Source organism: Portunus trituberculatus, chromosome 35 (assembly GCF_017591435.1).
Source record: "Portunus trituberculatus isolate SZX2019 chromosome 35, ASM1759143v1, whole genome shotgun sequence".
Taxonomy (NCBI): domain Eukaryota; kingdom Metazoa; phylum Arthropoda; class Malacostraca; order Decapoda; family Portunidae; genus Portunus; species Portunus trituberculatus.
In genome coordinates this window covers 17111437-17242150 of record NC_059289.1, presented here as the reverse complement: position 1 = coordinate 17242150, position 130714 = coordinate 17111437, and the positions used below count along the sequence as shown (strand labels likewise).

At 40.1% G+C, this 130714-nt stretch overlaps 1 protein-coding gene across 1 annotated transcript; it reads left to right on the top strand.

The window, feature by feature from the left end:
- The first annotated feature begins 9749 nt into the window (after positions 1 to 9749).
- LOC123513262 (Down syndrome cell adhesion molecule-like protein Dscam2) lies at positions 9750 to 110622 on the top strand. Its single transcript, XM_045270333.1, has 13 exons — positions 9750 to 9772; positions 13957 to 14029; positions 14238 to 14406; positions 14546 to 14701; positions 14946 to 15088; positions 42706 to 42856; positions 43231 to 43333; positions 44516 to 44682; positions 45364 to 45598; positions 46037 to 46213; positions 73567 to 73733; positions 108817 to 108943; positions 109282 to 110622. The coding sequence occupies exons 1-13, from the start codon at positions 9750 to 9752 to the stop codon at positions 109556 to 109558; spliced, it is 1968 nt and encodes a 655-aa protein (XP_045126268.1). The 3' UTR covers positions 109559 to 110622.
- The last annotated feature ends 20092 nt before the right edge of the window (positions 110623 to 130714 follow it).

The following is a 130714-nucleotide window of genomic DNA, read 5'->3' as shown; positions in this document are numbered from 1 at the left end:
ATTGGCAACCCAGTAATACAGGTAATGCTTCTTTATTGGTCATTGAATTAGAATTTGTTTTTTTTATATTGGAAATGAATAATTATTTTCTGGTAGTGTTTAGCAGCCTAGCTCAGTGGCCTGAGCACCTGAATGTTTGTCATCTATCTCTCAGTGGTCTGTGGACCTCAATTGGGAAAGGGTGGGTGTGTTGGTCATTAGTGATATACATTTTTTTTATCTACCTATGGGCCCTGGACTTCCCTAAAATGACCTTTTTGATTGCCACATTGTTCTCCGTTCAATGATAAAGCACTTGGTAATTACCAAAAAGTACAAAAATGTTAACAAGCAAATTTACTATTTGGAAAGCTGTTATATTATGAAAAGTTGACTACATAGGCAAGCTATATATAAGTGACATCCTTAGATTCACACCAGCAGTATCACTACCTCTCACCTCCAGAAGCATGTCAGTAAACACAAGGTAGTGGTGAAGAGGAATGAGAAAGTATTTAGACCAAGATTCCCAGGCAGCATGTGTTTAAAGGATGGCTGTAGGATCCTGAAAACCTTTTTTTTTTTCCATTCAAAAGCCTAACTTTTAGTTTTTAACCAAAATGAGTGATCTTTGTTTTGTTGTAAAGAAGAAATTTGTCTCAATTTTTCTTAGTGACTGAAATAAATATATTTAGTTTTAAACATTTTCTACTAATTTTTTTTTTCTCTAAATCACTGGGTTGTCAGAGAACATGTAAGTAATATTTACACTAAGTTGAAGAGTACTTAGGGGGAAATTATTCACGAGAAATTGTTCTACTATAGTTACTCCTTCAAGAAAACAGAGAGAACAAAACACTCAAACAAAATGACTCGATAGAGAAGGGGAAGCAAATGTAGCGCATAAAAGTTGCATAAATATTCTTTGCTCTAAATGTGATTTGCTTAATTTATTCAGGTACAACATGAATTATATTTCATTTTATAAGGTATTTATCCGTAAGCTAACCAAAGCAGTAGATTGCATTCTTATGTTCCGCACAAGAGTAAAATTGGCGACGCCCCCTTCAGCTGTATATTTCATTGTGCCTTTTTTTTTCAACCTTTTTTGTTGCCTTTGCCCTCTTATTTTGTATAGATGATGACATGTAAGAAAAGTCATATATTCTTAGAAATTAAAGATCAAGTCATTCAAAGTTGGAAATACTGTATTTGACAGGATATAGGACACCTTTTTTTGCAAAATGTTTCTGAAAAAAAAAAAATCACCCTGCCTCTGATATGCAAAGTTGAGACCTCCTGTAGGCTAATCTTCTCCCTGACACTCAGTAACATAGCTTACGATCAGTACTGCTACCTACCTTAACTATATGTATCATTATTGTATTGATAGTATTATTATTACTGGTATTACTACTTTAAAAATGAATTATCATAAAAGTAAAAACAATCTAAAGTGAGGCTGTGACGCATCTTGATAAACATTAGCTGATCAGAACCCTTACTTGATGCTATCTGATGGTGAGAAGTAACAGCATGATGGTAACAAAACACATTCACACCCTCACTGTAATGGCAGCAGGAGGAAAAAGATTGAATAACACAGTCTCATACAAACTACAAGTGATTATGCAAAGGAGCATGTCATTAGAGCAGCAGCAAGGGATTTTGAGCCACCACCTAAGGAAAAAAAATTATATGTGACTGGCTACATGAAGAAGACCAACTGAAAAGCAAAAGAAAAAGATAAACATAACCTTCGTTGCTCAGCTCCACATTAGCCAGAACTTGAGGATGACATAAAAACATGGATGATGAATTAAATAAACTCAGGGAGAAGTATTTCTACCAAAATGTAGCTCAAGAGTTTTGCATTGCCTGCAAACAAATTTATGTACACTCTAGCCTCATTTTTCTGGACTAAATGGTACAGGCACTGGGCTGGATAATGAAAAAGTCTGGATAACACAAATAGGTTCTTTGTTTGGCAAATGTGGGCATTCAAGGAACTGCAAAATTTAGTCTTCACCTAATCCTCCATTATCGTGTGAAATTGGTGCCTAAAAAAAAAACGCGCGATAGCGGAAAACACAATAACAGAAGTTAAGAATAAATAGGAAATTAATAAATTGGTGCCTCAACCCAAAAATTTTCCTAAAAAAAATCTTATCACAGAAACCTGTTTTTTATACCTTTCATACCAAAAAACTAGCAGTTCCACTATTTCACTTACTTTCCTTCTCTGAGATTTAAAAAAAAATTCCGCCTGGCACTACGCCTGCCAGCATGGTGCCCGGCCCTGCCGATGGGATCGGCTGCACTGCCCCTCAGTTAATTCTCGGCGTGCATCGCGCTCTCATGTGCTGCTCTTCCGCCCCTGTTTTGCTTCTTTGAACTTTTCAAGTGCTTTCTCTGCCAGCTTCTTCCTGTTTTCATGGAGGAGGACCTTAATGGGCATCATGCTCATCCCGAGTAGCAGCAGGCTGCTGGGGAGACTGGTTTGCTGATGGACATGGCTGCTTCCATGCCCGGTTCTTCTGGCTCCAATTATTTTCTAAGTCTTCTAGACAGGTTTGCTCAAGACCAGACTGCACCAGGGTCTTGGGTAGTTTTCTTCAGAACCCTTATTCTGTTTGTGTTAATTGCAAAGATACCTGCAACCCAGGTAAGAGGTGTGGTGAGTGTTCTACTTGGAGCAGTGATAAAGTCCTTGCCACCTATAAGTACCAGTGTGGTTTGAGGCGCAGGAGCTTCGCCAAGGCAAGACATACCCACAGGTCTGTTGCCCAACTCTTTTGTAATGTCACCTGTGATGTAGGCACATTGCAGTCTGTTAAGGCACCTCTTTCTGTTCAGGGGTCAAGGGATTCACCGGCTGCCTCTGTTTTGTCCAACATTCATGGTGATTCGGAGATTTCATTTCAGGACAGTAGTGTTTTGTCCAAGGATGAGCTCATAGCTGGGGATTCGGCTTCCCAGCAGGGCTCTAGGCCCCCTGTTGCTATTGATCTCTCTTTGTTTTTGAAGTCTTGGCAGGAGGAGGTGCTTGCTTTTGTCAGCTCTCTTGTTGCTTTTCAGATAGATTTACGTAGTTCTGTGCCTCCCCCCGCTACTGACCCCTCTCTTCCAGCTGTGCCCTCATCTTTGGAGCCAGACCTGATGTAGTTCAGTGTCCCACTCCCCCAGGGTCCTGATGCAAAAAGGTGTGTGCAGTCACACCAAGTCAGGGGACCATCCAGGGCTGTCCTAGGACTAGAGGTGCCTCTTAAATGTTCACGTCCACCTAAGGATGATGCTAGGAGGATCAAGAAGTCCCGCCCCATCTCAGTGGTGTCTGGCAACACCCTTTTTCAGGACCAGTCGGATGTATGGTGGGTGGATATCATGGCTCAATTAGCTAATTGCTTAACAAAGAAGGGGGCTTCCGTCGACCGTCTGCTCGACGCAGTCAGGGGGAAGGGGCATGGGAAATAGGGGTACCTGGAATAATTAGGGGAGCAAATGCCTCGATACCTCCCTCTTAAAAGAAGACAAGTTGTAGGAATTTGGAAATACAGATGCAGGGAGGGAGTTCCAGAGTTTACCAGTAAAAGGGATGAATGATTGAGCGTACTGGTTAACTCTTGCATTAGAGAGTTGGACAAAATAGGGATGAGAGGAAGAAGAAAGCCTTGTGCAGCATGGCCGCAGGAGGAGGGGAAGCATGCAGTTAGCAAGATCAGTAGAACAGTTACCATGAAAATAGCGATAAAATATAGAAAGGGATGCAACATTTCGGCGGTGAGAAAGAGACTGAAGACAGTTAGTCAGAGGAGGGGAGTTGATGAGACGAAGAGCTTTCGATTCCACCCTATCAAGCAAAGCTGTGTGACTGGAACCCCCCCAAACATGCGAAGAGTACTCCATACAGGGACGGATAAGGCCCTTATACAGAGTAAGCAGTTGGAGGGCCTAGAAAAACTGGCAGACGCCTCAGAACACCTAACTTCATAGAAGCTGTTTTAGCAAGAGATGAGATGTGAAGTTTCCAGTTAAGATTATGAGCAAAGGACAGACCGAGGATATTCATTGTGGAAGAGGAAGACAGTTGAGTGTCATTGAAGAAGAGGGGATAGTTGTCTGGAAGGTTGTGTCGAGTTGATAGATGGAGGAATTGAGTTTTGAGGCATTGAAAACTACTAGATTTTCTCTGCCCCAATCGGAAATTTTAGAAAGATCGGAAGTCAGGCGTTCCGTGGCGTCCCTGCGTGATCTGTTAATTTCCTGAAGGGTTGGACGTCTCTGAAAGAACGTGGAAAGATGTAGGGTGGTATCATCAGCGTAGGAGTGGATAGGGCAAGAAGTTTGGTTAAGAAGGTCATTAATGAATAATAGAAAGAGAGTGGGTGACAGGACAGAACCCTGAGGAACACCACTATTAATAGGTTTAGGAGAAGAACAGTAGCCGTCTACCACAGCAGCAATAGAGCGGTCGGAAAGGAAACATGAGATAAAGTTGCAGAGAGAAGGATAGAAGCCGTAAGAGGGCAGTTTTGAAATCAAAGCTTTATGCCAGACTCTATCAAAAGCTTTTGATATGTCTAACGCAACAGCAAAAGTTTCACCGAAATCTCTAAAAGAGGATGACCAAGACTCAGTAAGGAAAGCCAGAAGATCACCAGTAGAGCGACCTTGACGGAAGCCATACTGGCGATCAGACAGAAGATTGTGAAGTGACAGATGTTTGAGAATCTTCCTATTCAGGATAGATTCAAAAACTTTAGACAAGCAAGAGATTAAAGCTATAGGACAGTAGTTTGAGGGGTTAGAACGGTCACCCTTTTTAGGAACAGGCTGAATGTAGGCGAACTTCCAGCAGGAAGGAAAGCAGTTGGAGGGGCAAGAAAAACTGGCGGAGGCACCTCAGAACACTTAGAAGCTGTTTTAGCAAGAGATGAGATATGAAGTTTCCAGTTAAGATTATGAGTAGAGGACAGGCCATGGATATTCAGTGTGGAAGAGGGAGATAGTTGAGTGTCATTGAAGAAGAGGGGATAGTTGTCTGGAAGGTTGTCAAGTTGATAAATGGAGGAAATGGGTTTTTGAGGTGTTGAAAACTACTAAGTTTTCTCTGATCCAATCAGAAATATTAGAAAGATCAAAAGTCAGGCATTCTGTGGTGTCCCTGCATGATCTGTTAACTTCTTGAAGGGTTGGTTGTCTCTGAAAGGATGTGGCAAAATGTAGTGGTATCATTAGTGTAGGAGTGGATAGGGCAAGAAGTTTGGTTAAGATCATTAATGGATAATAGAAAGAGAGTGGGTGACAGGACAGAACCCTGAGGAACACCACTATTAATACATTTAGGAGAAGAACAGTGGCTGTCTACCACGGCTGCAATAGAATGGTCGGAAAGAAAACTTGAGATGAAGTTGCAGAGAGAAGGATAGAAACTGTAGAAGGGTAGTTTTGAAATCAAAGCTTTGTGCCAGACTTTATCAAAAGTTTCATCAAAATTTTTAAATGAGGATGACCAAAACTCAGTAAGGAAAGCCAGATCACCAGTAGAGCAACCTTGATGGAAGCCATACTGGTGATCAGATAGTAGATTGTGAAGTGACAGATGTTTAAGAATTGAGTATAGATTAAACAATTTTAGACAAGCAAGAGATTAAAGCTCTAGGACAGTAGTTTAAGTGAATAGAATGGTCACCCATTTTAGGAACAGGTTGGAAAAGAAAGGGTTGGTCATCCCTATCTGGAACGGGAATGGGGACCGTCAGAACTGCAATGACTACTGCAGTATAATACTGCTCAGCATACCAGACAAAACATACTATTGATGTGTATCCACAGTCATCTGCTGAAACACCAGAGACCTGAACAGTCTGGGTTTACACCTGGTAAGTCAACAACTGACTGGATCCTAGGGCTTCGCATACTGATGGAGTGCCAACGTGAGTTTAAACAAGGGATACATGCAACCTTTGTCGACCTTAAAAAGGTGTTTGATTCAGTGCATTGAGAGACTCTGGGATCTTCTGCATCTCCGTGGGATTCCTCTACTCCAGGACTGTGAGTGATATAAAGTGTAGAGGGTGCGTGTTCAGCTTCTTTCCTGTGAATATGGGAGTGAGGCAGGGATGTGTGCTTGCTACATCACATTTCAACACTTGCATGGACTGGGTACTAGGCAGAGTTGTAGACCAAAGTCATTGTGGAGCATCTGTCAGCAATACTGAGATTACAGATCTTGTTTTTGCCGATAATGCTGTAATCTTTGCTGAGTCACTGGAGCTTCTAGGAATGGCTCTAGAGGCACTGCATGAGGAGGCAAAACCCTTGGGACTCCAGCTTTCCTGGCCCAAGACCAAGGTTTAGGTTTTTTGAAGGTTACTGGATGACACAGTACAGTCCATCCATGCTTATAGTGAGGGCATTGAGATTTCGAAAAACTTCACATACCTTGGTAGTGTAGTGTGTAAAGATGATGGGTCGAGCCAGGAAGTTGTACAGCGGATTGGCCTGGCCCATGGTGCTATGGACACGCTCAACATGAGTATTGTATTTGGCATTGTCGGTACCTGTGCAGACAGACAAAGATTCGGATCTTCAGGCTGACTTTACGGTTGTGAGACACGGACACTGAACACTGATCTGAAGAGATGAATTGATGTCTTTGGTGCTAGATTCCATTCTCAGGATCAATGGGTACCGCTGGTATGACTTTTTGTCAAATCAGTGATTGCTCCATGAGATTGATTCGAGGCTGATTAACAGCATAGGCCACCAACACTAATGCAACTATATGGGCATGTGGCATGCTACCTGGAAGCTGATCCTGCTTATCGAGTTATCTCTGAAAGAGATAACCGAACATTGAGGAGGCCAAGGGGACGTCCACAGAACTCACGACCGCGGCAAGTTGATGCCTCTTGCTGGGAATTACTTGGCACGGGAAGAGAGTCTGCATGGAGACTCGTGAGGTATAACTGCCTGGAGTGGTGCCATAGGGTAGGCGAGGTGACGCGCCCCTCAGCATATGCCCCCCCTAGATTGATTGATTGAATGTAGGCAAACTTCCAGCAAGAAGGAAAGGTAGAAGTCGGTAGAGTTTGGCCTGGCAAGGTGCAAGCACAGAGGCACAGTTTTTGAGGATGATAGGAAGGACCTCATCAGATCCATAAGCCTTTTGAGAGATTAGGTCAGCAAAGGCATGGAAAACATCATTATGAAGAACTTTGATTGAAGGTATGAAATACAGGGGATCCTCATGATTCAACTGTTTACAGTTTGAATTATCATCAATTCAAACTCAGTTAATTGATACCCAATCCTCATTGTTCGACTGACTGACTCGCCACCCACCTGGTCAAATCCACTGCCAGCCCAAATTCGCCGCAGCCCGCCAAGCAGAAGTGTAAACTGACACTACCCTGTGCCAAGGCTGCCATTCATAGGGGAAATCCTCTACAGTAGGTGATTTTAGCCTAATGTAGGAGATAGGGGATGCCTATGGGGAAAATAGCAATTTGCAAGAAACTAGCGAGTTTATTGACAATATGTAGGGGGAATGATTTTTTCTATTTTATTTATTTTTTTTATTTAAAACACTATAAATATTTGTCTGGACACCCATTAGTTTATGAAGTATGGAATATATATATACAATCGACCCTCGAAACAACGGACAAATGCGCGCACGACCCTGTCCGTAGATTGCAAAAGTCCGTTCTTTGCAAAAGTACATAAAAAACTGTATAAAATGTACATAAAATACGTACAATTTTCTAATTTTCGTAGTAGTTCAAGCTTAGCAGCCACTGGAAGAGCCTTTCGATTACGCTTCACTGGTTTACTAGGTTTAACCCATTTGCCCCGGAAGTTAGAAAACACGCACCGTGCTCCATCCGGGTGGCCCGCACACGCCGAGATTTGAAGCTTTAGTATTGAATAATCAATGTTTTAGCCATAAACTCAATATATTTATCACATACTATATATCAGGATGTGTAAAAATATTTGTATGTTACAATACACTTCCCATTGCTATGCTAAAAAGGAAAACAATACAAAATTTTACTTTTTATATTTTATTACGTTTTTTATATTTTTTATTACAGTTCGAGAGATTCCTCCCTGAATCTCTTGGGTGGTGGTGCTGTGATGGCGGAGGTGGAGGGCTGTGAGGGAAAGGCGGAGGTGGAGGGGAGTGCGGTGAAGGTGGAGGTGGAGGGCTGTGAGGGAAACCCGGAGGTGGAGGGGAGTGCGGTGAAGCCGGAGGTGGAGGGCTGTGAGGGAAAGGCGGAGGTGGAGGAGAGTGCGGTGAAGCCAGAGGTGGAAGCTGTGAGGGAAAGGCGGAGATGGAGGGGAGTGCAGTGAAGCCGGAGGTGGAGGGCTGTGAGGGAAAGGCGGAGGTGGAGGGGAGTGCTGTGAAGTTGGAGGTGGAGGGCTGTGGCCTGGTGGTGGTGAAGTTGGGTAGAGGAGGCGTCTTGCATTGGGTGGTGGGGAGTGGTGGCTCCAGGCATAGAGGGTGGTGGCAGACCCTCACCACCCATACTTCATCCCCACCAGGATCCTCAGACTTGTGGAAAGAGAAAGATAAAATTTAGATTTCATTCAATAAAATAAAGCCTCCATAATATATACAGTACAATATATAATTTGTTTTCATATAATGAATTATATACTTACTAAAATGAAGTACTCCAGCTCCGACACCTGGTATAAGGGCACCTTCACTCTCTTGCCCTCCATGACGAAAGATGAATGAACCATATAGCTTATAAAAATTTGCGCAATATATGGCAATCATGAATTGCCATATTTCTGTCTGTATAGATAGCCTAAAGCGTCTTATATCAGAGTGAAGCATCTCATTTGTGGTAAACACTGTTATTTATTGTTGAAAAGAGTCCCCTAATATATCTAGCATTTGCATGCCAGTATGTTTAGCAAATGGCAACATATACCTGTCATGCAAAATATACATATATTATTTCAAACGCGAAATAAATTGCGCGTGAACAGAGAGAGAGAGAGAGAGAGAGAGAGAGAGAGAGAGAGAGAGAGAGAGGAATTATCACCAGATAGTGGAGGATGGGGGTGATGAACATGATCTCTCTCTCTCTCTCTCTCTCTCTCTCTCTCTCTCTCTCTGTAAGCTGGTGGCTGTGGCTGCTAAAGCTGACGAAACAGAGAAAAAATAAACCTTCATGCAAAAACTTATTCTTGTCTGCGATATAATAGTTACATATATTCATTTTCCTAGATAATATACATATCTAAGAGAACAAATGACTGCTGGTTTTCTTGGGTACACTCATCTAAAACGCTTATGGCCCGCAAAACGTAATAATACGTCCCCAGGCTGGAGGTAAGGCTTCTGGACGTATATATACGTCCCCGGACTGAAGGGGTTAAGAGGCATTTTGGATAGGTTAAGCACTCGTGGGAAGGGTACAAATGCATAAAAAAGCCGTGGTAAGCACTGGACAATGTTTGCTGTTGATTGAAAATGCACAGACTGAAGATTAAACATGGTGGCCAACAGCTGATGACGCGACCGACCCGCCACCTACCAGACAATAATTTGCCGGGAATGGACAATCGAGCGCATTTTAATATTCGTCCGTAGATTAAACTGGACTCCAGAATTTGTCCGTAGTTTCCAAATTCCGTTGATGGGAGGTCCGTTGTTTCAAGGGTCGAGTGTATATATATATATATATATATATATATATATATATATATATATATATATATATATATATATATATATCTGACACAACATGTGGGAGTATGGTGCAATGTGGTGAGGTGTTCCATTAGGAAGAGAGTCGATCGCTTATTCATGCGTACATCGTCCAGTCTGTCATGATGATATACCGAAAAAAAGTAAATTTTTCGATACCAGAAAGTTTTTTTATTTCTTTTGTAGTAAAAGGATAAAACTGCAAAAAGTATGAATACATTTATTTTCACACAATAATATATGCATGCATAAAAAGGAATTTTTGGATTGGCATAGGTGAAAATAGGGGAAAATGTGCACGAGTGGTAGGTGAAAGTAGGAGGAAATGCACGCGAGTGGTAGGGAGAAATGAAAATAGTGGCAACCCTGCGGCCTGTGTGTCGCTTAATTTGTGTCACTCTTGCCCCAGCCGGCGTTCCCCAGGCCTAAGAAGCACAACTTCCTGCCTTTCAAAGATAAGCTTGAACTTATAAGAAAGTGTGAAACAGATATATCTCACAGTGTCATTGCAGCACAAATAAGTGTCCCTAGATCAACAGTATTAACAATTTGGAAGAACAGGGACAAATACCATGAGATCGCTGCAAGTGTTTTTATTTCCAAAAATGTACCGTACAGCACCCTAGTGTGTTTAATTAAAAAAAAAAAGTTAGATATAAATGAAGCCTTTAATAGTACTGATTTAGTCTAGGTTAGTGTTTTTTAAAAGGTTATAGTGATGTTTTGTGGGGTCTAGGCTGGAGGTTGGTCCCTATTCCCCCTAATTCTTAAGTATCCTATGGGAAAAATTGCTTCACGATTCAAATTAACGCTGATTCGACCAATGAAAAACTGCCTTAACCCTGTCAAATTGCGAGGATCTCCTGTAGTCAGAGTTAGGAGGAGAGGAAGGGGCAAGCCCAGAATCATCCAAGGTGGAGTTGTTAGCAAAGGTTTGAGAGAAGAGTTAAGTTTTAGAGACAGAAGAGATGGCAGTGATGCCATCAGGATGAAATAAAGGAGGGGAAGATGAAGAAGTAAAGTTGTTGGAGATGTTTTTGGCCAAATGCCAGAAATCTTGAGAGAAGTTGGAGTTTGAAAGATTTTGACATTTTCTCTTTATTAAGGAGTGTTTGGCAAGTTGAAGAACATACTTGGCATAATTCTGGGCAGAAATATAAAGTGCATGAGATTCAGGAGATGGAAAGCTGAAGTACCTTTTGTGGGCAACCTCTCTATCATGTATAGCATGAGAACAGGCTGTGTTAAACCAAGGTGTAGAAGGCTTAGATTGTGAAAAAGAATAAAGAATGTACAGTCAATGTCAATTGATTTTAGAACTGCATGTAACCACACGTTCATTGGTATATAATGATCTATTAGTAAAATTTGGTACTGATAAAGAACTGCATGTAAACACACGTTCATAGGTATATAATGATCTATAAGTAAAATTTGGTACTTACTAGTGACTCATTTATTTGTTGATTTAATAGCCATTCATCTTAAAAGGGACCGTCTGGTTGGGTTTTCAAAAAATCAGAACTAAAGAGGTACGTGGGTAATATTTTTTCACTGATAGATGACTATTACACGATGTTACATTAGTAGTTACAAGTGAATCGAAGCATAAATAACTGCATGACAAATTAAGGATGAATAAAAAAAAAAAAAACATTTTCCCTATAAACTTTGTCACCGGAGGGCAGATTTCAATTTTGCCGGTATATATGTGAAGTATATGGTATAACAAAACTACATCTCATAGAATTTAGATTTTTTTCTTTTGATGGCCATTATGAATTTTTATTTATTTATTTATTTTTATTTATTTTTTTTTTTTATTATTTTTTTTTTATAAAATTACATTATGGCACAGAAAATATTTTTTTTCTAAATTCTATGAGTTAGAAATGTAGCAGCTTCATTGAGCTTCAAAATGATACCTCAAAATTGAAAATACGTTGAGAAATGTGGGAATAAATATGATTTGAATGATAAAAAAGTGAAAACTGAGAAAAAGCAAAAAAACCCAGAGATGTCATTTTCGTCCTCTATGACCCTGTACATTTATTTGGGTTGGATATTTCATGCTCATACACCACCATGTACATCTTATATGTTTTTTAGGCATGTTTAGAATATTCTGTAAGACTCATATGGCACCTGGGCCCTCCCACAATGACTGTTGGTATTAATCGCTTGAAGGCAAGGGTGTCTTCCATTCGTGCATGGTCAACACAACTTGTAATTTTCCCTTGCACTGTTTGTTTAGACATTGTAAGGCAAAAAAAAAAGCAGGTAAAATAGGCTGGATTGTGGCTTGCAAGGTTTGAAACAATGAGTGAGATACTCTATACATCCTCCTCCCATTGCAGTCACATGGACACTGAAATGGAAGGGGAGAGGGTGTGTTCCTGTGTACGCCATAGTACTGAGTTGCCAGCGCCCGCCTTTCCTTACCAAAGAAAACACTTTTCATGGCTTTTTCAGTGCTTATTATCATCATTTATTGTACAGCGAGTGGAGGGGGGAAGCCCCGGGCTGCGGTGGGCGTGGCAGGGGCCCTTTAAAGCTTAAATACCCCACATATTTTAGTGTATTTCCCCAAAATACTCCATCACTATGTTACCATATGTTTGGGGATGCTCTGGTGGTGTTTTGGGGATTTTCGATATTTTTCAGATTTTTTGGTACCGTGGCCACCGACGGTCCCCTTAAGATCATCTTAAGCCTACCAGGTATTCAGTCAGTCACCAAAGGTTCTAAAGTCAATTGGCACTGACTGACTTATGCATTCAGTACACAGAGATGAGTATCTGACACAGAAACAGTAATCATTCCAGGGAAAATCAACATAGTGCCTCCTCAGGTTCCTTCAACTAGCAGAGGCAAAATGCCAAAGGCACCTCCACTTTAGGTGATTCTGAGGAAGAATTGGAGGAATAGGACAAGATACAGAAATGAGATTGTGATGGGAGGAGCCCAACGGAGAAAATAGGGTAATAACATAAGCAAAAGGATTAGAGGTAAGGGAGAGATCAAGAATGTTGGCCATATCTCTAAGACAGTCAGGAATATGAGAAGGGTGTTGCACCAGTTGCTCTAGGTCATAGAGGATAGCAGAGTTGAAGGCTAGTTCACCTGGATGGTCAGTGAAGGGAAAGGAAAGCCAAAGCTGGTGATGAACATTGAAATCTCCAAGGATGGAGATCTTTGTTAAAGGGTAGAGGGACAGAATATGCTCCACCTTGGAAGTTATATAGTCAAAGAATTTACTATTGTCAGAGGAGTTTGGGGAGAGATAGACAGCACAGATAAATTTAGTTAAAGAGTAACTATTGAGTTGAAGACAGATGGTGGAAAACTGGAAGATTCGAGAACTCAGGCACGAGAGCAAGTTAAGTCATTATGCATATAGACGCAACATCCAGCTTTAGAACGAAAATGAGGATAGAAAAAGTAGGGAGGAACAGAGAAGGGGCTACTGTCAGTTGCCTCAGATAGCTGTGTTTCAGTGAGGAAAAGATGAGGTTTAGTAGAGGAGAGGTGGTGTTCTACAAATTCAAAATTAGATCTAAGACTGCAAATGTTGCAGAAGTTTATGTAGAAAAAGTTGAGGGAGGTGTCAAGACATTTTGGGTCATCACTGAGAGAGTAGTCCAACCTTGGGACATTTTTGGTCCCCTCCCCAGAAGAGGACTCCGGGGCTGAATTTGGAGCTGTCATTTTCTTATTTTGAATTTTTAAGTGAAGGGTGTGTGTGTGGTAAGTGCATGTAGTTATGTAGTTTTGAGTGAAGAAGGAGAGTTGTCTTTAGAGGGCAGGCTGTGACTGCCCCCTTGAGTTGTGAGACACAGAGGGAAATGTTCAGTGAGATCACAACTAGCTTTAATGGAAAGTTCACAGTACCCCCTGAACTAGTGCTGCTAGACCTCACTTGGAGTAAATTATCATTTTGATAGGTGTCTATTACCTCCTTCTAGTATACTACCTCCTTAGTTTCTTGCTCCTTTTTCCATGTTATTGACATTTTAACCTTGCCACCTAGACGGGACAGCACTAAAACATAGCTCTTACCTTTAGTCAACACTCTCAGTAAAAGATATTCTTGGTGGTTTGGAATACTATCAGAACGGAGTGCAGTGTGGACGTCCGTCTCATATAATCTTGTGTCTGTGTGTGTGTTTATGTTTGTGTGTGTGCATGTTTGTGTTTGTTTGTGTGTGTTTGTGTTTAATAATTGTCTTCTTTTCATTGTGCAGTGTGTACACCGAGTATGCTGTTGTTGTTTTTGCTTTCACTAAAATTGGACAAGGACCTAAAACTGAGGAATTCCTGGCTTAGTGCAGTGTGGACGTCCGTCTCATATAATCTTGTGTCTGTGTGTGTGTTTATGTTTGTGTGTGTGTGCATGTTTGTGTTTGTTTATGTATGTTTGTGTTTAATAATTGTCTTCTTTTCATTGTGCAGTGTGTACACCGAGTATGCTGTTGTTGTTTTTGCTTTCACTAAAATTGGACAAGGACCTAAAACTGAGGAATTCCTGGCTTACACTGCGGAAGGAACTCCCCAGCAGCCCCCACAAGATGTCACCTGTACCACCCTCACTTCTCAGACTATCCGTGTGTCCTGGTCCTCTCCTCCACTGGAAACTGTTCAGGGAGTCATCAAGGGATACAAGGTGTTTTATGGACCCTCAGATGTGTGGTATGGTAAGTGGTGCATGAAATAATGTGTGTCATAAACTTGAACACTAGATAATCATTATTTATTTTACTGAAATGTGTAAAGATGGTCAGGAATATAGTTCAAGTCTAAGTCACTCATTTCATTATTTATTTTTCTATATAGATGAGGAGAGCAAGGATATAAAGATCACTCTTTCCACTGAGACCCATCTCCATAGCCTTCAGAAGTACACCGACTACAGCCTTCAGGTTCTGGCTCACACTTCTGGTGGTGAGGGAGTTCGCTCACAGCCAATTCACTGCCAGACTGATCAGGATAGTAAGTACTTCTAGATATTGTACATTTTAGATGGCTATGATTGCTTAATGATTATCAAGAACATTTCTATCAGTGAAAGACAAATTAATGGTATGTCATCTGTTTTGAATTTCTGATTTGTTTTTTATGCCAGATCAAAGCATTTTGGTGTAAATAATATGTAAGATACTTGGCCATGCAACAGAACATATCTCATTCTCATGGACTTTGAATGGAAAGACATTTTACAAAAACATCCTTACAGTTCCTGAGGCACCCAGATCCGTCAAGGCCTTAGTTATTTCTGCTGACTCTATCCTTTTGTTGTGGCTTCCTCCTGAGCGCCCCAATGGAATCATCACAGAGTACACTGTTTACTACAAGGAGCATGGCAAGAGTGACAGTGAGGTAAGGATCTTGTGCTGTTTTATTCAGATCTTTATTTCATAGTCACTCATACTATTCATAAAGGTAACATTAGTTCCTTCTTAAAGCCTTTTTGCTAAGTTGATATGAAAGAGATGGGAATTCCTACACATTTACCACACATAAATAAGCAGTGGCATTCCCTTGTCAACCAGTGTGGCAGTGCCTGACTGGTATTTATTTTGTAACATGGAAAGATATTAGTTTGGTTGGCTGCACCCAATGCTTGATATGAGATGGGGCCACTGCTCATGCACCCCTAGAATACTGCATCGATATATCTGTAATATCAGAGTAAAGAGTGGATTAGGAAGCATGCCTAGTCATTAAGAAAGACAAGAATAAGTCATTATTGCAGGATAGTTATGCATAGACTGATTTATTCTCTGAAAGTGACATATAACAAACATAATCATAAAATGGAGAGGAAAGTGTTGAATGATGAAGTTTCTTTTTAACTCTGCATATATTTTTATACCTGAGAAATGTGTTTGTTTGTGTATTTACCTAATTGTATTTACCTTGTTGTATTGTACAGGTTTCAAGCAGGGCTTATAGTGTCTTATCTTCATGTCTCCATTTATCCAATTTTTCTATAAAGTTATGCACATTATGTGTTGTAACAACTTCATCACTCAATGCATTCCTCTTTTCCACCGTTCTATGTGGAAAACTGTATTTTCACACACTGCCTCATTCTAATCTTCTTTTCACGTCCTCTTGACCTTCTACTAGCTTCTTCTTTCACCACCACCATCTCTTGTCTATTTTTTCAGTACCATTTACTGTTGTATACAGGTAACTCTCAATTTACGCGTGTTTGCTTTACACGTTTTTATTATAACGCGACCAAAAAAAATATAATTAATTTAATTTGCGTGATCGGTTTGCTTATACACGATTTGGTTCAACCGCATTTTCAAACTGAGCGCCAGACACAATTTCAAACTGCACGCCAGAGAGTTCCGCAGCTGGCCGATAGGTGGGAGCTCTGGGGCCAGATCCAAGAAGCAGGTTGTTGTCCATGTTGGTACAGACAACCTCCATAGCAACCTCCTGCTCACACACCAACCTTCGTAAAATAGCATCCACAAAGATTCATTGCTGTTGGTGGGTGGAGGTTGGTAGCCCACCTAAAAGTGCTCATTGGTTGCCAGGAGCTGGATCCAAGAAACTTTAACAACGTCAGAGCAACCTCCTGCCGCGAAATGGCATCCATGAATGCTTGGAGGGACGTTAATGAGGTTGCTATGAGGCTGCTCTTAGGTTACTGGTAACACCACCTCTCCAGGTGGTGTTACTGTCTTACATATGCATTTATGTTCACAAAACATTTCTATTAGCTTTTTACAAACTTTGCCCCCAAGAAAGGATTGTTTTGTAATGCATAAAATGAAATCTTACAAGGAATACCAAAAGATAAAGCAGAGATGAGATCGTCCTCAGACGAGGCGGAGACTCGCGGCAACTCGGCCACTTCTTCTTCTTGTGACCCTTTTAGCCTGCGTGTTGTCTTTCACCACGATATTTATGTTTCCACTCCTCTATTGCCTGCTATAATGGTTATCATATCTTAGTATTCATATATGCTCATGCCATGAGGATAACCTCGACACCGTGGCACTGAGTGATAGTGAATTACTACTAATGAAATACTGCGGCATTTCATTTGTAATTCATCACTCACTGCCACAGAGTCGAGGTTATCCTCATGGCATGAGCGTATATGAATACTAAGATATGATATCCATTATAGCAGGCAATAGAGGAGTAGAAACATAAATATCGTGGTGAAAGACAACATGCAAGCTCAAAAGGGTCACAAGAAGAAGAAGAAGCGGCCGAGTCGCCGCAAGTCTCCGCCTTGTCTGTGGGCAATCTCATCTCTGCTTTATTTTTTTGGTATTCCATGTAAGAGATCACTTTATGCATTACAAAACAATCCTTTCTTGGGGGCAAGGTTTGTAAAAAGCTAATAGAAATGTTTTGTGAACATATATGCATATATAAGACAGTAACACCACCTGGAGAGGTGGTGTCACCAGCAACCTGAGAGCAACCTCATAGCAGCCTTGTTACCGTCCCTCCAAGCATTCATGGATGCCATTTCGCGGCAGGAGGTTGCTCTGACGTTGTTAAAGTTTCTTGGATCCAGCTCCCGCTCTTCTCGTGCCTCATGTGCAGTCTGCCAGCACTGAGTACAGACGGAATCTCTTCAATCTGCCTATAATTCACCAAGATGGCCCCAAAACATCCTTCATCTTCTGCATGTGGGGTTATTTTTGATAAGTGGATTTTTGATGAAGTGGTAAAGCTCAGAGGAAGATGGTGACTGACTGTGGTGTGAGTGGTGAAGGCAGTGACGCAGTGAATATTTTGTTGACATTCTTTGTTTTGTTGTTTTCTCTTATTATTTTTTTGCTTTCTCTTATTATATTTTGCTTTTCTGTTTACAGTGGAGACTCAATACTCAAACTTAATTAGTTTCAAATGGCCATTCGAGTATTAAAAAGTTCGACTATTGATACCTATAAATCAGGTAATTCGTTTCAGCCATTGCCAAACCGAAGTTCAGAAAAACGCAGTGATTTAATTTTGCAGTTGCCGCTAGCACTGACACACAGAAGTAGCGTTAACCTGTCTTTCCTGGCAAACACTTCTCTTCCTTTGTTATATAGATCATGTTTTGTAGCTTTAAAAAAAAAAAACAGGCCAGTTTCATCACAATTAACCCCTAAAACTCAGGGATGTTGGGATTTTTAGCTCGCGGTAACTCGGGAGGTTTGGCGAGAAACACACAAAATAGCCTGTATTCACATACTGATTACAATTGGAAATTCAATAAACGAGTGAGTACAAATGGTGTTCTGCCCACAAGCAACTCTTCCTCTTTGCAGTGCAAAAAAAAAAAAAAAAAAAAAGTCTCTAGATGCTATGGTTACCAAAATATCACAGGTTGAATGAGGTGGTATCATTGGTGTATGTGACTTTGTGTCCGATCGGGTTCAGCGCCCTTGGCTAGAGTGATAGAAAATGGGTCCCTTGTATTCTCTCTCTCTCTCTCTCTCTCTCTCTCTCTCTCTCTCTCTCTCTCTCTCTCTCTCTCTCTCTCAATCAATCAAAATGTTCACAAAGTTATCTAATTTGTATATTTTTTGCAAAAACATATGTAAAATACATACAATAGGAGCTGCTGCTGGTGGTGGTGGTGGTGGAATGTCCTTTCCCTCAGTGGTTGAACCTCCTATATCTGTATAAGAGCCCAGAACATCACAATCTTCTCTCTCTATTATTGTAAAAACTGTTAATTCCAAAGCCCTTCTGATACCACTCTCACTCAAAAGTTGTTTCACCGCAACATGGCGATAGACCTGAGGTGAAGAAGTAAGGCATGCGGGAGAGGTGGCAGAATCGGACACCATGAAATCATTGTCGCTCCCACTGTGCATCATGGGAGTTGGTGACGCAGTGACCTGTAGCATATGTTTACCCCTGACTTGGGGGCTCGCCGTGCCTCACAACAGAATGAATTCCAGTTCTTTTCTTGAAATTCACAAACCACCCTTTACTTGCATTAAAATCATCATTGGAGTCAGATGTAGTGTCAGAAATAAGATCACGATCCAGCAGCCTAGCCTTCGCACAAATTATGTCCTCTGACAAAGAATCACCAGCCATCCGCCTTTGGTTTATCCAATCAAAAATTTTTCCATTTCTTCCACTGCTGCAGGTCGCTTAAAATGCCTTTTCACACCAATTGGCACATCTGCTCTTTTAATGAGCTGTCTTCTTCAGTATTGTGGCTACTGTAGATTTAGCCATACAGTACTCAGTAATCAATAATCTTTTTCCTTTCAATGGTTGTCACTACATTCTTTCTTGTAGGCTTATTCTCACCACTAACAAGACTCTTCAGTGCCATTGTAAGCTTCTAAATGCAAAAAAAAAAAAAAAAAGACTGCAGAGAGAAAGCGCAGGATAATGTTATTCTTATGACAGGGAAGGATAAACTGGCTGCAGTGGACAGGTGCGGCATGTGGGGTGGCGGGAAGGGAGAGACCATTTGTTTACAGCCACGTGGATGGACATTTGACTAATAGGTATTTTTTCGAATATTAAGTCGAACTTTTGCATTGGACTATTGAAAAGTTCAACTATTTAGACGTTTGAGTATTGAGTCTCCACTGTACTTTAAATACAATTCTATTATTTAGAATGGTAAATAATAAAAACATGTTAATTTAGCCAAATAAATAAAGTATTTTGTACAAATTTTTTTTCACCACATCCTGCATCCCCCCTATTATCTATTGTTTCTTATGAGAACTACATACGTATTTGTTTTATGCAAATTTTGATATACGCGATGCCTCTTGAAATGCATCTATTGCATAAATTGAGAGTTACCTGTACATTGTTATTAGGTTTCCTTGTTCTCTTCTATCTTGTAAGGTTGGCAGTTCCATTTCCTTCAGCCTTTCTTCATATGTTAGGTCCTTTAGTTCTGGCACCATCTTTGTTGCTATCCTCTGGATCCGTTCAAATTTTCTCATACAGTGGGACCTTGACATACGAATTTAATTCGTTCCGTGACGATCGTTGTATATCAAAAAAATCGTATATCAAATAAGTTTTTCCCATAGAAATTAATGGAAATGAAATTAATTTGTTCTTGTGATACGAATTTACCCCCCAAAAAAATTAACATGCTTTAAATACCAACCAAATATAGATTTAATATAAGATAAATACAATGTTTATTGTATGCATAATATAAATGTACTATATTGCCCTAAATATCAACTTAACCCGCAAAACTCGAGACACGTCGATAGATGTTCATCAAGCAAGACTCAGGGCACGTCTATAGATGTTTAGGCTTTTTACGGCTACATTTTGGCTATTTTTTCCCGTTTTCTTTGTTTGTGAGCTGGCGACACTCATCGTAAACATATGCTCTATGTCACTGTCACCAACGATGGATGGTGGGAGCGACAGTGATTTCACTGTGTCTGATTCTGCCAACTCTCCCGCTCGCCTTACTTCTATACCTTGGGTCTCTCGCCATGTTGCGGAGAGACAACTTTTGAATGAGAGTGGTATCAGAACGGGCAACAGGAGAGATAGAGAGAGAGAGAGAGAGGATACAATGGGCCCATTTTCTATCGCTCTAGCCAAGGCCGCTGAACCCGATCAGACACAAGACCATGTACACTGATGATACCACCTCATTCAACCTGTGATATTTTGGTAACCATGACATCTAGAAACTTTGGTTTTTTGCATTGCAAAGAAGAAGAGTTGCTTGTGGGCAGAACACCATTTGTACTCACTCGTTTATTGAATTCCCAAGTGTAATCAGTATGTGAATACAGGCTATTTTGTGTGTTTCTCGCCAAACTTTAACTTTTGGTACCCATGATCACAGGGTCTTGAGTTCACAAAACTTAAGAAAAATACACACTGCTGAGGAGCACAGGCACATACATGCACAAAGGATGAACAATGATACACAATGTGGGGTGAATGTTCGGGTGGACGCGGGTAGCCGAGCAATTGCTGCGTCACCTACTGATGGCTATTCATATCTTAACCCGTACAGCGTCAGAGACGTACGAGATACGTCGGTTACTCTGAGCAAACCGGGCGTCAGAGACGTATGAGATACGTCGGCGAGCTTCCTCGTGTTTTCGGAGGTATTGCGTCCTCAAAACCTACCAGTATACTGCCATCATGCACTGTAGACATTGCTCATGCTGCTTCCTCGTCCTTGCTAACATGAATGCTTCCTGTATTTATTTATTACATATCTGAACTTTAGCAGTTTCTGCTGCCTTCAGCTCGGTGTAGCGGTAAACTGACGCCTCAACTCCGCTAATATGAACGCAGCGTAATTTCCATTACTTACTCTCACCATTTCAGATGTTTTTGGTAACTGTTATATTGTGGTAGTGAAAACTTTGTATGATATAAATAAGAATTTTCCAATTGCTTTGTTATAAGGAAAAACAAGTCCATATTACTCAGAAAATATTTGCACCGCGAAAGGCAACACTCCCTCGCGATAACTCTTGTTTATTTTTAGCCACAAACACTCCCAAACAGCAAAATGACATGTTGTTTTTCTTTCAACTCAGGAACAATATTATGCATGTGTCCAACTTGGGGACCGACTGGTGAGAAACAAGGAAGCGAATAAACTAGTCACATAAGGCTTTGCTAAGTCGCTAACCTTAGCGCAAAACATCTCGCACCAATTAATACCACTTCCAGTCAGTTCTGGGAGGAATGAGTGTCATTTACATTTGTTTCACATCATTTAAGACTGGTTTAGCAAAAAAAAAAAATCCATGATGTGGCCAGCACTGGCGAAATCACAAAGTCTCAGATCTGCTGACACTGTACGGGTTAAAGATATCTTCGTATTTCAAGGCATAGATTATGTGAAATTTTTCGTCGTATATAAAAAAAATTGTATGTTGGGGTCTTTGTATCTCAAAGTATTACTGTATTTTTTTTCAAGCCTGACAACCACACCACTGCTGCATATTCCAACTGTGGATTTATCATACTCGTAATAATTCTTTTCATCATATCCATGTCCAGGTAGTGAAATGCCACCCTAATATTACTCAACGTTTTATTTGTTCCAAATATCTTACTTGTATGTTTTTTGGGGTTCAGCATTTGTTGTGTAATCACTTCCAGATCTTTTTCTTCTTTAGTCTTCATAATTTGTTCCTCCCATCAAATAGTTCCTTACTGGTCTTCTCTTACTCTTTCCTAATTCCATTACATGGCATTTCTTGGCATTGAATTCCAACTTCCACTTCTTACTCCACTCATAAATTTTGTCTGTATCTTCCTGCAGTAGCAAACATTTTTCTTGGGTCTTAATTATTCTTGACAACTTTGCGTCATCAGCAAATAAATTTATATAGCTGGTCACTCCATATCATATGTCGTTTACATATACGTGGAACATAATGAGGGCTAACACTGATCCCTTTGGCACTCCAGTTGATATTTTACTCTAGGATGAGTATGTATCCCTGGTAACAGTTCTCATCTCTTTGTCCATCAATTAATCCCTTATCCAGTTTGATATTATTCCACTCAGTCCTCCTATGTTCTCTAATTTCCAAAATAGTCTGTAATGGAGGACTTTAAGAAAAGCCTCTTTTATGTCCAGATACACAGTGTCCACCCATCCATCTCTGCTCTTTGGTACTTTCTTTACTCTTGAGTACAAACCTAATAAATTTGACTTTTATGACCTTCCTGTCTTGAACCCAAATTGTCTGTTCGATATAACTTGTTTTTCTTCCAGATATTTAACTCATTTTTCTTTGATAACAATTTCACATATCTTCCCCACAACACATGTAAGTGACACTGGTCTGTAATTTAATGGCTCAGTTGACTCTCCTCCTTTGAATATTAAGATTACATTGGCTCTTTTCCATTTCAGTGATACTCTCCCTTCTTTTAATGAGCTTGTAACCATTTCCCAAACTGGTTCTAACAATTGATCTTTACATTCGTTTTGTGCCTAGCCTGACACACCATCCAGTTCCATTGCTTTTGTGACATCCAAATTTTCTTGTTGTCTTCCAGTTTTTCCTTTGTGAACTATGATTTCTTGTCCTATTTGGTTCTGTAAAATCCTCTTCTTTAATGAAAACAGTCTTGAAACTCTCATTCATTATTTCACTCATTTCCTCTTCTGTTTAGTATGTCTTCCTTCCTTTAACTATTTCTTCTGTTGCTTCCTTATGTTTTATCTTACCATCTATAAATTTGTAAAAAATCTTGGGTTCATCATTGCTTTTTTTCACCACATCTTTCTCAAAGTTTCTATCTTCCTCTTTCCTTACTCTAATATATTAATTTCTTGCATCCTTATACAGGTAACTCAATTTACATGATAGATGCGTTCCAAGAGGCATTGCGTATTTCAAAATTTGTGTAAAATAAACATGTAATTCTCATAAGAAACAATAGATAATATGGGGGATGCGAGATGTGGTCCAAAATAATTCATGCAAAATACTCTATTTATTTGGTTAAATTAACATGTTTTTATTATTTACCATTCTAGATACCAGAAGTGTATTTAAAGTACAGTAGAACCTCAACTTTCGCGCCTAATTGGTGCCAGAAAATCGGCGCGAAAGTGAAAACCATGAAAGTGGGGGCATTGACCTTATGGAAAAAATAATAATCGGTTCTGGAGCTATCCATAAAATACCTATATCTCCATATAAATCTGACAAACAAATACATTCTATTATGAAATACAATTGTACATCAAATAAAAACACCTTACACTGTATGAATGTAGTAATACTTAGCAAATATACAAGTATGAGGTGCTTGATGTATGGTTATGGTGGCCACCTACTGGGGCCCACTGCTGCTGCTGCTGCACTGCTGCTGCACCGCCACCACCACCGCCGACACCACCGCCGCCGACACTGTCTCCACCATTCTGCATTTCTTCCTCTTCCAGTCTCTGACGTAACAATTCCACTCTGTGTTGCCTTTCCACATCTGCCATTTGTTCTCAAATAAATCCAGAGAAATCTTCATCCATGTCGAGCTCAGCATCTTCCGTTGGTTCTGCTCCCTCATCAGCTTCCCCTTGTGCTTCCAAAAGACCCTCTGCCACTTCCCTTGGCCTTTGGAGGTAGCAGGTGATTAATGCCTGTTGCCCTTCATAAATTTTTTCATTAAAAAGTTCCCAAAGGTATCAGTGATGTTTTTTAAGCTAGCCAAGATTTTCTGTTTGTGTTCAAAGGCTAAGGGCTCTATCTGTTCAGTCAAGGACTCAAAGTTAAGTAACAATGATGACAGTACGGCTGTTGATGGTGAACGATCTTGCTGAAGTTGTTGTTGTTGTTCAGGTTGCTCGATATGGTCCCCTTCCATGTTGTCCTCCTCCAGCAGGTCTTCAATATTATTTTCTTGGTTGTAGTTGACTAACTCCAGCATTTCCTCCCTTGTAACATCGGCAAACCCTGGGCCTCTAACCTGCCATACCACCTCGACTGTCTCTGCCAACAACTGCTCGGTCTGCTGCCTGTCTCCCTGGGCAGCGATCATCTGTGGGAGTAGCGGTTTCCATGCATGTTTTAGGGTGGCAATTGTGAGAGTTTCCCAAGCCTTAACAAAAGCCTCAACTGCCAGCCGGATGTTAAACTGGCGCCAGAATTGTTTTACTGTGACTGTGTCAGATGATGTAGAGGTGCTAGCAAGGTCATCACAATCACTTTCGCGGTCTGAGGACGGTGATGAAGTTGCATGATCATCTGTTTCAAGGTCCTGAAGTTCCTGAAGCTCCTAAAGTTCCGCCTGGCTGTCTGTTGCCTTTCTCATTCTCCCGTGCACGTCTTGATAAAACGGTAATTTAGTGTTGGCAATTACTTCCTGGTCCATGGGCTGAATCCTTGATGTTGTATTTGGGGGCATAAAAACTACTTGTACCGATGGATGGCGGCCTACAAGGAAACGTGCATGCCCTGGTGCATTATCCATGAACAACAACACACGGAAATCCAAATTGTTAGCCTGGCAGTGCGCTTTTGCCTCCGGCACGAAACAGTTATCAAACCAGTCCAGTGATAAAGCAGAGGTCATGTACCCCTTGGCATTTGACCTCCATATGTAGCCCTTAAGTTTGTCCATGTTTGCATTTTTGTAGGGGCGAGGGCGCTTAGAGTGATACAGAATTAGGGGTTTCATTCTGTGTGTTCCATCGGCATTAGCAGTTAGCAGTGCAGTAAATCGGTCTTTGGCCATTTTTACTCCACGAGCTTGCTTTTCAGAGACAGAAATAAACGTGGACTTTGGTGATCTTTTCCAGTATCGCCAGTTTCATCAGCGTTATATATTTGCGCCAAGGAATAGTTGCCATCTTTTATCAGTTGTTGGGCTACTGCAGGGAAGCTAGAGGCAGCAGATTCATCTGCAGACTGGGCCTCACCCTGATAAACAGCATATTTCACCTTCACCCTATTCTTAAAACGATGAAGCCAACCACGGGATGCAGTGAAGGGTGGGGGGTTTTTAAGATTCATTTTCTTGATTACAGCATTGTACAGAACACGGGCTTGGTCCTGAATCTGGGGCCCAGTTACGCTAGCACCTTCATCATTTCGTCGATTTATCCACCTCAATAGATAATGTTCTAAAATTATCATCACCTTGTTATAATCAGTAACAGTTTTCATGCTTCTCTCACCCCCAGAATGGTTCCCCACACCACTAGGGGTAAAATATTTCTTTGCTAGAGCCAGATTTTTCTTGATTTCACTATTCTGCTTCCTCATACTACACACTGTAGATTCGGGGACATTGTACGTACGACAAATCTCCACATTTCTAGCACCTTGGTCAATCTGCTGCATTATTTTAGTTTTCATTTCATTATCATACTGCCGCTTTTTCACACCAACTCTGTACTCACACCTTTTAACTTTCCCTCCTAATTTTGTAGGTCCTGGGCTCTTGCTTTCTTTGCTGGTATCACTAGGGGCGCCCCCCGCACCATCAGGCGCACATGTGGCCATAGTTCATGAGAATTCGCCTCTGTAGCTGGTAACCAGAAGAGTCAAGGTAGCACGACCATAAAAACAAGTAAGAACACAATGGCGGGAAGCAGTAGACTGTGACGAAAACACCGTGACGTCATCCAAGAAGGCAGAAAATAGTTGCTGCTCAGCTTGCGGGTAGAGAGGGAAGTATAAATATCGCCGGATACAAGATACCGCGAAACAGAGAATCGCAAAAGTGGTTGTCGCGAAAGTTGGAGCTCTACTGTAAAAGGAAAAGCAAGAAATAATAAGAGAAAACAACAAAACAAAGAATACGTAAACACAACACTCACTAAGTCACTGCCTTCACCACTCACATCACAGTCAGTCACCATCTTCCTCTGAGCTTTTCCACTTTATCAAAAATCCACTTATCAGAAATAGCTCCACAGTATGAAAGTAAACACTAGTAAAAAAATAAATGCAGGACGCCAAAGTCTTGACTCCTTACAAGCACTCGCCGTCGCTGTCCACCTCCAAGTCAAGGACATCATCATTCACTTCTGCTTCCTCTGCTTCCACTGCTTTGACAGGATCGTCCACATCCTCTTGTAGTACTACATCTTCCACTGGTGTTTTTCTTGAAAAACTGCAGCATGGTGGTCTGGCACTTTTTCTTGCAAAATTCTTTTTGCATCACTGTGTAGCAGAAGAGTGTGTCCATGGGTTTTCTTGTCACTGTGCTGCTCTGTTTCACATTGGAGTCCATTTCCTTGAGCATGGCAAGACCTCTTATTTTTCCAAGTGCTTCATTGAGCGAGCCTCTTGGCTGTCATGGCCAGTCCTTCAAGGCAAATTGAAGAGATTGCATCTGTACTCAGTGCTGGCAGGCTGCAAATGAGGTGCGAGAAGAGGAAGGAGCAGTGGAGCTCCCACCTATCAGCTAGCTGCAGAACTCTCTGGCGCACAGTTTGAAAATGCAGTTGGGCCAAATCGTGTATATGCAAACCGATTGTGCAAATTTAATTGATTATAATATTTTTTTGGTCGTGTATTAACAAAAATGTGTAAATTAAACATGCATAAATCAAGAGTTACCTGTACTGCTGCTTGTTGTTTTCATTTCTCTGCTTTTTGAGTTTCTTGCAAGCTTTATCTTTTTCCTTTTAGCTTCTACACATCTGCCATTGTACCAAGCTTGTATACTTTTCCTTACTCTATAGATAGGTATATATTTCATCACACCTTCGTTATTTCTCTCAGAATATTTCATATTTCCCCCTGTACTGTCCTTCCGTTCATAATGTTCCTCCAATTTATTTCACCAAAAAATTTTCTTTATTTTTCAAAACTCACTTTTGCATAATTTAATCTCTCTCTTTTGTATTCCTCGCTGTATGTTATCACATCTTCCTGTACTTCCAATACTAGTGTTACATGGTCACTTCTTCCCATTGGACTAAGGTACTGTATGCTAGGAGGGGGCTCTGGCTTCTTTGTGAATTCTAGGTCAAGCAATGATGGTTTTTCTTCTCCCCCTTGTACCATGTTGATTCTTCCACCCACTGATCCAGTGTATTCACCATAGTTAACTGTAACAACTCCTCGCTCCATAATCCAGCATTACCCATTACTTCCATGTCTCTCCAGTTTACTCTTTTTACAGTTAAAATCTCCTACTAACAGTATTTTTCCATCTCTTCTTATCATATTATCCAAGCACTCTATCACCTCTCCTTATATTTTTCTATGTTCTGTTATCCATGCATTTGTCTTCAGTGGCACCTTTGTTGGATATGATTCTCTGTTTTTTCCCTTCTTCTGTCTTGATTGTTACTTCAATAATTTCTACTATGCCATCCCCATAGTGTACTTTCTCCACACATATATTATCACAAACTATTACTAGAACTCTTCCTCCCCATTTTCCCTTCATATTTCTTCTCCAGCTATTATATACCTCTTCTTTAAAGCTAACATGGATCTCTTCTTGTAGTTTTGCTTTTACTATGCACATTACACCTGGTCTTTTTTTTCTTTAAAATAATATCTTACCTCCAATACACTGGATAACAACCCATGTATGTTAGTATAAGTCACTCTTAATTTCTTGCCTCTTCCATGACCTCCTCCTCTTTCTGACGATACCACTTCTTTAGTCTCGTATCTAGAATCCTGCAATAGAAATTCTTTTTCTTGATCTCTGTCCTATTATCGTTTTTTCCTTAGCTTAATTTCTTACCACTTTCTCCTTTTCCCTCTCTTCCAGGTTCATATCTCTTTTTATCCATATATCCTTAAATTCAGTATCATCAGTCAGTTTCCCTTTTACTTGTCATAATTTCCTCCATTGTGATCTCATTCTCACTTTCATTGGTCTCTTAACCCTTTCACTAAATCTTCCTAACCTAATCATATTCTCCATTTCCTGGTCCTACTCCTGAGTGCTGTCCTGGACCTGTTTGATAATAGTTTTGGCCAATTGTCTCCCTTCTTGCTCTCATGAACTTGCTTGTATTTTTTTTGCCTTTATCCCAAAAAATAAGATACATATCCTTTTGTCCACTGTGTCTCTCACTAGGTCTTCTTTCTCCTTAATTACTCATATAACAGTGTCCTTTGTCTTTTCCTGAATTTTTGCTTCCTTAATACCTCTGAAAATTTAACTTTTTCCTTTTCCTATTCCTGTTTCCATGTATTTCTTAATTCTTCTAATTTACTTTCACCCATTTCATTCTCTACTTTATCCTCCCCATCCTGAATTTTTTTTTCTGTAGGCTCCTTAAGGAATCTTCATAGTTGCAACATGTAGCCTTTAGTATATAGTTTTGTTTCTTTATCTCCTGCATCTCCTCCTTTATCTCTTGATTTATTTCCCTTACTTTCTCACATTTCTCTAATCTCACGTTTAGTTCAGTATTTTCCTTTATTAATTTGTCTTGTTTTTCCATCATACTTGACATTGCCTCCTTCATGTATCCTATCTCCTTTTCCACGTTTATCAGCCTCCTCATATTACCTCTTTCCTCTCTAAGTCCAGAAAAATCTTTGTCTGTATTAGCATCACTCAGTCTCTTCAGGCCAATTGGTGTTTCTATAAACCTTTGGTTTTCAAAATATGGCGTTTGTTTTGGTCCTGTACATTTGGCCACACCACCTAGCTCCGCTTTTCCCTCCATATTCTGCTCTGTATGGTATCCAAATCTTATTTATTTTGAAGACAGGAGAACCCTATGGCCCTCTCTTCCCCCTGTACATACATCTAGGTCAGGCCCCAACACCTACTGAAGTGGGAGCTGTTTTCACACGTCTTGTTGATATGGTGGCACTCTTGTGTGTATTTACCTAGTTGTATTGTACAGGGTTCGAGCGGGGCTCATAGTGTTCTGTCTCCATATCTCCATTTATCTAATTTTTCTTTAAAGTTATGTACACTATGTGCTGCAACAATTCCATTATCCAATGCATTCCATTTTTCCACTGTTCGTGTGGAAAACTGTATTTTCCAACATCCTTCACACACTGCCTCATCCTGATCTACTTTTCATGTCCTCTTGTCCTTCCATCCTCTTCCGCCAACAGCACCAGGTCTTCTTTGTCTATCTTTTCAATATTATTTACTATCTTATACATTGTTATTAGATCCCCCTGTTCTCTTCTATCTTGTAAGGTTGCCAGTCTCATTTCCTTCAGTCTTTCTTCATATGTGAGGTCCTTTAATTCCGGCACCATCTTTGTAGCAATCTTCTGTATTCTTTCCAGTTTTGTTATATCTTTTTTTGAACTTGGAGACCATACCACTGCTGCATATTCCAGCCTTGGGTGTATCATGCTTGTGATGATTTTATTCATCATCCATGTAATGAAATGCCACTCTTATATTAGTCAACATCCTATGTATTTTCCAACATCCTTCACACACTGCCTCATCCTGATCTACTTTTCATGTCCTCTTGTCCTTCCATCCTCTTCCGCCAACAGCACCAGGTCTTCTTTGTCTATCTTTTCAATATTATTTACTATCTTATACATTGTTATTAGGTCCCCCTGTTCTCTTCTATCTTGTAAGGTTGCCAGTCTCATTTCCTTCAGTCTTTCTTCATATGTGAGGTCCTTTAATTCCGGCACCATCTTTGTAGCAATCTTCTGTATTCTTTCCAGTTTTGTTATATCTTTTTTTGAACTTGGAGACCATACCACTGCTGCATATTCCAGCCTTGGGTGTATCATGCTTGTGATGATTTTATTCATCATCCATGTAATGAAATGCCACTCTTATATTAGTCAACATCCTATATGATAGTCCAAATATCTTATTTATGTGTTTATCAGGGCTCAGATTTCATTGTATGATCACTCCAAGATGGTTTTCCTCTTTAGTCTTCGTTATTTGCTCCTCTCCCATCAGATAGTTCCATAGTGGTCTTCTCTTACTCTTTCCTAGTTCCATTATGTGACATTTCTTGGGATTAAACTCTAATTTCCACTTCTTGCTCCATTCATAGACCTTATTTAAATCTTCCTGTAGCAGTATACAGTCTTCTCTGGTTTTGATAACTTTTAGCAACTTTGTATCATCAGCGAATAAATTCATATAGCTGTTTACTCCAATGTGAATGTCGTTTACATAAACTTGAAACATAATGGGGGCTAACACTGACCCTTGTGGCACCCCGCTAGTTACTTTACTCTAAGATGAGTATGTATGTATCTCTGATCACAGTTCTCATTTCTCTATCCTTCAAATAATGTCTTGTCCATTCGAGCAAGGTTCCACGCAGTCCTCCTATGATCTCTAGTTTCCAAAGAAGTCTTCCGTGTGGGACTTTATCAAATGCCTTTTTAATGTCCAGGTATACTGTGTCTACCCATCCATCTTTGTTTTCAAGTCCTGCAATAACCCTGGAGTAGAAGCTTAATAAGTTTGATACCCCTTTTTTTTTATTTATTTATTTATTTTTTTTTTTTAATTTATTTACATAGGGAAGAGGGCCAGCCAAGGGCAAAAAAAAGAAAGTTAGAAAAAGGCCCACTTGAGCGCTGGCTCTCCAAAGACTTCAAAAAGTGCCAAAACCGTCAGCCAGAATTAGGGGAGCAAATACCTCCCTCTTAAAAGAAGACAAGTTGTAGGAATTCGGAAATACAGATGCAGGGAGGGAGTTCCAGAGTTTAACAGTGAAAGGGATGAATGATTGAGCGTACTGGTTAACTCTTGCATTAGAGAGTTGGACAGAATAGGGATGAGAGGAAGAAGAAAGCCTTGTGCAGCGTGGCCGCAGGAGGAGGGGAGGCATGCAGTTAGCAAGATCAGTAGAACAGTTACCATGAAAATAGCGATAAAATATAGAAAGGGATGCAACATTTTGGCGGTGAGAAAGAGACTGAAGACAGTTAGTCAGAGGAGGGGAGTTGATGAGACGAAGAGCTTTTGATTCCACCCTATCAAGCAAAGCTGTGTGACTGGAACCCCCCCAAACATGCAAAGAGTACTCCATACAGGGATGGATAAGGCCCTTATACAGAGTAAGCAGTTGGAGGGCCGAGAAAAACTGTCGGAGACGCCTCAGAACACCTAACTTCATAGAAGCTGTTTTAGCTAGAGATGAGATGTGAAGTTTCCAGTTAAGATTATGAGCAAAGGACAGACTGAGGATATTCATTGTGGAAGAGGGAGACAGTTGAGTGTCATTGAAGAAGAGGGGATAATTATCTGGAAGGTTGTGTCGAGTTGATAGATGGAGGAATTGAGTTTTTGGGGCATTGAAAACTACTAGATTTTCTCTGCCCCAATCGGAAATCTTAGAAAGATCGGAAGTCAGGCGTTCCGTGGCGTCCCCGCGTGATCTGTTGATTTCCTGAAGGGTTGGACGTCTCTGAAAGAACGTGGAAAGATGTAAGGTGGTATCATCAGCGTAGGAATTGATAGGGCAAGAAATTTGGTTAAGATCATTAATGAATAATAGAGAGAGAGTGGGTGACAGGACAGAACCCTGAGGAACACCACTATTAACCCCTTCGCGCTGGATGTTAAAAAAGCCCGCCTGTATGATATACGGGTGGTAGTGCCACGCGCCCGAGCCGGAAAACTCGTGCAAGCTTGTCATACTTGTCATCTTTGTGTATTATGCTGCTATTTTTTGAGTCACTATATCGCCTTCGAAGAGGAAAGTGGACGCTTCTCTCTTCGGAGAAAAGAGAGAGAGAGAGAGAGAGAGAGAGAGAGAGAGAGAGAGAGAGAGAGACATTTGCTAATATTTTAGACACGAGCGGACGCATGTAGCTTATCTTCGAGAGGAAGAGGGGAGGGAGGAAGGAGAAGGAAACGAAAGAGAGAGAGAGAGAGATTAGAAATTTTTGTTTTTTTGTATGTGTGTGTGTGTGTGTGTGTGTGTGTGTGTGTGTGTGTGTGTGTGTGTGTGTTCCACGAATGTTACAAGACGGACGCATGTAACTTATCTTCGAGAAGGAGATGGGAGGAAGAGAGATGGGGAGGGAGGAAAGGGAGATGGGGAGGGAGGAAAGGGAGATGGGGAGGGAGGGAATGGAGAGAGAGAGAGAGAGAGAGAGAGAGAGAGAGAGAGAGAGAGAGAGAGAGAGAGAGAGAGAGAGAGAGAGAGATGGGAACAGTCTGTGCCATTGGGTAATTTTAGACACAAGGCGGGACACATGTAGCTTATCTTTAGTGATTGGTGGAGACAAGGATGGTGGGAGGAGCACTAGGATTTCAAAGACAGCATACGGCGTGTGTAGTTGGTATCCAACACACTATACGGGACAACTGAACTGAAGAAAGCTCAGAAAAGAAATATGACGTCTATGTAGGCGTCACCGTATATGCTACTGGGGCTTCATGATGCCTACATAGGTGTCACCATATTGAAGGGGTTAATAGGTTTAGGAGAAGAACAGTAGCTGTCTACCACAGCAGCAATAGAGCGGTCGGAAAGGAAACTTGAGATAAAGTTGCAGAGAGAAGGATAGAAGTCGTAGGAGGGCAGTTTTGAAATCAAAGCTTTATGCCAGACTCTGTCAAAAGCTTTTGATATGTCTAACGCAACAGCAAAAGTTTCACTGAAATCTCAAAAAGAGGATGACCAAGACTCAGTAAGGAAAGCCAGAAGATCACTAGTAGAGCAACCTTGACGGAAGCCATTCTGGCGATCAGACAGAAGATTGTGAAGTGACAGATGTTTGAGAATCTTCCTATTCAAGATAGATTCAAAAACTTTAGACAAGCAAGAGATTAAAGCTATAGGACGGTAGTTTGAGGGGTTAGAACGGTCACCCTTTTTAGGAACAGGCTAAATGTAGGCGAACTTCCAGCAGGAAGGAAAGGTACAAGTCGATAGACAAAGTTGGAAGAGTTTGGCCAGGCAAGGTGCAAGCACAGAAGCACAGTTTTTGAGAACAATAGGAGGGACCCCATCAGGTCCATAAGCCTTCTGAGTGTTTAGGCCAGCGAGGGCATGGAAAACATCATTACGAAGAATTTTGATTGTAGACATGAAATAGTCAGAGGGAGGAGGAAAGCGAGGGACAAGCCCAGAATTGTCCAAGGTGGAGTTGTGAGCAAAAGTTTGAGAAAAGAGTTCAGCTTTAGAGACAGAAGAGATGGCAGTGGTGCCATCAGGATGAAATAAAGGAGGAAAAGATGAAGAAGTGAAGTTATTTGAGATGTTTTTGGCTAGATGCCAGAAGTCACGAGGAGAGTTTGAGTTTGAAAGATTTTGACATTTCCTCTTTATGAAAGAGTGTTTGGCAAGTTGAAGAACAGACTTGGCATGATTCCGGGCAGAGATATAAAGTGCATGAGATTCAGGAGATGGAAGGCTCAAGTACCTTTTGTGGGCAACCTCTCTATCATGTATAGCACGAGAACAGGCTGAGTTAAACCAAGGTTTAGAAGGTTTAGGCTGAGAAAAAGAATGAGGAATGTACGCCACCATGCCAGATACTAACACCTCTGTTATGCATTCAGCACAAAGAGATGGGTCTCTGACACGGAAGCAATAATCATTCTAGGGAAAATCAGCATAATACCTCCTCAGGTCCCCCGAACTGGCAGAGGCAAAACGCCAGAGGCACCTTCACTTTTGGGGATCCTGCGGAGGGATTGGAAAAATAGGACAAGATACAGAAATGAGATTGTGATCGGAGGAGCCCAACGGAGATGAAAGGGTGACAGCATAAGCAGAAGGGTTAGAGGTGAGGAAGAGATCAAGAATGTTGGGCGTGTCTCCAAGACGGTCAGGAATACGAGTAGGGTGTTGCACCAGTTGCTCTAGGTCATGGAGGATAGCAAAGTTGAAGGCTAATTCACCAGGGTAGTCAGTGAAGGGGGAGAGGAAAGCCAAAGCTGGTGGTGAACATTGAAATCTCCAAGAATGGAAATCTCAGCGAAAAGGTAGAGGGACAGAATGTGCTCCACTTTAGAAGTTAAGTAGTCGAAGAAATTACTATAGTAAGAAGAGTTAGGGGAGAGATAAACAGCACAGATGAATTTAGTTTGAGAGTGACTGTTAAGTCGTAGCCAGATGGTGAAAAATTCGGAAGACTCAAGAGCGTGGGCACGAGAGCAAGTTAAATCGTTGCGTACATAGACGCAACATCCAGCTTTGGAATGAAAATGAAAATAGAGAAAGTAGGTGGGAACAGAGAAGGGGCTACTGTAAGTTGCCTCAGATACCTGTGTTTCGGTGACGAAAAAAAGATGAGGTTTAGTAGAGGAGAGGTGGTGTTCCACAGATTGAAAATTAGATCTAAGACCACGAATGTTGCAGAAGTTAATGTAGAAAAAGTTGAGAGAAGTGTCAAGGCATTTGTGGTCTTCAACAGGAGAGGTGTCCGACCTGGGGACATTTTTGGTCTCCTCCCCAGAGGGGGACTCCAAGGCGTTGTTTATTTTGGGTCCCATTTTTCTTTTAAATTTTGATTTGAAGTGAAGGGTCTATGTGTGGTAAGTAGGCATGTAGTTTTGTATGAAGAAGGAGAGCTGTCTTTATAGGGTAGGCTGTGACTACCCCCTTGAGTTGTGAGACACAAAGGGAAACATTCAACGAGATCACAACTAGCTTTAATGGAAGGTTCACAGCACCTCCTGAACTAGTGCTATTAGATCTCACTGGGAGTAAGTTATTGTTTTGGTAGATGTCTACTACCTCCTCCTCCATGACCGCCCTGTCCTGAACCCAAATTGTCTGTTTGATATGACTTGCTCCTCTTGTAGAAATTTAACCCATTTTTCTTTGATAATTATTTCACATAACTTCCCTATGACACTTGTAAGTGACACTGGTCTGTAGTTTGGTGGTTCAGTTGCCTTTCTTCCTTTGAATATCGGTATTACGTTGGCTCTCTTCCACTCTAGTGAAACTTTCCCTTCATTTATTGAACTTTTAATTATTTCCCAAATTGGCTCCAGTACTTGCTCTTTACATTCTTTTAACACCCAGCCTGATACACCATCTGGCTCCATTGCTTTCCTGACTTCCAACTTGTCCAGTAATCTTCCAATATCCTCTTTATGAACTGCAATTTCTTGTAATCCTAGGCAATTCAATGTCCTATTAGGTTCTGTGAAGTCATCTTCTTCAGTGAATACCGTTTTGAAGCTCTCATTCATTATTTCACAGATTTCTTTCTTTGTTTAGTATGTCTTTACTTCTTTAATTATTTTTTCAATTGTTTCCTTATTTTTCTTATTCTTTGTTTTGCCATTTATAAACTTATAGAAAAGTTTTGGTTCATCCTTGCTTTTATTCACTATATCCTTCTCAAACTTTCTTCCTCTCTCCTTACTCTAATATATTCATTTCTAGTATCTTTGTACTGCCGACTATTATAGTAATTTCCCTGCTTTAAAAGTTTCTTCCACGCTTTATCCTGTCGTGTTACAAGCTGTTGCACGACATTGCACAAATTCTCTAGCTACTGGCTATAAATAGTCAAAGGTTTTTTCTATCTTTAATTAACAAAAATAATATCTATACATAAGATGTTCGATACGGTGCCGACAAGTAACAATCACAACTCTTTCTGTTGCCTTCTCCACTGCAATTACTACAATTTCTCTTACAACATCCTTAAGAATTACATTAATCTCGTACATATTCTCGCATCAAAACGGATTTCACTTCAAACATCATCCACTATATCTTCATAACGTATTACAACATCTGAACACGGTGCTTTATTTATCAGTTAGTTGACTGGATTAGTGAATGGCTTTCTGATAGGAAACAGAGAGTAGTATTAAATGGGGCAATGTCTGAGTGGAAGGAAGTGGTTAGTGGGGTACCCCAAGGATCAGTGCTAGGACCTCTTCTTTTCTTGGTGTACATTAATGATTTAGATATAGGAATTAGTAGCAAAGTATCAAAGTTTGCAGATGATACTAAGATAGCATGTGCAGTACAGGGCGAAAAGGACAATTACAGAATACAACGAGACCTGGACAGGCTGATAGCATGGGCAGACAGGTGGCAGATGGAGTTTAATTCTGATAAGTGTCAGGTTATGCATTTAGGTAAAGACAACACAAACTTTAACTATGAGATGGAGGGATGTTGGCTAGAGGCAGTAGAGGAAGGAAAGGATTTAGGAGTAGTGATAGACAGGACTATGAAATTTTCAAAGCAATGTTTAGAAGCAAGAAATAGGGCAAATAGGATCCTGGGTTTTATAAATAGAAATGTTAGTTATAAAAGTAAGGAAGTGGTGCGTAGCTTATATAATTCCTATGTTAGGCCCCATTTAGAGTATTGCATACAGGCCTGGTCACCCCACTATAGGCAGGATATCAACATGTTAGAAGCAGTTCAGAGAAGAGCAACTAGGATGATACCAGCATTAAAGCGCCTGGAGTATAGAGATAGATTAAAGGAATTAAACATGTTTTCATTTGAGAGGAGATGTATAAGAGGGATATGATAGAGTTATTTAAAATGTTCTCAGATACAAACTACATAGATGTGAGATCTTTCTTTACCTTAGAGGAGGGAAATAGGACTAGAAATCATGGCAGGAAGATTAGAAAGCAAGGCTGCAGGTTAGATATAAGAAAATATTTCTTTAGTCATAGAGTGGTAGACTTCTGGAATGCATTGCCAGAGACAGTTGTAAATAGCACTAGTTTGACAATGTTTAAAACAGATTAGATAAGCACTTAAATTTATTAGATTTATAATTATGTATAGCACTGCATGATAGTTTTATAAGAAATTTACTATAGTTAAATAAGACATGATCCCCATGTATGGGGACCACAAATTGTAGAGGATTTCGCTGCAGGACTTAGCCCTGTTAATGGGCCAAATATTTAGAATTAGTATATAATGTATTGTGTACTTGTAAGTGTATCTTTAAGTACTGATGACGAGGTCGCTGTGCGACTGATACAGGATAACCTAGATGGGCCCTGGTGGCCCTTTGTTATCCTATTATTTATGTTATGTTATGTTATGTTATGTTATGTTATATGTAGTACGTACAATATTACCCCTTTTCCCAGCTACCCGTATATAAGAATGACCTTTACTTGGTACATGAATGCAAGCAACCACGTGACGTACCACCAAATATATTACCATACACATATAATTACCTGACTCCGTTCAACAAAAATGACAATGTAACACCACCGAAATATAATGACAAATATTGATATTTCCACACAAGTGACTTCCCACAAGTAATCTCTTTCTCTTGGTACCCATACATGGAACCACGTTAACTTCGTACACAATTACACACTAGTAAATATGTTATGTAACTTATTCGTCAGAGTAACACACATGCACATACGTAGGTAGCCGTATACAAATTCCCTTACTCATAGATGAAAACGCAAGTATATAACGACATCATTATGAACCAAAGTACAAACACATAAACCATAATAACTAATACCACATAATACCTAAACCTCCTATCATGATTTCTCCTCCATTCTAATTTACCTCAAAAGACTGCATTGCAACTTATTGCTCCACTTACTGGTTATATATGAAGTACAAAACGCTGCCCTCAGCTATGCAGCCGAGGGTGGCCCGCTTAGAGCCGCGGTTGTCCTCTCTGCTTCCTCTCTCCTCTCTCTCTCTGCCCCAATCCTCTACAATTTCCCTTCAGGAACTTATGGGGGCGTGTCTTGACCCACACAACACGCCCCTCAGAATGTACCGTTCACCAATCAAGTACAAGCTCACGTGAACTCCACGTGTGGTATGAACAACATCCAAGAACGACAACAACACCACAGAATGTTTACCTGACCTGGGTCTGCCCAGGCTGCCCTGGGTCAACTGGCCTGGGTCATTAAATGTTTCCTTTTGACCTTCCTGCACTTCCTAGTCTCTTTTATGGCTGGATACGGCTACACACCGCATACTGGCGAACTATCATATACATCCATATTTCTTTATTTCTTGTTTCTTCATATTTCTCATATTTCACTTATGATGTGGGCATCTGACAATCCTTTGCATTTTTTGCTTGTAAGCATCTAGCATTGTACCATGTACATATTTTTTTCTGAAACAGGAACAAACTTTTTTACTTCTTCATTGTATACCTGTAAGAATATGTCATATTTCTCTTGTATAGTCTTCGTGCACATAATATTACTCCACTCAATATCAGCAAAATAACTCCTTAGTTTTTCAAAATCTGCTCTTGCATAATTTAATCTCTCTCCTTTATAGTCCTCTCTATAACTTATCTCATCTTCCTCCTGCATTTCTATCTCTAATGTCACATGATCATTTTTCCCCATTGGACTAAGGTACTGTATGATTGGAGGGGACTCGGGTTTTTTGTGAAGACTAGGTCAAGTAACGATGGTTCCTCTTCCTCCCTGTATCTTGTTGACTCTTCTACCCACTGGTCCATTGTATTAACCATAGTCATCTGTGTGTGTGTGTGTGTGTGTGTGTGTGTGTATTTACCTAATTGTAACATACGGGAAAAGAGCTATGCTCGTACTGTCCCGTCTCCATATCTACTAATGTCCAGCTTTTTCTTAAAATCATGAATATTCCTTGCGTTGACCACTTCCACGTCTAAACTATTCCATGCTTCCACCCTTCTATGAGGGAAGCTATATTTTTTCACATCTCTCCTATAAGTGGCCATTTTAGTTTTTTCCCATGCCCTCTCGACATTCTTTCATTCCACATACACAGATCTTCCCTATCCATTTTTCCATGCCAATCATCACTCTGTATATTGCTATCAGGTCTCCCTTTCTCTTCTGTTTTCCAGGGTCGGAAGTTGCATTCTGTTCAGTCTGTCTTCATAAGTCAAATCTCTTAAGTCAGGCACCATTTTTGTTGCAGCCCTCTGTACTTTCTCTAGTTTCCTTATGTGTTTCTTTAAGTTCGAGCCCACTGTATTGTTGCATATTCAAGCCTCGGTCTTATCATTGCAGTAATTATTTTCTTCATCATTTCTTCATCTAAATATACGAACGCCACTCTTATGTTCCTCAATAAGTTCAATACTTCTCCAATTATTTTGTTTATATGTCTCTCTGGCGATAGGTCATTGGTAATTGTCACCCCAAGGTCTTTTTCTTCATGACTGGTTTTATGTCTTCATTTCCTATCTTGTACATACTCCTGATTCTTCTTTCACTCTTGCCAAACTCTAATTTCTTGCATTTTGTCGTGTTGAACTCCATTTGCCATGTACAGCTCCATTTCCATATTCTGTCCAAGTCTTCCTGGAGTAGTTCGCAATCTTTGTCACATCTCACTTTTCTTAACAATTTTGCATCGTCTGCAAATAGGCTCACATAACTGGACACCCCATCCACCATGTCATTTATGTAGACCGCGAACATTACTGGTGCCAACACTGATCCCTGTGGAACTCCACTCTCCACCAAGCCCCATTCTGATGGTCTGTCCTTAATTATTGTTCTCATTTCTCTTCCTACCAAAAGTCTTCCATCCATTTTAGTAAACTGCCATGCACTCCTACCATTTCAAGTTTCCAGATCAGTCTCCGGTGTGGTACCTTATCAAAGGCCTTTTTTAAATCCAGATATATTCCATCAGCCCAACCATCTCTTTCCTGTATTACATCTATCACCCTCGAATAGTAACATATCAGGTTTGTCGTGCATGAACGCCCTTTTCTAAAACCAAATTGACACTCACAAAGTATGTCATTTTTCTCCAAGAAGTCTGTCCATCTATTCTTCACCACCCTCTCACACATCTTAGCTACCACACTTGTAAGTGACACTGGTCTATAGTTCAATGGGTCTCTCTTGTTACCTGATTTATAAATTGGGACAATGTTAGCTCTTTTCCAGTCTTGGGGCACTACACCTTCCCTTAATGAGGCATCAATTACTTCACAAACTTTTTCTGCCAGTTGCTCCTGCATTCTCTTAAAATCCATCCTGATACCCCATCAGGTCCCACAGCTTTTCTCACTTCTAAACTCCCCATCATATTCTTGATCTCCTCCACAGTTACTTGAAACTCCTTCATAATCCCTTTCTGTTCCATTACCAGTGGTTTGTCAAAAGCAGTCTCCTTTGTGAATACCTTCCGAAAGCATCCATTCATAGCCTCTGCCATTTCCTGGGATCCTCACTGCATACTCCATTTACTTCTAAACTTTCAATACTTTCTCTATTTTTGATGTTGTTGTTCACATGTCTGTAAAAAGCCTTGGTTGGTCTTTACATTTATCAATTATATCCTTTTCTTGTTTCTTTCTTTCTTCTCTTCTAATCAACACATATTCATTTCTTGCTCTTTTGTAACTTTCCCACTGCTTAATCCGTCTTTTCCTTCTCCACCTCTTCCATGCATCCTCTTTTCTTGTTCTAGCCTTTTCACATCTATCGTTAAACCAGTCCTGCTTTCCAACTTCTCTATGTTGTCTTATTGGTACAAATTTTTCTCACCTTCTTTGTATATTTTTATAAATTCCTTCCACTTTTCATTTGCTCCTTAGCACTCTTGAATTTCATCCAATTTGTCTCTTGAAAGAATTTCTTTAGGTTTCCAAAATCTGTCTTGGCATAATTCCATCTTCCCACTTTATATTCTTCATTTCTTCTAGATTTCTCTTCATCTATCACCTTGAACTCCAAAACTGCATGATCACTCTTTGCTAAAGGGCACTCCACCCTCATCTCCTCAATGACCATTGGCTCTGTACTAAAGACCAAGTCCAGTCTTGACGATGCTCCTCTCCTCCAAACCTAGTATCTTCTTTGACCCACTGAGTTAACACATTTTCCATTGCCAGTGTCAATAGTGTATTTCCCATGTTGTCTCTGATCCTTCCATTGACCAGTCCTCCCAACACACCTCTTTACAATTAAAATCTCCCATCATTATAGTTCGTTCACAGCCACCCAACATTTCTTCCAGACATGTTCCTGTATCACTTATCATTTCTTCATATTCCTGTACTGACCATGCATTTGTCTTAGGTGGTACGTACACCACTATGTAGTGCCTCTTTTTCCTTCATTAGTTTCTGCTCTGATCTTTAGCACTTCTGCCTTTCCCATACCTTCTTTCACTTGATCCACCTTTATATCTTTTTAACCAGCAACATCACTCCTCCTCCCATCTTACCTACTCTATTTCTTTTCCAAACATTATATTTCCTTCTCCAACCATCATCAGGTCTTCTCCTCTCTCAGTTTTGTTTCAGTAAGACCCACAATATCTGGGTTCTTGTCCTCAAGTAATCGTTGAGTTCTAAAATCCCGATATCACTCCATTTATGTTGGAATACATTACATTCCGCTCATACGTAAGTTTCTTTAGTCCTTTCTTGCTGTACTTTTCTGGGTTATGAACCACTTCCTCAGTCTCATATCCAAGATTCTCCAGAAAAACTCTTTCTTCTCCTCTTCTGTCCTCTCTTCATTTTTTTCAAAGCCTCCTTTCTCAACTCATTTAACATTTCTCTTTCCTTTTCACCGAGATCTCTTCTCAACCAAATCTTCCTTGTTGTTTCCTGCTGGGCTAGCCTCCATGACTTCTCCACCAATTCATCTACATCCTTTTGTGACTTAAGTTTGATTCTTATTGGCCTCATACCTTCTCCTGTGAACTTTCCAATTCTATGGAAGTCCTCTATTTCTTGTACTAGGTCTTTTCCTCCTCCTGCACCACATTAATGATATTATTTATCACCTTTTTATGTTTTTCTCTCTCCATTTTACTCGGTGTCTTATCCTCCTCCACACCAAATATCACCACACATCTCTTTTTGTCTACAGTTTCCCTCACCAATGTCTCATTTGATTTAATAACCTTCACCACTTTCTCAGCAATCTTCTCTTCTATGATCTGTTGATCTATAATTTCAGCAAGGCCCAAAGTTTTCTCCCCAGACTCTTTGATTTCCTTTTCCAGACTTGCAACTTTGTAATTTACCTCCTTTCTTTCCACTTCCTGACTTTTTTTCCATTCAGCCTGCTTCTCCATCACTTTTCCTAGAGATTCTCCACATTTTTCGCAATTCACTTTAATTAGCTTAACTTCCTCTTTCAGTGCTTCATTTTCCTTCTTCATATCGGCACACTCCTTCATTACATTGTCATAACTCGTTTCCAGGCCCCCATACTTTTCAAACAGTTTTCAATTTTACCTTCCAACTCCAGAATTTTCTTCACATAAGCGCTCTTCTCCATTATTCCTTGAAATCCTGTGAAGTCTGATTCATCTTTCGAGTTCACGGCCGCCATGTTGCGCAGATGTAAACAAACCAGCTGATGGCTCAAACGCAGTCTATAGTTTATATTTACCTTCCCTGGACATTATTTTGCTAATCAACAGTTTACATGACTATATGGAGACGGGACAAACATTACCAGCTCCTTTCCCACCTTGGTTACTCTTAGGCAATGGTAACTGTAGAATTAGAGATGATTGCTCTGGAGCTCAGCGACCACATCCGCCATCGACGATGTCCCGTGTTTCTGTGTGTGTGTGTGCGCGTATGAATGTATGTTTTGTTTTTCACCCTATTGTATCTGTATTTTAGCAACATCATTTGGTTCTTAGGTTTGACATTATTTTCTGTTTCCAGGCTACCCGACAGAAACTGCTTCCATCTCAGCTCAGCTATGAGGCCAGTGAACTTAAACACCATGATGGTTATGTGTTCTGGGTGACTGCTTCCACCACTGTTGGAGAAGGAGAGATGTCGGATCTTTCACACCTTAAGCTATCCAACGAAGGTAACTGTAATGGTCATTTTATCAATTCAATGAAAGCTGTAAATACCATTGTGTATTAGCATTCTTATTTCCATAGAGAAAGAGAGAGAGAGAGCGAGTGAGCTGCATCTGCGTCAGGTATCCCCCACCACCTCCCAGCCTGGATATGGCACTGGGAGCCGTTTTCTATTGCCTAGAGTGAAGAGGTTAAACCATTTTGTTTTTATCCATCATTGATAGAAGTTATTAAAAAAATAAGCTTAAGATTTTACTGAGAAAGGTTTTTAGCTTTCAACTTTCTCAATGTTTGTTACATCTTGTGACATAGATGTACATGAATGATGTATCCATTTCATGCATTTATTTCACTAATTGTTGAATAATGACATTTACAGTACCTGCTAAGATTGCATCATTTGATGAAGAGTATTTGGCCACCTACAAGGAAGATGTGAAACTGCTGTGCCAAGTTTTTGGACTTCCCATTCCTGATGTCAGGTACATTGTGTTACAGCCACAACATCACCTATTCACCTTCAATGATAAAAGGGATTCTTGTACTTTTATTTTACATGTGTTTATCTTCAGTATACTGAAATGATACGTGTGTGATGATAAGGTATAGGTAATATTTGATGATAATGTATAGTTAATGTTGGAATTGTAATTTATCTTAAAAAGTATTTTTCTTTGATAGTGGTTTAATGGTTAGGGTTAGTTTAACTTGTTTCACTTGTTTCATGTTTGACTTCCTTCCGAAGCTTCTATATACCTTGATGTATGAATCAGTTAGTTGACTTCATATGCTTGTCTGCCTGACCAAGTCAAACAACTCCTGGCTGTCCTTAGAACATGATCACCTGCTGTTAAGAGGAGCATCAAATATACCAGTGGACATTTCAAGTTGCTTCTGTTATACTCGCCTTTCTTCATGCTCACTTGCAAGACTGACACCCTCACTTGGAATTACTGGTAGTAAATAATACCAGGAGCCATAGGCCTCAGCAATTTCTATTATATTGTGCTTGAAGACTCCATAGACTTACTTGTAAAGCCTAATTCTTATCATATAAAATATTTTATATTTTTTTCAAAGGTTAAACACAGTTATAATGTTAGTATGAAGCATACCAGTATATCACAGAATAAACAGTTTGTAATTGAATTTCAGAAGTTCACTAAAGAAATACTATTCTTATGTGGATAGAATATGAACTACTGTTTTGAGGGTTGAGCAGATTTTATCGTTCCATCTTTGCTTACCTAAAATATATTTAGTGATTAAAAGAGGGGCATTTCTTGGGAGTGAAAACATTGGGAGCTGAGCCCAGACACTTCTTGGGAAAAAAGCTCTATTTCTGTGCTTTCTCTAGCCTTGTGGTGACATCAAAATGTGTCAAAATTAAATTATATTATATTAATAGAAACAAGATGATACAGATATAGATAACACAGGGATTAAAGCAAAAAAATATATATTTTGACTGAAGCGAAGTCATATTCCCCCTCTGCAATTTTTAAAACATGTGAGAGGTTACATGATTTTCAATTTTTAGTTCTGTTATATTTCTTCTGAAGTTGAATTATCCAGGGCAAAAAAAAACATCCAAGGATAAAGGTCTGAATGCCCAGGCCAGGTGATGCTACTGACTTAAAGCAGTTCATTAATGTTTTTGACAGGTGGACAGTTCGTGGTGAGCCTGTCACTCCCAACGACCACATGCGCCTTCTCCCTGAGGGCTCCCTCCTCATCCATCAAGTTTCTTGTGATGATGCTGGTGAATACACCTGCCATGTGGAGAACCCCTACGGCCAGGACACAATCACACACAAGCTGCTCATCCAGGGTGTGCATTCACTACTGCACTTCATGTTCTTCACCTCAATAGACCTTTACAGAAAGATTGCTAGAGAGACATTTGAATAGACTATGAAGTAGACTATGTTATTGCTGCTTTTGCATAGAAGATGACTAACATTAGATTTTTATTTCCACCAAGAAGATCAAACATTGAAGTTCCTTTTGTGGCCACCATGGTACAGTGGAACCATGCGTGCTTTGGGGTTTGAGGGGTCTCCAAGCGCATGGGTTCGAATCCTTTCCACGGTCCAAATGTAGGTTGGGCTTCCTCACTCGGGGCAACGGTTTCCTAGTGGGTGGGCTTTGAGATAGGAGGTACCCCAAAAAAGTATCTCCTTTAGCCCATAAATTTCCGTGAAAAGCCCACATGGTATAAATTGAAAGAAAAAAAAAAATAAAATAAAAAAAAAAAAAAATATATATATATATATATATATATATATATATATATATATATATATATATATATATATATATATATATATATATATATATATATATATATATATATATATATATATATATATATATATATATATATATCCTATAGATTGTCTAATGACAGTTTTATTAGAACAGTGAGACATCCTGCTTTATATTTTTTTAGAATGTTAATGAGTGCTGAACAGTAGTTTTCTATTGGTTATCCTTTCATTCCTGGCTGTAGCTCCTCCCCATCCTCCGGAAATTATTCTCCAGTCAGCGACCACAAACAGTATTGAAGTGAAGCTCAGTCCCTCTGTGACTGATGACACCACCCCTATCCATGGCTACACCATCTATTACAAACCAGAGTTCAGCAATGAGGAGAGTGTTCAGGTGCCAGCATCCACACGTACCTACACACTGGAGTCTTTGCAGTGTGGAACTCGATATCAGATTTATGCTTCTGCCTACAACCAGTAAGTCTTCTCTTTCATGATCGTATATTAGCATGTGACTTTGAATTTTTACACTTTGTAAGGAAAAAGCCTGTAAAGTTGAATCAAAGTTTGGAGTTGTTATCAGAAAGTTAGATATTGATAGAGGAGGAGGAAGGAAAGGAGTAACTTTATTGGTTAACCTTAAAAGAACAGCAATGTATTATAGAATTTAAGTTTTCATTACGACTAAAGTTGGTGAAGCTGAAATGTGTATGATAGTTGTGGGTACTTGTTAGTGCATGTCAGCCTTGTGGTGAGAACTTAGAAGGATGGAAGAGGAAAGGAAAGCTTCTTAAATTATTGTTGATGAGTTTGGAAGTTTCAGAGTGAATTGCTACAGGACCTCTTCATTAATAAAAATATGGCAAGCAACACCAGTTTGTATATTTGTATACTGATGATGCATATGTCTCTCAGGATTGGAACAGGTGAATCCTCAGAAGTCCTCAACACCCGCACAAAGGGCAAGAAGCCAGAGGTTCCTGAAGTGCACCGCTTTGTGGAAGTTTCTTCATCATCTATTACTCTGCACCTGAATGCTTGGCAGGATGGTGGCTGCCCCATGAATTATTTTGTAGTTGAATACAAACCTAGGTAAGTGAGGTTTTATGAAACTGAACTACACCTTTGTTGGAAAATGTACCAACTTGTCATTCATTTTTATTCCTTTCATTTGTCTGAGTCAGTTTTCTACACTCTATGTATGTATGTACAATATATATAAATATATGTATATGTATATATATATATATATATATATATATATATATATATATATATATATATATATATATATATGTACAGTGGAGACTCAATATTCCAACTTAATTCATTCCAAATGGCTGTTCGAGTATCAAAAAATTTGACTATCGATACCTATGAATCATGTTTATAAAAATTTCATGGTAATTTTTTTTCTGTATAATTTTGGTTTTGCAAGGGCTGGTGATGGATAACGTAGAAAAAAAGTTTCACAGTTATTTATTTTTTTTATAGTTTTTGTTTGTACATATCGTAAGTGAAGGCTGGTGATGGATAACATAGAAAAGGAAGAGAAAAGGGTGTGGAGGAAGAGGGAGGTCATCGGAGGACAAGTCACAATGATTTTATTAAGACAGATGCTATAGCCTAACTTCCTCTTGGGATTTATTTGACGAGAAGATTCAGCTTCTTACCACATCTTTTCTCAACAGTGGCTTTCCTCCTAATATCATGAACATGACCATCTCAAAATTTCTTGTAACAAATTTACTAATGTCTCCCTCTCTTCTTCGACTCCTGTGAAAAAAAAAAAAAAATTACATTACCCTTTAATGGTCACCTGAGCTACTCTATCAGAAAAAAACTCTCAGTAGTTCTTTAAAAACATATTACCCTGACACTAAATTTATGTTTATTTTACAAACACTGATACTATTGTCTCTTTTTTTCAAATACAAGAATAATGTTCCGGCGAATCTCATCTCTAACGTCATTTATGAGTTTATTTGTTCATGCTGAAAGGCACAATACATAGACGACACTAGAAACCTAACACATAAGATAGCTGAGCACAAAGGTTTTTCTGTTAGAACTGGTAAACAATTAACTAATCGCTCTTTTTCCGCTGTCTGAGTACGTTCACATAACAATGATCACCCCTTTTGATGCAACTAACTTCAAAATTTTCCAGAGAGGCAACTCCAACACAAATATCAAGCTATTAGAAGCACTTTATATTAAACACACCCAACCAGAGTTAAATAATCAACTTGCCTCAACTAAGCTCCATACTGTACAATTGGCTTCAGAGCATTGTTTCACTTCCTCCTCCTAGTTTTCCTCTTACTTTGCTTCCACCTGTGTTGCCAATCCTTCCTCTCCATCTCGTAGTGCACACACACAGGTTGGTCTCTTGAATACAATCTTTTGCCCAACCTTTTTTTTTTTTTGCTTGCTTTGTTATTGTTGGCTGTGCAATTTTTTTTTAATATATTTTACTCTTCAATTTTTTATCCTCTTAATTGTTTATACACTGCTGGTCAGAGCCGAAGGTGCGGTACCTGTGACATCCTGTGAAGGAGATTAATATGTTTAGATGAGGGTACTCACCTAAACTAGTATTTTTTTTTTTTTTTTTTTTTTACGTAGGGAAGAGGGCCAGCCAAGGACAAAAAAAAGAAAGTTAAAAAAAGGCCCACTTGAGTGCTGGCTCCCTAAAAAGTGTAAAAAGTTCCAAAACTGTCAGCCAGAATTAGGGAAACAAATGCCTTGATACCTCCCTCTTAAAAGAAGACAAGTTGTAGGAATTCGGAAATACAGATGCAGGGAGGGAGTTCCAGAGTTTACCAGTGAAAGGGATGAATGATTGAGAGTACTGGTTAACTTTTGCATTAGAGAGTTGTACAGAATAGGGATGAGAGTAAGAAGAAAGCCTTGTGCAGCGAGGCCGCAGGAGAAGGGGGAGGCATGCAGTTAGCAAGATCAGTAGAACAGTTACCATGAAAATAAAAATAAAAGATAGAAAGGGATGCAACATTTCGGCGGTGAGAAAGAGGCTGAAGACAGTTAGTGAGAGGAGGGGAGTTGATGAGATGAAGAGCTTTCGATTCCACCCTATGAAGCAAAACTGTGTGGCTGGAACCCCCCCAAACATGCGAAGAGTACTCCATACAGGGACGGATTAGGCCCTTATACAGAGTAAGCAGTTGGAGGGGCGAGAAAAACTGGCGGAGACGCCTCAGAACACCTAATTTCATAGAAGCTGTTTTAGCAAGAGATGAGATGTGAAGTTTCCAGTTAAGATTATGAGCAAAGAACAGACTGAGGATATTCATTGTGGAAGAGGGAGACAGTTGAGTGTCATTGAAGAAGAGGGGATAGTTGTCTGGAAGGTTGTGTCGAGTTGATAGATGGAGGAATTGAGTTTTTGAGGCATTGAAAACTACTAGATTTTCTCTGCCCCAATCGGAAACCTTAGAAAGATCGGAAGTCAGGCCTTCCGTGGCGTCCCAGTGTGATCTGTTGACTTCCTGAAGGGTTGGTCATCTCTGAAAGAATGTGGAAAGATGTAAGGTGGTATCATCAGCATAGGAGTGGATAGGGCAAGAAGTTTGGTTAAGGTCATAAATAAATAATAGAAAGAGAGTGAGGAACACCACTATTAATAGATTTGGGAGAAGAACAGTAGCCGTGTACCACAGCAGCAATAGAGCGGTCGGAAAGGAAACTTGAGATATAGTTGCTGAGAGAAGGATAGAAGCCGTAGGAGGGCAGTTTTGAAATCAAAGCTTTATGCCAGACTCTATCAAAAGCTTTTGATATGTCTAACGCTACAGCAAAAGTTTCACCGAAATCTCTAAAAGAGGATGACCAAGACTCAGTAAAGAAAGCCAGAAGATCACCAGTAGAGCGACCTTGACGGAAGCCATACTGGGGATCAGACAGAAGATTGTGAAGAGAATCTTCCTATTCAGGATAGATTCAAAAACTTCAGACAAGCAAGAGATTAAAGCTATAGGATGGTAGTTTGAGGGGTTAGAATGGTCACCCTTTTTAGGAACAGGCTGAATGTAGGCGAACTTCCAGCAGGAAGCAAGCACGGAAGCACAGTTTTTGAGAACAAATGGAGGGACCCCATCAGGTCCATAAGCCTTCCGAGGGTTTAGGCCAGCATGGGCATGGAAAACATCATTACGAAGAATTTTAATTGTAGACATGAAATAGTCAGAGGGAGGGACAAGCCCAGAATCGTCCAAGGTGGAGGTGTGAGCAAAGGTTTGAGAAAAGAATTCAGCTTTAGAGACAGAAGAGATGGCAGTGGTGCCATCAGGATGAAATAAAGGAGAGAAAGATGAAGAAGTGAAGTTATTTGAGATGTTTTTGGCTAGATGCCAGAAGTCATGAGGGGAGTTTGAGTTTGAAAGATTTTGACATTTTCTATCTATGAAAGAGTGTTTGGCAAGTTGAAGAACAGACTTGGCATGATTCTGGGCAGAGATATAAAGTGCATGATATTCAGGAGATGGAAGGCTCAAGTACCTTTTGTGGGCAACCTCTCTATCATGTATAGCACGAGAACAGGCTGAGTTAAACCAAGGTTTAGAAGGTTTAGGTTGAGAAAAAGAATGAGGAATGTACGCCTCCATACCAGACACTAACACCTCTGTTATGCGTTCAGCGCAAAGAGATGGGTCTCTAACACAGAAGCAATACTCATTCCAGGGAAAATCAGCATAATACCTCCTCAGGTCCCCCCAACTGGCAGAGGCAAAATGCCAGAGGCACCTTCGCTTTGAGGGATCCTGCGGAGGGATTGGAAAAATTGGACAAGATACAGAAATGAGATTGTGATCAGAGGAGCCCAACGGAGATGAAAGTGTGACAGGATAAGCAGAAGGGTTAGAGGTGAGGAAGAGATCAAGAATGTTGGGCGTGTCTCCAAGACGGTCAGGAATACGAGTAGGGTGTTGCACCAGTTGCTCTAGGTCATGGAGGATAGCAAAGTTGAAGGCTAGTTCACCAGGATGGTCAGTGAAGGGAGAGGAAAGCCAAAGCTGGTGGTGAACATTGAAATCTCCAAGAATGGAAATCTCAGCGAAAGGGTAGAGGGACAGAATGTACTCCACTTTTGAAGTTAAGTAGTGGAAGAATTTACTATAGTCAGAAGAGTTAGGGGAAAGATAAACAGCATAGATGAATTTTGTTTGAGAGTGACTGTTAAGTCGTAGCCAGATGGTGGAAAATTCGAAAGACTCAAGAGCGTGGGCACGAGAGCAAGTTAAGTCGTTGCGTACATAGACGCGACATCCAGCTTTGGAATGAAAATGAGAATAGAGAAAGTAGGAGGGAACAGAGAAGGGTGCTCTTATGTCTTCTTGACTTTTTTGAGTCTCTTGGGAAGTGAATCACCCAGGTGGTGGAGATACTGAGCGTCAATATTGTCCCACATGTCCTGAATAGTGGCTTGGAGGCGTGGGAGGGAGGAGGTATCTCTCTCCTTTAGCTTCAGTTTTATGTACGCTCAGAGATTTTCTATAGGGTTAAGGTCTGGCAAATTTGCGGGCCAAGGTTTTAAAAGGCTAACATTGCAGAAATTAAACCAGTCAACAATTAACTTTGCCGTACGGCACGGTGCACCATCTTGCATGAAGGCATTGGCATTGCACTTTTCCATACACTCATCTAACTCATCTAGAATTAGCTCAAAGTAGTTATTTTGGTTCATACGAACATTCTTAGGCAAAAACACTAATTTTCCAAGACCATAGCAAGAAAAACAACCCCACACCATCAAAGAATCTGGATGTTTTACTGTGTTTTGTGTAGCGTGGATCGTAGCGGTTACTACCGGGTCTGTGGTACACACAGTTTCTCTGGTTGTCTGTAACCTGAAAGCTTGCTTCATCTGACCAAAGTACCCTATGCCACCTATCTAAGTCCCAATCTTTGTGCTGAGACACAAATGCAAGCCTACTGTTACGGTGACCATTTGCGAGGCAAGGTTTTGAAACTGCGTGGCAGCCGCGGTAACCCAAGTCATGTTTCACATATCTTCGTACAGTCCTTTCACTCATTCCAGTTAGTAATGCAGGATTCCTGGCCTTAAGTTCCTTCCTGTGTATGCGAGGGTTGGTCTAAAGCTGTCTTCGAATAATGTTCACAGTTCTTTGGGTCACACTGCACTTACGGCCTTTAGGCTTGTAAGGTGGTGGCGAAGCGTCTTTTCCTCCATCATGATAAATTTTGGTCTAACATTGAACAGTTCTGAGAGCTACGCCAGTGTTCGTGGCAATTTCTTGATTTGACTTGTTCTTCCTCACTAAGGCACAAATAAATGAGATTTTGGCCTTACTAATTAGTTTTCTAGGTTCCATAATAGGGAGTAACAAGGCAGAATGGTAAGCTCATGCATCCACTAAATGGGGCCGTGATAGGTGGGTGAAAGAAAATTAAAATCCAAGCACACAAGCCACAGCAAACGTTGACTAAGGAAACATGTGTTATATCCTGCACCACCAAACCCCCCTCGTACAACAGTCCACACTCTGCCTCCTACCACTCATTAGCTTCACTTCCTGTGGCTGAATGAGGCTTCCTTGCTGTGTATGCGAGGGTTGGTCTAAAGCTGTCTTCGAATAATGTTCACAGTTCTTTGGGTCACACTGCGCTTACGGCCTTTAGGCTTGTAAGGTGGTGGCGAAGCGTCTTTTCCTCCATCATGATAAATTTTGGTCTAACATTGAACAGTTCTGAGAGCTACGCCAGTGTTCGTGGCAATTTCTTGATTTGACTTGTTCTCCCTCACTAAGGCACAAATAAATGAGATTTTGGCCTTACTAATTAGTTTTCTAGGTTCCATAATAGGGAGTAACAAGGCAGAATGGTAAGCTCATGCATCCACAAAATGGGGCCGTGATAGGTGGGTGAAAGAAAATTAAAATCCAAGCACACAAGCCACAGCAAATGTTGACTAAGGAAATATGTTTTATATCCTGCACCACCAAACCCCCCTTGTACAACAGTCCACACCCTGCCTCCTACCACTCATTAGCTTCACTTCCTGTGGCTCAATGAGGCTTCCACCACACCACCACCTCTCTTCGTTTGCTACTCTGCCACCCCTCCTTTCTCCTGCTTCGAACCAGTCTCGACCATAATCTCACTTGGGTCGACCTGAGTCGTTTTCTAACCGCAACTGGCTGAGAAAATCAGAAGCAACCTGCTTCATTCCATGGGAACACCTCCTCTGCCTTGGACTACCAGAAAGGATACCACCACCAGGGCCTTGTTCTCACCACCTCTCGTTCTTACATATCACTACTCCTCCCTCCCTCCAGTGACCTTTCTTGTCTCCCCATTTAATTAGTTAGGTTTGTTTCTTTGTTTTAATGTTAAGGTAATTTTAAGTAATTGTTAAGTTGTGTTTAACCCTTGTGTGACGGGGTAATTATAAATCAATCATTCCCATCTGCTCGTAAAATGGTAAACTTAAAAAAAATCATAGGAGATAGTTTTACTCATGAAAATATGTTTCTCTTTGAAATTCTGAATACATTGTTGTACTTTGCAGCTTGCTACGATCTCTAACAGCAAAGTTATTGCTTATCAAATATTCCTGCTGATAGCCACGATGTAACCCACCGTGGAGAAACAACCCTCAGTGCAATACCAGCGTGCCAATTCTCTCTCTCTCTCTCTCTCTCTCTCTCTCTCTCTCTCTCTCTCTCTCTCTCTCTCTCTCTCTCTCTCCCAAGAAGATTGTCAAGGTTTACAAGAGGACTTGGATATTATTCATGAATGGAGCAATAAATGGATGATGGAATTTAATGCTGACAAATGTCATGTGTTGGAAATGGGAAGAAGTATACACAGACCTCATGCAAGCTATAACTTAGGTGGAGTGAATCTAATGTGTGTAGAAAGAGAAAAAGACTTGGGACATATAAACAAAATTGTAGGGGAAGGTTTGGCAATAGTTGCAAATATCAGAACTACATTTACTCACCTGAATGAAACACTGGTAAAAAAAGTAATAGAATCAATTCTGAGACCAAAATTAGAATATGCACAGGTGGTGTGGACGCCTCATTTGAGGAAACATATACATAAACTGGAACGGGTACAAAGAGCGGCAACGAAACTGGTGCCAGCCTTGTATGATATAGATTACCAGGAAAGATTATGTAGACTAAATCTGCCAACGTTGGAAGAGAGAAGAAGAAGAGGTGATATGATCCAACTGTTGAAGTGTGTAAATGAGATTGACAAGATTGATAGAGATGACTTTCTCGAGCTGGATATGACGAGAAGACCAAGAGATAATCATGATTTGAAATAGAGGATTCCGGGGTGTACAACTGATATTAAAAAGTTCAGTTTCCCAGCAAGAACTGTCACTGCCTGGAATAGATTACCGGAGGGTGTAGTGAGAGCAAGAAATATCCATAGTTTTAAAGAAAAGTATGATAAATGGATTCAAGCGAACGGGTGTAGCTCATTTCCCATAGCAAATTTATAGGTAAACTCTCTCTCTCATTCTTTTTTCTTTCTTTCATTCTTGTCTTCACTTTCACTAAAATCCACATCACTCCCAAATGACATGTATATATCACTATCCATCTCATTGTGATATCTCCCCTCATGCGGAGGGGACATTTCACCCGCAGTGTCATGGGGGTTGCCAGATGTCTCCTCCAAGATGGAAAGATGTGAGCCTAGACCGAGATGAAATAGCAAAACTGGCAACTCAGCTCGTGGACAGTGTTGCCTGATACATACACTTGCCCTTCGACTTGAGTAAGAAAACGGGAAGTTTAAAGAAGTGGCGCGAAAAATCATGATTACATGAACGATCACCGCCGCACGAAATGTACCAATGCGATCCTTCATGAACGATCACCGCTGCACAAGGGTTAAGTATTAAGTAAAGTAAATTAAGCCCGTATTTTTTTTGTAAAGTTCCTTTAGTATATATATTTTTTTTGTTTTGTTATAAGCTTGTGCCGTCTGATTTTGCCCCAGGCTCACGGCAGTCCTTACTAACAACCCAAGTTTATAACAATTGGCAACTGTGACAGGACCGTACTTAGCTAGTTAGGAATTGTTCTTCCATTCCCCTACAGGTTACAGTGAAGTGCATTATATATCAGTGCATTTTTTTTTTCTGTGACTTCATTGTGTGATTTAAAGTGACCTTTTTGATTGTTATGTTTGCTTCCTCGGTGGTTAAAAGTGCTTACGTTGGTGACATTGGTATTACATGGTGTTGGTCGGCAGGAAAACTGGTAGTGAAGGTTGTGTTCACTGATAACATTTACCATTTTTTTACACATAAGGCAGGTGTTTAGTGAATGTTATCCAGGTGTAGGGAATCCTCAGGACTCTTTATCATTCCCTCACCTCGCAGATCCTCTTTTTTTCTCCACTAGTTAACCTAGTTTCAAGTAACTTGTCTGCTTCAGTCTAAATAATCATTCTCAAGACCCAATACGATTCACTTCTCTTTGAAGTCTTGTAGTACAAGTGCAACAACAAGAGCAAGAACAAGACAACAAACCGAGTAAAACGAGAGCAAACATCAAAAATATACCAGTGACAACGGAGCGTCCCAACCACAACACCACCCTCCACCAACTCCAACACAGTTCTGCCCTCTACCCGCGCGCAGCCCACACAAGCTGCCAACGGTGCGCCGAAACCCTCTCGAAACATTCCCGAAACTACCACAACAATAACCAAATAAACCACATCTCCCCATTATCTTAAGATCACAAAAAACAAATACACCTATCAACACCTCAACAGATTATTAAAAAAACCTGAGAACAAACTTAATTAACAAAATCTGCCATCCATGCGGGAGGCCTCCTATTCCTTACTGGACGAGGCTCTGGCACTGGACAAGGCTCAACAGACACAGAGTCTCCCTCTCCCTCCTGAAGACTCTCCTCCTCTTCATTACCAGAACACTCCGCAGGTGGTTGTACTACTGGCCGGACATCCAACACATGCCTCGGCATATCATTAACAACAAGATTATTTGGAGAATTCACCTGTGTACCAGTCCCTTTTCCCCACTGAATAGTACACCTAGCACCAGCAGGTTTCACCCACACCTCATCTCCAATATGTACAGACAACTTCTTACTGCTCTGTCCCCCGACTTCAGGGTTTTTCACCCACGGGTATCTCCACTCGTAAGTATAGACTGAGCGCTGTGGTACCGATAAGTCATCCTGCCCATATCTTAGTGTGCTGTTATACCAATACACAGCTTCCAAGGGAGAGATACCTCCTCTTTCAGCAATTGCCTTTACCGTCCTGTGATGTCTCTCAACAATCCCGTTCCCTGACGGTCTGTATGCAGCTCTAAATACCCCATCTATATTCCAGCCTCGCAACATATCAGCCAAATGTTGAGACCGAAAAGCCGTGCCATTTTCCATCAACAACTCGTCTACTGGGCCCCTCTCCAAGAAAATGCTATTCAGTTCATCAGCTATGCAATGCACATCCTCTCTCACTAACTTTCTCCAAATAGCAAAACGACCTGGGCCACAGTCCACCACAGATAAATATGGCACCCCTCTGTAATGGGTCACATCAACAGCCAATCGCTGCCAGTTAAACTTGGTACATATTTCTCCCTTTTGATGTGTTACAGGTGCAGGATCAATTGATTGACATCTCTCACAACCTTGTACAACTCTCTTCACATCATTCCTTGCCACAGTCTGGTCAACCTTTTTTGTCAAGTACCAAGTTCGATCAACTCCCATATGATGCCTATTGTGAACTGCACGCAAATCTGCTATTACTCCTGAGCCCATATAATAATAATAATAATAATAATACTTTATTGCTCTTACAGAGAATTTGTTTTGTGCTTGTCAGAGTATAAAGAAAAATTGTAAAAGTAGAAAGACTACCAAAGCTATCAATTACATCTATTCATCTCCAATCACGAACTACCCAAAACATAAAAACATAAATATAAAACATTAAAAACATTGCTGATATCCTTCTGAGCCGCCTGCCATTACAACTGTTGATTCACATTCATTATCCTAATACTAGATGGAACAAATGACTCCCTATACCGAGATGTTCGGCCTTGCACTGACCTCCACCTTCTGCCAGATGGTAACAATTCGTAACATAAGTGCAGAGGATGACTGGGGTCATTTATTATGATATTGCTTCTCTGTACAACCGCTCGTTTATACAGGTCCAACAGTGGCTTTGTATTTTTTACTTTTAATCGGCTACATTTCTTTATTATCTTGCCTAGTTTACCTTTAGATTCCAAAGTACTATTTCCATACCAACAGCATATAGAAAATGAAAAAACTGATTGTAGTATACTGCTGTAGAACAAATCCAGTATTTTATTACTAACATTTAACTTGCATAGTTTTCTAACAAAAACATTCTTGAATTTGCCTTCTTATATATTTTATCTATGTGGGAAGGAAAATTGAGTTTATTGTCTATAACTGTTCCTAAGTATTTGTATCCTTCTACCACGTCAACAGTTTCATCATTGATTTCCAAAGATTCATGTTGTACGGGAGTCTTACTAAAATCAATAATCATTTCCTTAGTTTTGTTAACATTTAGTTCCAAAAAATTATCTTTGCACCATGTACTAAAATTGTTAACTTCTTCTCTATAAATAACATCATTATTCACACAAAGTGAGACAATGGCTGTGTCATCTGCATATTTAAATATCTTATTACACTCATTTCGACTCCTACAATCATTTGTATAAAGAGAAAACAGTAGTGGTGACAATACGCAACCCTGGGGTGCACCTGTATTTGTTACAATTGAGTCAGAGATCTGGTCTTTAAACTTTACATATTGCACCCTTCCAACCAAAAACTCATGTATCCATAGAACAAGTGGTGGACTTACACTAAGCCTTATAAGTTTTCCATTAACATGTGAGGCTGTATTGTGTTGAAAGCACTTGAAAAATCCACAAACAACACCTTAGCAAAGTGCTTACTGTGTTTGTTATTTACATTTTCCATAAATCGAAGCATATAATTTATAATTGATAACATAGCATCTTCCCCACACCTATTCTTCTTGTAAGCAAACTGATAAACATCCAATTGGTCTTTCACTTCAAGAAACAGGAACTTTTTAATAACACTTTCTAAACATTTCATAAATATACATGTCAAGGCTACAGGCCTGTAATCATTACAACCTTTAGGTGTTTGATGTTTTGGCACGGGAATAATTTCAGATGTCTTCCACAGTTTAGGTATATAAGATTGATCCAAGGAACTCTGAAAAATCCTACATAAAACTGGAACCAACTCATATTTGCAAATGCTTACTACCTTAGCACTTACTCTGTCAGGACCTGCCGCTTTATTGCTCTTAATTCTTTTCAAACTTTCTAGTACATCCTCATACATTACAGTGAATATTCCATGTTCCTTGCTATATAAAAGCTCAGTATGTTCACTTTGTACATTCTCAACGGTCGAGGCAGCTCCCAGCCAGCTCTTCTTCACACGAGTTAACATATCAGCCTTATTCCAATCTGATGGCACCAACAATATCTCAATCTTCAACCAAAATTCTTCGATTAACTCTCTCAGATTTCCCAACCTGCGCTTAATGAGCATTTCTGCTGCTCCCTTCGTGTGCACTCACTTTTCTGTACTTATCACACTTTCTAACAATGCCACAACAGTAGCAGAATCAACCTACAACTCTAACAAAGTTATGCCCCACTTCAAAGCCAGATTCACTCCCTTTAAAACAGCCTCCAGTTCCGCAACATTAATATGGTTAAAATCATCATTCTTTCTCAACCAGGCAGCATCCTCGACTGTTCTTCCCTCGATCTCCAACACTGTTCCAATTGCGATTTTACTTGCATCTGTCCAAACTACTCCATGAGTACTCCAAGGCACCAACCAGCTCCCCCTCACGGGATCCTCCCTAGCAACTCTATCCATAACCTCCTTGATCATACACATAGTCTGGTCACCAACGAGATCCTCCCAGTGAAATCCTTCTGCCTGTCGCTTAATGTAGCTACAGGCAACCCGTAACTATCCCGCAACAGGGTAATGCCCCACAAGCATCCCACATACTGAAAATAGCTCCCGCCTGGTAAGGGTGTCACCAATCTCTGGCAATGTTTTTCCTCTCCGAAAAACCAACTCGTCTCCTGATTTCGACAACTTCAATCCCAACACTGCAGTTCCCTCTCCAACTGCTTCCGGAGGTTTCGTAACAAGCCCGTATTTATTAAAATGTTTGATCACATCCTGCACTGACACCCTACTTTCATCGACCGCAATGTCATCTATATACGAACTAGTTGCTGCCCTGATAACAGTATGCAAACTCAACACATATTTTGACACTTTTGACATTATACAAGGAGCTGAATTTAAACCCAAACCCAATGTAGTGAGACAGAATGTTTGACCTTTATAATTAACAAGTTGGTATGGCCACAATTCTTTATCGATCTTCAATTGAAGATAAGCCGATTTCAAGTCCACTAGAGATACACGCTTAACAATTTGGCGCCACTCCCTCAATTTCTCACTGCAAATACTGACAACATCATCGCCTGTGTGACACTTAACAAAAGTATTCAACTCATGAAAATCGAGCACTGGCCTCACTTTATTATTTGTAGGTTGTTCCACTGCCATGAGAGCAATAATACATGTATCAACATTCTCCCGCCAAGGCACCAGTATTCCCTCCGCGATCCATCTATGTACTTCCTTCTCAAACTCCAACTGCTTTTCGCTTGCCATATTTTTGTCGTAACATGACACTCTATTCTTGAGTTGAACAGGATGCTCAGACTTCCATGTCCATTTTATCGTCCAAAGCTGCCCATCAAACTTAGCATGAAAATCAGTGTCATTTATTTCCAGAACACTGTCACCGTTTATTAGCAGGCTGCTCATCTCCTTGCACTACAGCCACAGCTGGCTGACCTTAGACACGAACTTTGGAGTCTCCAAATTTAATTGTACCCCGACCAATGGTAACTCCGCCCAACTGATCAATAATATCAACTCCGACAACCACATCCACACCAACAACCAACTGATCTAACATCAGCACCCTATAAACACTAACTACTTTATCTTCAAACACCAACAACTCAAGACCAGTCACAGTTCGGCACGTTACTAGCCAGCCATCAAAAGCACAAACACGAGCTTCACCATTACTGCTTCAAACAAACTTTGAACAAACAACAGTTGTAGTACAACCAGTATCTATTAATGCTCTCCCAACTACCCCACCTATTACTACATTTCCAGTGACAGAGCAACTTCCGGCGCTGAAATTACTCCTTTCTAGTTTTCCGAAATATGTTCTTGGCACCTGCTAGTGACATGTCCAAATTTTCCACACCTAAAACACCTCACCTGTTCTTTACAATCTCTGATCATGTGTGGGCCTGAACAACGGAAACATTTACCTGAAAATTGATTGGCAGTATTTACCCGTCTAGGCCCTCTTACTGTCTCCTTAAACTCCCTGGTCACAGAAGATAACTCCACTTGCGGCTTGGCTGTCAGGATTCTAGCTCGACTAATTAAATCCCCCATCTCAAGTTTCAGAACATTGGGTAATTGCTGCAAAGAAACTCCTACATGATCGGGAAACCCATTCACAAATGTTAATTTAGTAATATTCTCCAATCCTTCACCTGTAAATTGAGCCAACCCTGCCAATCTCCTAATTTCGTTTGCATAGACATTGACGGGCTCCCCTGTCCACCGCTTCTGAACCAATTTTGCAAATGAGGTAAAGGCATCATCAGTGAACGCTACTCGTAACTTCTCTTGAAGAATCTTTGCATCCGTTTGCCCCGCATCGGTTAACTCCAAGTACAACGCCAATGCGTCGCCCTCCAAATACAATGGTATGAAACTGGCCACATCAGTAATCTTTTGCAACTTGGCCACCAGAGTAACTTTCTTCAACCATGACACTACATCACCCTCACCAGTAAATGGCTTTATCATGTCCATTGTTATTTTGGACGCAGCCATAATGAATGCCTAGATAACTTGTAGTACAAGTGCAACAACAAGAGCAAGAACAAGACGACAAACCAAGTAAAACGAGAGCAAATAACAAAAAATATACCGGTGACGACGGAGCTTCCCAACCACAACACCACCCTCCACCAACTCCAACACAGCTCTGCCCTCTACCCATGCTCAGCCCACACAAGCCGCCAACGGTGCGCCGAAACCCTCTCGAAACATTCCCGAAACCACCACAACAATAACCAAATAAACCACAAGTCTCATTTCAAGTCTCAGTAGTTAAGAGTAACCCGGATCTTTACTTTTCTCATGCTGTAATCCTCTAGCTACCTGTATTCTCTAGTGATGGTACTTGTGAGTGTTTTGCTGAAGTATAATTCTGGTAATTTTCCAAAGTTGCCTTAATTATCACTCTGCCATAACCCCCAACTTAAGTAATTCACTTACACTTTTTTTTTTTTTTTTAACATCTCTCAGTATGGCTTCTGCACCCTTTAGCTTAACTGAATTTTGTGCAAACTCTTCCTTAAACCAACTTATCTCCCATAACATAAAGAAAGAGGAATGGAAGGCAATAGCAAAGTACTTTAACATCCCAAAAACATATCAAATGACTAAGGAAGTTATAAAGAATACAGTGCTTGAAGAACAAGTAAATAGGGAAATCTTGGAAAGTGCCACCATAGATGTCATAACTCCCATGTCAGCTCCTCGTAGGACCTTAACTGATACTTTCCCTGTAGAACCAGACAGGAGTCCTCCTAGTCAATGGGAAATGGAAAAGCGATTAGAATGTCAATTAAAGATGCACGAAATGGAGCTTCAGGCACAAAGAGAGAAGGAAGATAAAGAGCTTCAGGCACAAAAAGAGAACGAAGATAAAGAGTTTCAAGCACAAAGAGAGGATAGGGAGTTTCAGTTTCAGCTACAGAAAAAAGAGTTCGAGATTCGGGAATTAAATGCACAAAATGATTCAAGATTCAGGCAGGAAGAAATAGACCTCAAAAGACAATTGTCTGCCTTCAATGCTGCTACTGCCGCACCCCTTGTCCTTACTTTTGATGAGTCTGATGTGGACAGCTCGTTTAAAGCTTTTGAAGGCATTGCCAGGTGTAATAAGTGGCCTGAAGATCAGTGGGCATCCCTCCTTGTCCCTAAACTAATAGGTAAAGCTTATCGGGTGTACAGCAGTCTCAGTGATCAGGAATACTATAAGGTAATTAAAGACTGCATTTTAGATGCTTACTCTGTTACACCAGATGGATATAGAGAGCAGTTTAGGAACCACGTAAAGGCAGATACCCACACTTATGTTGAGTTTGCTAGCGAGAAATTACGTTTGTTGAAAAAATGGTTTGATGCCACCAACCTAACCACCATTTCCGAACTGATCAACTTAATTGCTTTAGAAGAATGGAAGAACAAGTTACCCTTTAACATTCTTTGTCATGTGGAGGAGAGGGGAGAGAGTGATCTGGTGCAGGCTGCCAAGGTGGCCGACACTTATGCCCTGTTGGTGAGATCCATGAGTAGTAGAGGTCGTGGTTCCCAGAACTATGTAAGGTCCTCCTTTGGGGAAGGTTTTTGGGGCATGGGTGGTAAGCCAACAGGATATAGTCAAATGCTCCCAATACTTTGTGTTCTTATTGCAAGAAACTGGGTCACATTATCTATCAATGTAAACATCCCCACTATAAGGCCTCTCAAAATGAAAAACAACCCCCCACCAAGTCGATTTATGGATTTGAGAAACCAATTTTGACAGTCAATCATGATGACTCAGATCTGACACTGTTGGACCCTTTCATACATCAAGGTAGAATGTCCCTGCTTGGTAGTGAAAACAAGGCTTTCCCAGTTAACATCCTAAGTGACACTGCAGCGGTGTGCTCTGTCCTTTATATAAATGCCGTTCCAAACCTAACTACTGTTTACACTGGTGAAACAATCCAACTTAAAGGACTTGAAGACTGCCCTATCTACTGTGTGGCAAAAGTTTACCTTCAGAGTCCCCTTCTTTCCGGTGTGATAAAAGTGGCCATTAAATATGATGAACCAGTGCCTGGGGATCAGTTACTGCTGGGTAATGATGTGGCTGGTAAGTTAGTGGTGCTTAATGTAACTGTTGTCGATTCTCCCCTAGAGAAAAGTCCTATGGAGACCTTGGACACCACCTTGCCTCACTTGTTTCCAGCATGTGCTGTCACCAGATCCCAGTCCAGGCACATCAAGTCACCTGTTCCCCTGCCTACAGATCTTCCTTCAGAAGACCTGTATGCTAAAGTCATTTCAAGGGAGAATTTAATTACAGCCCAAGAACAGGACCTCAGTTTAAGCAAACTAAGACGTGCAGCCCTTGAGGGGAACGACCTTTCAAAACTATCTTGTTTGTACTACCAGACAGGGGTACTGATGAGAGCTTATAGACCCCCCGAGTTTCGTGAGTTAGATACTTGGTCCAAAACTCATCAAGTTGTCATCCCTACTTCAGTATGATCGGCAATCATAGAACTTGCTCATGACAGAGTGTCAGGTCACCTAGGCATCCACAAAACATATAAGAAGATCCTCCAAGATTTCTTCTGGCCAGGGATGAAAAAGGATGTGTGTGACCAGCTTTGTAAAAACATGCCATCTTTGTCAGCTGGTAGGCAAACCAAATGAATGTAATTCCCCAGCACCTCTCAGGGCTATCCCAGTCCAAACAGAACCATTCAAACAGATTGTGATTGACTGTGTTGGACCCTTGCCCAAGACCAAAAAAGGTAACCAATACCTTCTCACCATCAAGGATACTGCAACCCATTATCCGGCAGCTATTCCACTAAATATTTCCTCCAAACAGATTGTAAATCATCTTTTCCATTTCTTTACTTCTGTAGGAATTCCCAAGGTCATTCAGTCAGATCAGGGCACTAATTTTACTTGCAATTTTTTCCAACAGATTGTAGATGACCTGATCTCTCATGTAACCTCCTCAGCTTACCACCCCCAATCCCAAGGCTGTCTGGAGAGATTTCACTAAACCTTAAAATCCATGCTCTGAAAATTCATCCTAGACCACCAGGGAGATTGGGACGAGAGAGTAGACTTTTTACTCTTCGCAGTAAGGGAATGTCCCATAAGACTCTTTAGGATACTCCTCCTTTGAACTTCTATATGGTAGGCAGATAAGGGGGCCTCTAAAACTCCTCAAGGATCAGTGGTTCACTCAAAACCAATCTTCAAGCCCCAGTGTATCTGACTACATCAGTACCCTAAAAAATAAGATAAATGAAGTTAGAACCATTGTTAAGGCTAATCTTCTCAAAACTCAAACTAAAATGATACAACAAACTCAATCTAAATCTAAAATCAGGAGTTTCAACCCGGGTGAAAAAGTCCTACTTTTCCTTCCCACTCTAGGTAATGCCCTCAGTAGTAAGTTTTGTGGTCCATATATTGTGGCCAAGAAAATATCACTCCTAAATTACATCGTCCATACTTCAGATCGACATAAAGACACTCAATTGGTTCATGTCAATCTCATGAAAGCTTATCTCTCCAGAGAACCAGAGAAGGACTCTCAAAACATTGTATCTGTTTTAACGGTGTGTGCAGTGGGGAGCGAGTCAGGAACAGTACCTCCAGAGGAAGAGTCTGACCCTGAGTTCGATGTCACCTCCTGTAAGATCAGACCATCGAACACGCAAATTCTGTCCCATCCTGATGAGTATTTTTCTCATTTAATTACTTTACAGAAGAATGATTTAAAACACTTATTAGCATCCTTTCTTAAAATAACAGCAGACCTTTTTTGGTTTTGTACAGTCATCCAACATGACATAAAACTAACCTGTCATGACATCAAGCCAATTAGACAAGCAGCCTATTGCATCTCCCTGGCTTAGAAAGATGTGATGAGGATGGAGGTAGATTTCTTGTTAACTCACAACTTAGCTGAACCTAGTAAATCCCCATGGGCCTCACCCTGCTTGTTAGCCCCTAAACCCGACAGTAGCAGCCAGTTTTGTATGGACTACCGTAAAGTTAATAAAGTGGCGGTTCCTGACTCTTATCCTCTACCTCTGATCGAAGATCTTATAGATAGCATAGGAAATTCTCCCTTTGTCAGTACAGGTGGACCTTGATTTACGAAGGCTTGATTTACAAAAATTTGAAGTTACGAATAAAATTATTTTTTTCCTTTGGCTTGATTTACAAATATAAAATTTGAACTTACGAATAAAAACATTTTGTAGCTTTTTCAAATTTTCAGCAACTTTTATTATCAACTGCCGCTGCTACCCATGACAGGACTTGATCACGTCAGTCCAGTCTACCTCCACCACCGGTGCTCGTAGTGATCACAGTGAAGCATTTCTTTCGTTAGCTTTTTAAGTGCATATTACAGTGCACTATGTCTCCAAAGCATGGCATAAATCCAAGTAAGGGTGGTGACAAGCCCAAGAAAGCCAGGAAAGTGGTAACACTTGAAACAAAGCTTGCTATATTGAAAAATTTTGAAGAAGGAATGCAAGTGAAGGACATAGCTAGTTTATTTGACATGGCTGCGACAACTGTGGTTACTATCCGGAAAGACAAAGATAAAATCATTGCTAGTGCAAGGAATGCAACCCCTCTCAGTGCAGAAATAGTGACGAAACACTGGCCTGCTATAATGGAAGACATGGAAAGGCTGTTGTCTTTGTGGGTGGATGACATGTGCGGCCGGGATGACTCACCCATGACTAACAAAGCCATTCAGGAAAAGGCTCTCATTATATGAAGACTTGCTTGTGAAGGATACTGAAACTGCAGGACCCAGTGGTAGTGTTTCTTATCCACCATTTAATGCCAGTAAAGGGTGGTTGAACAATTTTAAACAATGCTTCAACCTTCACAGCGTCAAGCAGACGGGAGAGGCTGCGTCTGCCGACAAAGCAGCTGCGTCTGATTATCTTCCTGTTTTTCTTGACATCATAGCAGAAGGGGGATACACTGCCCAACAAATGTTCAATGTGGATGAAACAGTACTATATTGGAAGCGGATGCCTATGAAAACAGTGATCTCTAGGAATGAAAAGAAGGCTCCTGGTCACAAAGCGTCCAAAGATCGTGTGTCCTTGCTTTTTGGTGGCAATGCTACGGGTGACTTTTAGTTAAACCCTGTGTTAATTCACCACTCTGAAAACCTTAGAGCTCTTAAAGGGCATGCCAAGCAAGTTTGCCTGTGATTTTTCGGTCTAGTAAAAAGGGTTGGATGAACAGTCATACATTTCTGGGCTGGTTCACTGATCATTTTTGTCCAGTCGTGGAAAGGTACTGCCATCAAAAAAACTTGGCACATAAAGCACTACTATTGGTAGATAATGCTCCTTGCCATCCCACAAACCTCTCAGACCTGTCAGAGAATGTTTGTGTTGAGTTCTTACCGAAAAACACCACGGCTTTACTTCAGCCGATGGATCAAGGAATAATCGCCACATTTAAGGCTTATTATTTGAGGCGCACATTCAAAAAGATGATTGAAGCTGTGGACACTGATAAAAGTCTCTCCATTACACAATTTTGGAAGCAGTTTAATATCAAGGATGGGATTGACATCATTGCAGGGTCATGGAATGAAGTAAAAGAATCAATGATGAATGCGGTGTGGAAGAAAATATGGCCCAAGTGTGTCCACAATTTTACTGGTTTCCCTCAGGTGCGTCCTGTGGTTACCGAGGTTGTCAATCTTGTCCATAAAGCAGGGATGGAAGAAGTTGATGAAGAAGATGTCAGTGAACTATTAACCTCACATGAACAAGAACTTACCAACGAAGAACTCATTGCCATAGAACAGGAACGAGCAGTAGAGGAGGAAGCAGCAGCAGCAGAGGAGGAAGACGCCACTCAACAGCACCATCTCACTCGCAAGATTTTAGCTGAGGCTTTCATCGAAATAGAAAGTGGCATGCAAAAAATTGTTGATAATGACTCCAATCGTGAAAGAAGTTTAAAGTTAGAACGCAACATTCAGTATGCCCTTTCTGCCTACAAACAGCTTTATCAGCAGAAAGCTCATCAAGCAAGACAAACAAGACACATCTTTCTTCAGTGTTACTTCTGCTCCGGCAGACACCTCAACCTCTGCTGCTACATCAGCCTCACCCACTGTTGCTACAGCTGATGACTTTCTGGACTTATCAGGAGCCACCCTCCCTTCAACTCTCCAAGATGATGATGATGATGATGATGCAGATTCCCTACAAGCCTACTCCATGTCAACACCACCGTCAACCCAGTAACCCCTCGCAACCACGCAGTTACCCTGCCATCTCCAGTCTTTCAGCTTCTTATATTTTGTAAGTACTAGCATTATATTTATGTACTGTATGTATTTGCATTATCTATTATTATACAAATTAATGTTTTTATATGTCATAAGTACATTTTGTACAGTGTATCTTTCTTGTGTTATGTGACATTCTAGGGACGTGAGCAGGAACGTATCTTGCCTTATATAATGTAAGTCTATGGAGAAAAAAGGCTTGATTTACGAATTTTTTATTTACGAACGGTTTTTCCAGGAATGTAACTCATTCGTAAATCAAGGTCTACCTGTACCATTGATCTCCTCAAGGGTTACTATCAAGTGCCCTTAACAGAGAGAGCCAAGGAGATCTCAGCATTCATTACCCCCTTCGGCCTCTTTCAATACACCGTTGGCCTTTCTAACGCACCTGCAACCTTCCAGAGGGCCATTAATTATATCACCCAGGACCTGGAAGGAATATCGGCCTACTTGGACGGTCTGATAATCACCTCACAGGATTGGGTGGAACATATGAAGTGACTGAGGATGTTGATGGAGCAGGAGCAGGAGGCTGGGCTCACCATCAACCTAGCCAAATGCACATTTGGGAGATCCATGGTGGTGTATTTGGGACATGTGGTGGGGAATGGTATGGTCCGTCCCAAGGGGGCCAACGTGGAGGCCATCTTGGGCTTTCCGCTCCCTTCCACCCGAAAGCAGCTCGTGAGGTTCCTGAGAATGGCTGGTTTTTACAGGCAATTCTGCAGCAACTTCTCCCTGGCTGCACCCTTGACGGATCTGACCAGCTCATCTGTCCCATTCCGATGGACTCCAGCCCGCGACCGTGCCTTCCAACACCTCAAGGCATTCCTTTCCAGCAAACCAGTGTTGTGGGCTTCCGATCACTCTCGTCCTTTCCACCTACAAATCGATGCCAGTGATATGGGAATCAGGGCCGTTCTCCTGCAGAGTGATCCAGTCACCTACCACTCCACCAATCTTAAAAAACATCAACTTGGATACTCCACAATTGAAAAGGAAACTCTTGCACTTGTGATGTCCCTACAGAAGTTTGAGTGCTATCTCCACCCCCAACCCACAAACGATCCAAGTCTACACGATCATGCACACAATACTAACATTCTCTTCAATACTTTCCTCTTATAAATAATGATTTACAAAAATAAAGTATACACTTATTTGCTTTATTCAATATTATCCAACATGTATAGCATACAATAACATTTCAACATGAACATAGGGTATAAAGATGTACTACATGTAATAAAGATATGAAAATGTATGAGTGTTTGTGACACTTTTTGCTCCCCACACCTCTCACTCAACACCCTCCGGGTGATCAACATCATCAGATTCTGTACTTGTTTGCCCCACTTCTTTTCCCTTACAAGCTACTTTAAAATAGTTTCTAATGTCTCCTTGTTTGCAGCTCTTTTTCTTTGCAACAAAAACTCATTCTCAATGCAGTGAAGGGTCATAACATCTCGGGTTGACATGTATGTGCACTGCTCAGCAAACCTGACAAAGCCAGCTATGTGTTTCGCAGCCTGTTCCCAAGTTACTTTAAGCTCATTATCATCATCATCATCATCATCATCACTAATTTTCTCTAAATGATCTTCTACTACAGCGTTGATAAGTTCCTTATCTGTGAGAGTGAATGTTACGGCCTGATTTTCATCCACGTCCACCCATTCCCGTAACGCTTCATCTGTCACTTTAAGTTGCACATTTCCCCCCATTTCCCTCAGCTCGTTCACTACCGAATTTTTCAAGCCACCTCCAAACCCTTCAAACTCCTCATCATCCTCATCATCAAGCATAATCAAAGGGTACAATTTGTGCCAACATTGCATCAATGTTTGCTTTTTAATGTCTAGCCAAGCAAGTGAAGCCATGAATATCGCATTTTTAGCATTAAACTGTTTTTGGAACTCAGGGATTGTGTCGTCCTCATAATTAACAAGTTTGCGAAGGAAACTCTTACGATAATTCATCTTGAAATTTTGAATGACTCCCTGATCCATGGGTTGAATAACACTTGTGACATTAGGGGGCAAATATACAGCAAAAATATTTCCCACAACAAGTTCCTCTGCTGGTGGATGAGCTCTACAATTATCTAATAATAAAACTACCTTACTGTCCTCTGGGAGACCATTTTCTTCAGATTTTCCTTGACAGATGGCACAAAGCAATGCTTGAACCAGTCAAGGAAAATTTCAGCTGTCATCCAAGCACTTCGTTGGTTACGATAATCGACAGGCAGGTAATTCACGTTCTTAAAACAGCGCGGCTTCTTGTGCTTGCCAACCACGCACAACTTGACTTTGTGCGTACCAGCCATGTTAGCGCAGCACAGAACTGTCAGCCTGTCCTTGCTCTGTTTGAACCCCTTCACATCTCCCTCCAACTCGCTTGCAAGTGTGGTTCTTGGCAGACAGCGGTAGAACAGGCCAGTCTCGTCAGCATTGTAAATCTGCTCAGACGTCAGGTTATGCTCCTCAACTATTTTTGCAAACCTATAAGAAATAAAAACAGAACATGGAATAGATAAAGAAATTAGGTTAGAAGAAATTAGGTTACAGTAGTATAGCCTAGGCTTAGTAAACAAAATTTAACCATGGTAGCATAGGCTAGGCTTATTAAACATACAGTAAATGAACATAAATTTAACAAGGATTAGAGAAAGAAATTAGGTTAGAAGAAATTATGTTAAGGTAACATAGCCTAGGCTTAGTAACAAAATTTAACTATGGTAGCATAGACTAGGCTTATTACACATATTGATAACATAAATACAACATGGTTTAGAGAACGAAATTAGGTTAGATTATTTACAACTATATAGGAATATGAAACACAAGTTTGTTTTTGTTGTTGATTAGGGCCACGAACGCGAAGGACTGCAGGTTGCTGAGAGGGGTGGCCCTGAGGCCGCCAGGAGGGTGGGCAGGTCGAATGTTGTGACGCCCAGGGCAGACAGCTGGGAGCGTAGTGCAGTGCGGTGGGAGTAGAAGCGTGGGCAGCGGGGCAGGAAATGCAATAGGAAAGGGCAAAAGGGATCAACAAACAGGCGCAGACGGTGCAAGTAAGCTGCGAGTGTCGTGTGGCCCAGGCGAGGCTCCAGAGTTGTTATTGTTGTGATGGGTGCACGAACCCTCAAGGTCGTCAACCTCCCCGTTGTCATGGTAACGGGCTTCCCATTTTCTTCATTCCCTCACACACAGCTGCTGCCTCCCTTCTCATTTCTTTTATTACGTCCTCTTTTTCTTGTAGCGTAATGGTTTTCCTTTTCTTAGCATTACTGCTGTCACTAAGAAGTTTTCTCTTTGGTGCCATTGAGCAAGATACTAAGAACTTGAGTCAGTAAATGCAGAAGTAGGATAACACTCTTGCCAGGGGCGACGGTGTGGTGGAACTGAGGCAGGGTGTTATTGTATTCAAGCGTGGGGCGGGCGGTGTGACGGGCAACCACAAACAATAACAATAAATCCCGCGCTTTATGATTTATAAATTTTCAATTTTTTTTATCTTAAATTGCCTTATAGTGGACTGACGTAACTACGAGTTTGACGTAACTCGAGACAGACGTAACCTGGGACTTTACTGTATATATATATATATATATATATATATATATATATATATATATATATATATATATACACATTTAACCCTCAGCTATCACGCCCAATTGGGGCCGAAATAGCCGCGCCATAGCCGAAAACGCGATAGCTGAATTGATCTTGGCGGGAAGGCGGTTTTGGTCATGAGTGCTCAGATATTCCATGACGTCATGGCGGGACATGCGATAGCAGGCATCTGAGGTCGCGATAATGAAATTCTAGCAGCTTTTCATGGGTGTGCGATAGCAATAAAACGCGATAGCCGAAGTCGCGATAGCCGAGGGTTGACTGTATATATATTGTTGCGAAGGTGTATTGCAGAAGCCTCCCAGATATGTACGTGTGCCTGTGTGAGTGTGAAGCAGTGTCATAAGAGAGTACATATGGGTAGTACATATGTGCAGACTTTAGCTAAAGGGTAAGCGAGGTGTTGGTTGCTCGTGTTTATGAAACTGTCACACCTTAATGGAAGGGACGCTGAGCTAGGCCTCCATACGGAGGAGATGTGACCCCGGAGGTCACGGGGAGATACGAGTGTGTGTGTGTGTGTGTGGGTGTATGGGTGAGGGCACTGGCCAGCCCTGGGATAATTGTCATACGGTACCGTGTAAATAAATGCATGCATGTGTGAATTACTTGTAGCCAGCATTATTAGGGATATATTGGTAATTAGCAGTTAAGGTAGATTGCGTTACCTAATAAGCTGAAATAGACTCGTAAGGACATTGCCTGGCAGGTGCGACGGCACAGGAGGCGTGGTTTGTGGGGCACTGTGTGGCACCAACGAGGACAGAGGACAGGAGTGTAGCGAGAGACTTCGAAGGAACAAGTCGTACTCTGGGGAGCAGTCAGAGAGTGAACGAGAGACGGAGAAACAGTGAAGTGCCTGACGAACTAACAAAGTGTTACCCGTACCTTGTTGCCGCTCCCTGCCCCGTCCTGTGTGCCGCCGCCACCTGCTCCCGGTGACTCGTGTACAGTTGCTGTAGTATAGAGAAATAAGGAAGAAGTGTTTCCTTCTCCCCACTCTGTGTGACTGAGGTGAGTGGGAGTGGGTGCTATAGCAGCAGACAGCCAGGCATAAGAGAGCGCTCTGCCCGCCGCTCCACCCCAGCCGACCCACGCCACCCAGATAAAGTCATTCTCCCCGACACACACGCCCCGAATCACAAGAAGATTGTGAGGCGTCCCCTCCCTGAAAAAGAAGCTGAAGGAGGGTCGCAGCAATATATATATATATATATATATATATATATATATATATATATATATATATATATATATATATATGGGTTGGTGGGTGGTGGAAAGAAACTCAGGAGTAGCAGCTACTCCTGAGTTTCTTTCCACTACCCACCAACCCACCTGTTCCACATTGTTACATATATATATATATATATATATATATATATATATATATATATATATATATATATATACAGGCAACCCCGTTTAACAAAGGGGTTACGTTCTAAAAACACTTCGTTAAGCGAAACTTCGTTAAGCGAACCGATTATAACAAGTTTAACCCCTGATTTGAACTTTCATTGAGAGTAAGCAAAGCGAGAGTGCATCATAGTACAGTAAAAGGTTTAATGAAAGTAAAAATTATGAAGTTAAACATTTAGGTAGTTTAATTTAAGTCATTATAATGTACACTAATGTATGTATGTACGTAACTTTATAATGTTGTTGATCTTAACTTTATGAAGGGAGGGAGAGTGAAACGGAAGTACACTAACCGGCAACCTGTGGAATGTAAACAAAGTGCGCATCATTGTACTGCATACAAAACTTATGTACCACATTTCCACTAGGCTTTCCATTTTATCCATTGTAGAGTCACGAGTTCTGGTGGTTCTTTTAGCTTGCAAGGAAGATGAGGTCTCACTAGCCTTCTTTAATAGAGTCCCGTCTACATTGAACACTTGCTTGGATGAGTATTGTCCTTCTTCCAGGGTCTTCTTAAGCATATCTGGGAATTTCCTGGCTGATTCTGTGTCTGTTGATGCTGCTTCTCCGGTCATTTTGATGTTATGAAACCCGTGTCTTAGCTTAAATTTTGCAAACCAACCAGAACTTGCTTGGAAGGATGTATTTGGCCCGTCATTTCCTTCGATGTCGTTAATGAGGCTTTTAGCTTTTTCCTGAATGATGGCCAAACTAACAGGAATGCTGGTCTTGTTCTGGTGTTGAATCCAAGTCGCCAGCATTTTTTCCATCCTCTCCATGGCCGACGATCTGCTGTAGGCTACCCTCTGCAATGTCCTAGACGAACCTGCTTCCACAGTTGCTCGTATTTTTGCAGCATTGTTTCGGACGCGCCTCAGTGTGCTCTCCCCCAATCCCAAGGCATGGGATATGATCGAAGTTTTTTGTCCTTGGTCATACCGGCTCAAAATTTCCATTTTCTTAGCCAGAGTGAGTGACTTGCGCTGCATTTTCTTAGCTGGAGGGTCGCTGCTGGTTCCAGGAGAAGATGAAGGACGTTTTGGGGCCATTTTGACGAATGAGTAAACTGGCTGGACTGGCTGTGACTGCAAACACACAAGAGGGCTGTAAACATTGAACTGGGAGCGGGAGAGGCCGCCTGTCAGCAGGCAGCGGAACTACGCATCTGGCGCACTGTTTGAAATGCGGTTGGGGCAAATCGCATCTTAGCGAACAGATCGCACAATTTTAATTAATTACACTCAACCCTCGATTTGCCGGACTAAAAGGGGGGAAGGCTTGTCCGGGAATGGCAAATGTCCGGCAATGGAAAATGTCCGGGGGTCTACCCCCTTGCCGGACTTTACCCTATACAGGTTGAACCCCGCTTTAACGGCACGCGATTTACCGGAATCCCGTGTTTAACGGCAAAAATTTCCGGTGGGAACATAGTGTTGTCTTTAACGGCATTTCGGCACCTGCACCAGCTGTACCAGGAAGTTGGAAAATAAATCAGACGTTTTTGTTCAGAAAACAAAACTGAGGGAGAAGAAAGAGACTTTGCACCAGATGTGGAAGACAAGAGAAAGAAAAATAAAAGAAAGGCAGGATCAGGAAGAATAGAAGTAACAGGAGGTGCCGAGGCAAAGGCAAAACCTCCGACGACCATCATCATCATCATCATCATCATCTCACCACGTGGGGCCGTAACACATGCCAATGCCAGTACTAGACGTGTATGTCCGCCCGCGCTGCCATCTATAGTGCCCGATTTGCGAACTTTGTCTGGCGCGGTAGTTTGAAATCGACTTGTCCCGGACTTTTTTTTTTTTTTTTCCCCACAGACTCTTGTCCGGCAAATCCGAAATCCGGCAAATGAAGGTCCGGCAAATCGAGGGTTGAGTGTATAATATTTTTAATGTCGCATCTTAGCGAATTCGCACAAACAGAACACGCACAAAACGAGAACTACCTGTATATATATATATATATATATATATATATATATATATATATATATATATATATATATGATGATTTTCTTTTCAGGAACCAAACTGAATGGATAATGGTCAGCAGTCAGGTAAAGCCAACTGGAATGTATATTATCATGGAGCTGTTCCCAGCCACCTGGTACAACCTACGCATCTCTGCCCATAACAGTGCTGGCTCCTCTGTAGCAGAATATGAATGTGCAACTCTTACTGTGATGGGGGGTAAGTTGATAGCTGTTATTTGAAATATCTCAGCATATCTTAGCCAGGTTCATCAAGGAAGGAGCCAAGTTTTTTTTTCTATTTATTTATTATTTTTTTATTTATTTATTTTTTTTTTATATATTTATTTTTATTTTCATGGAATAGGGGAAGCTGGCCAAGAGCAAAAAAATAAAATAAAAAGAAATACTCATTTGATTGCCGATTCCCTAAAAGATTAAGAGAGCCAAAATTCTGGGATTAATGTCTTGAAACCTCTCTCTTAAACGAAGTCAGGTCATATGAAGATGGTTATACAGAAACAGGCAGGAAGTTCCAGAGTTTACCAGGGAAAGGTATGAATGATTGAGAGTACTGATTAACTCTTATATTAAAGAGTTGGACAGAATAGGGGTGAGAGGAAGAAGAAAGCTTTGTGCTGCAAGGCTGCAGGAGGAGGGGAGGCATGTAGTTAGCAAGATCAGAAGAGCAGTTAGCATGAAAATAGTGATAAGGGATGCAACATTCCAGCAGTGAGAAAGAGGCTGAAGACAGTCAGTCAGAGAATAGGAGTTGATGATACAAAAAAGCTTTAAATTTCACCCTATCCAATAAAACTGTGTGAGTGGAACCCTCCCCCCCAAACATGTAAAGAGTGCTCCATACAAGGATGGATAAATTTACTTCATAAAACCAGTTTATCTATCTATATTCTTTTACGTTATGTTTTATTATGTTTTTATACAATATTTATATATATATATATATATATATATATATATATATATATATATATATATATATATATATATATATATATATGTATATATATATATATATATATATATATATATATATATATATATATATATATATATATATATATATAATATACAGTAAGGTCCCGAGTTACGTCAGACTTACGTTCCTGAAACATGACGTAAATCGATTTTGTACGTAACTTGAGTTTTTGTACTTTCAAAGCATATTATCAAGTTTTCAACCAATAATTTTTTATGGTTATTCAGGTAAGTAAAAGGTTATATTTTTATATTGGTATATCATTTACAACTATGTAGGAATATATTGATTAGGGCCGCGAACGCGAAGGACTGCAGGTTGCCGAGAGGGGCGGCCTGAGGCCGCCAGGAGGGTGGGCAGATCGAATGTTGTGACGCCCAGGGCGGACAGCTGGGAGCTTTGTGGAGTGCGGTAGGAGTAGAAGCGTTATATAAGTAAAAGGTTATATTGTTATATTATTTACAAGTATGTAGGAATATGAAACACAAGCTTGTTTTTGTTGTTGATTAGGGCCGCGAACGCGAAGGACTGCATGTTGCCAGAGGGGTGGACACCTGAGGCCGCCAAGAGGGTGCGCAGGTTGAATGTTGTGACGCCCAGAGCGGACAGCTGGGAGCGTAGTGCAGTGCGGTGGGAGTAAAAGCGTGGGCAGCGGGGCAGGAAATGCAATAGGAAAGGGCAATAGGGATCAGCAGACAAGTGCAGACGGTGCAAGTGAGCTGCGAGTGTCGTGTGGCCCAGGCGAAGGCTCCGGAGTTGTTATTGTTGTGATAGGTGCGTGAGCCCTCAAGGTCGTCAACCTCCCTGTTGTCATGGTAATGGGCTTCCCATTTTCTTCTTCACTCCCTTACACACAGCTGCTGCCTCCCTTCTCATGTCTTTTAATTATGTCCACTTTTTCTTGTAGCGTAATGGTTTTCCTTTTCTTAACATCACTGCTATCACTCAGGAGTTTTCTTTTTGGTGCCATTGAGCAAGATACTAAGATAGTCAGCAAACGCAGATGTAGGAACACTCTTGCCAGGGGCGACGGTGTGGTGGAACTGAGGTACGTAGAGTGTTATTGTATTCAAGCATGAGGTGGGCGGTGTGGTGGATAACCACTAGTGACGCCTGGCGGCCAACAATAACAATAAATCCCGCGCTTTACGATATATAAATTTTCAATTTTTTAAATCTTAAATTGCCTTATAGTGGACTGACGTAAGTGCGAGTTTGAGGTAACTCGAGACCGACGTAACCGGGACCTTACTGTATATATATATATATATATATATATATATATATATATATATATATATATATATATATATATATATATATATATATATATATATATATATATATATATATATATATGTATATATACCTTTTTCTTGTCTAAAAACATGTAAAGAAAAATTAGGGTGCTCTTTTTGGGGATTCTGAAATGGATTAACCCCTTCAATACGGTGACGCCTATGTAGGCGTCATGAAGCCCGAGTAGCATATACGGTGACACCTATGTAGGCGTCATATTTCTTTTCTGAGCTTTCTTCAGTTCAGTTGTCCCGTATAGTGTGTTGGATACCAACTACACACGCCATATGCTGTCCTTGAAATCTTAGTGCTCCTCCCACCATCCTTGTCTCCACTAATCACTAAAGATAAGCTACATGCATCCCACCTTGTGTCTCAAATTACCCAATGGCATAGACTGTTTCCATCTCTCTCTCTCTCTCTCTCTCTCTCTCTCTCTCTCTCTCTCTCTCTCTCTCTCTCTCTCTCTCTCTCTCTCTCTCTCTCTCTCTCTCTCTCTCTCTCCCATCTTCCTTTCCTCCTCCCCATCTCCCTTTATCTTCCTCGCCATCTCCTAAAGATAAGTTACATCTTAACACTCCACACACACACACACACACACACACACACACACACACACACACACACACACACACACACACACACACACACACACACACAGAATGCAGGGAGCAACTGGCAGAAAAAGTTTGTGAAGTAATTGATGCCTCATTAAGGGAAGGTGTAGTGCCCCAAGACTGGAAAAGAGCTAACATTGTCCCAATTTATAAATCAGGTAACAAGAGAGACCCATTGAACTATAGACCAGTGTCACTTACAAGTGTGGTAGCTAAGATGTGTGAGAGGGTGGTGAAGAATAGATGGACAGACTTCTTGGAGAAAAATGACATACTTTGTGAGTGTCAATTTGGTTTTAGAAAAGGGCGTTCATGCGACAAACCTGATATGTTACTATTCGAGGGTGATAGATGTAATACAGGAAAGAGATGGTTGGGCTGATGGAATATATCTGGATTTAAAAAAGGCCTTTGATAAGGTACCACACCGGAGACTGATCTGGAAACTTGAAATGGTAGGAGGAGTGCATGGCAGTTTACTAAAATGGATGGAAGACTTTTGGTAGGAAGAGAAATGAGAACAATAATTAAGGACAGACCATCAGAATGGGGCTTGGTGGAGAGTGGAGTTCCACAGGGATCAGTGTTGGCACCAGTAATGTTGCAGTCTACATAAATGACATGGTGGATGGGGTGTCCAGTTATGTGAGCCTATTTGCAGACGATGCAAAATTGTTAAGAAAAGTGAGATGTGACAAAGATTGCGAACTACTCCAGGAAGACTTGGACAGAATATGGAAATGGAGCTGTACATGGCAAATGGAGTTCAACACAACAAAATGCAAGAAATTAGAGTTTGGCAAGAGTGAAAGAAGAATCAGGAGTATGTACAAGATAGGAAATGAAGACATAAAACCAGTCATGAAGAAAAAGACCTTGGGGTGACAATTACCAATGACCTATCGCCAGAGAGACATATAAACAAAATAATTGGAGAAGTATTGAACTTATTGAGGAACATAAGAGTGGCGTTCGTATATTTAGATGAAGAAATGATGAAGAAAATAATTACTGCAATGATAAGACCAAGGCTTGAATATGCAACAATACAGTGGGCTCCGAACTTAAAGAAACACATAAGGAAACTAGAGAAAGTACAGAGGGCTGCAACAAAATGGTGCCTGACTTAAGAGATTTGACTTATGAAGACAGACTGAACAGAATGCAACTTCCGACCCTGGAAAACAGAAGAGAAAGGGAGACCTGATAGCAATATACAGAGTGATGATTGGCATGGAAAAAATGGATAGGGAAGATCTGTGTATGTGGAATGAAAGAATGTCGAGAGGGCATGGGAAAAACTAAAATGGCCACTTATAGGAGAGATGTGAAAAATATAGCTTCCCTCATAGAAGGGTGGAAGCATGGAATAGTTTAGACGTGGAAGTGGTCAACGCAAGGAATATTCATGATTTTAAGAAAAGCTGGACATTAGTAGATATGGAGACGGGACACACGAGCATAGCTCTTTTCCCGTATGTTACAATTAGGTAAATACAATAGGTAACACACACACACACACACACACACACACACACACACACACACTATGTCGGTGAGGGAGAACCAGATTCAAGGGTTCGACACGACACAACTTCACTACTTAAGAGAGTGTCAAATATTGAATGTAAAGTAGATAAACTGATAAAGGAGAAGATGGAAATGAAAGAGAATAAAGAACAGGAAATGGAGTTTATAAGACTGAGAGAAAGGATAAGAAAAGTGGAAGAAAATGAAGCTAGGCTAAGAGCGGAAAACGAAGAACTAAAAAAGGAAGTAGCTAACTACAAGAAGCAGATGGAAGAAGGACTCGGTAAAGCCGAGAAAGAAAAGGAGATGCTGAAAGATCTAGTAAACAAGGAAGAGGAAAGAGTACAGAACGTGATTAAAAAAGAAGTACAAGCATGGAGAGTCCAAGATAAGAAAGATAAGGCCAATTTTCAGGAGGTGATTCAAGAACAACTTAAAGAAAAGAAGAAAATATGACAAACAAAATGATAGGAGTCCTCAAGACAAAAGAAAATCTAGTTAGAGAAATTGCAAAAAAAAAGATGAGTGTAGTCGTATTTGGAATAAAAGAAAAATATAAAATATAGACCAAAAGAGAAAAAGAAGAAATGAAATCAGTCAAAGACCTACTGAAGAATCTTAATGACGAAGATAGGCAGAACTTGGAAGAGGAAGTAGAAGAAATAAACAGAATGGGACCATATCAAGAAGGAAAAACGAGACCAATTAAAATACTACTAAAATCACAAGCAGCAACAGAAGAAATATTATATAGAACAACAAAACTTAGAGAAACAGAAGGCTGCAAGGATATCTATATAAAGAAAAATAGAAATGAGGAAGAAAGGAAGAGATACAATGAACTGGCAGCAGCAGTAAGGGAAAAGAATAATGAAAGGTCAGAAGAGGAGAAGAAGGCATTTTTTTGGAGAATTCTAGGAGACAGGATAAGGAAATGGTATATAAACGAGAAGGAAGAGAAAAAAGTGGAACAAGTTTAACTAAAAATGATAAAGGCAAAAGACTAAAAATGATGTATATGAACACAGATGGGGTTTTATCAAGTAAATTAGAATTAAGAGATTACATAAAGGAAAGAAAATCCAGATATTGTATGCCTGGCTGAAACAAAACTAAATGAGGCAATCAAAATAGATTTGGATAATAGGTATAATGTATGGAGAAGAGACAGAGTGGGTAAAAGAGGAGGAGGAGTCATGATAATGTTAAGGAAGGAGATAGTGATGAACCAAGTGAAATGTGGGAAGGAAAAGCAGAAGTATTGTATATTAAGATGCATATTAATAAAAAGAGTTAACAATCATTGTAACATATGTGCCACCAAAACAAATTCATGGACCAATCAAGAATATAAAGACATGATAGATGACACAATAAGGAGTCTAATGAGAATCGTTAAAGAAAGGAGAAAAGTGATATTAGTAGGAGATTTCAACTGTAAAGAAGTGGACTGGGAAAATTATGAAAGTGGTATGGGGAAGAAGCCTGGGAGAAAGATTCTTGAACCTAATGATAGACAATATGATGGACCAGAGAGTAAAGGAATGCACAAGATTCAGAGGAAACGACGAGCCGGCGAGATTGGACCTAGTTTTTACAAGGGTATACAAATGAATGACGATATAAGATATAAGTGCCCATTGGGAAAGAGTGACCATGCAATATTAGAAATAGATATAGAAGAGGAAAGGAAGATAGAGACGATTCATACAAAGGAGACCGATTAAATTACAGAAAGGCTGATATTGAGAATCTCAAGAACTATTTTAAAACGTAGACTGGGAGGAGATGGAAAACTCAGAGACAATGCAAGACAAATATAACTTATTTTTGGAAATATACAAAACAGGAGTCAGGAATATGTCCCAAAATATAGACCAAAAGAAGAAGGAAAGAAAGATTGGTTTAATGCAAGGTGTGCTAGGGCAAAGGAGAAAAGAGATGGAGCATGGAAAAGGTGGAGGAGAAATAGAATCCAACAAACAAGGAAAACTTCAAGGCAGCGAGAAATGAATATGTTAAGGTGAGGAAGGAAGAGGAAAAGAACTTGAAAAGATATTGTCGAAAAATGTAAGGAGCAACCAAAATTGTTCTATAGATTCATAAATGGAAAAATTAGGCAAAAAGAAACAATAGAAAGGTTAAAAGGAGAGAACGGGATGGTGGAAGACCCAAAAGTATGGCAGAACTATTAAATAAAAAATTCCAGGAGGTCTTTACTAAAGAATCCAAATTTGAGAGGCCACAGGGTAATAGAGAGACAATCTATATGAAAGAGATTAAAGTAACCAAGCTTGAAATAAAAGAGTTAATGAAGGAACTGGATGAAGAGAAGGCAATGGGACCGGATGAAGTCTCAGGCAGAATACTGAAAGAATGTAGGGAAGAACTAGCAAGTCCTATATACAACATCATAAAATGCTCAATAGAAAATGGAACAGTGCCAGTAGAATGGAAAAGAGCTGAGGTGGTTCCCATATATAAGAGTGGAAGGAAAGAAGAACCTTTAAATTACAGACCGGTATCACTAACTAGTGTAATATGCAAGATGTGTGAAAGAATAATAAAGAAACAATGGATCGAGTTCCTTGAAGACAACAAATTAATATCAAATAGCCAATTTGGTTTTAGAAAAGGACGGTCTTGTGTAACTAATTTATTGAGTTTCTATTCTAGAATAGTTGATAGAGTACAAGAGAGAGAGGATGGGTTGACTGCATCTATTTGGATTTAAAAAGGCGTTTGACAAAGTGCCACATGCAAGATTACTATGGAAGTTAGAGGAGAAGGGTGGCTTAAAAGGAAGCACATTGAGATGGATAGAAAATTATTTGAGGGGGAGAGAAATAAGGATGGTAGTTAAAGATATGAAGTCCAAGTGGAGAGCAGTAGAAAGCGGAGTGCCACAGGGTCAGTATTGGCACCAATACTTTTCATCATTTATATTAACGACATGCCAGGAGTGAACAGCTACATAAATTTGTTTTGGATGATACGAAACTGTGCAGAGTTATAAAGCAAAAGGAGGATTGTGAAATACTGCAAGAAGACCTAAATAAGATCTGGGAATGGAGTAAGAAGTGGGAAATGGAATTCAATGTGAACAAAAGCCATGTCATGGAAATGGGAAAGAGTGAAAGACGACCTGTGGGAATCTATAAGATGGGAGATGGAGTAGAACTGGAGAAAGTAAAAAGGAAAAGGACTTAGGAGTGACGATGGAAGAAAACAATCAACCAGTAAGCCATATTGATAGAATTTTTAGAGAAACATATAATTTGCTGAGGAATATTGGAGTAGCATTTCACTACATGGACAAAGAAATGATGAAGAAATTGATAAATACTATAATAAGACCCAGATTGGAATATGCAGGAGTAGTGTGGACCCCTCATAAAAGAAACACATAAGGAAATTGAGAGGCTACAAAAATGGCTACAAGAATGGTCCCAGAACTTGAAGGGATGACATATGAGGAGAGACTAAAGGCTATGGATCTACCAACCTGGAACAAAGAAGGAGAGAGGAGACCTGATACAAGTCTATAAATTGATCAACGGAATGGACCAAGTGGATAATGAGAAACTGATCCTGAGAGAAGAATATGACATCCAAGCACAAGATCGCATAGTAAAAGCTGAGAAAGGAAGATGTCTGAGAGATATTAAAAATATAGTTTCCAGAGATGTATTGAGACGTGGAACAGTTTAGATGAAGAAGTAGTGTCTGCAACGAGTGTGCACACTTTTAAAGTAAGATTGGATAAGTGTAGATATGGAGACGGGCCACACGAGCATAAAGCCCAGGCCCTGTAAAACTACAACTAGGTAAATACAACTAGGTACACACACACACACGGTTGACGGACACTGGCGCAGTTCCGACGATCAGCTGATCTTCACTGCATACCTGTTGTATAGTATTTACAGTGGCCTGGGCAGGTAGTGTGGACTCACTTTCTTCATGAAATCAATTATTAAGGAATAATGAGTGAAAAAGAGATTCCATCCAAATGCAGACATGAGAATAGAGAAGGGTCTGATGATGACTGTTGGTGAGGGAGAAGATATTCGAAGGTTTGACACGACACACTTCACTACTTAAGAGAGTGTTCAATATTGAATGTAAACTAGATAAACTGATAAAGGAGAATATGGAAATGAAAGAGAATGAAGAACAGGAAAAGGAGTTTATAAGACTGAGAGAGAGGATAAGAAAAGTGGAAGAAAACGAAGCTAGGGTAAGAGCTGAAAACAAAGAACTAAAAAAGGAAGTAGCTAACTACAAAAAGCAGATGGAAGAAGGACTCGGTAAAGCCGAGAAAGAAAAGGAGATGCTGAAAGATCTAGTAAACAAGGAAGAGGAAAGAGTACAGAACGTGATTAAAAAAGAAGTACAAGCATGGAGAGTCCAAGATAAGAAAGATAAGGCCGATTTTCAGGAGGTGATTCAAGAACAACTTAAAGAAAAAGAAGAAAATATGACAAACAAAATGATAGGAGTCCTCAAGACAAAAGAAAATCTAGTTAGAGAAATTGCAGAAAAAAAGAAGAGTGTAGTTGTATTTGGAATAAAAAAAAAAAATAAAATATAGACCAAAAAGAGAAAAAGAATAAATGAAATCAGTCAAAGACCTACTGAAGAATCTAAATGACGAAGATAGGCAGAACTTGGAAGAGGAAGTAGAAGAAATAAACAGAATGGGACCATATCAAGAAGGAAAAACGAGACCAATTAAAATATTACTAAAATCACAAGCAGCAACAGAAGAAATATAGAACAACAAAACTCAGAGAAACAGAAGGCTGTAAGGATATCTATATAAAGAAAAATAGAAATGAGGAGGAAAGGAAGAGATACAATGAACTGGCAGCAGCAGTAAGGGAAAAAAATAATGAAAGGTCAGAAGAGGAAAAAGGCATTTTTGGAGAATTCTAGGAGACAGGATAAGGAAATGGTATATAAACGAGAAGGAAGAGAAAAAAGTGGAACAAGTTTAACTAAAAATGATAAAGGCAAGAGACTAAAAATGATGTATACGAACATAGACGGGGTTTTATCAAGTAAATTAGAATTAAGAGATTACATAAAGAAAGAAAATCCAGATATTGTATGCCTGGCTGAAACAAAACTAAATGAGGAAATCAAAATAGTCTTGGATAATAGGTATAATGTATAAGAGACAGAGTGGGTAAAGGAGGAGGAGGAGTCATGATAATGTTAAGGAAGGAGATAGTGATAAACCAAGTGGAATGTGGAGCAGGAAAAGCAGAAGTATTGTATGTTAAGATGCATATTAATAAAAAAGAGTTAACAATCATTGTAACATATGTGCCACCAAAAACAAATTCATGGACCAATCAAGAATATAAAGACATGATAGATGACACAATAAGGAGTCTAACGAGAATCGTTAAAGAAAGGAAAAAAGTTATATTAGTAGGAGATTTCAACTGTAAAGAAGTGGACTGGGAAAATTATGAAAGTGGTATGGGGAAGAAGCCTGGGAGAAAGATTCTAAACCTAATGATAGACAATATGATGGACCAGAGAGTAAAGGAATGCACAAGATTCAGAGGAAACGACGAGGCGAGATTGGACCTAATTTTTACAAGGGTATACAAATGAATGATGATATAAGATATAAGTGCCCATTGGGAAAGAGTGACCATGTAATATTAGAAATAGATATAGAAGAGGGAAAGGAAGATAGAGACGATTCATACAAAGGAGACCGATTAAATTGCAGAAAGGCTGATATTGAGAATCTCAAGAACTATTTTAAAAATGTAAACTGGGAGGAGATGGAAAACTCAGAGATGATGCAAGAGAAGTATAACTTATTTTTGGAAATATATAAAACAGGAGTCAGGGAATATGTCCCAAAATATAGACCTAAAGAAGAAGGAAAGAAAGATTGGTTTAATGCAAGGTGTGCTAGGGCAAAGGAGAAAAGAGATGGAGCATGGAAAAGATGGAGGAGAAATAGAAATCCAACAAATAAGGAAAACTTCAAGGCAGCGAGAGATGAATATGTTAAAGTAAGGAAGGAAGAGGAAAAGAACTTTGAAAAGGACATTGTCGAAAAATGTAAGGAGCAACCAAAATTGTTCTATAGATTCATAAATGGAAAAATTAGACAAAGAGAAACAATAGAAAGGTTAAAAGGAAAGAACGGGATGGTGGAAGACCCAAAAACTATGGCAGAACTATTAAATAATAAATTCCAGGTCTTTACTAAGGAATCCAAATTTGAAAGGCCACAGGGTAATAGAGAGACAGTCTATATGAAAGAGATTAAAGTGACCAAGCTTGAAATAAAAGAATTAATGAAGAAACTGGATGAAGACAAGGCAATGGGACCAGATGAAGTCTCAGGCAGAATACTGAAAGAATGTAGGGAAGAACTAGCAAGTCCTATATACAACATCATAAAATGCTCAATAGAAAATGGAACAGTACCAGTAGAATGGAAAAGAGCTGAGGTGGTTCCCATATATAAGAGTGGAAAGAAGGAAGAACCTTTAAATTACAGACCGGTATCACTAACTAGTGTAATATGCAAGATGTGTGAAAGAATAATAAAGAAACAATGGATCAAGTTCCTTGAAGACAACAAATTAATATCAAATAGCCAATTTGGTTTTAGGAAAAGATGGTCTTATGTAACTAATTTACTGAGTTTCTATTCTAGAATAGTTGATAGAGTACAAGAGAGAGAGGGATGGGTTGACTGTATTTATTTGGATTTAAAAAAGGCGTTTGACAAAGTGCCACATGCAAGATTACTATGGAAGTTAGAGGAGAAGGGTGGCTTAAAAGGAAGCACATTGAGATGGATAGAAAATTATTTGAGGGGGAGAGAAATAAGGACGGTAATTAAAGATATGAAGTCCAAGTGGAGAGCAGTAGAAAGCGGAGTGCCACAAGGGTCAATATTGGCACCAATACTTTTCCTCATTTGAGGCGCCCCGTGCCAGAGGGAACCAACCCTTAAAAATACGAAAATTGAGTTAAAGGCGGGATCATGTTGTTGAAGGGTGTAAAAGTCGTATAAAATTGTCGGCGAAGTGAAATACGACCATATGGGACCTAGAAGCCTTAAAGTGGAGTGATAATGGAAAAAGAAAAGTTCTGATCTGAGAGAAGGTACCAACAGCAGGGAGTTAAAGGCAGGATCATGTTGTGAAGTGTAAAAGTCGATAAAATTGTCGGAAGTGAAATACGACCATATGTATCTATACGAAGCCTCAAAGTGGAGTGATAATGGAAAAATGTCGCGACAAACTTCTGATCTGAGAGAAGGTAAAGAGCAGGGATGCGGCTGATGAGGTGGAATCAGCAGAGTATTTCGTGACTCATAGTGATGAAATCACAGCCTTTGTTTACTTTAGAGAGTCTGAAATCCTTGAGGATTGAGGATTAGCATCAGCTACAAAATCATAGAAAATAAATTTTAAAATACAATATCACAATCTTCTATACAGATACATTTCACACTATAATCTCTTCAGAGATGAAGAGAAAATAGGGAAATAAAACATTTTGGAATAAAAGTTGCTAGAAACTATTGCTTTATTCGCTCATAAAAAAAATTCGTAAAAAATCGAGTTAAAAGCATATCGTCATAATTGTTTTACATAATGCTTGTTTTATCATACACTTTGAAAAAATGAACCTAAAACATAACCTTCCTGGGAAAAATTTTCTGCTACTGGGGTATTTATAATAATCTCTCTAAAAGTTAAAACATAGAATATACTATTAAAACCAATGGCATGACAGGTCTTGAGACCTTTCAAATGATGTATAATATGATAATATTGTGACCAATCTTACGGTAGGGGGAAATATTGCTTTATTCGCTCATAAAAAAATTCGTAAAAAATCGAGTTAAAAGCATATCGTCATAATTTTTTTACATAATGCTTGTTTTATCATACACTTTGAAAAAATGAACCTAAAACATAACCTTCCTGGGAAAATAATTTCCGCTACGGGTGTAGGGGTATTTATAATGATCTCTGTAAAAGTTAAAACATAGAATATACTATTAAAAAACACATGGCATGACAGGTCTTGCCGAGAACTTTCCAATGATGTATAATATGATAATATTGTGACCGATCTTACGGTAGTATTAATTGTTTAACTTTAAACGCGTTTTTCTCGAAAGTAGGTTCGTGTGGGTTGGTTCCCTCTGGCTCCGGGCGCCTCATTTATATTAACGACATGCCAGAAGGAGCTAACAGCTACATAAATCTGTTTGTAGATGATACGAAACTGTGCAGAGTTATAAAGCAAAAAGAGGATTGTGAAATACTGCAAGAAGACCTAAATAAGATATGGGAATGGAGCAAAAAGTGGGAAATGGAATTCAATGTGAACAAAAGCCATGTCATGGAAATGGGAAAGAGTGAAAGACGACCCGTGGGAATCTATAAGATGGGAGATGGAATAGTACTGGAGAAAGTAAAAAAGGAAAAGGACTTAGGAGTGACGATGGAAGAAAACAATCAACCAGTAAGCCATATTGATAGAATTTTAGAGAAACATATAATTTGCTAAGGAATATTGGAGTAGCATTTCACCACATGGACAAAGAAATGATGAAGAAATTGATAAGTACTTTAATAAGACCCAGATTGGAATATGCAGGAGTAGTGTGGACCCTTATAAAAAGAAACACATAAGGAAATTGGAGAGACTACAAAAAATGGCTACAAGAATGGTTCCAGAATTTGAAGGGATGACATATGAGGAGAGACTAAAGGCTATGGATCTACCAACCCTGGAACAAAGAAGGGAGAGAGGAAACCTGATACAAGTTTTTAAATTGATCAACGGAATGGACCAAGTGGATAATGAGAAACTGATCCTGAGAGAAGAATATGACATTCAAGCACAAGATCGCATAGTAAAAAGCTGAGAAAAGGAAGATGTCTGAGAGATGTTAAAAAATATAGTTTCTCGCAAAGATGTATTGAGACGTGGAACAGTTTAAATGAAGAAGTAGTGTCTGCAACGAGTGTGCATACTTTTAAAGTAAGATTGGATAAGTGTAGATATGGAGACGGGGCCACACGAGCATAAAGCCCAGGCCCTGTAAAACTACAACTAGGTAAATACATAACATAGGAATGAGATGAATGGATTAACAGTGTATTTTTAGATCTAAAAAAAAGAATTTGTTAAAGTTCTACAGGAAATTAATAAGAAAACTAGAAAATATAGGGGAATAAAAGGAAAATTGTTTCCTAACTGGAAGAACTATGAGTGACAATTAGAGATAAGGAGTCCACCTGGAAAGAAGTTATAAGTGAGGTTCTGCAAGGTTCTGTGTTGGCCATAATTATGTTTGCAATATACATAAATGATATGAACAAAGGAGTAGAAGGCTATATGAGTATCTTTGCAGATGACGCAAAAGTTTTGAAGGAAGTTAGGTCATATGATGATGGTAGAACTCTACAGCAGGACTTAGATAGACTTTGGGAATTGAGTAAAAGATGAGAGATGGAATTCAACATTAAGAAATATAGCATAGTGGAATTTGGGAAGAGCAAAACTAGGATAACAAGACAATATAAACTTGGAGTAAAGAAGATTAAAAAGATGGAAAGTGAAAAGGACCTGGAGTTCTCCTAACAAAGAAAATGTCCTCCAATAAACATAAATAAAATTGTTGATGAGACCTACAACTTACTGAGAAATATTAGAATTGCATTCTCATATATTGATGAAGATATGGTGAAAAAGTTATTGGTATCCTTGATCAGACCACGACTGGAGTATGAGGCTGTACTGTGGTCACCTAACACGAGGAAGAATATCAGGAAAACTTAAAGAATACAAAGAGCGGCCACCAAACTGGCCCCAACCTTGTCGGCTCTTACGTATGAAAAGAGACTGGAGAGACTGGAATTACCAACACTGGAGCAGAGAAGAGAAAGAGGCAACCTGTTGACCATCTACAGAATAATGAATAATATGGAGCTTCCTGATAGGACCGACCTGCTGAAGAGGGAGAGAAGGGACACAAGAGGACATAGATTAAAACTCAGAAAAGACAACTACAGAAGAGACTTCTAGAAAAACAGCTTCCCCCATAGAGTGATAGATATATGGAATGGACTGGACAGAGAGGTGGTGTGTGCAAAGTCTATACACAATTTTAAGAGAAAACTAGATACTGTGAGATACAGAGACGGGACAGCACAGACACAGGCTCCCCTCTCGTAAAATACAACTAGGTAAATACACATGGTGGTGACTGCGGTGCGTGAAAGCATAAACAACAATTTCAATACTTGATGCTGCTGACTTCCAGCACTATAAGCCTGGTGATGTACTGCAAGCAGAGAGGGGGCTAGGCTAGTTTTCTGTTTCCAAATTTGTAGGAAATTGCTTGTGTTGAAACAAAAAAGATAGAAGGTGATAAGAGTATAGACAGCACTGCTGGCAATGTAAACAAAGGCACAGGAGCCAGGTATGCAATAACCTAAAAGCGGGTTCACACGTGCCAATTTGCGACTGAAATTGCAAGTCACTAGAAGTATCAACTGAGTCCTTCTAGTTGTAAAACATCACACATAGTGACTGGAAAGTATTGACTAGTAGGCGCCTTGGTGTGAATTGAATGTAAACAAACAACTACCCACCAAGATGTCTTCCTCCAGTGATGATGCTGAAGCAATGGTTGCTCTTCTTTTGGTGTACCGAAAGAGTCAACAGAAAAGAAAATGTCCCGGCTAAGTAGAAGGAAAGAAAGGAGTGTCTACCATACTCTATATTAGCCTACATTTTTCGTAAAATTAATTTTTTATCTTAAAAAGACTGCATAATTGCAATCGAATTAAATCCTGACAAGTCTTCAAACCTCACCTCCAACAACATCCTGCACTGAGGGAAACAGTTCTTGGAGAGTGGCAGCTATTTTGTTGAATGATGATTTGCACAAGATCTTTTTACTGTATAATTAATTTCTGTGGTCCCAGATGTGTTCTTTTTCCCTCACCAACTCGCTAACATCTTCTCTACACCTGAAGATCACATTTTTAAAGCTCACTCTGTGATGTCACAATGTAAATAAAGTCACAAATAGACTGAACAGTTGCTAGGCACCAACATTCAGTTACAAACTCTACCAACTTACAATTTCAGTCAAATTGGCATGTATGAACCTGCCTTAATACTACATATATACTAAACCAAAAACTAACCACACCTAATCTCACTGATGAACTATAGTAATGGATTATTTTAATTAGGATTTGATTAGGTTCAGTTAGGCAAGACCATGTACCACACTGCTCTCAGCACGTCACACCAGTCCCACCTTCGCTGCCTTGTTATTTATTTTCAAATAAAACCTAACCTCACCAGGGTGGTTGATGAGGTTGTTGCACTTTTGTTAGGAATAGGTTAGTTCAGGGTATGGTATTAGAAGGGGACCATAATGCTCGTCTACCTTTTTAGTATTGTTGCCGATTAATAGTACGGATACTGTGAAACTTACTTTATAGAAATTTTCATCACAAGTTAATAACTTCAGCAATATAGGATTTTTTCTATGATGCACATAGGTTAGCTGGGGTAGATTAGGTTAGGATAGCCTTCTTTAAAGATATCTCCATTAAAATAACCTGAAATAACCGTTTCTATGTTCCCTACCCTTAATCCCTATCTCAAGATCATAGGGGGGATGAAGGGAGAAGACACCAATGAAGAACAGTCAACCCCCGTTTAACGAAGGTTCACACAACGAAATTTCGCTACAACGAAGGTTTCATTTTACTACCATCTGCTCGTTTAACGAACACCAAACTCGCTTTAACGAAGTTTTATCCAGGTAATTTTTTTCCAAATTTGAAAGCCCCACCATATCACGCAAGCTGACAGGCTTTTGAATACACCAGAAGCTGCTGGTACTAAGGCCTGCCTCAGGAAAAATCCTGGGACCCCTATAGAATAAAGATCAAGATCAAGATCAAGCCTCTCGTGGACAACACGCGCAACAGTCACTCCCCAGTCAAAACATAACAGCGTCAGCAGCAGCTTGTCTTCCCTAGCTCAACTTACCACCAAAATGCCCTGCAATTGGCCTAGTGTTCGTAAGAAGACCAGGAAGTCTCTTACTCTCCAAATGAAGCTAGATATTATTCACAGACATGAGAGAGGCCACAAAACTATAGCAGTGCTGCCCACTATCTTGAGTCCATATTATACTGTCTCTATTTTCAAGTCAGCAGACTCTATTAAGAAGGCTGGTGAGACCGTATCTTCCTTGCAAGCTAAAAGAACCACCTGAACTCGTGACTCTACAATGGATAAAATAGAAAGCCTTGTGGAAATGTGGTACATAAGTTTTGTATGCAGTACAATGATGCGCACTTTGTTTACATTCCACAGGTTGCCGGTTAGTGTATTTCCCGTTTCACTCTTCCTCCCTTCATAAAGTTAAGATCATCAACATTATAAAGTTACATACATACATACATTAGTGTACATTATAATGACTTAAATTAAACTACCTAAATGTTTAACTTCATAATTTTTACTTTCATTAAACCTTTTACTGTACTATGATGCACTCTTGCTTTGCTTACTCTCAATGGAAGTTCAAATCAGGGGTTAAACTTGTTATAATCGGTTCGCTTAACGAAGTTTCGCTTAACGAAGTGTTTTTTAGGAACGTAACCACTTCGTTAAACGGGGGTTGCCTGTATTTCCAGTATGTTTTATATTCTTTGATTTTCATTATCAGGTAGTTCACAATGTGAAAAAGATCAGAAAAGCCAACTGGACTCAGTATGAAATGCTCCATCTGTTAGCCCTTGTGAAAGAGCACAGGGGATCCCTATCTCCTACCCTAACTGCCAAAAGGAAAAGGCAGGCATGGAATGAGATTGCAAGATCTATGGTAGCCTGCACAAAGGCAAAAGAGAAAGAACTAATTAATAAATATAAGAATGGAGTTGCAGGAACTGGTAAGTAAACCTGTATCTAAGTTTGTAGTGTGAATTGGACAAGTTTAATTGAAGCTCAGAACCACTAATATGTTTATATTACAGGGGTCCTCCCTTAATGCACAAGAAAGGGACTGAGAAAATGTGCATATATATTGAAAAACGCACTAATGGAATAATAGAAACCTATGTTATAAACAAGATTGGGACTGGGATCCACCATGACTGATCCCTGAGACCCCCCCCACCAATACGGGCCCCCATATTGATTATTCCTGCACTTCGTTCTTTATGGCATCTACATTTCACCATGTTATGCTCTGTGGACTCATTATCAGAGTAAAATCTGCTTACTTCATGGAACTTCTCACCTGCCTCAACCTTGCCTATAATGTCTAGTTTCTCTTAAAGTGAAAATATTTTGGATTTCTTAATAAGCTATACCTATAACACCCTTCTCTTTCATATTTTTGGAAGGAGCCATATTCAGAAACCTAGAAAGATCACAAATATTACATATCACCAACCTACAAAGGTAAAAAATATCATAATGCTTAGCAAACGTGAAACATGAAATCATGACACAGACAAGATTCTTTTTCTTCTTGGTGAGTTGTTGGGGCCGTGCAGGCTGTGTGTCACAGCCTCTAGTGCCCTAAAGGTGTAGTATGCTGCGGTTATATTTTCAGGTTATATGTAGTGGAGCTAGGTTGTTTTTTGTAAGGTCCTAGTGAGGTTAAGGGTCTTGAAAGTCAGATTGGGATTTGTGGAGCTGCCCTAGAGATCAGTCATTGTTGGCCTGTGTGGTTGATGAGCAGATAGTGAGTGGAGGAGGGCCACATGGTGTGAGTGGTGGCGAGGGCAGTGCAGCAGCAGGTGTTCTTGGGTGTCAGGCTCTGTAGGGAACCAGGGGCAGTGGGGGGAATCAGTCATGCCCAGCCTGTGCAAATGGGCATTGAGGTGGGTGTGGCCAATTTGCAGTCTGGTGACTGCTGTATCTTGTACCCAGTTGGGGGAGTAAGTCCACCAGGGGTGTCTTGTGTCCTGTCTAATGTGTCCTAATGTTGCCTGCAGGCTGTCTTGAGGTCTGTTAGGGTATCTTGTCTGGTGAGTGGCTAAATCAATAGGGAAGGAGTGGGTGTGTGCCTCTGGTGCTACATTGTTGGCCACCATGTTTCCCATGACAGTGACATGGGAAAACACCCACTGAAGGTGGATGTTGTGTCCTAGGGAGGTCAGGTGGAGGATGTGGTGAGTGTGGATGGTGGGATTTTATGATTTGGAGGGCAGAGGGGGAGTCTGATAAGAAGGCTAGTGAGCAAGGGGCAGCAAGGGTGAAGGCAAATTGAAGATCCTCTTTAATGGCAAACAGTTCTGCTGTGGTGATGGAGACAGTGGCTGGCAGTCTCCAGGCAGTGGCAAGGGACCTGGAGAGGAAGTAAATGGCTGCACCGATGGATGGAGGGTTAGTGAGGCGGGAGCCATTGGTGTGGATGTAGAAGTGGTTCTGGTACTGTGAGTGTAGGAGTGAGGTGAATAGGGTCCTGCCCTCCACTGGGCAGCTGGCTTTGGACCATTGTGTGGATGTGTGAAGGGACACTGAGACTGAGGAAAAGGAAGGGTACCAAGGGCCCAGAGGAGAATTTTTTTCAAGAATAAGGAATGGGAGAGGAGTCACCAGAGAGTTGCAAAGAAGGAGAGGGCTCTGTCTACAAAGGGTGTGTGGGCTTGATATGACAAGGGGCCATGAAGTGGCTCCCTGCCATGCTGAAGGAAGAGAGAGTGGAGGGCATGACATCTAGGGGAGGAGGCAAGTTTGGTATAGGTCTGGATAAGGAAGGAGAACCTTGAGGAACACCACTGGTGATTGGATAAGAGCTAGAGTAGGTGTTACCAATTGCCAGGGAGAAGGATCTATTTGTTAGGAAGGACTTCACCCAATTTAGTTGAAGACCAATGACTTCTAGGCGAGCAAGTTTTTCAAGAATTGAGTTGGTGAGTCTGCGTGAAAAGCTCGCTTAAGATCTAAAAAACTACTAAAGTGAATTTTTTGTGGTTAAATTCTTCCTGAATGTGATGCTACAGTAAGAGCAAGGCTGGTCTTCCTGCATTAGCAAGGACAGATACAGGTTAGTTACTCGGTCTAGATGTTACACGTGGCGTATTCAATCCCACGAGGCATATGGGTGGAAGATTAACCTACCTCTGTGCGTGTTCAAGCAAGTAAAAGGCTGAGCCTGCGTATGAGCCGGTATTCATACCTTCCATGATGTCAGTAATATTTATACATGTATTCCCTATTTGTGTGCCACATTCCCCACAACTAATATTCCCTGTTCTAAAAATAAAAACACATTTAATTGACATTTGAAAGTGCAGAGTATAAGGATTCTTATGGTGGCTCCTTAAAAAAGGATCTTAAAGCTTCCCTCTCTCTACTGCAACCAGGGACATATATTTTGGTATTTGTGTCACGTGGCTTTCTCCGTTCTTTTTGACGAGTTTTGTCGGAACGGAATAAGGGCCAGGGAACACCACAGCGTCCCTCCTTGCCTGCTTTGGGAAGGAAACGACTTGACAGAGACCCTCTGGAAGGCAATGTCAAGTGAAGGAAGGCCTCCCAAGTTTTCAGTACTCAACCACCGGCTGCCTGTGCTTTTCAGCAGTCTGTCGCTGGTTCGTGCCGTTTAAACAAAGCAGCTATCTTCTTTGGGTGGCAGCAATTTGGAATGGTTATCAATCCTGCTGAATGTTCCAATTGACAAGTTAGACAAGCCAGCAGATCCTCCAGTGTCATTGGCAGCCAGTTCTAGCCTGTTCCCTGACTTCTCCTCTTCTGAGGATGAAGCAGCTAGAGTTCCTAGTGTCTGCCTGAGCTTGACCCATTGCCGACCTCAATTCGCTCTCCACTGTACAACCAACCAGTGATACTGTGGATGGTACTTGATACTGCCTTCCAGAAGGTTGTCAATGAGCTTGCAGACCATTTCCATGGTGAGGAAGAAACATGTGATTCTTTATCTGAATGTCTGGCTGGCATACTGTAAGGAAGATACGCCGTGCTGGCTCTTCCTCCCTTCCTAACTACCTTCTATACGCTTCTATATGCCCAGCCAGCTTCGGTACCACGAGGCTTTGCTACTGGCCTTGACTCCGCCCTTTCCGAGGCTACGATGGGAGGCTGGTTTTGAGGCCAGGACAGACACCAGCACACCGTCTCTTGGTGATCACCTCGCCTCTCTTCAAGCTGGTTCCTCGTCTCACTGGAAGAGCAGCCAGCCTGGGCTCCTGCTGCTTCTCTCCATATCTTTACCTGCCACCACTGTCGTCATCCTGCCGCACTCCAGCTTCTGGACTTCACTTCCTGGCTTGTTGCTGAGTGGATCTTCACTGGTGCGCCTAACCCCAGTGACTCAGCACGCCGTCTCCTTGCACATGACAGCAGTGGTTTGGTTATTTATTTTCTCTTAGTGTTAATACACTCATTTTGTTTTGTCTTGTTTTCCTTTCCAAAGGGCTGGTCTAATTAATCCTGGCTTAACATCATATATTTTGAGGGTGAGAGAATGTGGCCTCCCGTTTCTCTCACACGTGGCGACCTCGCCAGAATTGACATGTGTTATTAATTGTTCTATTGTTCCAGCCCTTGGAAGGTTTACAGCTATATAGTCACCTTGAGTGCGCACTCACTGTCTGAGGTCCGGAAGTGAGTTCCTTACAGACGTCCATTTCTGTAAGCTGTTATTTATCCACATAGCTTTTTTTGCTGTGTTTACTGAGTGGACAATTTTATAATTTCACTTGTTTAGACTGACGGATTTTCTTCAGTCTTTGTGGTTACAATTTTTGCGAGGTGTTTTTGTATGTTGGGTTGTATTTCTTTTCGGGTTATTTATTCTGTTTGTATCTACCATGTCTTCCTTCGAGCAACTTCAGAAACAGGCTGCCGCTCTTGGTCTCTCAGGATCAGACATTGTGGACTACATCACCAGCCAGCAGGCACATGAGTGGGAGGAGCAAGCAGCTGAGCGACAAGCACAAAGGGAAGAAGCTAATCGACAAGAATGAGAAGCTGAGCGACAAGCACAAGCACAAAAGGAAGAAGCTGAGTGACAAGCACAAGCACAAAAGGAAGAAGCTGAGTGACAAGAGAGGTTAGAACTTGCCAAGCTGGAAGCTGAAACCGAGCAAATGCGTCTCACCGCTCAAGGTTAGCCTGACACTGTTACCATCCCAGATGTAGCTGTTCGTCCCACGTTACCAGTGTACCAAGGAGAAGACATCACTACTTATCTCAACCGTTTTGAGAGAGTGGCAGCGCTGTTACAGCTCGAACCAAGTACGTATGCTGTGAGGTTGGGATGTCTCTTAATGGGAAAAGCTGCTGATTTATACGTATCTCTCTCTCCTGAGACCACCGAAGATTATGAGGCTCTTAAGAAGTCTCTGTTGATAGGATTTAAGAAGACTGCAGACGGATATCACCTTGATTTCCGCAACGCTAAAATTAGAGACGGGGAAAATTATTCCCAGTTTTCAGTTCATTTAACCTGTCTATTTCAAAGCTGGTTAGAGGCTTCCCAAGTTCCGGAAAACTTCCATTCTCTAAAGGAGTTCATGATACTTCGCTGAATCCTGACATCCGCACCTTCATCAAAGAACACCGACCTTCGTCTCTTGTCCGAGCAGTGCAGCTAGCTGATGACTGGGCATCGGCACACTACACCAGCAAACCCTCCTTCAGGTCTTCTTCATGATCCTTCAAGCCTCTTCTCAAGAAAACACCGCCTGTTCACTTGTCACCTTCACCGACTTCTTCCACTACCAGGTGTCATGGATGTGGTGAGTTAGGTCATATTAAACCCCAGTGCCCCAAGAACCCTCGTGCCTTCAAAGAGAGTCCTCCATCTCAACCTTTCATGGTAGGATTTTGCCTGTCTGATCACAGTGTTCCTCGGCCCCTTGTTTTAGGCACCATTAATGGATTATGGACATCTTCAATCCTTAGGGATACTGGCTGTTCCTGCATTGTGGTTGCAGAAGAAGTTCTACCTGATGCTGACATTAGCAACTGCCGTTCCTGTCAAGTTGCTGACTACCTGGGCCGTGTTGATACCTTTCCCATCGTCCAGTGTTACATCAGGTGTCCTTACTTTGAAGGTTGGACTGACACGATTCGAGCTCCCATCAAATTTGCCAGTGTCCTAATAAGTAATGTCCCTGGGGTTCGTACACCAAAGGAACCATATCCTACCTTCAGTTATGATGAGCTAGTTTCCGTTCCAGGATTCTCATCTGCCTCAGCAGTAACACTTCCAGTCCAGAGTTTTGCGAAGCCTTCCTCTGTCTCCCAAGACTCTCTGCCTCCTGTTACTTCCTTTGTCTCCCAAGACTCTGTGCCTCCTGTTACTTCCTCTGTCTCCCAGGACTCTCGACCTCTTGTTACTTTGTCAGTATGTGCTGTGGAGACTCATGCCTCGACCACTAGGATGAAGCGCCTCCACCCACTTCATCTCCCGGATCTCCAGCCTCTGTCTGTCACTCCGGAGGAATTTGGCCATCTTCAGAGGACCTGTGATACTCTGACCATCGCCCACACCAAGGCTGCAACGGGAGAGATAGACCAAGCCCGGAACAAGTCCACCTTCCAGTTTCTTTACCAAGACGTTCTCCTCTATAGGAAGTGTCTCTCTTCACGCTGTCCAGAGAAGGTGGGGAAACTATGTTTAGTTGTTCCACAGAAGTGTCGGCCCATTGTATTGAATATTGCACATGAAAATCCTTTAGCTGGTCACTACTTTCATAGCAAGATGGAACAGAAGGTTGCTGACCAATTCTTCTGGCCGGGAATGGGTACTGACATCAGAATACACTGCTGTTCTTGCGACAAGTGCCAGCGCTTTTCTCAAAAGGGACGAGTAAAACCAGCCCCCCTGCAGCCTCTGCCCATCGTTACTGAACCCTTTGCTCGGGTTGCAATAGATCTGGTTGGACCCCTCTCACCTCCATCATCTGCTGGTCATAAGTATATCTTGACCCTAATAGATTTTTCCACAGGATTCCCCGAGGCTCTGCCATTAAAGGATATCGACTCTATTTCAGTGGCCAAAGCTCTCACCATCTTTTCCCGAGTCGGCATCCCACGTGAAGTCCTGTCCGACCATGTAACGCAGTTCACCTCGGCCTTGATGGAGGAACTACATTGGCTACTTGGAGACAAACCCATCTTTAGTACACCCTATCATCCCAGTGGCAACGGTCGCATCGAGAGGTTGCACAGTCCTGCGAAACCATGTGAGTGGCATAGATATCTAATACCAACCTTGTTTGCCGTTAGAGAAACTCCCAGTGACAGGACAGGATTCTCACCCTTCGAGCTACTCTATGGACGCAGCTTTCGTGGTCCTCTCTCCGTGCTCCGCAACCTGTGGGAAGACAAGACACTCCCACAAGATGAACGGACCAGCTTCCAGTATGTCCTAGAGCTTTGAGAGAAACTGGAGGAGTGCAGCAAAATTGCTGTTCAGAACGCTGAAGTAAGCAGCCGCCTCTACAAGACCTACTTCAACCACAAATCACAAGATAGGAACTTCAAGCCAGGAGAAGAGGTTCTTATCCTGCTACCCAGTGATACCAGCAAGCTCCTTGTGTCCTGGAAAGGCCCTTATAAGATCTTGGAGAAAAGGGGTAAGGTTGACTATCTTGTTGATGTTCCCCAAGTGCCTAAAGTCTTCCATGTTAATATTTTAAAGAAATACCATCGCTGAGCCCAAGTCCATTGTGCTCAGGTCCTAGATGAAGCTACTACGCCAGAAGCACTCTCGGCATCTGGGAAGGATGGACCAACCGTTATTGAGGAGCCGCTTCCCGATGAAGTGTTCCACACCCTGACGACACAGAGCTCCTCAGACTTCTCTGACCTTCGGCCTCATATAGGAGAAGCCCTCACCTGGGAACACCATTCCAATATTGAAGACCTTTTGGGTGAGTTTACGGATGTATTTTCCGATATTCCAGGTCACTGCACTACCTTGGAACATGACATCACCCTTACCACGACCGACCGAGTGCAGAGTAAGGTGTATCCAGTCCCTATTCATCTCCAGCCATCTTTCAAACAGGAAGTTGAGACATTCTTTCAACAGGAGATTATTCAACGCTCATCCTCTCCCCACTGTTCTCCTGTTGTAATGGTAAGGAAACCAGACAAGTCCTACCATATGGCCATTGACTACCGTCAGTTAAACTCCATCACTGTTTTCCATGCAGAACCCATTGGCAACATTACTGAAGACTTACCGTATTTCCCGTCTCATAAAACGCTACAAGTGGTAAGACGCACCCTATAATTAGCTAAGCAATTTTTGGAAAAAAAAGTTTTGAGGGTTTTGAGGGTTTTACAACCTACCTGAGCATCAGTTCCAAGTCAGCGACTCTACAGCACCAATAACAACATCAAAATATTGCTTTATTACAAAATATCAACAAAATTTTATAAAATAAATACTGTTAAAATAATTGTTACAAAATAACAAATTGTAGACATTTATTGATCCTCAAATCTTGCAAATTCATCGTTGCTACTGTGTTCATTGCTGCTGTCACTTTCCGTAGTTGAATCTGGGTCATCTACATCGGCGTCACGGTCTTCATAGAGAAATTCATTCTCAGTTCCATCCATCGCATTGCTTATTCCACATTTCTTGAATGATCTGACTATAACTTCTTCCTTCACTGCACCCCATGACGTCTTCACCCATTCACAGACTTGTGTAATAGATGGTCTTTTGAGTCGTCCTGTTGGCGTTACATCATGGTTACCAGCAGCCATCCACTTGCCCCACTCCTCACGCACGAAACCTTTAAAGGGCTTGTTGATGCAGACGTCTAAGGGTTGTAACTATGATGTTAAACTACCTGGAATGACTGCTTGTTTCGTATTTAATTGTTGGAGTTTTTTCTTTGTGGCTTCAGTTTTGTGGGCTCTAAACTGATCCCACACTAGTAACGCTGGTTTCTTCAACAAACCACCAGGACATTGTGACCAGACCTTCTCAAGCCACAGTTGAACTCCAGCCTCATCCATCCATCCTTTAGGGTGCACATGAACAAGAACACCAGCTGGGATCTTATCCTTAGGCATAGTTTTTCGTTTGAAAATAACTAGTGGTGGAAGTTTTCTGCTGTCTGCACAGCAGGCCAAAACAACTGTAAAGTGAGATTTCTCATGACCAGTTGTTTTTGTCACTCTCTTTGCTCCTTTATTTTCCACACTTTTGTTTGATGGGACATCAAAAGTCAACGGTACTTCATCCATATTGCCGATCTGTCCCATTTCATAATTTATCTCTTTTCTAGCATTGATCACGTATTTGTGGAATTCTAGCACTTTATCCTTGTATTCTGCAGGCAACTTCTGTGCAATCCTGATCTTCACTCTCATACTCAGATTGTTCCGCTTCATGAAGCGGTAGCACCAAGACGATGATCCAGTAAACTCATTTGCTGGTATGTTTCTTTCTGCCGCCAGTCTCGTTGCTTCTTCCATTATCATCTTCGTTGAGACGGAGTATCCTTTATTTCGGTGGTCACCTACCCATGTTTTCATGATTTCTTCAAGTTGTGGGAATTTTGCTTCCTTATAACGTAGTCCATGTTTCCTCTTTTTCGTTTTCTTTAATTCCTCTTCTTGCTGCCTCCATTCTCTTATAATTTTTTCGGTTGGTGGTGGTCCGAAGTGCCTCTCAGCTGCTCTGTTGCCATGCTGTTTTGCATATTCAAAAACGTCTAGCTTGTAATCGACAGTATAGGCTTTCCTTCTCTTCTTTTATGCCATTCTTGGAGGAGTATTGTCTGCTGAATGACAGGGAAGGCAAGGGGATTTGCGACGTCTGCTAGGATACCGTTAGTAGGCATGTTTGTGTGTAGATGGCGTTGGTGAGTCATCAAAACAACCAATTTACTTCATAACAATCGGTATTGTAAATATCTTGTTACCTTCATCAGAAAAAGTGCAGTATCAAAATAGATATCTTCGTATACTGTACCTTCATTAAACAAAGTGTAGTATCAAAGTAAATGATAATTGTAGGATTACATTGTATGTTTGTTGAGTGTGAGTGTTTCTATGTCATTCCTGGGGTGCTGGGGCTTGTCAGATACCCCTATCAACTTGACCTTCCAGTGTTAAGACGCAGGGTGATTTTGGGGGCATTTTTCAGGAAAAAAAGTGCTTCTTATGAGACGGGAAATATGGTACATAAATTCTCAGGATCCAAGTATTTCAGCGAGTTAGATCTGTGTAAAGCTTATTATCAAAAACCTCTTACCGACAGGGCCAAAGCTTTCACTGCCTTTCCAACCCACCTGGGGATAATGGAGTTTTGTCGTATGCCCTTCGGTCTCTCTACTGCCTGTGCTACCTACATTCACCTCATGCGCCTTGTACTCGCTGGACTATCCAACGTTTCCTTCTATTTTGATAGAAGGAATATTTTTGTTTACTCAAAGGACTGGCCTACACATCTTCAAGCTTTGCAAGGTATTCTTCAACGGCTGAGAGAACATCATCTCACCATCAAGCCATCTAAGTGTATTTTTGGCGTCTCCTTCATCCACTACCTCGAATTCATCGTCGACGGGACAAACCTTCGGCCTCAACATGACAAGACGAAGGACATCTCTGCCATGCTTCCACCTACCACCAAGAAGTTTCTCAAAGCTTTCCTTGGACTTGTGTCTTTTTACCAGATGTGTATTCCTCAGGCAGCTGAATACACCGGGCCCTTATCTGATCTCAAGAAGGCTGTTCCAGAACCCTTGATCTGGAGTGAGGATTTGTTGATGCGGTTTGAACACCTACAGAACCAGTTGGTCTGCCCACCAGTCCTCTGTCTGCCGAACCCAGATCTTGTCTTCGTCCTGAGAACTGATGCCTCTAGCCGCGGGATTGGGGCCATTCTTCTGCAGTACTACGACGACTGTCCCCATCCTGTTGCCTATGCCAGCTGGAAGCTACTTGACCGTAAAACCCGGTACTCCACCATCGAATGCAAGTGCCTTGCACTCATCTTTGCCATCAACAGGTTTGACTTTTACCTTCGCAGTAAGGAATTCATCTTGGAGGTTGACCACAAGCCTCTGTTATACCTGTCTACCTTCAAAGGCAAGAATGATAGACTGCTTCACTGGGCCTTGTCTCTTCAGGCCTACAAATTCAGAGTCGTCCATGTAGCAGGAAAAGATAATCTAGGTGCTGACTTGCTTAGTAGATTCTGTTGATCCTACTAATATTATGTAATCTACTTGCAGCAGATTCTTGTTTGGGGGGATGTGTAAGGGAGATACGCCGTGCCGGCTCTTCCTCCCTTCCTAACTATCTTCTATACGTTTCTATACACCCAGCCGGCTCTGTTATACCTGCCAGGCAGGCCCTTGTTAAGTTTTGGATCTCCAGTACCACGAGGCTTCAGTACCACGAGGCTTTGCTACTGGCTTTGGCTCCTCCCTTCATGAAGCTTCGGTACCACGAGGTTTTGCTACTGGCCTTGGCTCCGCCCTTTCCGAGGCTACGATGGGAGGCTGGTTTTGATGCCAGGACAGACACCAGCTCACCGTCTCTCAGTGAACATCTCGCCTCTCTTCAAGATGGTTCCTTGTCTCACCGGAAGAGCAGCCAGCCTGGGCTCCTGCTGCTTCTCTCCATATCTTCACCTGCTACCGCTGTCATCACCGTGCGGCACTCCAGCTTCTGGACTTCACTTCCTGGCTTGTTGCTGAGTGGATCTTCACTGGTGCGCCTAACCCCAATGACTCAGCACGCCGTCTCCTTGCACACGACAGCAGTGGTTCAGTTATTTATTGTCTCATAGTGTTAATACACTCATTTTGTTTTGTCTTGTTTTCCTTTCCAAAGGGCTAGTCTAATTAATCCTGGCTTAACATCATATATTTTGAGGGCGAGAGAACGTGACCTCCCGTTTCCTTCACACATACTTAATGCGGGTCTATGACATCTGCCTTCCTTGGATGACGTGATACTCGCATGTGATAAGATCAACTTAAAGATCCCAGTGACCAATCCTGCCATCATCAAGGTAGTGAGTGTTGGCAGAAAATTTGTTGGCACACGGCTTTCACTTACTAATAAACTGTTGACGAAGGCACTGGTTCCCATTACCCACTGCTTTAGTGATTTTAGTGAGAAGACAGATTAGCCCTTAAAGTCTACCTTGATGGTCTTAATAACAGCCTATGACTGCTAACTTCTGCTGTTAACTACATCAATCAGCTATGGAAAGAGTTTGCACAGGCTCATGTGAATGACTCTGCCTTGGCAGACTTCTGCAATCGGGACTGTGAAGGCAGCAAGGATGAATTGTTCCCCTTTGATGTTATAAAGAAATGTGAGTACATACAAGAGACCAAAAAACTTGGGAGGCCCAACTTCCATTATTACACAGCTCCTGGGAGATGGTTTGCATCACCTCACCAGCTACTTTGACCACCTCACCCATAACAGTCAAGGCCACATTTCCAGGCAAGGCCTTTTATAGGCCAGAGGCCTTCCCAGGAGAGGGGGGATGCTGAGACACATAACTCTCCAGTGAGACTACTGTTGGTAAGTCCCTTGTTAATGCTTTCGGTTAACACCTGATATTTTTTTGTGGCGGGAAAATTTTTATTGCTAGATTGCACTGGTGTCGTCTCATCGAACAAATGTATTCACGATGTGGCACATGGAAATTTTAAGTTTTTGTGGATATTCCCATACAGAGGTTTCCACTGGCTTCTCTCAACTTGTCTCTTGAAGATCAAAAAGTCCTGGACTCTTCCATGTTGAAGTTCTTAGAGCACAAAATAGTTGAATTATGTGCACCAGAGTATCATGGGTTCCTTTTTAAGAGATAGCACAGCCAGTTATTCTGAATTTGAACGAACTTAATAATTATGTTGACCATGTACTTTTTAAGATGGATACCCTCAAGATGTGATACCCTTAATCTACTACAACCGTTCTTTCATGTCTGTTGGTTTCACAAATGCATACTTTTTAGTCTATGTGAGGCCAAAGGACAGGAACTGGTTCCAATTCTTTGCATATCTCTAAGTTTCACTTCACTTGGCTTCTGCAGGGCTCAACTTCTGCGCCTTGCATTTTTACTAAATTGTTGAAACCAGTCCTCTTGCATCTTTGTAAACTTGGAATTTTTGTGTCATGCTACTTGGATGATTACATTTTTATTGCTGACTCTGCTTATACTTTAAGGTCTAATGTGTCTTATGCTCTGTGCATTTTTGACTCCTTAGGACTCACTGTCAATCCACACAAATGTGTACTACAGCCTACCCAAGAAATTGAATTCCTTGGTGTGATGTTAATTTCTGTTGACATGACTGCCTCTTTGACACCCAGGAGAAGAGAGCACATTAGGTACTGGGTTTCATACTGCTGAACAAAAATGTAATATCTTTGTTTGAGCTTTCCTTCTTTATTGGTATGGCTGTAGCTTCTGATCCTACTGTGGAGTTGCCTCCACTCAAGTTTAGGTACTTAGATATATTTCATAGAAGAGAACTTGCTCGCCATCATGGGAATCATAGTTCATCTGTTCTCTTGGACAGTCATGCTCGGGACTTAATTAACTGGTGCGTTGATAATATTGCTTCACAAACAAACTCATTATGATCCTGTCCCCACCACCTAGAATTGGTTTGTGATACTTCCCTGATGGGTTGGGGTGCAGTGGTGGATACTTTACCTTCATGTGATAAAATAACAGATTTTTTAATGGGCTGTGTCAAGGAGTATTATTTTGTCAACATAGCATATATGTACAATAAAACTTAGTACAAAGGGCCATGTACCCAAAGGTGCAGTGTGGTGTGCTATCTATTCTAAGGGTACTGTACTCTATTTGCTTACAGTATTTACAATGGTCTACATCAGGGGTGGGCAAACCTTTCATTGCTAGGGCCACATTAAAAAAAAATCAATGTTTTAGGGCTGCATACTATATTAACCCAAAATCATTCATATTTTAAATACAAAATTATTGGCTTCTAAAGAAAAAGCCATTCTCACACACATGTGCATACTTGTGGGAAGAAAATGAAATGCTCACAATACTATTTGGCATATTTATTAACTTGCTCTTTCAAATTTACTAACATTAGTCAGGCTGCATGAATTCCTTTGGCGAGCTGAATGCAGCCTGCGGACTGTAGTTTGCCCACACCTGGTCTACATGATACAGAGGCAGACAAACAATCCCGAGTGAATAGCATGGATACATAATGAATGTTATAGCTACTGTTTTTCAAAGCCTTCCTCAGCTCTATTACACACCTGATGTTGGTGTGTTGGCCATTTGCATAAATAGCCAATTTCTTCCTTATGTTTCCTGGAAGCCAGATCCTGTGTCTTTCATACTAATAGTTTCATGACGACCTGGTCAAGCAAAAATTTTTGTTTGCTTTTCCACCTTTCAATATTATATATATCAAGAGTCATCCTGAAAATTTAGAAGACAAAGCTACAGTAATGATGATTTTCCTATTGTGGCTGACTCAAGTCTGGTTCCCAACAGCTTTCCAGCTACTAGCAGAAGCCCCTGTTCTCTTTCCTTGACCTTCCCTAGTGCTGCCATAACTCCCACTCTCACATTATCAAGCTGAAGGGTTGAATTTAACAGTGACGATATTATCAGAGAATCGTACACAAGTCAAAGCCTTTCATCAGACATTGCCAGATTTCTGCTTCACTCCTGGAGAGCAATCACAAGGATACAGTATGGGTCGCATATCAAGATATGGCTGTCTTTTTGCCTCTACAGGAAAATTTATTTCCTTCAGCCATCTCTGACATTAGATTTTGTCTTTGCAGAATTTAGGAAGGGAACAGGTCGTTTCGTGTTGATGGAGATCAACACGAAACGATCAACCATGTCAGCAGTAGCAAGTATTAATGGTCAACCGACAAGACAAAATCCCTTGGTTGCCAGGTTTGTGAAAGTGGTCTTCCAGAAGAGACCATCCCCACTCCCTTACCACCTGGTGTCATCAGTTGATCTTAGATTACTTAGTAGGTCTTGGGTTCAGTGAAGACTTGTTTCTAATTCAATCGTTAAGGAAATTAAGTACCTTTGTGTTACTGTTCTCTAGTCATTGCTGGCAGACTTTGCATCTGTAAGACATTAGGAACATTTCAGACAGTTGGGTCTCTTTCAGGATTGGTGATCCTCTAAAAACTTCTAGACCAGGGGAACATTTATCAGAATTGGCTTTTATAGCCCATCCCCCAGACAGGAGGTTATGTGTTGTCACCTCAATGGAGAGCTATCTCAAATGCACCAACAACTTGCGGGGTTGACTCACTGGGTTTTTTCTAACCACAAGACCACCAATAAAGATGGCTTCATGGGACACTTATCATCGCTGGACAAAAGATGTAATGTGAGCTGCTGGCATTGATCTTACCATTTTTTTACCTCACTCCACCAGGTCAGTGTCAGCCAGTAAGGCAGCCCCATGACTTCCTTTGTCCACAGTCTCCTCTACTATTGGTTGGTCCAGGGAATCTACATTCACTAAATAATACAGAAGGCCAATAAGTGACGCTGGTAATTTTTTCCAGTGATCCTCCTTGATATGCAATAATTAATTCACTTAACTTTTGGCACTCTTGTACACATTGTGGTAAAATATGCTGTTTTTACAATTGTTTAGCCTTTGTTACTGTTTTTCAAATATAGTGGTGCCTTGGAATACAAACTTAATCCATTCAAAATTTTGTTCTTACTCCAAAGCATCAAAATACACTGCTGGTCAGAGCGGAAGGCGCGAAAGGGACAACTACTTCCACGCTGACCAAATTTCATTCATCCCTTCTTAACTCCTAAACATACGGCGGGAGTTACTGTATGTCGCTATCTGACAACTCTGCAGCTCTAGTTGTCAAAGTAGATATGTTGACTTAGTCAACATTCCTCTGTGGTTCGTGTGGTTGCATTTGAATTTTCTTTCACTCTCCCTCACGGGCTCTTTTTGTGGTTGTGTGAGCTTACCATTGTGCCCTGTTACTACCTATTATGGGACCTAGGACACTAATTAGTAAGGCCCAAATCTCAGTCATTTGTGCCTCAGTGAGGGAGAATAAGTCAAATCAAGAAACTGCTGCAAACGCTGGCAAATGTCTCAGAATTGTTCAACATTGGACCAAAATTTATCGTGAGGCAGAAAGAGACGCTTCGCCACCACCTTACAAGCCTGAAGGGCATAAGCGCAGTGTGAGCCAGAGAACTCAGAACATTATTTGAAGACAGCTTTAGGCCAACCCTCCCATACACAGCAAAAAACTTTAGGCTAGAAACCCTCTGTGCTGGGTGGGGTGAGTGAAAGGAGTGTGGGGAGATATGTGAAAGGCGACATGGGATAACGGAGTTGCCGCACAGTTTCAAAACCTTGCTTCAGTCATGATTACTTTAACAGTAGGCAAGCAGTTTGTATCTCAGCACAAAGATTGGAACTTAGGTAAGTGTCGTAGGGTACATTGGTCAGATGAGGCAAGCTTTCAGATTACAGACAACCAGAGAAACCGTGTGTACCGCAGACCCGATAGTAACCATCATGATCCACGCTACACAACACACACATTAAAATCCAGATTCTTTGATGGTGTGGGGTTGTTTTTCTTACTATGGTCTTGAAAAATTAATGTTTTTGCCTAAGAATGTTCGTATGAACCAAAATAACTACTTTGAGCTAATTCTAGATGAGTTAGATGAGTGTATGGAAAAGTACAATGCTGATACTTTCATGCAAGATGGTGCACCATGCCAAAGTTAATTGTTGACTGGTTTGATTTCTGCAATATCAGCCTTTTAAAACCTTGGCCCGCAAGTTCCCCAGACCTTAACCCTATAAAAAATCCCTGGGCATACATAAAACTGAAGCTAAAGGAGAGAGATACCTCCTCCCTCCCACGCCTCCAGGCCGCTATTCAGGACATATGGGACAATATTGACGCTCAGTATCTCCACCACCTGGGTGATTCACTTCCCAGGAGACTCAAAAGGTCAAGAAAGCACGAGGGTACCCTATCAATCACTAGTTTAGGTGAATACCCTCATTAAAACATACTTTCTGTGTCTTTAATCTCCTTCATAAAATGTAACAGGTACCGCGCCTTCTGCAGTGTACATGTATTCTTATGGAAGAAATTATAATTCGTTCCAAACCACCTCCCAAGACCAAAAAAATTGTATTTTTCATCTAATTTCTTACTTTTTGCCTACTATTACTGTATATACTACTACTACTATTATGCTATAACTATAGAAGATAGGAAAATAAAGCAGGAAAGTAAGCAAAACATACTATAATGAAAATTCAACTTCTCATGGTCAGAAACAAGCATCACCACATCCTCCTCATGTGACTCCATCACCACACACTCTTATATAAGCCAATAAGTTTTTCTTTGATATACTGCATTCATTATGGAAAATAAATCAGGGAAATAAGCAAACTGTAATATGAAAATTTAACTTCTTCGCAGTCAGAAACAAGCGTCAACACCTCCTCCTCAGACGACTCCATCAAGCCAGCAATACGCACTCTTATCTAAACCAATAACGATTCCAATATTGTCATGCATCATAATATGTTTCTGAACTGCTTATTTATCCATGGAAATACATGTATATCTTATATCTCACCAAGAAATACATTAAAAATTATAAAATACAGCATACTGACATAAGTGCTCTCACCATCCTCACGCTTGGTGCCCTCACACTTCCACAAACATATCCTTGTAAAAGCTGATACATGATTGGCTAAGTGTCCACCATCTTGAAAACAATGGGCCAATGACAGGCCTCGATATATGACATAGCCTCAAGCATAAACAAACTGTGCGGCATAAAGGAGCGCGCACGGTCCAGATATAAAATATATCTGGACCTTGGGAGCGTGGCTTCTGAAAAGCGCTATGATCTGATGGGCTCTAATGTAAGAGCCACGATCGTGCCTGACAGGCTATAAGGGTTAAGGCTTTTAATTCATGAGCTGGATACTCTCCCTTCCCCTCAGATTTTTTAGAATCTTCCATGTATGTCTCGTGACCATGTGTGCTGCTATGCTAGGCAATGATCTTAATAACTAGAAAAAAATTAATATTATCTGCAGCACTACAAAACAACAACCAAACAACTGCAAACAACATTCCGGAGGCACTGAGGCAGCGTGGTGCCCCAGCATGCAGTCAGCAATCTGTTGACCATGTTTGTTATTGTTCGCACTCCAAAGCAAAGTTAGTCCTCCAGTGCAAAAGAAAAAAAATTTTGTTCGTAATCCAAATTGTTCGTACTTCAAGGTATCACTGTAATAAAATGATCCAGCTTCAACACTATTTCCCTTTAGCCCTTTGTTGGCTTGGTAGATTTGAGGAACCATTTTAAAGCCCTCATTGGCTACTGGTGATGTCGGTTAAATAGTCATGAAGTTAAATTATAAGATTAAAGGAATACTTACTAAGTGTGATGTTTGGTCATGATTTCATGAACATTTAACTGCATCACTAAGGTAGTAAATGCCCTGTTGTTCTCATGTTGCTAAGTTATAGCAACAACTGGAATATACTGACTGCTTCCTCAAACCCACTCTCTGAAGGACTGATGTGGAAATGGTGAAGCAAGCATCTCATTTATTACCTCAGTGACGCAGTTAGATAAATGTTCATAAAATCACAATCAAACATCATGCTTGGTAAATATTTGTTTAATATTGTAATTATGCAGACTTTAAGGCATCAAAACACCCACTATGTGCTTGCACACATTAATATTATTGTATATTTTTGAAATTATTCTATATTTGTTTTTACAGAAACTCCAGAACCTGATACCATCAGCCAGGCTGTCCATGACATCCTTGGCGAAGATAATGTGACCCTGCAAGGTATTTCAGAGGATACTGACTGTACCCTTGACAATCATCAGCCTATAGTTGACAGGTAAATACAGACAATCAACCAATGAGGGTGGTGGATTATGATGTGGTTGTGTGGATGAGGCCTGGCACACTTGTAGTATGTTAATGCACGTGAAGCTGCTGTTAGCTGTTGGCTAAATAAAAATCAAAACTATGCTGCAATAATAACATTTACATGGTTGATTTATTTACATGATTCTTAATGGTTTTCACATAAAACTCATTTAACACATACACACATTCTCTCTCTCTCTCTCTCTCTCTCTCTCTCTCTCTCTCTCTCTCTCTGATACTTACACACACACAAGGAAAAACACTACCAAAAAAAAATTGCTGTGTAATGGAACTCTTCTATTACAGCAACAGCTGGCTTGAGTCAGTGCAAATATCCGCACCCCCTGGTACGTCACCTGCTGCTACGTCGACTGCACCAACTGTGTGGGACCCAGCACCTCCTGCTGTGTCACCCGCACCACCCAGCGTGAAGCAGCCTGAGTTGGAGCAGCAGGGTAGAGCTGATTATTTAGCTTTACAAAGGAAAAAATTACTTTTAGAAATAGAAGTATTAGAGCTCCAAAAAAAATTGTACCTTATGAATTTAAGTCAGCCTGAATACAATAACACTTCACATAAATAAATTAAAAGACTGCTATAGCTCTCTTTGGATGAATGGATCTAATTTTTAATGTCAAAATAAGTCAGCAATCTATGAGACTACTCAAAACTCTGATTAAGTTAAGGGTTCCATATACATAAATATTGATAATAGCAGATCACAGTATCTCACCAGGTAGTATGTTGTGGAGAACAGTGACTGCAGTGGCCTTTGGTTTATCAATTATCATTTCTGGAGAAGACAAAAAATTCATTTGAAGTGAGGCTGATTATAGCTATACATATAACAATCATTGTGTATGTGTATGGGATAAAATACTGTTGGGTTAATAGTAATATTAAGACACTGAAAAGAATATTAGAGAAGTGATCCTGGTAGCATAGACCAGCTTGAGGATGTCCTTCAGCCAAACTCACATCTACCTCTGGGAAATGCAACATATTGTTTTATCTACTGCTATTGCTTCCTCCTCCTCCTCCTAAAATGTATACATAAATATGAAACACATACATAAAAAAAATGTAATAGTTATTGATAATCAAAAATGTAAAGAGTACAATACTGATATCAAAGCTCGCATTATCACAGAAATGCTTGAATAAATAATTGCACTCAACTTGCATAATTATGTACAATTTATAGTATGCTATTGTAGAGCATAAGGCTCAGAAATACTACTGTTATCAAGATCATATCTCTCTGTGAACATAAATGCTTTTCATGTCTTCTTAAATGAAGTAATATTTGTAATGTCCTTAACATATGTAGGCAATCTGTCATAAACTTTTGGGGCATGCCTGTGTTTAGATTAAATTGTGTAATGGTGGTCTCTCACATATTTGTATTATTATATTATATTAGATTACTATGTTATAGATAATTATGTATTTGTTTATATGTATTCAATATACATCGTGCTTAGTGATTTGCATGATGGGAGATTTACATGTTCCCAGGTCTGCCCCTGATGGCGTCCCTTGGCTGAGTTGTGGCTTGCCTACTACCAGCACCATGCACTCTCATCTCGCTCCACTTCAGACTCTGTACTTACTTGGCCTTTTCTGCTAATACAGCAAGTGTATCCACCTGTGGTTTAATCTCACCTCTACCCTCTAGACTGCTGGTGTTCACCAGTGCCCTGCACCACTACAATGGCATTAACATGTCTCTGATATATTATGGTTTACCAGTCCTCATTGCTTGAAATGTTAAGACACAAACTTTACACATAATTCTGGCTTGAACAGGTAACCAGTGCAGCTTAATGAGGACAAGGAATATTCTATCATAGGGTGATACATTTTGTTTTTAATCTGGCAGCCTTATTCATGATTAATTATATCTTCTTTAATTGATACTTTGGCAATTTATGGTAGAGAAAGTTACAATAATCTAATCGATTGATAAATGGTTTTGAATTAACATTTTCTTCGAGTTCTCATCAAGATTTCTTTTTATAAAAACAATGTTCCTTAGATCATATCTTGCCATTTTCACAGTTTGATTTATTTGATCATTTGTTCAAGTGTTTATCAGACATCACATCCAAATCTTTCACCAAGTCCGAGACTTGAATATCCTTACCTATTACACCAAAGCTCTGTCGTATATCTAAGTTTATAAAAGTCAGTTTCTCCTTCATTTAGTTTCAGTTATTTACTATCCATCCACTATTTCACATCAATCATAAACTAGGTAAATGACAGTACATGTTCCCTTAGCAAATGAGAAAGTTCCATGGTATATACAGAACAATATGGGTTTAAGTTAATACACTGATACCAGAATTTTGACCAATACCGATACCAGAAAATTGGGTCGGTACCGATACTAGATACTACTGATAATGATAACAGTCCACTGGAAACCATAACCAGCCTATTGGACTGTTGCCCACAGTTATTATTATTATTATTATTAATATTAGTAGTAGTAGTTCTGATGTTAGATTAGATTAGGTTATATTTTATTAGTTTGCATAAGTTGGATTAATAATGTTAGGATAATTTAAAAGTTGGGAAAAATAACAAGGGTGGTTAGGAACAAATGTTTACCCTGCAATCTACCGTATAATGCATACTGTCCATATAAGGATATGGCCAATCTTGATTAATTTATATGTATCATATTCTCTGACCAAGAAAACTAACATTCAGACCATCATTTGTGCAGTTTGAACAATCTATAAGGAAATAACAAGTTTTACTGAGTGTTATGGGTGCCAATGTTTTGCCTACAGGCGAAAAATCTGTGACATCACTTATAAATACCTCTAAATGCTACTATAATAGTCACACACATTGAGTAGCTTGCTGCCCTATGTTCTTACAAATTTTGTATGGATACTGCTTCCAACAATCTGAATATGTATGCATTTAAGCAACATTTCCAATGCAATGTTACCTTACGAGCAAAAGACACTGACAGTGTGCAAAATATCATGCCAGATGAAGCGCACGCGCGAACGAATACTTCACTACTTAAGAGAGTGTTGACTATTGAACGTAAACTAGATAAATTGATAAGGGAGAGTATGAGAATGATAGAGAATGAAGAACCAGAAAAAGAGTTTATAAAACTGAGAGAAAGGATAAAAAAAAAGGGAAGAAAACGAAGCTAGGCTAAGAGCGGAAAACAAAGAACTGAAAAAGGAAGTAGCTAACTACAAGAAGCAGATGGAAGAAGGACTCGGTAAAGCCGAGAAAGAAAAACAGAAGCTGAAAGGTCTAGTAAACAAGGAAGAGGAAAGAGTACAGAACGTGATTAAAAAAGAAGTACAAGCATGGAGAATCCAAGATAAGAAAGATAAGGCTGATTTTCAAGAGGTTATTCAAGAACAACTAAAAGAAAAAGAAGTAAATATGACAAACAAAATGATAGGAGTCCTCAAGACAAAAGAAAATCTAGTTAAAGAAATTGCAGAAAAAAAGAAGAGTGTAATCGTATTTGGAATAAAAGAAAAAAATATAAAATATAGACCAAGAAGAGAAAAAGAAGAAATGAAATCAGTCAAAGACCTACTAAAAAATCTAAACGACAAAGATAGAAGAGGAAGTACAAGAAATAACCAGAATGGGACCATATCAAGAAGGAAAAACGATACCAATTAAAATACTACTAAAATCACAAGCCGCAACAGAAGAAATAGTATATACTGTAGAACAACAAAACTTAGAGAAACAGAAGGCTGCAAGGATATCTATATAAAGAAAAATAGAAATGAGGAAAAAAGGAAGAGATACAATGAACTGGCGGCAGCACTAAGGGAAAAAAATAATGAATGGTCAGAAGAGGAAAAAATGCCTTTTTTTGGAGAATTCTAGGAGACAGGATAAGGAAATAGTATATAAAGGAGAAGGAAGAGAAAAAAGTGTAATAAGTTTAACTAAAAATTATAAAGGCAAGAGACTAAAAATGATGTATACGAACATAGACGGGGTTTTATCAAGTAAATTAGAATTAAAGAGATTACATAAAGAAAGAAAATCCAGATATTGTATGCCTGGCTGAAACAAAACTAAATGAGGCAATCAAAATAGACTTGGATAATAGGTATAATGTATGGAGAAGAGACAGAGGGGGTAAAGGAGGAGGAGGAGTCATGATAATGATAAGGAAGGAGAAAATGATAAACCAAGTGGAATGTGGGGAAGGAAAAGCAGAAGTACTGTATGTTAAGATGCATATTAATAAAAAAGAGTTAACAATCATTGTAATGTGCCACCAAAAACAAATTCATGGACCAATCACGAATATAAAGACATGGTAAATGACAATAAGGAGTCTAACGAGAATCGTTAAAGAAAGGAGAAAAGTTATATTAGTAGGAGATTTCAACTGTAAGGAGGTGGACTGGGAAAATTATGGAAATGGTATGGGGGAAGAAGCCTAGGGGGATAGATTCATGAACCTAATGATATATAATATGATGGACCAAAGAGTAAAGGAAAACACAAGATTCAGAGGAAACGATGAGCCAGTGAGATTGGACCAGGTTTTTACAAGCGGTATACAAATGAATGATGATATAAGATATAAGTGCCCATTGGGAAAGAGTGACCATGTAATATTAGAAATGGATATAGAAGAGGGAAAGGAAGATAGAGACGAATCATACAAAGGAGACCGATTAAATTACAGAAAGGCTGATATTGAGAACCTCAAGAGCTATTTTAAAAACGTAAACTGGGAGGAGATGGAAAACTCACAGACGGTACAAATGAAGTATAACTTATTTTTGGAAATATGCAAAACAGGAGTCAGGGAATATGTCCCAAAATATAGACCTAAAGAAGAAGGAAAGAAAGATTGGTTTAATGCAAGGTGTGCTAGGGCAAAGGAGAAAAGAGATGGAGCATGGAAAAGGTGGAGGAGAAACAGAAATCCAGAAAATAAGGAAAACTTCAAAACAGCAAGAAATTAATATGCTATGAAAACGGAAGAAGAAATGAGCTATGAGAAGGACATTGTCAAAAAATGTCAGGAACAACCGAAATTGTTCTACAGATTTATAAATGGAAAAATAAGGCAAAAAGAAACAATAGAAAGGTTAAAAGGAGAGAACCGGATGGTGGAAGACCCAAAATGTTTGGTAGAACTGTTAAATAGTAAATTTCAGGAAGTCTTTACTAAGGAATCCAAATTTGAAAGACCACGGGGTAATAGACTGTCCATATGAAAGAGATTAAAGTAACCAAGCTTGAAATAAAAGAGTTGATGACGGAATTAGATGAAGAGAAGGCAATGGGACCGGATGAAGTCTCAGGCAGAATATTAAAAGAATGTAGAGAAGAATTAGCAAGTCCTATATACAACATCATAAAATGCTCAATAGAAAATGGACCAGTACCAGTAGAATGGAAAAGAGTTGAGGTGGTTCCCATATAAGAGCGGAAGGAAGGAAGAACCTTTAAATTACAGACCGGAATCACTAACTAGTGTAATATGCAAGATGTGTGAAAGACTAATAAAGAAACAATGGATCAAGTTTCTTGAAGACAACAAATTATTATCAAATAGCCAATTTAGTTTTAGAAAAAGACAGTCGTGTGTAACTAATTTACTGAGTTTCTACTTTAGAATAGTTGATAGAGTACAAGAGAGAGAAGGTATTTATTTGGATTTTAAAAAGGCGTTTGATAAAGTGCCACATGCAAGATTACTGTGAAAGTTAGAGGAGAAGGGTGGCTTAAAAGGAAGCACATTGAGATGGATAGAAAATTATTTGAGGGGGAGAGAAATAAGGATGGTAGTTAAAAATATGAAGTTCAAGTGGAGTGCAGTAGAAAGCGGAGTGCCGCAGGGATCAGTATTAACGCCAATACTTTTCCTCATATATATAAATGACATGCCAGAAGGAGTGAACAGCTACATAAATCTGTTTGCGGACAATACGAAACTGTGCAGAGTTATAAAGCAAAAAGAGGATTATGAAATACTGCAGGAAGACCTACATAAGATCTGAGAATGGAGTAAAAAGTGGGAAATGGAATTCAATGTGAACAAAAGCCATGTCATGGAAATGGGAAAGAGTGAAAGACGACCCGTGGGAATCTATAAGATGGGAGATGGAGTAGAACTGGAGAAAGTAAAAAAAGGTAAAGGAATTAGGAGTGACGATGGAAGAAAACAATCAACTGGTAAGCCATATTGATAGAATTTTCTGAGAGACATATAATTTGCTAAGGAATATTGGAGTAGCATTTCACTACATGGACAAAGAAATGATGAAAAAATTGATAAATACTATAATAAGACCCAAATTGGAATATGCAGGAGTAATGTGGACCCTTCATAAAAAGAAACATAAGGAAGTTGGAAAGACTACAAAAAATGGCTACATATAAGGAGAGACTAAAAGCTATGGATCTACCAACCCTGGAACAGAGAAGAGAGGGGATATGATACAAGTTTATAAATTGATCAACGAAATGGACCAAGTGGATAATGAGAAACTGATCCTGAGAGAAGAATATGACATTCGAAGCACAAGATCGCATAGTAAAAAGCTGAGAAAGGGAAGATGTCTGAGAGATGTTAAAAAATATAGTTTCCCACAAAGATGTGTTGAGACGTGGAACAGTTTGAGTGAAGAAGTGGAGTGTGCATAGTTTTAAAAGAAAAATTGGATAAGTGTAGATATGGAGACGGGGCCACACGAGCATAAAGCCCAGGCCCTGTAAAACTACAACTAGGTAAATACACATACACACACACTAGGAATAATGTTATTATCACTCTTTTGTTTTTTGTGTGCTATTTTAAATGTGTCCATCATTCTTTATTCTAATAGGCATCACTATGTGATGGCAGCAATTGTACAGCTGTGTACAAGGGTGACCTCCTTTGCTGTGACACTGAATATGTGTATTTACCTATTTGTGTATTGACAGCTGTGTACAAGGGTGACCTCCTTTGCTGTGACACTGAATATGTGTATTTACCTATTTGTGTATTACAGGCCCCGAGCTAAGCTCTCTGTGACCTTTCTCCTTGTCCATTCCTGTCATATCTCTCTTTCATCTGATTGACACACACCGCGTCAATGACATCACTGCTCAGTTTATTCCACTTACCAATGCTACGATGCGGGAAACTGTATTTTCTCACGTCATTTAGACAGATGTCCTTTATTAGCTTTTTTCCATGTCCTCGGAGATGATTACTTATGGTCACATTTATCAACTCTCTATCCAGTATGTCAATCTTGTTCACCAATTTATACATAGTTATCATGTCTCCTCTTGTTCTTCTCTCTTCTAATGTGGTTAGCCCCAGCTTCCTCAGTCTTTCCTCATAGTCTAACTCCCTGGGTCCTGGTACCATCCTTGTTGCCAGCCTCTGTACCCTTTCCACCTTCTTCACATTTTTCTTCATATGCGGTGACCAGACACATGCTGCATATTCTAACTGGGGTCTTATTAAGGTACATAATATCTTCTTCATCATTCCTTCATCTAGGTAGTGGAATGCAAGGCCAATATTTTGAAGCATGTTGTATGTTTTCCAAAAAATCTTGTTAATGTGTTTCTCTGGTGACAAGGTGCTTTGCATGGTTACTCCTAAGTCTTTCTCCTCATTGGTCTCTTTAATTTTCTCATCACCCAGCCTGTAATCCCTGTTTGGTCTGTATCTACTTCTTCCCATTTTCATAATATGGGTCTTGTCTATATTAAATTCCATCTGCCACTCCTTACTCCACTCATATATTTTATCAAGATCTTCCTGTAACTTGTTACAATCTTCCACATTCTTTACTCTCCTCATAATTTTAGTATCGTCCGCAAACATGTTCATATAACTCTCAATTCCTACTGGCATATCATTAACATAAATCAAAAACATGATGGGATCCAGCACTGACCCTTGTGGAACTCCACTGGTTATGTTATTCCACTCGGACTTCCTTCCTCTCACCACTGTTCTCATTTCTCTTCCCATTAAGTAATTTTCCATCCATTTTGCTAGTTTATCATTTACTCCTCCAATCATCTTTAGTTTCCACATCAGTCTATTGTGTGGTACTTTATCAAAGGCCTTTCTCAAGTCCAGGTAGATAGCATCCACCCATCCCTCTCTATGTTGTAGTATGTCAGTCACTCTTGAATAAAAACATAATAAATTGGATACACACGATCTTCCTTTTCTGAAACCAAACTGCCTTTTACTCAGAATGTTTTCACTTTCTAGATACTCACTCCACTTAGCTTTAATTACTTCTTCACATACCTTGCACAATATACTAGTCAACGATACTGGTCTATAATTTAGTGGTTCCATTCTACTACCATTCTTATATATAGACACAATGTCAGCTCTTTTCCACTCTTTTGGGACTAATCCTGTTCATATGGAGGTTTCCACAATATCAAATACGGGGTTCAACAATTGATCCTTACATTCATTTAGCAACCTCCCAGATATGCCATCAGGCCCCATTGATTTATTAATATCCAGATTGCTTATAATTTTCCTTACATCTTCCTTAGTAACCATGATGTCCTGCATTTGCTTTATTTCCATAGGCCTTCCTCCCATAAAATGCTCCTCCTTTGTAAACACTTTGCAAAAGTTGTCGTTCAAAATTTCAGCTATATCTCCAGCATCTTCATATACTTCTTCCCCGTTTTTTACCTTTTCTATTGCCTCTCTTTATTTAGTTTTCCATTTATGAATTCGTAAAACATTTTTGGGTCACTATCACAGTTTTCCACCACCCTCTGTTCATATTCCTTCTGTGCTGTTCTCCTTACTTCAACATATCTATTCCTTGCTGTTTTGTAGACTTCCCTTGATAATACATCACTGTTTTTCTTAAGTTTCTTCCATGCCTTTTCTTTGTTCTTTTTTGCTTCAAAATTTTTATTAAACCACTGTTTGTTATTTAAAGTCCTCTTTCTGTGATATGGCACAAACTTTTTCACAGCCGAGTTATACAAATCCATAAATTTATCGTATTTCAATTGCATATCCCTTTCCTGGTATACCACGGACCAGTCAATTTCATTAAAGAACTCCCTTATATGGTTATAATTTGCCCTAGTATAATTTAATTTTTCCTCCCTGTGTTCCACAATCTTATTCGTGCTTAATTCTGCATCCAGCTCAAAGCTTAGGACATCATGATCACTTTTCCCCAAGGGACTTTCATGTTCAATTTCCTCTTTTAGAGAGATTCCCCTGGTAAATACCAAATCCAACCTTGTTGCAACATCTTGTCCCCTGCACCTTGTTGGTGATCTCACCCACTGTCTCATCAAGTTATTTGTTGCTACCTTTAACAATTCTTCTGCCCACTCACCACCGTTCACCACTTCGTAGTCTTCCCACACTATTTCTTTGCAATTAAAGTCTCCAACTATCATCACTCTATCCTTTCTGATGAGTTCTTGCTTCATTCTGTCTAGAGTATTTCTCATCACAATTTGGTACTGTTCATATTCCCAAGCACTGGTTCTGGGTGGTATGTATACTGTTATAATATTAATGTCCCTCTTGCCATCTGTTATAAGCATACTTATCACTTCCTCATTTCTCTTACTATAGTTCACCTCCTTCACTATCAGATCTTCCTTAGTAAGAACCATTATACCACCACCTCCTTTATTTTTTCTATCATTTCTCCATACTTTGTAGTGTTTTACAACAAACCAGTCTAGCTTTATTTCGGGCCTTAGCTTTGTTTCCACTATACACATTATGTCCGGTTTGTTATTTCTTAGGTAATCTATACATTCTAGCCTCTTAGACAGAAATCCATCTATGTTTGTGTAAGTCACTTATTCCATTCCTAGTCTCATTCTTCCATGTAATGCCTATTCCGTCTGTTTTATCCACCACTTCTTTAGCCTCCCATTTCTCATTCTCCAAAAAAACTTGGTCTTTTCCTCCTCTGTTCTTTCGTCATTCCTCTCCTTCACTTCAGTTACAAGCTCCTTCATTTTCATTCGCTCATCTTGTGACATATTTCTTCTTATGTAAATCGTTTTGGTTTCCTCAGAGTCCTTAAGTTTCCAAGCCCTCCGCTGCCACCTGAGACTTTAATTTCAATTTTAATGGTCTATTCTTGCCTTCCTCAAAAGCTCCCAATCTCACACTTTCTTCTACCTCAGCATATAGGTCCTCTTCTTCCACAGAGATCTTGTTCAGTAAAGACTTAATCTTGTCATTTTCCTTATCCCTCCTGTCCTGCCAGTTCCTGTTAGTTTCCTCCCGCAATCCTATTATGATCACACATTTTTTCTTTTCAGCAATATCTCTCACCACATACCCATTTTCCTTTAGTGCCTTTACCATTTCCCTCTGCGTAATCTCTTTATTTTCCTATTCCTGCTTTTTTACTATCTCCCTAAATGACCTTTGTATCTCCTGATGTTCATGGTTCACTTCTTTCATCCTGGTATCAACTAGATTAAGGCATTCCTCCTTCCTCAAGTCCCCTTAGGATATTTTTATCTCCATTTCCATGAGTTTAGCCTTCATCTCTTCACATTATTTCCTTAGTTGTTGGTTTTCTTTCTCCATCTCTACTTTTTCCTTCAATAGCTCTTTATTCACTAACGTTAACAAATAGATCTCTTTTTTTGAACGAATCATTCTCGGCTAGAACTCTATCCAGTTTTTCTTCTATTGACAAAATGTTTAGGAACTTACTTTCCAGTGCCTGGATTCTTGCATCCATATCAAGTTTCTCCAGTCCTTTTGGCGTAGCAATAAAACCTTCAAAGTCTCTAGTTTGTCTAGACGCCATTTTTTTTATCGTCAGCTGATTATGGCCAAAACAATCACCGCCCTCACTCTCCTCTCAGGGATCACTCTCCATATCCCTCACTTTCAACACTAAGCGACAGTGACATTAACAGGACACTAACTTAAAGTTACCCGGGCCCTGTAACACCATAGGTATTTTCCTTCTTCCTGTCCGTGTGTGTATTTATATTTACCTAGTTGTAGTTTTACAGGGCCTGGGCTTTATGCTCGTGTGGTCCCGTCTCCATATCTACACTTATCCAATTTTTCTTTAAAACTATGTACACTCTTTGCTGATACCACTTCCTCACTCAAACTGTTCCAAGTCTCAACACATCTTTGGAAACTAAATTTTTAACATCTCTCAGACATCGTCCCTTCCTTAGTTTCTTACTATGCGATCTTGTGCTTCTAAAGTCATATTCTTCTCTCAGGATCAGTTTCTCATTATCCACTTCATCCATTCCGTTAATCAATTTATAAACTTGTATCAGATCCTCTCTCTTCTCTGCTCCAAGGTTGGTAGATCCATTGCCTTTAGTCTCTCCTCATATGCCATCCCTTTAAATTCTGGAACCATTCTTGTAGCCATTTTTGTAGTCTCTCTAATTTTCTTATGTGTTTTTTATGGGAGTCCACACAACTCCTGCATATTCCAATCTAGGTCTTATTTTAGTACTTATCAATTTCTTCATCATTTCCTTGTCCATATAGTGAAATGCTACTCCAATATTCCTTAGCAAATTATACGTCTCTCTGAAAATTCTATCAATATGGCTAACCGGTTGATTATTTTCTTCCATTGTCACTCCCAAGTCCTTTTCCTTTTTTACTTTTTCTAGTTCTACTCCATCTCCCATCTTATAGATTCCCACTGGTCGTCTTTCACTTTTTCCCATTTCCATGACATGGCTTTTGTCCACATTGAATTCCATCTCCCATTTTTTGCTTGTGTGTGTGTGTGTGTGTGAATGTGTGTGTGCTTTACTGTTTGATCTGCTGCAATCTCTGACGAGACAGCCAGACGATTCCCTACAGAACGAGTTCAGAGCTGTGTGTGTGTGTGTGTGTGTGTATTTCCCAAGTTGTATTGTACAGGGTTTGAGTGGGGCTCATTGTGTCCTGTCTCCATATCTCCATTTATCTAGTTTTTCTTTAAAGTTATGCACACTATGTGCTGTGACAATTCCATTATCCAATGCATTCCATTTTTCCACCGTTCTGTGTGGAAAACTATTTTCCAATATCCTTCACACACTGCCTCGTCCTGATCTTCTTTTCATGTCCTCTTATCCTTCCATCTTCTTCCGTCAACAGCACCAGGTCTTCTTTGTCTATCTTTTCAATATTATTTACTATCTTATACATTGTTATTAGGTTCCCGCGTTCTCTTCTATCTTGTAAGGTTGGCAGTCCCATTTCCTTCAGTCATTCTTCATATGTGAGGTCCGGCACCATCTTTGTAGCAATCTCTTGTATCCTTTCCAATTTTCTTATATCCTTTTTAGAGCTCGGAGACCATACCACTGCTGCATATTCCAACATTGGGCGTATCATGCTTGTGATGATTTTTTTCATCGTATCTTTATCCATGTAATGAAATGCCACTCTTATATTAGTCAACATCTTATATGATAGTCCAAATATCTTGCTTATATGTTTACCAGGGCTCAGATTTTTTTGTGTGATCACTCCAAGATCTTTTTCCTCTTAAGTCTTCATTATCTTTTCCTCTCCCATCAAATATTTCCATACTGGTCTTCTCTTATTCTTTCCTAGTTCCATTATGTGGCATTTCGTGGCATTAAACTCCAATTTTCACCTCTTGCTCCATTCATAGATCTTGTTTAAATCTTCCTGCAACAGCAGACAGTCCTTTCTAGTTTTGATAACTTTTAGCAGCTTTGCATCATCAGCGAATAAATTTATATAACTGTTCATCCCAATGTGAATGTTGTTTACATAAACTTGAAACATAATGGGGGCTAACACTGACCCTTGTGGCACTCCGCTTGTTACTTTGCTCCAAGATGAGTATGTATCTCTGATCACAGTTCTCATTTCTCTTATCCTTCAAATAATCTTTTGCCCATTCAAGCAAGGTTCCTCGCAGTCTTCCTATGTTCTCTAGTTTCCAAAGATGTCTTCCGTGTGGGACTTTATCAAAGCCTTTTTAATGTCCAGGTATACTGTGTCTACCCATCCATCTTTGTTTTCCTGCAATAACTCTTGAGTAGAAGATTAATAAGTTTGATATACATGACCGCCCTGCCCTGTCCTAAACCCAAATTGTCTGTTCGATATGACTTGCTCCTCTTCTAGAAATTTAACCCATTTTTCTTTGATAAGTATTTTGCATAACTTCCCTATGACACTTGTAAGTGACACTGGTCTGTAGTTTGGTGGTTCAGTTGCCTTTCCTCCTTTAAATATTGGTATTACATTGGCTCTCTTCCACTCTAGTGGAACTTTCCCTTCATTTATTGAACTTGTAATTATTTCCCAAATTGGATCCAGTAATTGCTCTTTACATTCTTTTAACACCCAACCTGATACATCATCTGGCTCTATTGCTTTTCTGTGTGTGTGTAATTCACCTCGGTCACCTGCTGGTCACCCTGCCAGTCTTTCTCATTATGGAGCGAGCTCAGAGCTCATAAACCGATCTTTGGGTACGACTGAGACCACATCACACACAACACACATTAAACACCACGAGTTACATGCACTATTTACTGCTAGGTGAACACCACACATTTGCCCATTTGTTGTCTTGTGTGTGTGTGTGTGTGTGTGTGTGTGTGTGTGTGTGTGTATTTACCTAATTGTATTTACCTAATTGTAACATACGGAAAAGAGCTATGCTCGTGTTGTCCCGTCTCCATATCTATTAATGTCCAGCTTTTTCTTAAAATCATGAATATTCCTTTGCTGACCACTTCCACGTCTAAACTATTCCATGCTTCCACCCTTCTATGAGGGAAGCTATATTTTTCACATCTCTCCTATAAGTGGCCATTTTAGTTTTTTCCCATGCCCTCTCGACATTCTTTCATTCCACATACACAGATCTTCCCTATCCATTTTTTCCATGCCAATCATCACTCTGTATATTGCTATCAGGTCTCCCTTTCTTCTGTTTTCCAGGGTCGGAAGTTGCATTCTTTTCAGTCTGTCTTCATAAGTCAAATCTCTTAAGTCAGGCACCATTTTGTTGCAGCCCTCTGTACTTTCTCTAGTTTCCTTATGTGTTTCTTTAAGTTCGAGCCCACTGTATTGTTGCATATTCAAGCCTCGGTCTTATCATTGCAGTAATTATTTTCTTCATCATTTCTTCATCTAAATATACGAACGCCACTCTTATGTTCCTCAATAAGTTCAATACTTCTCCAATTATTTTGTTTATATGTCTCTCTGGCGATAGGTCATTGGTAATTGTCACCCCAAGGTCTTTTTCTTCATGACTGGTTTTATGTCTTCATTTCCTATCTTGTACATACTCCTGATTCTTCTTTCACTCTTGCCAAACTCTATTTTCTTGCATTTTGTCGTGTTGAACTCCATTTGCCATGTACAGCTCCATTTCCATATTCTGTCCAAGTCTTCCTGGAGTAGTTCGCAATCTTTGTCACATCTCACTTTTCTTAACAATTTTGCATCGTCTGCAAATAGGCTCACATAACTGGACACCCCATCCACCATGTCATTTATGTAGACCGCGAACATTACTGGTGCCAACACTGATCCCTGTGGAACTCCACTCTCCACCAATCCCCATTCTGATGGTCTGTCCTTAATTATTGTTCTCATTTCTCTTCCTACCAAAAGTCTTCCATCCATTTTAGTAAACTGCCATGCACTCCTCCTACCATTTCAAGTTTCCAGATCAGTCTCCGGTGTGGTACCTTATCAAAGGCCTTTTTTAAATCCAGATATATTCCATCAGCCCAACCATCTCTTTCCTGTATTACATCTATCACCCTCGAATAGTAACATATCAGGTTTGTCGTGCATGAACGCCCTTTTCTAAAACCAAATTGACACTCACAAAGTATGTCATTTTTCTCCAAGAAGTCTGTCCATCTATTCTTCACCACCCTCTCACACATCTTAGCTACCACACTTGTAAGTGACACTGGTCTATAGTTCAATGGGTCTCTCTTGTTACCTGATTTATAGATTGGGACAATGTTAGCTCTTTTCCAGTCTTGGGGCACTACACCTTCCCTTAATGAGGCATCAATTACTTCACAAACTTTTTCTGCCAGTTGCTCCTGCATTCTCTTAAAATCCATCCTGATACCCCATCAGGTCCCACAGCTTTTCTCACTTCTAAACTCCCCATCATGTTCTTGATCTCCTCCACAGTTACTTGAAACTCCTTCATAATCCCTTTCTGTTCCATTACCAGTGGTTTGTCAAAAGCAGTCTCCTTTGTGAATACCTTCCGAAAGCATCCATTCATAGCCTCTGCCATTTCCTGGGATCTTCACTGCATACTCCATTTACTTCTAAACTTTCAATACTTCTCTATTTTTGATGTTGTTGTTCACATGTCTGTAAAAAGCCTTGGTTGGTCTTTACATTTATCAATTATATCCTTTTCTTGTTTCTTTCTTTCTTCTCTTCTAATCAACACATATTCATTTCTTGCTCTTTTGTAACTTTCCCACTGCTTAATCCGTCTTTTCCTTCTCCACCTCTTCCATGCATCCTCTTTTCTTGTTCTAGCCTTTTCACATCTATCGTTAAACCAGTCCTGCTTTCCAACTTCTCTATGTTGTCTTATTGGTACAAATTTTTCTCACCTTCTTTGTATATTTTTATAAATTCCTTCCACTTTTCATTTGCTCCTTAGCACTCTTGAATTTCATCCAATTTGTCTCTTGAAAGAATTTCTTTAGGTTTCCAAAATCTGTCTTGGCATAATTCCATCTTCCCACTTTATATTCTTCATTTCTTCTAGATTTCTCTTCGTCTATCACCTTGAACTCCAAAACTGCATGATCACTCTTTGCTAAAGGGCACTCCACCCTCATCTCCTCAATGACCATTGGCTCTGTACTAAAGACCAAGTCCAGTCTTGACGATGCTCCTCTCCTCCAAACCTAGTATCTTCTTTGACCCACTGAGTTAACACATTTTCCATTGCCAGTGTCAATAGTGTATTTCCCATGTTGTCTCTGATCCTTCCATTGACCAGTCCTCCCAACACACCTCTTTACAATTAAAATCTCCCATCATTATAGTTCGTTCACAGCCACCCAACATTTCTTCCAGACATGTTCCTGTATCACTTATCATTTCTTCATATTCCTGTACTGACCATGCATTTGTCTTAGGTGGTACGTACACCACTATGTAGTGCCTCTTTTTCCTTCATTAGTTTCTGCTCTGATCTTTAGCACTTCTGCCTTTCCCATACCTTCTTTCACTTGATCCACCTTTATATCTTTTTAACCAGCAACATCACTCCTCCTCCCATCTTACCTACTCTATTTCTTTTCCAAACATTATATTTCCTTCTCCAACCATCATCAGGTCTTCTCCTCTCTCAGTTTTGTTTCAGTAAGACCCACAATATCTGGGTTCTTGTCCCTCAAGTAATCGTTGAGTTCTAAAATCCCGATATCACTCCATTTATGTTGGAATACATTACATTCCGCTCATATGTAAGTTTCTTTAGTCCTTTCTTGCTGTACTTTTCTGGGTTATGAACCACTTCCTCAGTCTCATATCCAAGATTCTCCAGAAAACTCTTTCTTCTCCTCTTCTGTCCTCTCTTCATTTTTTTTCAAAGCCTCCTTTCTCAACTCATTTAACATTTCTCTTTCCTTTTCACCGAGATCTCTTCTCAACCAAATCTTCCTTGTTGTTTCCTGCTGGGCTAGCCTCCATGACTTCTCCACCAATTCATCTACATCCTTTTGTGACTTAAGTTTGATTCTTATTGGCCTCATACCTTCTCTTGTGAACTTTCCAATTCTATGGAAGTCCTCTATTTCTTGTACTAGGTCTTTTCCTCCTCCTGCACCACATTAATGATATTATTTATCACCTTTTTATGTTTTTCTCTCTCCATTTTACTCGGTGTCTTATCCTCCTCCACACCAAATATCACCACACATCTCTTTTGTCTACAGTTTCCCTCACCAATGTCTCATTTGATTTAATAACCTTCACCACTTTCTCAGCAATCTTCTCTTCTATGATCTGTTGATCTATAATTTCAGCAAGGCCCAAAGTTTTCTCCCAGACTCTTTGATTTCCTTTTCCAGACTTGCAACTTTGTAATTTACCTCCTTTCTTTCCACTTCCTGACTTTTTTCCATTCAGCCTGCTTCTCCATCACTTTTCCTAGAGATTCTCCACATTTTTCGCAATTCACTTTAATTAGCAACTTCCTCTTTCAGTGCTTCATTTTCCTTCTTCATATCGGCACAGTCTTTCTTTACATTGTCATAACTCGTTTCCAGGCCCCATACTTTTCAAACAGTTTTCAATTTTACCTTCCAACTCCAGAATTTTCTTCACATAAGCGCTCTTCTCCATTATTCCTTGAAATCCTGTGAAGTCTGATTCATCTTTCGAGTTCACGGCCGCCATGTTGCTCAGATGTAAACAAACCAGCTGATGGCTCAAACGCAGGCTACAGTTTATATTTACCTTCCCTGGACATTATTTTGCTAATCAACAGTTAACATGACTATATGGAGACGGGACAAACATTACCAGCTCCTTTCCCACCTTGGTTACTCTTAGGCAATGGTAACTGTAGAATTAGAGATGATTGCTCTGGAGCTCAGCGACCACCTCCCATCGACGATGTCCCGTGTGTGTGTGTGTGTGTGTGTGATCCTTAACTTCCTCTTTCAGTGCTTCATTTTCCTTCTTCATATCGGCACAGTCTTTCTTTACATTGTCATAACTCGTTTCCAGGCCCCCATACTTTTCAAACAGTTTTTCAATTTTACCTTCCAACTCCAGAATTTTCTTCACATAAGCGCTCTTCTCCATTATTCCTTGAAATCCTGTGAAGTCTGATTCATGACATTATTTTGCTAATCAACAGTGACTATATGGAGACGGGACAAACATTACCAGCTCCTTTCCCACCTTGTGTGTGCCATGATGTCCCGTGTGTGTGTGTGTGTGTGTGTGTGTGTGTGTGTGTGTGTGTGTATTTACCTAGTTGTAGTTTTACATGGCCTGGGCTTTATGCTCGTCTTCCTGTCTCCATATCTACACTTATCCAATCTTACTTTAAAAGTATGCACACTCGTTGCAGACACTACTTCTTCATTTAAACTGTTCCACGTCTCAATACATCTTTTGGGAAACTATATTTTTAACATCTCTCAGACATCTTCCTTTTCTCAGCTTTTTACTATGCGATCTTGTGCTTGAATGTCATATTCTTCTCTCAGGATCAGTTTCTCATTATCCACTTGGTCCATTCCGTTGATCAATTTAAAACTTGTATCAGGTCTCCTCTCTCTTATTTGTTCCAGGGTTGGTAGATCCATAGCCTTTAGTCTCTCCTCATATGTCATCCTTCAAATTCTGGAACCATTCTTGTAGCCATTTTTGTAGTCTCTCAATTTCCTTATGTGTTTCTTTTATAATCCACACTACTCCTGCATATTCCAATCTCTATTTATCAAAAGTTCCAAGAATTCTCTATTTCTCTCATGTGTCTCACCTCTCACTCTCAAATTTTTTTTCTCCTCAGCCTTGAAACTCCTTAGAATTCCTATCTTCTATTTTTCCCAATTGTAAATCATGTCAGTTGTTCATGTTCCATGAAACATACAACTTTCTGTTATTTATTTCTTTAAAGTAATGTTTTTCTCCTAATTTCTGATAAATCTATCACTTTCTTTTCCTTTTCCAATTTTATGTTGTATATTTCAAATTTTTCTCACTTTATTTTTTTCATCTTTAGCAAAATCATTTCTTCATCATCCTCAACTTTCAACTTTCAACACTCAGCACACACTTCTCTCTTTTTTTTTTTTTTTTTTTTTTTTTTTTTTTGTGTTGTTTTTTTTTTTTTTTTTTTTTTTTTTATATATAATTTTTGTTTTTATTTTATATATATATATATATATATATATATATATATATATATATATATATATATATATTTTTTTTTTTTTTTTTTTTTTTTTTTTTTTTTTTATATTTTATACCATCTTTTTTCACTTATATATATATATATATATATATATATATATATATATATATATATATATATATATATATATATATATATATATATATATGTGTGTGTGTGTGTGTGTGTGTGTGTGTGTGTGTGTGTGTGTGTGTGTGTGTGTGTGTGTGTGTGTGTGTGTGTGTGTGTATCTAAACTTTCAATACCTCCACTTCATGTAGATTCCACTTCATGTACAGTGATCCTTCCATTGACATGATGTCATGTACACATCCAATGTCATTATCACTCTGCTGATTCTTAAAGTCCAAAGTCATCAGCATTGCACTGCTGCATTTTTTTAACATACCAAGAACATGCCACCTTCATCTCCGCACTCACAGCACAACTTCTTTTGTTAAATTAGCAATTGCAGGTCGCACTAAGTCTTCACAAACACAAGGCCAGCACGATCAACCCTGAACCTTCTCTTGAATTCAGCATCGTCGTACTGGTCAATATGTCTCTCCTTCTGGAAATTCCTGCGCTCAAGCCTTGTTGATGTTGCTCCCAACTTCTCCTTGTGACTCTTCCAACTCCTTGGGACACCTTTTGTTCTCAGCGCGACTTGGGACTCACCACAAGACTTGGGATAAGCCACATTTTCTCACTTGGAAGTAGTCTCTTAGGAGAGCCCCAAGCGCTTAGGACTTTCCCCCAGCCCTTGGAACTTTTGATAAATACCGGCCCTGGGTCTTATTATCAATTTCTTCATTTCTTTGTCCATGTGGTGAAATGCTACTCCAATATTCCTTAGCAAATTATATGTTTCTCTAAAAATTCTATCAATATGGCTTACTGGTTGATTGTTTTCTTCCATCGTCACTCCTAAGTCCTTTTCCTTTTTTACTTTCTCCAGTTCTACTCCATCTCCCATCTTATAGATTCCCACGGGTCGTCTTTCACTCTTTCCCATTTCCATGACATGGCTTTTGTTCACATTGAATTCCATTTCCCACTTTTACTCCATTCCCAGATCTTATTTAGGTCTTCTTGCAGTATTTCACAATCCTCCTTTTGCTTTATAACTCTGCACAGTTTCGTATCATCTGCAAACAGATTTATGTAGCTGTTCACTCCTTCTGGCATGTCGTTAATATAAATGAGGAAAAGTATTGGTGCCAATACTGACCCTGTGGCACTCCGCTTTCTACTGCTCTCCACTTGGACTTCATATCTTTAACTACCGTCCTTATTTCTCTCCCCCTCAAATAATTTTCTATCCATCTCAATGTGCTTCCTTTTAAGCCACCCTTCTCCTCTAACTTCCATAGTAATCTTGCATGTGGCACTTTGTCAAATGCCTTTTTAAATCCAAATAAATACAGTCAACCCATCCTCTCTCTCTTGTACTCTATCAACTATTCTAGAATAGAAACTCAATAAATTAGTTACACAAGACCGTCTTTTCTAAAACCAAATTGGCTATTTGATATTAATTTGTTGTCTTCAAGGAACTTGATCCATTGTTTCTTTATTATTCTTTCACACATCTTGCATATTACACTAGTTAGTGATACCGGTCTGTAATTTAAAGGTTCTTCCTTCCTTCCACTCTTATATATGGGAACCACCTCAGCTCTTTTCCATTCTACTGGTACTGTTCCATTTTCTATTGAGCATTTTATGATGTTGTATATAGGACTTGCTAGTTCTTCCCTACATTCTTTCAGTATTCTGCCTGAGACTTCATCTGGTCCCATTGCCTTCTCTTCATCCAGTTCCTTCATTAACTCTTTTATTTCAAGCTTGGTTACTTTAATCTCTTTCATATAGATTCTCTCTATTACCCTGTGGCCTTTCAAATTTGGATTCCTTAGTAAAGACCTCCTGGAATTTATTATTTAATAGTTCTGCCATACTTTTTGGGTCTTCCACCATCCCGTTCTCTCCTTTTAACCTTTCTATTGTTTCTTTTGCCTAATTTTTCCATTTATGAATCTATAGAACAATTTTGGTTGCTCCTTACATTTTTCGACAATGTCCTTTTCAAAGTTCTTTTCCTCTTCCTTCCTCACCTTAACATATTCATTTCTCGCTGCCTTGAAGTTTTCCTTATTTGTTGGATTTCTATTTCTCCTCCACCTTTTCCATGCTCCATCTCTTTTCTCCTTTGCCCTAGCACACCTTGCATTAAACCAATCTTTCTTTCCTTCTTCTTTAGGTCTATATTTTGGGACATATTCCCTGACTCCTGTTTTGTATATTTCCAAAAATAAGTTATACTTCTCTTGCATCGTCTCTGAGTTTTCCATCTCCTCCCAGTTTACATTTTTAAAATAGTTCTTGAGATTCTCAATATCAGCCTTTCTGTAATTTAATCGGTCTCCTTTGTATGAATCGTCTCTATCTTCCTTTCCCTCTTCTATATCTATTTCTAATATTACATGGTCACTCTTTCCCAATGGGCACTTATATCTTATATCATCATTCATTTGTATACCCTTGTAAAAACTAGGTCCAATCTCGCTCTCGTCGTTTCCTCTGAATCTTGTGCATTCCTTTACTCTCTGGTCCATCATATTGTCTATCATTAGGTTCAGAATCTTTCTCCCCAGGCTTCTTCCCCATACCACTTTCATAATTTTCCCAGTCCACTTCTTTACAGTTGAAATCTCCTACTAATATCACTTTTTCCTTTCTTTTTAACGATTCTCATTAGACTCCTTATTGTGTCATCTATCATGTCTTTATATTCGTGATTTGTCCATGAA

Coding starts and splice junctions, on each gene's coding strand:
- LOC123513262 (XM_045270333.1), top strand. CDS start 9,750: ATGTGGGAGTATGGTGCAATGTG. Junction 14,702..14,945: donor CTGCCAGACTGATCAGGATA/GTAAGTACTTCT, acceptor ACATCCTTACAG/TTCCTGAGGCACCCAGATCC. Junction 46,214..73,566: donor GTAGTTGAATACAAACCTAG/GTAAGTGAGGTT, acceptor TTTTCTTTTCAG/GAACCAAACTGAATGGATAA.